This window comes from Protomyctophum bolini (genome assembly GCF_963924005.1).
Source record: "Protomyctophum bolini genome assembly, chromosome: 24".
Classification (NCBI taxonomy): Eukaryota; Metazoa; Chordata; class Actinopteri; order Myctophiformes; family Myctophidae; genus Protomyctophum; species Protomyctophum bolini.
The window spans coordinates 10,741,161-10,885,339 of NC_137885.1; the positions used below are offsets into that span (position 1 = coordinate 10,741,161).

At 43.3% G+C, this 144,179-nt stretch overlaps 3 protein-coding genes across 10 annotated transcripts in view; 1 reads left to right on the top strand and 2 right to left on the bottom strand.

Moving 5' to 3' along the window:
• Positions 1-592: 592 nt before the first annotated feature.
• On the bottom strand, positions 593-29,152 carry mpp4b (MAGUK p55 scaffold protein 4b). The gene is made up of 23 exons (XM_080758260.1): positions 29,048-29,152; positions 23,018-23,135; positions 21,196-21,278; positions 20,922-21,043; positions 19,961-20,038; positions 19,758-19,841; positions 18,908-19,039; positions 15,375-15,456; positions 14,669-14,754; positions 12,850-12,924; positions 11,161-11,357; positions 10,977-11,035; positions 10,550-10,567; positions 10,355-10,396; positions 9,204-9,224; positions 7,766-7,780; positions 6,239-6,280; positions 5,522-5,695; positions 4,102-4,182; positions 3,518-3,611; positions 2,642-2,750; positions 2,061-2,195; positions 593-1,271 (listed from the first exon to the last, which is right to left on the bottom strand). The coding sequence occupies exons 2-23, from the start codon at positions 23,041-23,043 to the stop codon at positions 1,080-1,082; spliced, it is 1,947 nt and encodes a 648-aa protein (XP_080614386.1). The 5' UTR covers positions 23,044-23,135; positions 29,048-29,152; the 3' UTR covers positions 593-1,079.
• On the bottom strand, positions 25,106-74,110 carry als2b (alsin Rho guanine nucleotide exchange factor ALS2 b). Of its 8 annotated transcripts, none has more exons than XM_080758257.1 (36): positions 73,988-74,110; positions 72,864-72,969; positions 71,847-71,992; positions 69,835-70,832; positions 68,791-68,963; positions 67,594-67,760; positions 63,712-63,892; positions 60,423-60,519; positions 60,178-60,255; positions 58,891-59,118; positions 58,125-58,296; positions 57,389-57,578; positions 56,887-56,952; positions 56,245-56,407; positions 55,442-55,573; positions 54,917-55,045; positions 54,331-54,354; positions 49,781-49,857; positions 47,306-47,372; positions 46,436-46,629; positions 46,134-46,199; positions 45,105-45,203; positions 43,648-43,812; positions 42,267-42,378; positions 40,485-40,562; positions 39,166-39,299; positions 38,729-38,893; positions 37,945-38,062; positions 35,496-35,653; positions 33,245-33,361; positions 32,301-32,477; positions 31,674-31,731; positions 31,241-31,302; positions 30,451-30,600; positions 29,821-29,917; positions 25,106-29,271 (listed from the first exon to the last, which is right to left on the bottom strand). In XM_080758257.1, the coding sequence occupies exons 2-36, from the start codon at positions 72,881-72,883 to the stop codon at positions 29,233-29,235; spliced, it is 5,097 nt and encodes a 1,698-aa protein (XP_080614383.1). In that variant the 5' UTR covers positions 72,884-72,969; positions 73,988-74,110; the 3' UTR covers positions 25,106-29,232. The 8 variants fall into 8 exon arrangements, with proteins under 8 accessions (XP_080614383.1, XP_080614382.1, XP_080614380.1 ...); XM_080758256.1 differs by having other exon boundaries at positions 57,389-57,593; XM_080758254.1 differs by having other exon boundaries at positions 67,546-67,760.
• A 2,508-nt stretch (positions 74,111-76,618) lies between these two features.
• Positions 76,619-144,179, top strand: part of cdk15 (cyclin-dependent kinase 15) — a gene marked incomplete at its 3' end in the record, with an annotated part of 70,041 nt that continues 2,480 nt past the window's right edge. The window contains exons 1-13 of the mRNA XM_080758876.1: positions 76,619-76,828; positions 87,670-87,701; positions 93,489-93,638; positions 99,347-99,441; positions 103,069-103,148; positions 103,259-103,353; positions 107,041-107,103; positions 109,042-109,165; positions 110,627-110,747; positions 114,794-114,887; positions 115,219-115,282; positions 135,061-135,109; positions 142,420-142,562. Coding sequence (XP_080615002.1) covers positions 76,783-76,828; positions 87,670-87,701; positions 93,489-93,638; positions 99,347-99,441; positions 103,069-103,148; positions 103,259-103,353; positions 107,041-107,103; positions 109,042-109,165; positions 110,627-110,747; positions 114,794-114,887; positions 115,219-115,282; positions 135,061-135,109; positions 142,420-142,562 — 1,156 coding nt within the window. The 5' untranslated portion in view covers positions 76,619-76,782. The remainder of the gene's footprint in view (positions 76,829-87,669; positions 87,702-93,488; positions 93,639-99,346; positions 99,442-103,068; positions 103,149-103,258; positions 103,354-107,040; positions 107,104-109,041; positions 109,166-110,626; positions 110,748-114,793; positions 114,888-115,218; positions 115,283-135,060; positions 135,110-142,419; positions 142,563-144,179) is intronic.

The following is a 144,179-nucleotide window of genomic DNA, read 5'->3' on the forward strand; positions in this document are numbered from 1 at the left end:
TCAACATGTTCAGCTTTATGCATTTACTATTGCTTGTACATTTCATACTTTTAGAATTTCTTTACTTTTAATATTTTTTTACATTCATTATAATGAGAGTCTATGGGAAAATGCCCATATTTATAGATACGTTTTTGGAAATATTTACCTTTATTCATGGTCGATTTAATCTTCAAATCCACCTCACCGTTGCACCCTTATTACTCTTTTTCATAGAAACGGTTCACAAGACGTTTCACGGTTCAAACGGTATTTGAATGTGTTAGGTTTTTTTGTCCGTTTGGCCAACAATGTCAGAACTCGCCTTGCCTATAGTCTTATAACTAAAACTATAGAGTAACACTAAAACATTTCAGATGACTAAAATCTGACAAAAAATAATTTAAATCGTCAAAAGACAATGACAAAAATGTCCTGTCAGAATCAACACTGCTCTGCTAGGGTCGGCTCAGAAGCAGCTGGAAGGTTCAAATCCCATGCCAACACAAGTAACCATTACAAGATGAGAGAAGTCAGATACCACACATCCGAGGGAGCAGATGATTTACCACCATCATTCTAATTTATTTCAGAATTTATATCCAGACCATTTCATACACAACGGTACAAAGGTTTAAAACCCCAACGACACTATGCAAAAGTGTGGTTCAAAATATTGGGGGTCCTTGTACCCAAACTAAACACTTGATTTCCTTCTAGCTGGCCACGAGAGAGTTACCCCGCTGTGCCATTTAATGTATACCTCGTATTGCTCCTCGTATTGTTTACCATTGTATGCCTTCGTTATGAATTGAATACATATGGACCACAATGGAAGCAAGCCATCATGGCCTTTTTTTGTGTTATCCTTTCTGTACTGTTAATAAAGTATTGAATCAGTCAATCAATGAATCAGTCAATACGGTCCTCTGGCCTCCATCAGAGTAACTGTGTTGGTCCTCCGCTTCAGTCTTTGAGAGGTCAAACCAATACCGACCACAGCCGGTTGGAAGTCACGCATTACGTGGTTGGGGTTATTATGGTAATCCGGAAACGAAAAAAAAGAAAAGGACAAATCCCCTCAGCTATGGTTCCTCCGCTCAGGACTCATCCATGGGTCGTATCCAGCTGGCGGGGACCCACTGGGGCCCGTCCTGGGCCCTGGTGACGGCACCCAGCAGCTCCCCACAGGCCACCCCCAGCTCCTCGTTGACGATGACCTGGTCGAAGAACTGGCTATAGTGCGACTCCATCTTCCTCACCGCCTCCTCCATCTCCTGGAAGTCTTCGTCCTGTTGATGGTTGGTGTTGGGGGTGGGTGGGTGGGTGGGTGGGTAGGAGGGGCGGGTGGGTAGGAGGGGCGGGTGACGAAGAATCAGTGGCACGTCCATTTGTCATTTCAATCAGACAGGGTTATTAACCCTTTTCACCGAATTGACCCATTGTTTTGCACTTTGTACACGCTCAAAATTAAGTTAGCACTGAGGATTGTACAGTGTACATTGGGGTCCCAGAGATCTTGAAAGAAATGTATCATTTGGCTCTGTGGCCAAATGTACAGTAGCCTACATCACTGCACTGGGGGTTCAATATGGCATGAAAGAATGTTGGGAATCATTGGTGTAGGGAGAAAATAGGAGGGGGGGACGGGACTGGGGGGGGGCAAGTATGGACCCCTGTGGGACCCTGGGTCAATGAAGTACATCGTTGTTGTCGGTAGAAAACACTTATCTCCAGTCCATATTCAGACTTTTCTGTGTGTTTTCACAAATTAACGCCCCACTTGATCACATTACAGTGTCACACAAAAGCATCAGAAGTAGCAGATCTGCGAAGCGACATGTTTGGAGCTCGTGGTTCTGCTACTTTTGAATTTGAATCCTGAAAAGTAACCCGACCGAGACCATATAATGTTTAAGCGGTTTATTGTAAAAGCCTCACGTGGCTGGACTGTCAATGTGCGCTTGAGCAAGACGTTGAACGCGCGACACGCAGCAATAACAAAACGATTACTCTGGATGGCAGCGTCAATTGCTGTACACGACTTTCCAAAGAGACAAAGTAAAAAACTATGAGCTTACTTTGAATGGCCGGTTGACATAGTAGCTGGTGGTGATCTGGGCGTTCTTTCTGGTCTCTCGGAGGCGCTCCGCCGGGGGAGGTTTAACGTAGATAATAAAGGCCTTTAGCTCGTGTGTCCTCACCGCTTGAATGGCCTGGAAACATGTCAAAGCATGTATGTCGTTTTAAATGTACATCTCTGCTGCTTTTGGGGGGGAAAAGTTAAAACTTTTTAAAATAGGTAAATGCTTAAATAGTTCACCAATTTTTTCGAATATCAAATATTGGAATATCTAATCCTAATCCAGCAACTTGAAAGCTGTCTGGGCCTGGGGTGCTCACAAAAGCCTGAGTAGTAGACGATAAAATCACCCCAAACATGTTGGAACATGAAAGTGAAATATCCCTTTATAGTTTGAGGCTTTGAGCTAACTTTGTTTTTTGCTTGTGAGCACAAGTCCATGCATTGCTGTTCAAACTGGATCCTCTAGTCTGGATATATTAAATGGGGAGCATAACATGACATGAGGTGTTAAATGGCAACTCATAAATCAAGTCTCTAACCATGAATCGAAAAGGAATGGGGTTTAAGAAGACCTACATTTGGCTCTATATCGATTATGCACATTTTCCCGCTGTTCAAGACATCTTTCACCGCTTCAGTGCTGGTTCCGTAGAAATGTCCTTTGTACTCGCCATACTCCAGAAACCTGTAGGACATCATGGAGACACTGGTTTAGAACAGCATTTTTCAACCTTTTCAGGCCGCGACCCGCCAAAATAATCCTATTTGAATTAGTTGAGGCATTACATTTAGTTTGACTCAGTTCCACAGATAGATATTGTGAAAACAGTAGATCTACAAGCTCGGCCCAGGCGGTGGCGTAAGCGTCTGGGCACCCGACTGGTGATCCAGTCGCAGTGTGCCGCGGGTTCGACTCCCGAGCCCGACACGGCCTTTACTGCATGTCATCCCCCCATCTCTCTCCCGTTTCCTGTCAGCCTACTGTCTGTCCCTTCAAAAAAAACAATAAAAGGATCTACAAGCTCACAACTTGTAGATCGGCTATATTCACAATGATTTGCCTCTTTATTATATTATTTTACTATTTGGCTAATGTTTGACCAGTTTTTATAGTATCGATTTCTGATTACCTTTGAGGCAGTAATGGTCCTTTATTTTACTTTAGTATTTTTTTAGGTAGCTTATTAAAAGGGTCTTAAAAGTCTTCAAAATTGACACTTCACTGTCAGCCAAAACATCATGTCGGGACACAGAGAACCACTGGTTTAGAATAGCTAGCATACAGAAGTAACAATGTACATATTCAGCAGGGGGGGGTTTCACTATGCAGAGTTACAGGCATGCAGCATACAGTATTAATGCGTGCCTGTATGAGTGATGGTGGACCAATAAAACCCTCTTCTCTTGAATCTCATAATAGAAGTCCAACGACAGTTGCACTGTAGTGTATACCTGTTGTTATACACCAGGTTTTCAAAGACTTCTCTGGTGGTGAAATGATACTCTCTGCCAGACTCCTCGAAACTCCTTGGAGGTCTTGTAGTGTCTGATAGAAAAACACAAGCATGTGTAAGTATATTATATAAGTACATGCTGTACGTTAAAAACTCACATGACCTACTGTATGTCAGACGAATATTCCCAACTCTTAAGCTTAAATCCTCACATCGGGAATAAAAATGCCGCAAACTTTACCTGGAACCTCGCATTGCTATGGCAATTTCTACTCGGTCAGGTACTCTTGTTAACATTGAACCATTTATTGCAATGATATCGCATTGTATTTGGCTCTGCTCCTGCAATGCTCCAGAACAATCTGTGCAAGCATGACATACTGTGAAATGGCAAACGCCTGAAGTGGAGCCGAAATATACACAAATGTGCGCACAGTTATTTCATAACAGTCGTATGCATGCAGTCGTTGAACCCAGCTCAGCTTCATTTTGTAGCTTTGCAGCTTTGCAAAATGAAGCGCGTGTGTGTGTGTGTGTGTGTGTGTGTGTGTGTGTGTGTGTACATGCGCGTGCTGTACGTACGAGGCACGGCTCCCTGGAAGACGCGGGGGTCGATTTCAAGGAGCCTTCTGCGAAGTTCGTTCACGCCCACGCTGCTGGGTCCTGGGGAGGAAATGTCATATCATTGCTGTCGGACAGAAACCTCTTATCGCCGTATTTTAACGTTCGTAAATGAACGCCCTTCTTGATCATGCACTGCTACAGCATCACAAAAAAGCATCGTTATAGATGTGCTACTTTTAATATTTTCTTAATTTAAATCCCGTAAACCCGACAGAGACGATATACTATCAAATTACATTTAATATAAACGATATCAAAAACGTGGAAACAAATCCAACCATGGAAATATTAACAGAGCACCAAAGTCTGACATTATTTTCGCATTCCTAATACCTGGGTCACGTTTTCGTCCCTCGCAAAATTCGGAATCCTCATAGACGTGTTTAATATTAAAAGGACTGTGTTCCAAACATATGGTAAATGGTGCATTTACCTAGCGCCTTTATCCAAGGCGATTTACGTAGATTGTGTGCATTAAAACAGTCTTTCTCAACTTCGACACTAACTCGGGGCAGCACACCTAAACCTAACCTTAACCCATGTCTAACCAATGACTAGTCTAAACTAAGTATGCACCCCCGCCCGAGTGGCCGCTCTACTGGCCACTCTACCCCTGAGCCTCTGCCGCCATATGAATATGAAGCATCAATTGACGGCGAGAAAAGGCTAATTGTACTGCTGGCAAATTAATAAAATTGTCAAATATGAGTGACTGACTATCATGAACGATACAGTCCAGGTCCAAGTGGCACCAGCTCCCGTCCGCATCTCATTGTAAATAGAATATCTAAACGCTTGAATCTTTTTACAATGACGTTATTTTTCAGAAAGGAAGCCATTGAGGGTTTAAATGGGTCTTAATGCTTCCAACTCGAGTAGAATTATTAATGTTTTGTACAAGTGTCCATGACAACAAAAATATATGATGTGGAGACAATGAAGACTATTATTATCATTATTATTGAATGTGGCAGCAGTCCATTTGCTCGGTAAAATATTTCGGGGGCATATTTTGAATGTGTGCAGGCTTGAGTTTTTGTTGAATCTAGTTTGCATTAATGAGGATTTAGTTGACACAATAAAATAAAATGTTAGTATTCCATGTGGGGCAGACGGCCTGTCACAGCCAGATTTGGGAGAGCAGCGCAGCTTTGCTGTTGCGAGGAAAGCGGTAAAATTAGACTTTCGTGGTTGTCAATGTTTTCCTCTCAGATTTAGTCCGACGGAGCGTCACAGTATAACTCTATGGGGACAGAAAAGCGACACAAAAGTAGGACCCGGAAGTATCTCAAGAGGGGGGCGCTCACGTCACAGCTAAAATACTGAATGACATCAAGACTTCTGTAGTCTCTCTAGTCTATACACCGGAGATACTTACCCAGCAGCACGACGAGGCGGTAGGGGTCGTGCGGGCTGCGCTGGTAGCGCACCACCTCCTCGTAGGGGCTGGCCAGCGAGCTGAAGCAGCTGCTGGGGCAGCGGACGTGGCAGGACGGCTGGGCGGTGCTGTGGGCCCTCCGTCGGCACAGACGCATGCTCCGTCGGAACCCCGCTGAAACATTATGGGGCCAGAGGGACGAGGTGTGATGAGAACTATAGGGCTGACACGGTTCATCAAAAATAAAGATGTTATGGCCCGAGAAGGCCTAGCGGGTCTGGGGCACCTATAGGGTTTGAATACAGCCTATCGTGGGTTTGAGTCCCGATCCTGACGAACTTTGCTGTATGTCACTCGCCGTCTCTCTCTCTCTCTCCTCGTTTCCTGGGTGTCTCTACTTACTCTATCAATAAAGGCAAAAGGGACCCCAGAACTATCTTTGAAAAATAATAATAATAAGGCTTTTATAATATATTATTACAAAAAGATATATTGATTTTAATTAACCCATAATTCTACAAATGGATTCTAAATCAGTAGCTCACGCTTCGAGCTTGTATGTGCAATCTTTGAAAAGCCAAGGCTAAAATTACACAGATGTTCTCCCAGTTTGAATGGCTTTCCTGCGTAATATGCGTTTTTACTGTGTTAGCTCCCACAGTGAATAGTAGGTCAGTACAGAATCATATATTTAGAATGTCTCCAGCAGACACTTACCTATGTAGACGCCGTCAACGTTATTGCTGAATTCACCCTCCTCTGCATGGTTGCAACGGAAGAGAAGCCAGAGAGTGAGTGGATACACAGTGAGCAACACAGGAGAATATGGGTGGGATTATTATTTTTTGGAGCACGAAAACGTTTTCATTTTAAGGACCTATGAAAGCTAAAGGTATTGTGAATCTCCGAAATGTATACTTTAATCAAGGTCGTGGTAAAGGTTATCTTGCCTCTTTTCAACAAATACGAGAATCCTTCCGGCTCCCATCATCACATTTCTTCCGTTACTTGCAATTGAGACATTTTCTTAGAACGCATGTCCCACAATATGAACAACAACCCAGTCATCCAGTCTTGGATAGTTTCTTCAACACTGAGCCCTTTGAAAAAGGTGCAGTCTCTCAATTCTATGACACCTTGCTGACCGTGGTTAACCCATCCTCAAGCTTGTTTAAGGACAATTGGCAAAGAGAATTAGGCATAGAGATTTCAGATGGAGTATGGGAGGATTGTATCACCAACATTCACCATAGCTCTATCAATGTTAGGCACTCTCTGATTCAATTTAAGATTGTTCATAGGCTGCACTATTCCCCAACTAAATTAAACAAAATCTTTAAAGATTCTTCTCCCATGTGTGGAAAGTGTTTAACGGAACAAGGGACTTTGTCTCATCAGTTCCTCCTATGTCATAAATTGCAACGTTTCTGGAATGAAATCTTTGATTTCTTGGCTAAAGCTTATAAAAGAGACTTCCCCCCGGCACCTCTAGTTGCACTCTTCGGTGTGGTGGAACCAGATCAAGTACAAAACAAATACGAGGCACAGGCCATCTCACTCGCAACACTGTTAGCTAGGAAATTAATACTACAAGCCTGGAAATCGGATAAACCTCCGAAAGTTGACATGTGGCTAAGGGAGCTGGGAGGAGTGCTGCATATGGAGAAAATTAGATTCACCTTGTCAAAAAAAGAACACCTTTATCTAAAAACCTGGTCGCCCATTATTGAGATGCTTGTTACATTGGACTGAAGTGGTGTAATTGAATGTTGTTCTGCCCCGTAATGTCGTCTAATTAATGTTTGATATGTGTATACTGTATACGTTTGTGTTTTTTTGTGGGTACACATGTATGCATATGTCTTCCTTTTCACATCAGAAATGTTTTTTAGAATTTATAGTGATGTTGTTTCTGTCCTCGGAATGCCGTGTAGTCATCAGCCTTGTCAGTTATAATTTTATTGTTTTTGTCTTTTTCTTTGAGTTATGTTTTGTCTCCTTTTATTGTAAGTCTCTTGTTTGTATGTTTTTTTTGCTATTTTTTGTCCGATCTGTAATTTTATGGTTAAACATTACTGAAATGCTTTTATGCCAAAAATCATAATAAACAGATGTTTAAAAAAAAAAAAAGGACCTATGAAAGCTCTTTCTTTGTCTGCTTCAAGAAAGGGCACAAAGGGCCAGAGGCTGTTGGGTTTGTGGTTACAAAGTCACACAGCAACACAGTAAGCAGTTTCTACTAACCATTCCTGAGTTCCTCTTGACATTTACGCATGCAGGAAAGAGTTAGGAAAGAAAGAAGAGGAATTTTAATACAGGATTGAACTGCTTTGGTGGTTTCTTGTGGTTCTCCATAAACAATAAAAGAAAACTGATTTATTTATATTTATGTTTGAAGCTGAACCCAGACAAGACTGAGCTTCTCTTCTTCCCAGCTAAGTCATGCCCTATGCGGGAGCTAACTATTTCCGTAGACAACGCCCTGGTAACGTCTGTCCCAACAGCCAGGAACCTTGGTGTTGTCCCGGACAGTCAGTCAGCTCTCGTTCAAAACTCACATCACAGCTGTCACTCGATCCTGTAGGTTCACACTCTATAATATACAACGAATTAGACCGTTCCTGCAGGAATCAGCCCAGCTCATAATCCAGACAACAGCCTTGTCAAAACTCGACTATTGTAACTCCCTCCTTACTGGCCTACCGGCATGTGCACTTAAGCCTCTACAACTGATCCAAAATGCCGCAGCTCACTTGGTCTTCAACCAGCCAAAATTCTCACATGTCTCCCCCCTGCTCCGCTCCCTCCACTGGCTCCTGGTCGCTGCCTGCACATAATACAAAACTCTGATGCTGGCATTCAAAGCAACCAAGCTATGGCTCCCCCAGTCCCCCATATCTTGCAAGTATGATTGAACCCTACAAACCCTCCCGCACACTCAGATCAGCCAACGCAGGGAAGCTGGAAGTACCCTCACTAAAAACGCTCCACACGTCCCAAACCATGATGGAGTCTGAAAACCCACCTTTTCAGACTCCATCATGGCCCATAGCACTTACCCTATCCCCTTAGATAGCACTTTTGTAGACTTAGATAGCATTTGATACAGACTTATAGCATGTTATGTAGACAGCACTATAACTGCATTGTATGTAGTCATAGCACGTCATAGTACATATGTATAGCATAGTATAATATATATGTATAGTTTATATGTATAGTTTCATTATATAGATATTCCACTTTCGTGACGTTACGTTCTTACTAGCTTACGCATGTTAAATGCTTTTTATATTATGAATTTATGATGTATTCCCATGCTTTTTTGTTCTTGCTTAATGTAAGTCACTCTGGATTAAGAGCGTCTGCTAAATGCCTAAATTGTAAATTGTAACAGTGTACTGTTGTACAACATACATACATAAGAAACTCTTGTATCATGCAAAGTAAGCTGTCCAGTGTCCAACCTGCTACAGTTTGACAAATAACTTTCTCTACTGTCTTGCATATCATAGTGGCTGTAATTAACAAAGACTTTATCTTAGTTTATATTTATATCATAGTGGCTGTAAAGACTTATTATATTATAATAATATATATATATTATATATATTATTATTTTATATTATATATGTATGTCAAATCATATCATAGTGGTTATAATTAACAAAGACTTACCTACCAGATTCAAATGCCTCTTCGTCTGTGACATACAAAGAGAAATACACAAAGGAAGTTTTATTCAGAAACATAGAGAGACATTGGGCCAATATAGACACATATTTGACGAAAATACGACATTGTGAAAAACATTCAGCTATTTGACATACGACTAAGAATGGTATGGTTCAAGTCATTAAAGGGTAAGACCACTTTTTTTGAGGTTTGGGTTGTGTAGTTACTTTGCCATGATGCTACTCCAAATGTGGACAAGAAATAAAAAAATACTGCTCCAGTGATTAGAAATTGACAATTCAAAATATGCTCCTCATTGACTTGCATTGTAGCTCAAACAGCTCTCAAAGGCACTCTTTTAGTACGTATACAAACACAAACAAAGTTGATTCAGACAATATAGAGCATCACCAAAACTCATGCGGTTTTATTTTTTCATAAAAATGTTAGATTCCTGTTGATTTTACTATTTGAAGATCTGGATCCGGATCCACGGATCCAGTCCGGGTTTTCTTCCCAATAAAATGGACAAATCAACAGGAAGATAACATTTTTATGAAAAAATAAAACCGCATGAGTTTTGGTGATGCTCTATATTGTCTGAATCAACTTTGTTTCTGTTTGTTTACGTACTAAAAGAGTGACTTTGAGAGCTGTTTAGCTACAATGTAAGTCAATGAGGAGCATATTTTGAATTATCAATTTCTAATCACTGGAGCAGTTATTTCTTATTTCTTGTCCACATTTGATTGCATCATGGCAAAGTAACTACACAACCCAAACCTCAAAAAAAGTGGTCTTACCCTTTAAAGAGGTAAAACAAATGGTTTCATGACAAAGTACCAGCACAGATTAAATAAAATAGAAGCAGGAAAACTAGCATGTGTGAGAAATTAGTGCACTGAATTTTGTTTTCTCTATAGATGCCAGTGCAATAATATGGGCTATTTTGGCCCCCCCTTACTTATTTTTTATTCTGTATTTTAATATGGATGTTTTTACTGACAACAGTCGGACTAACAGTTTATGACATGGTGTTGTTGCACAGTGTTTCTTTCTATACTGCTGTTTGATTGTTTGTATGGCTGCACTAAACAGTTTGGTTGCATGTCTCATACAGTGACAAATAAAGATCGCATCCCATAACAGTTGCCGTACCTGCTTCCACACACTTCTCGTCAATACCAATGCTGTCTTCTTCTGCAGGTGAAAAAGAAGAAAATCACAGCTGAATTCAGACAATCACATAATTCCAGTTCAGCCTGGCTCCAAAAGATTGCGAGAAATGTAACCATTGTCATTAGAGCCAGAGACAATCAGACAAATGCCTACAACAAAGGGACACGTCCTTACCCTCGTCCACAGTGCTCACTTCAGTTAAGCGTGGGTTTTAAAAGACAGTAGAAAGAATTTATTAAAATGCTGAAACTGAACCAGTAACTAGTGGACTGTGTTGTGTTTTCCTATTATGCTTAATTTATCCATACATATAATGTGTACATTTAAGCCTGAATATAAAGTTAAGACTTGTTAGAGCATTCTCAGCCAATTTATAAAAGTACTACTATGTGAAACATGATATATAACTATGGAAACTATACTACGACATGCACTGTTTCAGCTGGAAGTGAGATTCCTTGAGATTCAGCCCAACAATAGATTCTTCACTTCCAGACTACACAGATTAAGACTACACACTTATTTCCACATACAACAGCCCTAAGGTACCGGTATATAAAATGACATAGAATGTCAAAAATGTGTGGTATTCCCCGCTTACAGGTGTGGATGCAGGTCTGTGGTTGATAAGGCTGAGACCACCAAAACTCCCTCTGCTTCCTGTGGAGACACAGACACAATTATGGCATATTACTACATCACACACACTACGCAACGCACACGCACAATTGCAAATTGTAGAATCACAATTTCTTTTGGGGGTTTTCCCCTCAGAGTCAGAGCACCTCTTGAGTAGGCTGCTGGAGGGGATGAGGCCGGCGCAGTCGGTGGTGCTGGGCAGCTTCTTGGCCTGCCACCAGAGGGCGTCGGTCTGGTCCACGATCTCCAGGACGTCTCCCCTCCTGAAGCTCATGCCGGCGTCGGCGCAGGGGATGGTGGGGTCCTGCTGGGGACTGTAGTCCGCCATGGCCCTCATGTACAGCTGCGTGGGGGGGGGGGGGAGCAAACCGCACAGCAGTGTGGATTTTGACGGGTGCATATCTTTTGGTCCGACGTCTCAAGTGTCCGACACCCTAGTACCCCAAACCCTAACCTATACTATAACTCCTAACCACACGCGGAAGCCACGGGTAAGTATGTCGGAGCCACGGGTGAGTCTTGGACCGTTGGGACGTCGGACTAACATGCCCTCCCCCCCCCCCCCCCCCCGTACCATTCACATTTAGTCATGTGAATGTTACATTACTTAAATTAGATTTGAAAAATAATGAATGAGTTGTGCGCACTGATAGCAGAGTTAAGACCGCAACGAACCATGTGAACCCACTGAGTTTAAAACACATATTAGCACTGAACCGAGTTAAAGACACAAACACTCACAGAGACTTGACTGCTGCACACAGCACAAACGGCTGCAGAGTGAGACTTATATTGAGCACACTCGTACGTGCCTGTTTATACAGGTTGCTGTCATCCAATCCAATGAAGTATCCAGTCAATCAATATCAATAAACCAAACATACTAGATCTGAAAAACCAGCCATATTGCACTGATCAGAGCAATGGTCACTGAGTTACAGCCATTTGAAGTGTACACTGCTGTAGTGGCCCATACCGTATGTGTGCATTTGTTTCTTTTTCCACTATTTTCATGGCAGACCTCTGAAAGTCTTGTGTGTTAAAGTAGGGGACAATTTTATCACAAGAAAATCCTGGAGGCAAATCTTTCCTGAGATAAAATGGCCACCAATGTAATCAAAAAAGCCAACCAAAGAACAAGATTCCTATATAGGATCATCTCACTGGTCAACAAAAATACCTTGAAGACCCTAACAGGAGCCCTCGTACAAGGTTTCTTCGACTATGCATGCACCTCATGGTACCACAGCACCTCAAAGACCATTAAAACAAGGCTCCAGACATCCCAAAACAAACTGGTCAGGCTACTACTTGGCCTTACTCCCAGAACCCACCTCACCCCTGCCCGTTTTGATAGGAATGGCTTAAGGTTGACTCGAAACTGGCCCCTCTAATAACAATCTTTTCAATGCTGTACACATTTCCTTTTTTTAACTGTGTATGTGTATATCTATATTTTCATAGAAGTGTACATCTCTAAATGTTCTAATGAATTGAAAATGACCCTGATGTAAACAAGTCTTAGTGCTTTTTATGGTTTTATCCTCGTACCAGTTTTTGTATTGACTTTTGTTTGAAATGTACCCATTCTACAAACTGTAGGTCAATCAATCAATAAAGTTTGGTGAGGATCGGAGCTACATAGGGGTGTCACAATTATTACATCATTGTCTAATCGACAATTATGTGAGATAAATCATAATCGTTTCCATGTAAAACATCTGCCAGAAATAGCAATATATGATTAAGTTTGCCTCTGATAATAAAAAAATAAGACATAGCAAACACAGATGTTTACAATTACAACTGAGAGGCTGTAATTGAGCAACACTCACCATGGTCTGGTAATGGACCGGTCTCTCACTGATGGGAACAACCTTGAACACGATGGTGCCTTGAGATCTAGCCTGCTGATCAAAGGACACGACATTACACACATGATAGTACTGTCCAATGGGAAAACCAGACATGGAACCACTTAATCCCTATATAGACTTGGTGGACCGGGCTCCCCCAGGAGTCTATTATACTTATTCCATGAAAATTGCCAATTGCAAAGGACTATCACCTCGATAATGCTTGTTTTGATTCAATCTGATTTGAAAAAGTAAATATGAAGCTGTAAATAGACAATGACCTGTATGGTTTGATCCTTTAAACACATTAACCCTACCCTGGGATCAATACCATTTACGAGTTTCTGATCGGGTCGGAGTGTAATGTCATCAGCTTAGAGTATATATTAATAGAGACGGCACCTGGAGGAAACCCTGAGGCGAAATGAACGTGCCGGTCTGTTGACTATCATTGCACACGTTCATGATGACACGTGAACGCTGAACGCGTGCAATGATAGTCAGATTGTTTGGCCCAATCAATCCCAGAATGCACTCTGTTCCTACCCGGAGCCTCATGCGGTTTTGAGCAAGTTATGAAAGTGAAAATCCGAATCCGAATTGAAATTGAATTGGTATAGTCATTTCGTATAGTAATCGTTTGGTATATTCATCTTTTATTCAAACTCGTAGCACAACTAGCGAGCATAAAGTAATAGAGGGTATGTGCATGCATAAAGTAAGTGGCAAATCGAATGGCAAACTGAGTTTAAATGTCGTTTAACACCTTTTAATGCAATCGGATAGGACTTTTCTGTTTGGGCTGTCAAGGCCAGAAAGAAGTTTTTTGTCACTCAGTAGGCGCTCCCGCATAACTTGACGATGATGTCACTCGCATACCCTCTATTGATTCTCATTATGTGGGGAACCAAAACAATGCGACGCCAACTGGAACCCACCACTGTTTTTTCTTTCCTAAACCGGATAACACGTCTCGGTTTAGAACGAATACCAGGCTTTCCTCTGATGTGGAAAGCCTCTTTTTTTTTTTTTTAAACATCTGTTTATTATGATTTTTGGCATAAAAGCATTTCAGTAATGATTAACCATAAAATTACAGATCGGACAAAAAATAGCAAAAAAACATACAAACAAGAGACTTACAATAAAAGGAGACAAAACATAACTCAAAGAAAAAGACAAAAACAATAAAATTATAACTGACAAGGCTGATGACTACACGGCACTCCGAGGACAGAAACAACATCACTATAAATTCTAAAAAACATTTCTGATGTGAAAAGGAAGACATATGAATACAGGGCAGAACAACATTCAATTACACCACTTCAGTCCAATGTAACAAGCATCTCAATAATGGGCGACCAGGTTTTAAGATAAAGGTGTTCTTTTTTCGACAAGGTGAATCTAATTTTCTCCATATGCAGCACTCCTCCCAGCTCCCTTAGCCACATGTCAACTGTCGGAGGTTTATCCGATTTCCAGGCTTGTAGTATTAATTTCCTAGCTAACAGTGTTGCGAGTGAGATGGCCTGTGCCTGATGTGGAAAGCCTCTTGATGCGAGGTTATACATAAACCCTAGTATCCCTGTTCCGGGAAATGCCATATATGATGAACTTTTTTAAACATTTGATGAAGATATGGCAAAAATAGGCCAACATCTGAGAAGATCGCAAATCTACAAGCTCAAAACGTGCCAACATTCGACCTGTAGTGCGCTTGTAGATCATCAATTTTCACTATTTCCATAGGGCTTGAGTGGTTCAGACACTTAATTGCGGATGGTCATTGACCTACCACCACCTGGATGACCTGCTCTGGCTCCAGTCCGTCGACAGGAAACCCATTCACCTCGATGACCCTGTCCCCCGCATGGAGCAGACCTGTGTACGCGCACGCACGCACGCACACACACACACACACACACACACACACACACACACACACACACACACACACACACACACACACACACACACACACACACACACACACACACACACACACACACACACACACACACACACACACACACACACACACACACACACACACACACACACACGCACCCCCCGCACGCACGCACACAGAGCTTTATTATATTAATAAACTCGCAGTTACCGTACATGCCTGACCTGCATGGTCTGGATGCCCTACCGTAAGCCCTGCAGTTCAGTCACACATCTGGAATAATAATTAAATATATGTACGTAATACGTATTGAAAACTAAAATTAGAAGATCAACGTGAAGATTAAGGACTAGGGAAATTGTCCTCGCTTTCCTTCACTTTTCCAGTTTATCTTCAAACAATGCAAGAGAAATAATTGTAAATGTATGTGAAGTTGTTTGTGTGTATGAGTGTATAATATATATATATTCTTGAACGTGTGAAACAGCTGAGGTTGTGTGGAAAAAAAGCAGTTGTAAGAAATATGATTATAAATCTATGAAGTTGCCCAAACTTCCAAAAGAAGAAAAAAAAGCAAGAGAGAGAGACTCACCACTTCGATCAGCCAGTCCTCCATAAATCACCCGTGCTATGAAGATCTCTCCCGTGGCATCGTTCCTCTTTATAGTTGCACCCTGGGCCGGCAGACAAAAATAAATAATGATTGGCCATTCTGTCCGGTGAAGCTTGGACACAGCGAACCAGACAGCAGTGTAACGTGAATACTAACATGAGGAGTGAAACAACATGGAAGTGGTCTTCCTACACAACCATCACAGTGTGATTAGTAGTTCTGAACCAGTGTGGTCCAGTGGACCAGCAGGTGGTTCCAGCTGGTCCCCCACCTAAACAATGGAGAGTTGGTAACCAAATGGACCCTTATAGATCTTTAACTCTTGAGAGTGTAAAATGAAAGTTACATTATTGTTAAACACCTGCATTACTTAATTTACACAATTATATAATGTAGAAGGATTCTACATTACATCGTTTGCCTGTCATCTCCCCTAATGATGGTACCGCATCAATATAGCATGGGATTGTGGACAACATCGTATATGAAACGGGTTGAAAACAACTGAATTAAAGGGTAGGGTAAGTGTACTACTGTATGCATCCACACACAAAATGACATGATCAATAACATTCCGAGGGTAAAAGGTGAGATTCTGTGAATACAAAGGGGAGGCGATGTTGACCAAAACGTCATCACCTTCGCCAAGGAAAGAACTCCATACACGAGATGACAACGGAACCAATGGCAATAGCGGTGCAACGGTAGAATAAACGACATCCACGACAAGGAAAGGAATGTGCATGAAAACGTAATCTGACGATGAAGAAGAGGCATGAGGGATCTCCACATATGAGAGAATATGAGGATGACGATTATGAATCAATGCTGAATGTAATTGTGAACGCAGTGATAGCGAACGCAATGAGCACTAACTATGAGACCTAGCAGAACATGTCTGTCTGTCTGTGTATCACACACAAAACACACACACACACAGTCACACACGCACACACACACACACAAAAACTTAACTTAAAAAGATAAAACCTTAAAAAAAACAAGAAAAAAAAAACATGCACGCATACATACACAATAAAAAATTTACTTAAAAAAACCTTAACTTAAAAAATATATCTTAAAAATACACACAAAGAAAAAAAAGGAGAACTTAAAAAAAACCTTAAATAAGTACGGAATTTATTCGAATTGTTGTTATTGCAATTTTTCGAGCTGCGTTCGCTTCCCGCGTTCGCGAGTCTTACTTGTAGATATACAAGTGCAGTGCCTGTGCTGAAGGTGAGCTGCTCTCCGGTGATGGTCTGCCCGTCACAGAAGCAAACACATCCGTCACAGCAGGGGACCAAAGCGGACATCCTTTGCCTTTTCTCACTTCGCCTTTTTCTTATTCTTCTTCCTCCGCCGCACTCTCGCCGCCGGGCCGCCCGCCACGGGACAATCAGCAGAGCCGCCCGATTGCTCCGACAGGCCGTTGGAGAGATGAGGGGGTCCGTCGGCTCGAGAGGGAGCCTGGGCCTTTGAGCCGGCCTGCTGCGCCTCGCGGCAAAACGTGCACAGGGAGCTGTGAGACGGCGAGCAAGGTGGAGTCGAGGGGAGGGAGGACCCGGTCTGGTGGGCAACGGACAGTTGGTGCTCGTGCATCCCGGAACGTTGGCTCCGCGAGGACCGTCCCACCGTGAGCGCCTGCTGCTGTGGGTCCCGCTGCTCCCCGTCGCGGGCTTTTCTATTGGCTCTGGGCGTCGTTGTCGCCAGGACCCGAGACTCCGCCTCCTCCGTCCTGCCGCCCGCGGCGACCTCCACGAGGCCCTGCAGCCGCTCCACCACCTGCGCCAGGAGCGCCAGCGCCCGCGCGTTGTCCCGCGCGCTCTCCGACGCGCGCTCCGTGGCCGCCGCCATCTTCTCGCCCAGCCGCCTGACGTCCTCGGTGCCGCTCGCCATGGAGCCGGCCGCCAGCCGCACCGCCGACCTCAGCTCCTCCAGGCTCTCCTGCTTGGCCAGCTCCACGGGGGGTCCGAGTCCTCCCACGATGACCCCCAAGCCCCTCGGCCCCCCCTGGTGGTGCCGAGGCGTCATTGGACTGGGCGGGGCCGTGCGGACGCAGAGGCTGTGGCTCCGGAAGCCGCAACACGGAACGCTGTCGATGCGGAGGCGGCGGCCGGTGTCCAGGTTGGAGTAGTAGCCGGCGGTGGAGCGCCGTGGCTGGGGCGGAGACGGGGACCATCTGGGCTGCTGGTGGCAGTAGGTCGGGGTGCAGTCGGACAGGGTGCAGTAGCTACGGGCAGAGCCTGATGGACTGTCTAGGTCCAGACTGTCTACATCATCTCCAGAGGGAGAGAGAAAGATGGTTTTTTAATATATATCCATTAAGCACTGGATTACTAATCGGATTCCATTTAATCTCTACAGAGGCAAAAGTTAATCGAATTAAACTCAATTCTTGAATGAAATAAGAATCTACCAAGTTCACAGCGAGTCACATTGCACATTCAGATCAATCCATTTTGTTGATTTTCACGTCAATTTGTTATATACAAATGAAGAGAAATTATCAAAAGAAACGTGCATCTTCATTGTTTGATGGATGGAAAAAGTGCAGCAATTGATAGAATAACCGCCAAGAAAATCAGTCCTCGACGACGATTACTGATGAGATTGATTCAATGATGATCCATGAACCAACAGGAGGTGAATGATGATGATGAAGAAGTGATGATGATGATGATGGTGATGAAAGACCTTCTTACCCATCAGGAGGGAGCTGCTGCCCGAGGGGGACGAGTGGCTCTTCTCCCACAGTGAGTTGGCGTAGCAGGATCGGCACGGGCTCACGGGGTTCCGAAAGCAAACTCTACAGTTACCCATTGGCTTATAGCGAGAAGATGGCGGAGGGTAGGGAGGCACCGGAGGCGGCCGACGGACACGTTCGCCCAAGAGCAAGCTTCCCCGCCGGACGGTCGCCTTGGAGTGTTCCTTGACGTCCTGGCCCGTCCCGCCACCTCGGCTAAGCCTCCGGTGGGTGAGCCGCTTCAGGGTGGCCCACTGGCTGCGTATGCCCCCCAGGGAGCTCCTGGTGGGAGCATGCGGGAGGTACGAGTCGGGCAGCGCTAGCCCAGTGCCTTGGTTTTCACACCGCTGTGAGACAACATAATACACTCAAACATAAAGGGATATTATATGGAAATTGGAAAGATACATTTTCTATAAGCATCAAACATTATAGTGCAGTCGAAGCTTTGTTGCCCTTTGTGCTAATAATACTACTAATAATAAAATGTGAAGTGAGGGGCAACTTTTGGGGCACCCACAAACATGATGTCCCGGCGGGCACACACAAAAGCAAACAAAAAGTCCATAGAGTTGGCTGCCACATCACGTCACAGAGGGCACACACAAAGCTCCCCTCAATAATAATCTTAAGAATAATAGGAGCTTCACTTCTCTTAAAGAGGAGTGGAGAGGAGAGGAGAGGAGAGGAGAGGAGAGGAGAGGAGAGGAGAGGAGAGGAGAGGAGAGGAGAGGAGAGGAGAGGAGAGGAGATGCTCTCGACTGACCAGCGGCTGCTTGTTCTTGACCAGGCACACCACCCTGGTGGCCTCCTCGTGCTCGGGCAGCTCCTCTGGCATGGGAGGTAACACTGGGTCATAGTCCTTCTGGGCCACCGTGTCATGGGCTGACAGGAGGGCCTGGTAACACACACAGACAGACGCAGGTTAGAGGGATAGTTCAGGATTTTTGAAGAGCGTAAAATGATGACATTTTTACACTCTCAAGAGTTAAAGATATACGGTCCATTTGGTTGACCCGACATCAATTAGCTGGAACCCCGACTAGGACCACTGGTGGTCCCCGGACCACTGGTTGAAAACCACTAGTTTAACTCATTCATGGACGGGAACCCCTTTTGGTGTTTTAAAGCATTATGTTATACTTTAGCTATTGAAAAATAGCAGATCTACAAGCTCATAGCGCAGCACTATGTAGGTCGCTCATAGCGCGACCTACAAGCCGGGCTTGTAGGTCTGCTATTTTTGAAATATCGTGAAAATGTGGCGCAAATCTTCAGAGCGAACGTTTTTTTTTTTTTTTTTTTTTTTTTTTTTGATTTAAAGAGTATGACATCATATGCAGTTTTCACAGACAGAGAATACCACTCTTTCTTTACCACTCCCTTTCCCAGTCCTCCCCACCCACCCACCAGAGCGAACGTTTTTAACTCGTATCTTTGGGGCCAATTACATAACATTTTTGGGGTCCTTGACATGAAAGCACCACTGATATAGAAACATGTAGGTATTTCAGAAAACTGATTTAGAAGACATTTTTTAAATTTCGACGACAGGCCTAAAATGGGTTAAGAACTCACGTGGATCAACAACACGTCAAAATCTTGTCATTGCTTACTTGGAAGTGTGGTTGTCTGAGAAGACGGCAGAGCTCCTGGGCTTCATCGGAGGAGCCTGGCAGTGACGCGATGTCCAGCACCAGCTGCAGACAAGGCAAAGCATGGACAGTACGTCTCATTGCAAAGTGACACATACACGCACCACAGAGGAACGTTACACATTCTATAGTTCAGTATAGTCGTGGAAGTGTTTAGGTCTGACCTGGAGGGAAAGTCCAGAGGCGTAGTTGAGATACGACGCGGGCTGATCTTGCTTGAACCTCTGTAGACACTCATAAACCTGGAAGAAGAACAGCACAGAGATATTTATATATTATATATTTTACTTTATTTTTAAAGGCTTTTTCTGCCTTTATTAATAGTTTCAAGTGAAGACTGACAGGAAGGAGGGAGAGAGAAGGGGAGACACATGCAGCAAAGGTCGTCATGAACGGGACTCGAACATGTGGCGCGCTGCCAGGCCAGAGCCTATATGTGGCATGTGCCTGGACCACTAGGCCAGCGGGGCCCCCAACAGAGATCTAATTCTGAGCGGCTCCTATGCACAGTTTTGTGTGTATGTGTGTCTGTCTGCCCATATAAGCACGGAATTAGCTCAGCTGATTGGCTGAGCACGGAATTAGCTCAGCTGATTGGCTGAGCACGGAATGTGATGTATAATGATGTATGATGATAAGAAATTAAAAAGAAAAAGGTCAAGCAATCAATCAAAACATGAGCATAAAAAAAATCTATGAATTTCAACATGAAAAATCACACCCGTGTGAAGTGAGGGGCGCTCTAATCATCGTACATCATCATCAAGAATGGTGGGTGGTCCCTTATTGGCCAAGGGTTCCCACCGACATACATATGCCGATTTGCTCAGACACATATGACGTAATTTATCCATTCATTATCAATGGCATTTAATGTTTGTGTTCAGACAACAAACTCTATAGCTGTTTATAGGATGGACTAGCACCCCTCAAAAACAGACATACACCTACCGCAACATAATAAACAAGCGCACGTGCGCGCGCGCGCACACACACACACACACACACACACACACACACGCACACGTCGCACACACTAGTGAAAGGAAGGCGCAGCTGATCTCTAGCAGTGACACAGTTTGACCCAACTACTGTAGGTTAAAGGTGAAGTGAAGGGAGTCAGACCTTCAGCAGTGAGTCGAGCCAGGGAGCGTTGAGCAGGCTGTTCAGCACCTCAGCCCCGTCGATGTCTTTATTGATCGAATGTCTCACCTCCTCGATCACATCCGACAGGATCTGACGCAGGTCTGTAACACACACACACACACACACACACACACACACACACACAGTCACACACACACACACACACAGAGGATGGTATAGATGGGTGAACCTCCAGATGTAGTCCACAGAACAGTATACATCTGGTGTGGAGAACTACATTTCCCAAACTCACCGTGTTCTCCAAGTGCACAATGAGAGGTCAGCACCTGGGCTTCCACCGCCTGTCGCATGGTCCCTGGACCACTGACCACTGACCTGCACACACACACACACACACACAACGCAATTGCGTTGTGATGCAGCGTTTCATGGATACAGTAGGTCAAATGGTAACTGTCTGGAACGCATAGTTTTACTGAGGTTACGTTTAGTAATACTAAGGTTTGGTTTAGGCATAGTTTTAGCAATACTTTGTGGCGACCGTTCCGAGGTCACCCAATTTGACCCGGGGCGAGCGTGTTTTGGAGCGAGCATCATTGAATTTGGTCAAAAACAAGCTACAAATGGTCTTGGGTTGCAGGTTCCACAGGACTGAGGTAACACTTTCATGAGTGGTGCTCGTATGTTACACTTGCATTTGTTTATGTTCTCTAGATATGACTATTGCCCCAATTCAATCAATGGATACGGTAATTACCGTAAAGATGCGTGTGTGTGTGAGCCTAGTAGGCCGGCCACAACTGTGGGGGTCAAAGGTTAATGACCCGCTTTAAAGCAGCCATAGTGCTCATTAAGCCAGGGCTGTAGGTCAATAGCATAAACCTGCCCAACACAGTGGAATAACACGCTCCGCAGCAACACATTGATCAATAGAAGTATCCGACATAAAAATAAATCCTCAAGTAGCAAAACAATCACCAGTTCTCAGTTGTCAAACAACGGGATGACCCTTCATTCAAGGTGTCGACTATCGAGGCAAAGCCGTGGCAGTGGTGTGTCTACAACAAGGCGATGACAGGCCTGTCCATTCTGCCTGACCAAAATCCATACACTGAGCAAAAAAAAGAGAGGACCAAACACCAGACCTGAGAACTATTAGTGGACAGCTGGATTGACCGTTGCGTGCATAGAGCGCGACCACCAATCATCACCCATTGGAATGCAAATGCCTGCCCAACATGTCATTCCTGGAAACGCCTCTGAAGCCGTGGCTCTGTGAGTGACCCGCTTACCATTGATGTGCAATGTGTCTGCGACGGCTCTCCTTACCTGTTTGCCAAAACCTGCTGCAACTTCAGAGCCTCGACGATGCAAATCCCATCGGCGTAGCATCAATATGGGTGCATATATATTGGTGAATGATTCCCCCCCAGAGTTTTTGCCGCCGTGGCAGAGAGAGAGAGAGAGAGAGAGAGGGAGGAAGATGTGTAATCTCTCTGGATCCCACGTAATCCCGGGCAAGAGCTGCCTGCCTGCCTCTCGCACTGTAGGAGCGGTTGCCCTCCCCTCGCCCCACCCCACCGGGCTGAGCTAACCGTGTGTGTGTGTGTGTGTGTGTGTGTGTGTGTGTGTGGGGAGGCTCAAATCTTCTTAAGTCCTCTCAGCTTTTAACACACGCTGCATGGAGGAAGGGAAAGGGGAGGAAAAGTCAGAGAGATGGTGTGGGGTGGAATGAGAGATCTAACACTCAGTCCACTACTATGCAGGCTCTAGGTGTGGAATCAAAGGTCCTTCCACCACTTAGCAGCCAGCCGAGTCCCACAGGGCTGTATACTCGGTCCACTCCCTTTTCCCCTCTACACCGAATATCTGCCCCGAAAAAAAGGAAATGTACAAGCTCACAAAGTGACTAGTGACTAGGTAAATCTGCTACTTTCACCAAATGTTTCAGCTCAGAAAAGGAACACTATTGGATTCATATTAACAATTGATTAACAATTACTTAGATTAAGGCAAGGCGAGTATGAAAGTCATATGGTCGAGTGACAGCAGGCAGAGTGAGACACAGGGTTTGGTATGGAGTGGGGTTTCGTTTGTCAAAGGTCACATCTTACCTAGACACGGGATCAGACAAAAGCATTTGACCCGATGGTCAAGATTCAAATGATCCTCTGAGCAAGCAGGCCGGCTCCATTAGCTCAGTGGTAAATCTGTCAGCTCTTGTGCAGGAAACTGTTTTCAAATCCGGGGTAGAAGAGGAAAGTTACATAGAGCAGCTTTAAATCGGTGGACATGCATGCTTGATATTTATGCTTTAAGGCATTTTGACATGGGAACGATTCTATAAATGTCTTCTAAATCCTGACCGTTTTCTGAAAAAGCTATGTTTCTATGTCAGTCCGTAGAAGAGTTGGTGACTCTCAGGACGTGACAGGAAAGAAACTTGGACCCCATCGGTTTCCAAGAAACATACTGTAATTCTACTGACTACTAAGGTCCATAGCTGTAATGAGAACGGTTATTTTTGGAATTCCGAAATATTTTCCAGAGGTAGAAATTGTTAATCACTTTAGCCCCGGTCTCCCTATTTTATCATTATAAGATGAGGACGAGAAACCTTTCCAAAATAGCAGATCTATAAGCTCACAACACATCCCAATATGACACGTTGTGGAAAAGGCAGTTGGGAAAAACAAACTGAATAAATAAATAGCCTAGGCAAAATGACATTTTTGTAAAAAACATTTGAAAGCAATTTGAAGAATATAATTGTTGTAAACTTTGCATATGTGTAAGTGTTATAAACCTATAGCCTGGTAAACCATCGCGTGAATTGACATTATCCGAGAACAGGAGCCGCAGAACATTTTATTATCCATGTCTTTATTGCCCTTTGTTATTATCTTAAGGTACAATACTTTTGTCCACATGTAAAATACACACTATGTCAGCCAGCTGAAACAAAATGTCATGAGAAACGCACCGTTTCCTTTGACATGACGTGAATACTCGAGGTGCCTAGCTGGCAGTGGTGGGAAGGGACTAAGATACATTTTTAGGACAGTTTATACTTAATTGTGAGTGTTTGCTATTTCTAATACTTTTACTTCTACTGGACTACATCTCGAATCCAAAAAGCATACTTTTTACTCCACTACATTTATTTGAAAACTTTAGTCACTAGTAACCGGTACTTACTAGATTTTGATTATCATTACAAAACATACATTAACCACTTCAGCCCTAAATACATTTCGGCAATTTGAAAATAGACGATCTACAAGCTCACAATACATCACATCGCGAGTCGCGACGCACTGTGAGCTTGCCATTTTCAAAAGATTTGAAAATTTTGTGAAATGGGACATTATGCAGAATGAGTACATTTGGTACATTAAGTACATTTTGATGCCAATACTTTTTGTACTTTTATAAGTAAAAGTATATTTGAATTTGAAACTTTCACTTGCAAAAGACTATTTCTGCATTGTAGTATTGGTACTTTTACTTGAGTAAAACATTTGCGTACTTTTTCCACTGGTGGCGCGGCTGGCACTATGGTGGTGTGGCCACTGGCTGTACACGTGCCGTAGTTGTGTCAGAAATGTATATATATATATATATATATATTTTACAGTCTATGGTCATAAACAGGTGCTGAGGTAAGGTCAATCTGACAGTTCAATCTTCGCGAGAAGCGTGCTTACTAAAGCATAATTCGCGCTCCGTCGTACATTGGCGTCACGTGGCGAAAATTGTCGATCCATAAGCTGCCAACGCGACGCGGTTGCGATGTGCTGTGAGCTTATAGATCGGCTATTTTCGCACATGATTCCACCGTTCGACAAAGTATAAATCGGGGCTCGAACGCCGCTCAACATACAATATCTCAGCTTATAACAACCAAACAACAATTATTACACGTGGATTTAATCCATTTTAACCCATTTAGGCCTGACGTCGAAAAAAAGAAAAATATCACACCCGTGTGAACCGAGTGGTGCAATCGGGTTTTTAGACAGCTGGTGGATGGGAAAAGAAGCTCCACTTCCGCGGTCGACGGAGGTGGAGCTTAATTCCCATCCACCAGCTGTCTAAAAACCTGGTATTGAAGCTGCGCGCAGCAGGGAACGTGCGCAGCTTTTTTGATAGTGTGGCAGCACCCATTAGCAGGCAACAGTGCAGTACTACAGCGCCCCGACTGGCCCCCTGCTGGTACATACTGGTGCTCATTAATGTCACATAGGTGAACATGGACATTGCTGTTCCCTGGAGTGGTTCAAAAAAAGTCTTCTGAAAGAATATTATATTCAAATATTTGTGCCACATTTTCACGATTTAAAAAGAAATAGCAGACCTACAAGCTCGCGCTATGAGCTTGTGGATCTGCTATTTTTCAATAGCTAAAGTATATAACATAATACTTAGTTAAAACACCAAAAGGGGTTCCCGTTCAGAATGGGTTAAATAGCACTTCATTATTACTGCAGTAATCCAGTAATCCAATGGAAACTGTGCTACTATTGCAGTCCCACCCGCTATAGAATAGAAATAATACAAATGCCAATCGAAAATACCTCCTATAAATGAGATCACAGACATTGCCAGATTATGAAAAATAATCTATATAGTTATAGTACTATATAGTTCAGGGAAGGATTATTCCTTGTGTAGGTACAGTATATGTAAATTATTGGCAGCCTTCAGTATTGTGGCGCCTGCTCGGGAAAATCCACTTATGAGCTTCCATGTTCCCCTAGCAGCATCCTGAAGACGTCATAAGCTTGTATTATTTAATGTTGCCGTCTAGTTCTATACAGCAGCTGATCTCCTCTTAATGAGATCAGCCTTTGGCAAGAATAAAATAAAAAGATATCGATACGTGACATCTATGCCTAAGGTGACATAAAAACGTAATGATTGTAGAAGTTGTTGTGTCTTCTATCAGTTAACAAAAGTCGACACCTAAAATAAACTTAAAAGGTGAATTTCTCTCTTTTTTTGTTTCTTTCTTAAATGGATATATGCATTTTCTTTTGGCCCCTTTATTACAAAGACTGCATTGCTAAAGTGTATTACTGGTGGCGGTCATTGGACATGAACCCATAGGCACGTATGGTCACGCACAGCTGGGAGTCTGGGACCCAATACTAGTAGGGCAAAGAATGCAGTTACCACAAAAAACTAAAGCACAATGTAAAATTGTGTTCTTAATTAAATACATTTATTTAATTGTCTGTTTTGACTGGACAAAAATAATAACTCTTAAGGCAACAACATAATGCCATTAATCAATAATACTTGTAGTGTAAACAGCATTGGAAAGCATGGGAAGTTTGAATTAAGGCCCTTTGTCTTTAGCAAAGTTGTTTGATGGTGTCATATTCAGTAGATAGATTTCAAGCCTATAGAATCAAGCCATGCAGGCAGAGGCTCCTGGTGAATCATGACCATAAAAACTTTGATTCTGTGAAAAATAAATTGATATTTAATTAACCCATTTTGCCCTGAGATCAGATTCTAAAAATGATTCTGAAAAAGCTATGTTTCTATGTCAGTGGTTTTTCAAAAATAGCAGACCTACAAGCTACAAGCTTGTAGATCCTTATTTCCTTCACACAGAATCAATCTCTATGGGATTGTTTTTATGGAACCAGAAAATGACACTATTGGGAGCCTTGCATGTAAATTAAGCTGCTGACAACCTCATGTCAATATACCAATACAGTATTGTGAAAGAATGTATTAATCTGATCCATTACTCCTGCTCTTAAACCACAGATCATAAGATAATATCAAAGAAAAAGGCTTAGTCATTGACCGTATATCACCCGTAAGCCTGATTTATGCTTCCATGGCATGAAGGCGTCCTATGCACCGGGAATGGCAGATCCACAAGCCCACAAACGCGTTGCGCCGCGGTAGCATTGAGAGCTTGTAGGTCTGCTATTTGTGGTGCACACACGACGTGCAACCAAGTCAACTAAATGAGGCTTTTAAGCCCTGTTAGATCATGTGTAAGCCACTTCTGCAGTGTATGGGCTGCATGTAACGCAGTGCTATCATAAACATTATGACGTCATCAAACAGTTGTTACCTTAAATGGTAAAAAAGACCAGTCTACACACAAACAGATGTTGTGCAGCGGCAGAATAAATACACACATACTGTACTGTACATACAGTATGTATGTATATATGTATGCAAACTATGCATGTACAAACTGGACTTTATGGAGGTGGGTTTCACATTAAATGCTTTCTTTTGTTTTGTTTTTACCAGGGTTGGACGGAGGCAGACAGACGGAGATCTGTCCTTGAGAATAAAATGTCTCTCAGAATCATCAGTAATCGCTACTACTTGCACATATTCATGAGCATAATGATGCTTAATACCTTTTTAAGACTTTCTTTCTTGAATCTGTACACACTACAGAAGAAACTGTTCCTGTATTTAAAAAAAAAAAAAGGAACCCGAAACGCATCCTGTATTCGTAGAGACAAAGTATTTGTAATGTCAAGTGTGTTACAGTTCGCTACCGTGGCAGAAGAAAGCATCTTCGACAGGGAATGCAACCTCCTTCCATCGCTTGCCTGTGCAGATTCCTTAATACTGAAAACGTTGGCCGGATTTGGCATTCAGATTGTCATGAAAGAAACGATGAAACTTCCTCACAGTTTGTTTTAGTATCTCATAGTTTTGCCAGCCATTCCGCTTGGGATACCTCACAGCGGAGGTTCCTGGAAGGCTTTGCATCAGCAGTAACCTGATGTACGGATGAAGCCTGCATTTATACTTGGTAGATGTTGTGCGCGCACGACTAAGTACAAGTCAGGCTTGAGTGTAGGGTTGGGATCTCTTAGGATTTTAACAATTCCCATTCCTTAACAATTCCCTCTTAACGGTCCGTTTCCTTAGCGGTTCCCTTTAACCATTCCTCCCTGGGGTTCCAAATGGACCCTTAGAAGTTTGTAACTCTGAGTCTGAGGCCACTTTTCCACCGAAATAACTTTCATTCTGAACTGTTCTTTATTATTTATGATGGTTTATATCACATCTGCATCTTCCAACCTGAATAGTGACACGGCCACTTCGGTTCCTCACTTCAGGGCGAGTATTTTTTTGGTTCCTGTTCCGAACCAACTTTTAGCGATATGAACCAATTAATTTGGTTCAAAATTAGGCAGGAATAAAAGAACGGAACCGGTTCAACCCCGGTGGAAAAGGGGCCTGAGAGCGCACAAATTAATCACAAATGAATGATATTTGTATACACTCTCTCCTTGAAATGAAAACTTTTGAGAAAAACCACCGCTATTGTCATTGCATAGCAGGACGTGAAGTCTGCATACCAGCTCTGACAGTGTGATAAAACCCGGTTCTAGGAACCGTTTCCAAAATGTGATGGAACCGATTCCTGGTTCCTCAATGCTGTATGCGGTTCCTTGGAGTCGAATGCCAAACCTACAAAGACGTGGAGGTTGGTGGCGTGAGCTCCAACCACCACCCAGCATCAATAAATTAAACGCAGAGGTCACAGTGCCGTGACATCCACGCCAACAGCACGAAAACAAGTTTGTTTTTTTGCAGCCATGGTTATTCATTCAGGACGTCCAATGGTGGGGGGGGGGGGGGGGGGGGGGGAAGCATCCTTCACTTGGCAGACCAAAGACTCCAGAATATCACTGCGTAGATATTAGTCTGGATCTTCGGTGTGGAAGATTTATTTCCAAACAGATTCCAACGTCACAGCAAAAAAAAAAAAAAGTCTCACTTTGTATAGTGGGCTCCGATTGGTCACCCACAACTATGGGGTGAGCGAAATGTAATTCGAACTGAGTGAGGAGTGCCAGACCAATCTCCCCAGGGATTTCATTTCCTGTGGCAGATTTGTCTAGTTTCCAGGCTAAAATGGATGTTGTCACTGGCAGTGTGGAACGGAACTGGTGCAGGATATACAGTACAGAAAAGTAGATTGAAACAGTGACGATTCCGTATAGAAATTGAGGCCGGTCAGGGTCAGCTCAAAGTTATATATAGTAAATATACTGTGTGTGTGTGTGTGTGTGTGTGTGTGTGTGTGTGTGTGTGTGTGTGTGGAGTGGGTGGTCTATACAACAGCGGCAGATGGAGCTGCAGGCAACCTGTTAACGTGATCCCCCTCCTCCTCCTCCTCCTGGTCTTCTATTGGCCGCACCGTGCGTCCGTCATCCCCCAAAGCTCTCAGACCTCTCCAGCCCCGCTGCCATTGGCTGGCTGTGTGGCCCGCCTGCTCTAGCGGGGGAGGGAAGTGATGACAGAGGAGCGCGGCCCCCCCCGCACGTCCTTTCTAAGTGATCTTCTCATGTTGGATCTGGTAGTAGCACGCCTGAGGGAGAGGTTATGTGATGCACGCGCGCACACACACACACACACACACACACACACACACACACACACACACACACGTGTGCACACACGCACACACACACACACACACACACACACACACACACACACACACACACACACGTAAATGAAACAATACAATTAATTTTCAACTTTTTTCAAAAAATTAAATCTTTCGAAAAGAATAAGAAAATCAGACCCGTCTGAAGTGGGTGCTGTACTGTACTGTACTGTACTGTACTGTACTGTACTGTACTGTACTGTACTGTACTGTACTGTACTGTACTGTACTGTACTGTACTGTACAAGCCCTCCTCCCTGGCCTGTGTGTGTCTGCATCTGTGTGTTAGGTGAACAAACGCTATAACGCTATATTCGTGCTCGAACCACACAGCCAGGGACACAGGGGCAGACCCAGGGACCCAGCCACACACATAGTTGTCTATAGGAGTGGTTGCACCACAAAAAACAAATGTACACGCTCTAAGCGCGGCACGAAGTGACGCACGTGCGTGCGTGCCAGTGTTACCTTGAGTGTGGTGAACATGATGCCGTGCTCTCCATGTTGAACACATGGATCCATCAGGTCCTCAATCAGACTGACCTCTGACCCCAAGTTCCTGATCCTGGAGAGGAGAGGAGGGTAGAGGAGAGGGGCATTGGTCCACAGGCGCAGAAATACATAAATCAATACAATAACAAAGAATTGGCTTGTATGCTGTGAATGTGAATGTCAGTGTACATATCCTGTCCTCCTTAATATAGGACAGGCGCATAGGACAGCCAACACATACTGTAGGAAAAGGAAAATATCCAGCACACATTCTTCACTTACAGCAACCGTTGTATTCACTGCAATAAGAGTTCCTTCCTCCCCAAGCCACCAGACTTTTGTGAACTCTAAAGAAGTGGAATATGCTCCATCTGTAATATGCGGCGGAGAGGACTCCTTGATTTTTGGTCTGTTGGGTGGATTTTGTCTCATTATGAACTGCCAGTGATTTTATTAGTGTTACTTGTAAGCCACTGGCACGAAAATGTCATTCAATTATGCATTTTATGTATTGTCAATTGACAATAAATTGGTGGCTGTACAATACATACAGTATATGTAAAAGGGTGAGTGAGTGAGTGAGTGAGTGAGCGTGCACGTGCTGACCGTGCACGGAGCACCACACAGAGGAAGACGGGGAACAGGTCGTCCATGGACCACAGGAAGTTCTCCCTCTGCAGCTTAAGCACTTCCTGTGTGATCTCCTCAAACGTCTGCTGGATCACCTGCAGCTTGTCCGACGGCGTGAACGTGGTGCTGCAATCAAATCAATCAATCAATCAAATCAATCAATCACTCGAAGAAGTGACTGCTTTTTTCTCTGAGAAAGGCTGGTGCCGAAACACGTTAAGAGTGATTATCTGAGCCTTTGTAATGCATCCTCTTATTCTAGAGTGGTGCTACTTCCACAAGTGTGGTAACTTTTTCTAATTTGTAGATCGATCGATTTTTGGAACACACCCAGACGCACCCAGACACCGAGGCCTGACAAAATAAAAGTTTGGAATACAACTATGGATATAGTTGACAATTTCTTGTTGTAGTAGCTACACTAGACGTAAAACACTTGACTTAAAATATTACTTAAACCAAAGACTATAGGCCCTTTCAGGTGGGCAGCGCGTGACGCAGGCATTGTCTGCTCCAGGTCTGCTCATGAGGGGCGCGGGACGCGTAGGGTGGAAAAAAAACCTCACCACTATCCAGGTCTATTCGCCCACTGGCGTGCGCAAGAAACAAGCGCGGGCGCGACAATTTCACGGGGCCAGTGAAAATACGCTTGCAGTAATCGCCACTCAACTTCTTTGCACATCCAAAATAAACACGCGCCTCTCGTTGACAATGATTTACTAGGCCCGTCGGTCGTCAAAATGAACACTGCCATGTAGAGCTATACCTGATCTGCTGCAGGGTCTCTACTGCTGAGGCAAAGCAGGTGTCTTTAGTGCTGGAGAGGACCTAGGACAGACAGACAGACACACACACACACAGTCCAGTGCTGTTAAGTCGTGATTCAAAAAGCTGAAAACAGCAGATCTACAAGCTCTCAACACGTCACGCTCTGTCTAGGACAGACAGACAGACAGACACACAGTCCAGTGCTGTTAAGTCGTGATTAAAAAAGCTGAAAACAGCAGATCTACAAGCTCTCACCACGTCACGTTCGCAACGTGTTGAGAGCTTGTTGATCTGATTAAATCACTGTATTAAATAGTGCTTATTTCATGTTTTGTAGCAACATGAAACTTTGTGTTGGCACTATGTACCTGAACATTAAATAAAACAATAAAATAAAATAAATCTAAAATAAATTATAAAACGGTGTATACCTGCTGCTTCTCTCCCAACACAGCCATGGAGACAGGGATAGACACGGGCCAAAACTTCCTGAAAAAAAAAGAAAAAAGATAAACACACACATGCACGTGTACACACCCCCCCCCCCCGTATATGGGGATTGTGAGTGACAGATTGAGTGAGTTAGATGTCGTGACAAAAACGCAAGGTTTTTGGTCGCAATGAATTGGCCAGAGGTCCTTTACAAAGGACCTTTGACAAACGACTGTGAGCTTCAGTTCCCACAACCCTCTACCATATTGCGGAATTCTGTGGAAAACGACAGCACAGAAGTGACAAAACTGTGAAAACTATGGGGGAATACTATGGGAGAATACTTTTTCGAAGTACAAAACAATAAGGGGTCTTCGCCCCTTCGAGCTTGACCTCTAAGTAGTCTGTAACTATACCTAGGCTATGTCTGCAGTGGTTGGTATTTAATGACCTTGGTCAGCTTCTTCCCAGAAACATGACTTTCTTTCCATCTTTCTTTTTGATGTTTTTTCCTGTATAAAGTGTTGCCGTATGTGCAAATGCATGGCCTTTTGGCTTTGGCTTTGGCTTCAGCCAAACCGGTCAGATACACAGGGGGTCTACTGGCATCTGTAAGGACGACGTACTGCTGGACTCCCAGGAAGGCGAGCAGGGCCAGGTCAGACTGCTTGTTGAGGCGCAGGACGCAGTCCCAGTACATGTCGTCCTCCTTCTCCTTGTCCAGGGCGTACAGGGTGAAGAGGGGAGGGTAGAGCCGTGGTAGCAGCACGGGCAGCAGCAGCGCACAGCAGCTCACCACACGCCTGAGGGGAGGACAGACACACACACACAGGACAATATTCATTCAAATCCCCATTAGCTTCACTCATCTTCCTGGGGTCCACATAATATAACTAGGGATGGAGCTCAAAACGCGAGCCCATTACAAACTCGATAACAAGTGTATCGAATTTGGATATGTTTGGTGTTTGACACATAAATTACGCCTTTAGAGTGATGTACACACAACAGTTTCTTCAATTATATTTTCCAACGCTAAAAAAAGGTTACTTGGGTAAAATAGAAAAAAGAAAAGAAAAAAATACCGGTATGCATTTTCTGTTTAAGCAGCACTGGTCTATGTCAGATTCATACCCAGGTTAAGCAGCACTGGTCTATGTCAGATTCATACCCAGGTTAAGCAGCACTGGTCTATGTCAGATTCATACCCAGGTTAAGCAGCACTGGTCTATGTCACATTCATACCCAGGTTAAGCAGCACTGGTCTATGTCAGATTCATACCCAGGTTAAGCAGCACTGGTCTATGTCACATTCATACCCAGGTTAAGCCATTCTGACCTGAGATCAGATTCTAAAAATGTCTGTTTGAAAATGACAGTTTTCTGAAAAAGCCATGTTTCTATGTCAGTCGTTCTTCGATTTTTCAAAAATAGCAGACCTACAAGCTCGTAGCGCGCCACTCGGTGGGGCGCTATGAGCTTGTAGATCTGCTATTTTTCAATAGCTAAAGCATAGCATAATGCTAACACCAAAAGGGGTTCCCGCCTCTGGTCTATGTCAGATTCATACCCAGGTTTAGGAGACTCCAGCGGAGCGCCAGTGGAGCCCGCCTCGCTCTTCTCCTGACCCTCTGTGGAGGGCTCTGGAATCACACCACCCTCTTCTGGCAGGTCAGGGAACAGAAACCTATAAGGCAGACATGAAATGCATTCTTTCAAAGCTATGTAATATTGTGTACACAAAATATCATCTGTGTATATGTTCCTATCCATCATCAACATAACAATATAATTGTATACAAATATGGAGTTGAGACTTTGTCTTTAAATATATCTTTATTTCATGTTTTTGTGTCTGAACTTTACAAATAAACCTGCATTACCTAAATTTAAATTAAATTAAAACCCCATAATGGTACGCCTATTAACCAATTACAACTTCATGTTATTCTTTGGCTGTTCAAAAAATAGCAGATATACTTGGCAGGCCTTGATGGGGTCACAAAGGCTGATTTTACACTTGAACGCTGGAAACAGCAGATCTACTTACAAGCTTGTAGATCTGCTATTTTCAGAGCACAACAACCGAGCACAACCAAGCATAAAATGACGACGTTATCTGTATACATTTACTGTACAGTTTGTTTTTACGGTGGTATTCATCAGCGAAAAAAAGGTAGTTGACGGATATTTTCCCAGTCATAGTTTTGGTCGACGAAATGAACACAGCAGTACCTGACTATGTGGAAGATGAAATGAACACAACAGCACCTGACTATGTGGAAGATGAAATGAACACAGCAGTACCTGACTATGTGGAAGATGAAATGAACACAGCAGTACCTGACTATGTGGAAGATGAAATGAACACAGCAGCACCTGACTATGTGGAAGATGAAATGAACACAGCAGTACCTGACTATGTGGAAGATGAAATGAACACAGCAGTACCTGACTATGTGGAAGATGAAATGAACACAGCAGTACCTGGCTATGTGGAAGATGAAATGAACACAGCAGTACCTGACTATGTGGAAGATGAAATGAACACAACAGAACCTGACTATGTGGAAGATGAAATGAACACAACAGTACCTGACTATGTGGAAGATGAAATGAACACAACAGTACCTGACTATGTGGAAGATGAAATGAACACAGCAGTACCTGACTATGTGGAAGATGAAATGAACACAGCAGTACCTGACTATGTGGAAGATGAAATGAACACAGCAGTACCTGACTATGTGGAAGATGAAATGAACACAGCAGTACCTGACTATGTGGAAGATGAAATGAACACAGCAGTACCTGACTATGTGGAAGATGAAATGAACACAGCAGTACCTGACTATGTGGAAGATGAAATGAACACAGCAGTACCTGACTATGTGGAAGATGAAATGAACACAGCAGTACCTGACTATGTGGAAGATGAAATGAACACAGCAGTACCTGACTATGTGGAAGATGAAATGAACACAGCAGCACCTGACTATGTGGAAGATGAAATGAACACAGCAGTACCTGACTATGTGGAAGATGAAATGAACACAGCAGCACCTGACTATGTGGAAGATGAAATGAACACAGCAGTACCTGACTATGTGGAAGATGAAATGAACACAGCAGTACCTGACTATGTGGAAGATGAAATGAACACAGCAGTACCTGACTATGTGGAAGATGAAATGAACACAGCAGTACCTGACTATGTGGAAGATGAAATGAAGACAGCAGTACCTGACTATGTGGAAGATGAAATGAACACAGCAGTACCTGACTATGTGGAAGATGAAATGAACACAGCAGTACCTGACTATGTGGAAGATGAAATGAACACAGCAGTACCTGACTATGTGGAAGATGAAATGAACACAGCAGTACCTGACTATGTGGAAGATGAAATGAACACAGCAGTACCTGACTATGTGGAAGATGAAATGAACACAACAGCACCTGACTATGTGGAAGATGAAATGAACACAACAGCACCTGACTATGTGGAAGATGAAATGAACAACAGCAGTACCTGACTATGTGGAAGATGAAATGAACACAGCAGTACCTGACTATGTGGAAGATGAAATGAACACAGCAGTACCTGACTATGTGGAAGATGAAATGAACACAGCAGTACCTGACTATGTGGAAGATGAAATGAAAACAGCAGTACCTGACTATGTGGAAGATGAAATGAACAACAGCAGTACCTGACTATGTGGAAGATGAAATGAACACAGCAGTACCTGACTATGTGGAAGATGAAATGAACACAGCAGTACCTGACTATGTGGAAGATGAAATGAACACAGCAGTACCTGACTATGTGGAAGATGCGGCTGAGGTAGGACTTGATCTCGTTGACGGCCTGCAGCAGGAGGCGCCGGTTGGCGCCCACGCCCACGTACGTCATCCTGTACACGGCCACCAGGTTCTCCAGCAGCCTGCCCAGAGGGTGCAGCGGAGTGTCACACGCCTGGGATGGGACGCGCACGCACATAAGACACCAAGAAGATAAGAACAGGAAACTACATGAGTACGGTCATCAAAGTAGAAGCGCACACGCACACGCGCGCACACACACGGAACCAACTTTTAAATTTAATTTTCAGTGGAAATACTCTGAACTTGGTTCAATAATAGGCCGGGAAAAGAAATAACTGAGCCAGTTCAACCCAGGAGGAAAAAAGGGGCCTGCGTGAGATGGCCGTGTAATACCGCGGCTCCCGCCTCTCGCTTTGAAAAACTCTTGCCTTTGAGGGTTAAACCAAAAACCACAGAAGTGGAGAACGCGCCACTCCAAAATAAAAGACGCAAGACTGGCTCAGATGCAAATTAAGTTGCATCTGAGCCAGTCCTCACACTGATTTGGCTCAGGGGGCGGATAGGAACCACGAGATTCCAGTTCTCCCGCATAGTTAACTAGTGTCTTGAACCCCAAATTGCTCCCGATGTGCAGGTTGGTGCCTTGCATGGTTTCCTCCGCCATTGGTGTGTGACTGTGTGTGTGTGTGTGTGTGTGTGTGTGTGTGTGTGTGTGTGTGTGTGTGTGTGTGTGTGTTTGGATAAAAGCGCTATATAAATGCACCATTTACCATTTGATATATTGCAAAGATTTTAAAGATTATTCCAAAATATGAATCAAAAATAGTTATCGATAGAATAATCACTTGGAAGGCGACTGCGATGGCACTTGTGATGCTTTGAGTTCTTGCAGTCATTCAGTGCAAGGGATCGTAAACAATCACTTGTCACCTGGGCTAATCTGACAGTCTGGACGCACACACGCACCCCCTTCCCCCCACACACGCACACGCACACGCACACACACACACACACACACACACACACACACACACACACACACACACACACACACACACACACACACGGCGAGTGTGCAAAGTGTGTCAGTGTGTTTCCATCTGTCACAGGGAGGATTAAGTCAGGCAGGATGCCCTAGATAATTAGACCCTTGATCTAAAGCCACACACCACACCAATGATCTGCCATGATGCAACTCCTTGTAAACGTGCAACTCCTTGAAACCATTTCCCCCAATAGCAGCTGCAAGGAGTTGCATTGGAGTGGTTGACCTTAAAAACTGTTTTGTTGCAAGGAGTTGCATTGGTGTGCTTTGGCCTTTAAAAAGCTCTTTCTTGTTCCCCGCGTCACACAACAAGTGTCGGTCACAAAGACAGCCGTGTTCACATTAACAGATATTTAATTACAGAGGTGGACACAATTAATAATTTAGTATACAGTACGGCCAGTCAGTGTGGGTGAGCGCATTTCTCATCTCAATAGGTCTAACGTCAGGGTTTGCTCTGTTTCTATGTCAAAGTTGAAAAACAAAAACAAATGAGAGGATCTTTAGTTCACCAGGGTGACTTCTGTCTGTCTGTCTGTGTATTAATCTATTATGGAGATAGTGCTCACATTCTGCTCAAACCAGACCCTATCCTACTCCACTATTTAGGCCTAAAATGTATGCTAATTAATTAGGGGCAGGTTGGGGTCGGACGATGCGATAAAAAAAAAGATCACAAATCACATCCGAACCTTGGATGGATGACGATCACCATGAGCACTCGTAGTTTCAGAGATAATAGATTATACCTTTAATGGGACTCCATGGAATGCACGCGCACATCTCCTGGTGCTGGGAGTGACGAAGGCATTGCCTAGCAACCCCTTTTTTCTTAAATGTTTATCCCACGATTTTGCAAACCAGTTTTTTCACCCAGTGCCAATTATCTAATGTAATCCTGGGCGCTACACTTCCTCTGCCAACCTGGGGGGGGGGGGCAGCGGACTGAACTCATGCCTACTTCTATGCATGAGGAGTCCAAGCTGCTTCTGGACGTAGCGTGTGGAAGGAACACGTTATTCCAACCAGTTCCTTTCCCCTCCATCAGGCGCCCCGGCTGGCCAGGGGGAGGTAGTTTTAGAGACCAGGATTACTGCATGTTTTTGGGGGACACGGGGAGAACATGCAAACTCCACACAGAAAGGCCCTTTCGGATGTTGATTTTCAGTGTAACCGTTTAATATCGATAAAGAACATTAAATGACGTTGTATTCCGTCAGAAGCAGAAAAACGGTTGGATTTTAATTATTTCTGTGCTATCTACGTTGAGAACTCTAAGTGGTTATTGACACCGACCCGTAACAGAAAGGCCACATGTTCAACCCCCCTTCATTTAATCGTGTGTGTGTGTGTGTGTGTGTGTCTGTGTGTGTGCGTGCGTGTGTGTGAATGTACACCTTGAGGAGGTAGCAGCGTATGACATGGTATCTCTCCATGGTGATTGGTCCGCTATGCTGAGGAATGAACTCCAGGCTCTCCAAGATTCTGCTGTGGCTCCGAGACAGCAGCTCAGGACTGGGAGAGGAAGCATGCACACACGCGCACACGCACACGCACACACACACACACACACACACACACACACAGTTAGAATTATGTTTCAGACACTTGAAATAATACTTGAAACTCGTCGGGGTGTAACAGTCGATGTAATCGTCCACAAAAGATTTTATCCCATTTAGACCGGGGACCCCGATACGTAACTAACTGTAACATACCTCCATCCGGGAACCCCTTTTTAGGGCTGTTGTTAATATGTACAGTATATAGCAACATCTTTTATTTTATTTTGTTATAATACTTTCATAATGGATAGTCGCAGTCTTAGACACTTTGCTACTCTGGGAATGTTTGGTACCGTTGTATATTTCTTGCCACTAATTGAGGGCCCGTGACCCTGGTGGGCCCCTGGGTCACGAGGGGCCGTGACCCTGGTGGGCCCCTGGGTCACGAGGGCCCGTGACCCTGGTGGGCCCCTGGGTCACGAGGGCCAGTGACCCTGGTGGGCCCCTGGGTCACAACACCACAGTGTGTGTGTGTGTGGTGAGCTGGTGACATATACAGCAGTGGTTCTCAAGTACAATACTCCAGTATAATATTATATTTGGGTAGTCTCTCCTGAAGTGCCCAGGTACAGTATGTGTTTGTGAGGTTGTGTGTGTGTGTGTGTGTGTGTCTAACCTGTCCTGGATGTGTCGTCTGCTAGTGGTGAGGGCCACAGCGATGTTGTCCCAGGCCCTGCGCTGGTCTCCCTGACCCGAGGGCTCACAGCCCAGCTGGCTCCAGCACTCCTCAAACACAGCCTGCCACTTATCCTCCGCACGCACGCACAGACGACCCAGCTTACTGCCTCGACACAGGTACACACACACACACACACACACACACACACACACACACACACACACACACACACGCAAGCACAGAGCCAGTGTTCAAGAACGTAAACAGAAAATGCAAGTAGATTAGCCGCTACAACTAGGGTTGTGCAGTGGAGAGGAAGATGATGAAATTAATTGGATATTCTTTTTTGATAGACTCACTTATTATTGTACTGTGATTCCTGTACCTCAAACTACCACATAAATAACAACACGCACACACACAGGTTGACTTACACCGTGCGCGTCTTGTCCTTGTCTGTGTCGTAAAGGTTGGGTTTGTGGTAGGAACCAGCGACCTTGAGCCCGGAGCCCCATTCCCCACTGAAGGAGCCCTCCAGATAGTCTCCGTTAGCCATGGTCAAGACACCCTGAGAGTGAACAACACACACACACACGCGCATCAGCAAAAGCAGATTATAAAGTGTCACAGTCATTTTTTTTTTTTTTTACTTAATTTTTATTGAAGGAAGAACAGACAGACAAAAACTCAACTAACAAGACAATACGGGAAAGAAAAAGTCAAAAGACAAAAAGTAAAAAGAAAAAAGGCTGCATTTTTCATATTACAATAAACATTCAGTGAAATTATATTGCAATATCGCTAGGCTGAGAGAAGAGATTCCACTTTTCCCATTTTTTATAGAATTTATCCTCTTGTAGTCTAAGTATGAATGTTAGTTTTTCCATAGAATACAGTTCCTCAATAATGTCCATCCATTGATCTTTTGTTGGTGGGTCCTGTTGGTACCAGCGTCGTGTGATTGCTTTTTTACTTGATGCTAAGAGGATCTTGATTAAATATTTATCATGTGTTAGAAAATCTTCAGGGATATTTCCCAACAGTAGAAAAGAAACAGACAGAGGTATCTCAAAACACAAAATGGTCTCCAAAGTGGAGTGAATATTCTGCCAGTATTTCTGAATTTTAGGACAAGACCAGAAAATATGAGCGTGGCCCGCTTCCTTGTGGCCACATTGTCTCCAGCAAGGCTGTCACAATCATTTTAACCACTTTAACCATTATTTTATACTTTAGCTATTAAAAATATATAGATATACAAATCAGCCGTCTCAGTAACAGTTTCTTCCCCCAGGCAGTCAGGCTGCTGAACAGCTGACCTTGAACTGTATTGTCACTTCACTTTGTTTGTGTTCTTTCTTTGCACTATAGATGTTTGTTTTTGTCCTGTATCTATAAGACTGAGAGTGCTCTGAGCAAAATAAATTTCACTGTATTTATACTCTGTATCTATACATATGACAAATAAACCTGAACCTGAACCTGAGCATATATGTAGATCTATTTTTGAAAAATCACATCTTTTAACTAAAGTCTTTGCTTCTGTGGGTCCCTGGGAACAAAAGTATTTTAAGATTGGGGGTCCAGGGCCATAATAAACATAATTATTTTGGGGGTTCTTGACATGAAAACGTTTGAGCACCACTGATGCAACAACATATGATTTTCAAAAAACTGTCAGGATTTAGAAGACATTTGTAGAATCGTTCCCAGGTCAAAATGGGTCTTAATGGGTCAATGTAGCGTGGGTCACCTTGCCGTTGAGGGTCCAGTCCTCCGAGAACTCCCCCTCATAGGTCGTGTCGTCTTCGGAGACGAGGACCCCTGTCCCCTGTGAGTGAGACGGAGACATACACGCTAATACATGTCTTTTTTTTCTTTCTTTTTTTGTCAAATATGTTTTTATTGAACATATTATAAATTGTTAAACATTATGATATGATTTTTTAATTTTTTTGTATGAATACATGTCTAATAAATGTCTAATAGATGTCTAATAAATACCAACATCAAGTTCATTCTCATCAATCTAAAGTCCATTTACTGCCACCGGCGGAACCATTTCCACTGTGACCGATGGGCTTGTCTCCTTTACTGTCACATGGAAGAGCCATTTAATTCTAAAGGAATCTAGTCATAATGGCTTCCCCCCGGGGAAGGGGCAATGACTTTTACTGCTTATGAGTGCACAACAGGGCTATAGAGCACCGAAGTCCTGACGTCACTGTCGGTAGAGGGCGTCAGTCCCCAGGTTCATGTATTTTTTATTTGCATTATAATCCCCATAGGGGGATTTTAGATCTCTTCATATAAGAACTGCGTTTGAAAAATAAACCGATCACCCGGCCTTTTCACTCATATGGATATGAAGCATGCCATCGACTGAAGGTGGAAATGTACAAATATACCCAAAGAGTAACAAAATAAGCGTTAGAAACGAGTCAAATAACCCAGAGACTACATTTCCGGGTAGGCGGGTGGCTGCATCTGCCCGTCGCACAACATAAACTGAATGTTAATTACGTTTATTTTCATTTTATTGATATTTTATGTTTCGTGGTTAGTACGAGTTGAGTCACCACCAGCTGAGCTTATGTCAACGAGGAATCTCAGGAACGCAATGTGTTGACAGCTGGGCGTGACGTATATTAGCAGCGACATTGCCTTAATATGTAGTTTCAAGGCTTTTGCGGCCACATTAATTCAATTTTCTCCAGAAACTGGCTGTATCAAATATGAATGAACATCATTAACGACACACAGCCACACCCCTGACAGAAAGGCCGGGGTGGTCGGTTTATTTTTCAAACATAGTTCTTATATGAAGCGATCTAAAATCCCCCTATGGGGATGATAATGCAACTAAAAAAATACATGAACCTGTGTACTGGCGCCCTCTACTGAAAGTGACGTCAGACTTCGGTGCTCTATTAGGGGTTATGTCTCTTGCTCAGGGTCACCATGAAACGCACATACACTGGACAAGTTTCCCGCACATTTTATTAAATGATTTGTTTTTCCTAAAGGCCTAGCAATCATGGTGCAATAATGAGCCTTTGACTTGAGCGAACGCGACAAACATAACAGATCTACAAGCGAACCACGTATCTCGTTGCACTGCGTGTTACATCTTTCACTTAATGTTGGACAAAAACAATGTATTTTCTTGCAGTCTGACTTTTGTGTTTTTTCCGTAAACTAACGCCCTAGTCGATCATACTACAGTGTGACACAAAAGCTTGTAGATCTGCTGCTTTTGCCATTTTGGAATTTAAGAAAATTTTACAGAGATTTTGACAGAGATGGTAAAAAAAAAAAAAATCTAAACATTATTTTGATTAATTCCAAACCTTTTCCAGGCCTGGAAAACAGTTTTTCGTAATTTGTAAATATTTCCAGGAATTCCATTACCGTGGGAAACCTGACTGGGCGAGCTGAGGGTCGAAACGCGGTCACCTTCCGAGTCCCAGATAGCCTCTCTGCCCTCTGCAGCTACAGCAAACGGAATGACATTTTTTCCCCCCTGAATGCTCACCATCATCTTGTTGTCCTTGAAGAAGCCTTCGTAGTACAGACCAAACTGGGTGACGACCACGGCGGTGCCTTGACGCTGATGGTCCTGCCACATGCCCATATACTTCTCCCCTCTGCGTGTGAAACAAACAGACACAAAAAACAGCACAGAGTAACAAATGGATAAATTACCACAGAGGATTATACTTTTTTTTCCTTTTTTACAGTGTTGAAACTTTGTTTTTATTTTTATTTTTCATTAAACGGATGGGTCACATTGGGCATCACAGTACATATCGTAATTGTTACAATTCTTTTGTTACATTTCTTTTCTTGAACTTTCACAGTGTAACGGGTCTCTACAGTTCCAGGAGAGTAAGGGAACCCTCTTTGAGTATTTTCAGAATGTCCTTTTTTACAGTGTTAAGGAATTCTGAATACCTAAAGTTGGTTATACTAGACCGGTGCCCGGCTGTAGAGCACAGAGTCAGTGCTCTATCAGATTTGAAAGGTTCTTTCAAACCTGATAGTCATTGCATTATTCTTGTCTATCTGTTTCCATACTCGTTCACAGCAGGCTAAGCAGACTATGTCTGGATCTGTGTGCACAACCGGGCCGATCAAATGTTATAATTATGTTCTCAATGTGGAGACTAAAAAGGTGGGGATTAAAATATACTTGGGCCACTGGACTCACAATTTATTGCTGTGGTTTCAGTAAGAGTTATTTTTGAGCGCTAGCCCCTCCTGGCTTTGTGCGTGCCCCCCATGTGGCAGCCAAGTCTATGGACTTTTACTATGACGTAGTGGGTTCCCCAAAGGCACCCCTCACTTAACACAAGTGTGATTTTCGAGGGGCGGCCAGCCCCTCCAACGCCTGGCTTTGTGTGTGTGCCGCCCGTGACATCATGTCTGTGGCTTTTATGGAACATTTTCTTCCAATTAAACTTTCAGGACAAGTCAAGGGCAAGTCAATGGCAAGTCAATGGCAAATGATGTAAGTGGTGATCATTACGGAAAAAAAAGGCACCCCTCACTCCACACAAGTGTTCCTTTTTCTTTGTTTGTTGCCGTTTGTAGTCATGGCTGCCAGTTCCCACCTGATGTCATGCGGGAGTCCAGACCACTCCAGCTTGTACTGAACAACCGCCTGCTTGCATAAGGTCTTCAGACTGGGGCATATTGGAATTGGACCAGCGTCGCTCTGGAAGAAGCGACGTTGGTCTCCCTAATATGGCAAATTGAGGTCTAGCATATATAATTTAACTATGTTAATTGTAGGAAACAAATATTAAATAAAAACAAAATACGAGTCTTGATGTTTTGTGCCTCAGGAAGGACCTATGATTTGCCCTTACTTTACTGCCTCCCTCACAAAAATAAAGTACAAAAACAACACGTACTTGGTGATGTCGTCCAGGACGCCGTAGCCCGTCTTCTTGTCGTGCAGCCAGTGTCCAATGAAGACGCTGGGCGACGAGGTGTTGAGCTTGCCGCTGCGCAGCATCCCGTGGCCATGGCGCATGTTGTCCTGGAAGGAGCCCTCGTACACCTCACCGCTCGCATAGCTGGAGAGAGAGAGACGCGACAGGCAATATGCATGGTTTAATAACCCATGTAGACAGTAGGACGATTCTACAAATGCCTTCTAAGTCCTGACGGTTTTCTGAAAAACCTATGTTTCTATGTCAGTGGTGCTTAAACTATTTCATGTCAAGGACCCCTAGAATTACATGTAATTAACTGCCGACTCCCGTCTGAAAATATGTAGTTCCAGGGAAGCAAAGATTTGAGTTAAAAATGTTCGCTCTGAACTACATTTTCAAGATTTTCAAAAAATAGCAGACCTACAAGCTCATAGCGCGGCACTCGGTGCTGCACTATGAGCTTGTAGATCTGCTATTTTTCTATAGAGCGCCGCAGTCCCTCCCCCTTTCAGAAAAGCGAGGAGAAAATCATTAGAAAGAAGAAAAGAAAGTCAGGAGACAACACTATTTGTTTTGTTTTTCGTCTTATAAATTATTTGATCGGCCCAAAACATTGTGTTCATTGTCATGATTCGTCACGATCCGAGTTGGCTTTGTCCGCGGCGTAACAGTCTTTAAATAAATTATATTAGAAGTGCCGATGGAAGAATGCATGGTGTTTTCATTTCCTGGGCCACTCGCTTTTCTGAAAGGGGGCGGGACAGCGGCGCTCTATAGCTAAAGTATAATAATATGCTTGAAACACCAACAGGGGTTCCCGCCCAAAATGGGTTAACGTCAAGTCAAGTCTCTTGAATAGTTTTCATTTAGTTTTAGTCACATTTTAGTCACCTGGAATTATTTTGTTTTAGTCTAGTTTTAGTCGACTAAATCCACAGTTGATTTGGTCGACTTAAATGTATTTATCATAAATGTATTTATTATCATCAAAGACCCCCAAAATTATATGAATTTGGACCCGACTCAAAATATTGTTCCAGTGACCACTATTTTCAGTGTGTGACACGCTTCCATAGGAGATATGCCGACTTCTATGGAACCCAAATGACTTTAATCCATGAATATGCCTGATTCATTACAATTCAAAACACTATTACTGTCATAGATACATACATCTGCCTGATTTAGTAGCATTGAAAATGCTATTATGCTACAAACTAATTTCATATTATATTAATGTTCAAAATAAATATTAAAATATTATTTTGTATAGGGTTTAGGCTACATTCAGATCATATAAAGGGTACGAACTTTATCTCTTCAGGAAAGTGTGACTGTATTACAAATGTTACAAGTCTTACAGACCAGAACAGAGAGCATGCAGCTACCAAAGTGTAGTTGGAACAAACACACACAGATACATGCACACACACCTGTATGTCCCTAAGCCATCCTTCTTGCCTTCTTTCCAGAAGCCTTGATAGTGGTCATTCTTGTTCAGTGCCTTGTTGGGAGCGATGTACTCACCGAACCTGAACACACAAATAGAAACGCATGCACTCAGGTGCAAATACATGACGAATACCAACAACATATATGACGAATGAATGCTTGTTGTATTCAGTGAAAGAATACTGAATGTACATTAGTAGATTGTGTTATCATCTATAATGCCTTATTTTATTTTATTTTAAAAATAAATATCCCACAAATTTTGCAACCCATTTTTCAACCCTGTGTCAATTATCTCTACACACCCTCCGCCAACCTACAGTAGTCCCCAATCCTTCATGCCTGAGTGTCCAAGTTGCTCCTTTACACCTGACAGGGGGGAGTTTCCCTGGTTGGACGTAGCGCGTGGAAGGAACACGTTATTCCAACCAGTTCCTTTCCCCTCCATCAGGCACCCCCGGCTGGCCAGAGGGAAGCAGTTTAGAGACCAGGATTACTGCATGTTTTTTGTGAGGATACATACCCTATAGGGGACACGGGGAGAACATGCAAACTCCACACAGAAAGGCCCTTTCGCCAACCCTGCCTCGGGTATGGGCACTGATGACGTGGAGGTGGAAACACGCCGCCAGCACCCACAGCGTTCCGAGCGGGAATCGAACTATAATGCCTTCTAATGTTTACTTCATGGTACCAATGTAGACTGGTGCTGTTGCTATAATAACGTGTGTCAGTGACCAGGACAAAATGGCCATACGTCTTTCTACTGGGAGTAAAGCAGGTTGAGTCAGTGATTCTCACAGTCAGGGTTCCTTGAGAAGTTACGGGTCCATTTGGTACCATTTGCAGACTCTTGCAGAGTTAGGGTTTTATAATGTAGAATATTGTAGTCTTGTAGGCCCAAGAGATGTCAAGATACTGTACAACAAATGGGGGTCCTTGGCCTAATACATGAAACTGGGGGTCCTGAGAATTACCGGGCTAAGTTATGTAGCAGTTCCATTACTCACCCGTCCTCCAGTCCGTTCTTGAAGGTCCCTGTGTAGACTCTCCCATCAGGCCATTTCAACAATCCCCTGACAAGACACACGACAGAACACAAGGATGGTACACTTAAAGGCTGCAACCCAGAACTTGTTGAGTCAAGACAAAATGTTCTATTTTGATGGTAGAATATGTTTATACCATAAAACCATAAAACCTTTTGTTTTGTTTTTACTTATGGCAATTATTAGATTTGTTTTTTTCTATTCTAAGTCCTTTAGAAACTTGTGGGACAAATGTGGGACACCGCATTGCGTGAGAGACCCACCTGCCGTTGGGCTTGCCGGCCAGCCAGCGTCCTTCGTAGACGGCCTCTTTGAGCCGACTGTCCTTGTAGAAGGTGTAGGAGGCGGTCCTCGACATGGGAGGCTCCGCCTTGGTCCCCGCCCCCGAGGCGGGCTCCTGGCCCGCCCCGCTCAGCGCCTGCTCCACCGCCTGGTTGATGGAGCGAAGCCACTTGGCCTGAAGACGGACGTGAGGAGCACACACACATGGGTTATAAAGGACGGGAACCCCTTTTGGTGTTTTACCCCTTCGGGACGACGAACCCCTTTTGGGGTTCTTGTTGCCATATACAGTGAACTAGCAGCATAACATTTTTGTTCATATTTTGTTCAGTATTTGTTTTTCGGCCTCAGTCCTAAATGGGTTAAAGCAAACATAAAACCTCACGACTGAAAATGTTTGCATGACCAAGTCCTTTTTGTTTTGTTCCTGCATGCTGTTCTACATACTGTACTGCCTACATACTGTACTGCCAACCAGGTGAAGAAATCACAGATTGAGGCTTTAATCTTCACTTTTATGTGAAATATGCGAGACCATTAATATAAGGTTTTATGGAAGATGCTTCTGAACATAAAAGGTTCAGAAGCATCTTCCATAAAACCTTAATTATTTTTTTTGCTAATGTAGTTTGACCACTTTAATCTTAAAATGAAAATATCTACAAGCTCTCAATTGATACAAAAAAAAGAGTTTATATTCTCGTAGTAATTATTGCTATAGATTGTTTATTCAGTAACAAGGGTAACTCAGGTCTCTCGGATTACTATCAGATTAAAACCTTCGCTACGCTTATTTTAACAAACATCGCTGAAACAAATCCGCCGACAGCCAGACTAGGCTCATACAGTACCTTCTCCATGGGTGAGCATGCCAGCAGAGTGAAGGTCTCTTCTGGGGAGATGACCTTTAAGCCGTACCTGGACAAGGCAAAAACACCAACAGCACAACTCTGCATCAGTGTTGTTTTTGGCAGCAAATTTCGATTTTAGTCTTCTGAATAGTTTTCATTTCGTTTTTAGTCACATTTTAGTCACTTGGAATGTATTTGTGTTGGTCTAGTTTTTGTCGACTAAATCCACAGGTAAATGTATGCCGTCGTAATGGCTGATTTTACACTTGCTGAAAATAGCCGATCTACGCGCAGCGCGACGCGTTGTGAACTTGTAGATGTGCTATTTAGTGTGGTTGCAACCAGACTATTGTTATTGTAAATGAGCGAGTGGAGACTGTAAGCGCCATATTTACAAGACTTGGGAGGGAGGTTCATAATAATTATGAAAATTAATTGAAAAGGAATTACATCAGTCGGCCTCATGGTGGCGCTATAACAGCCCACTTTACGTTTTTCCCTATAACTCTTGAACCGTAAGTCGTACAATCAATTTTTTTTTTCCATGGATTCCTTTGGTCATGATGCATTTCCACATATAGGCCACGCTTATTTTCGTCAGGAAAGAAATTCCTGCAAATTTGAATTTTCTCCAAAACACACTTTTGGCTTCTCCTCCTACAGATTTTGTAAATGTATTGGAAATTGGAGTCAAGTAAAGTACAAATACCTCAAAATTGTACTTAAGTACAGTATTTGAGTACAGTAAATGTACTTTCCACCACTGGGTTAACGGCAGGAGGATGAGTTAACAAAACGTCAACAAAGAGAGAAGTATATGACCAAGCTGTCTGTCTGATGACAAAAAAGATTACAAAAGAAAGGAGAGAGAAGTATGACTAAGACACAGAAGTGGTCAATGTTATCCTCAACTTCATATTGACATCTGTTGTCCAGATCATATCTCGCTGCAGGGCTGAATCATTCAGGCCGCGGTAGTCAAGTCATACACCCAGCCAGGCCACCCTATCCCTTTACCCACACACGTGTATGTTTGGATTACAACAGAGCCATAGACATAGAGTATAGACAGAGTTGCGACATTGAGGGCGCAGAAAACAGCCCGGTCACGTGGTCATGTACTCACGTGAGCCCTATCGACTACAATACATTCCGTAAACTTCCGTATTTCAAATCTCTGTTTTTATGCCAAATATTGCGATAGATACGATATACGATATTACCGTTAAAATGTCATATTCTACATTTTAAGTGTTGCAACACTTATACTTAAATGGGACCGGACCACATCTCCATGATATGATCTACTCTACTGCACCACGGATATGTCAACATGAAGTTGAAATAGTTCTCTCTTTTTGTATCTTTTTGTCATCAGTTTCCTCCTTTAAGTGAAAGAAAAGTAGTGTCAAAATATCTTTTGTATATTCGGTTTCAAAACAGGCCGTATAGTAGCTTTTCGTGCTGGGGCCCTTTACCGTTTTACCGTTTGTCGCAAAAACATGATTTTTGGAAGATAAATATCCTCCGAAGTAGTTGCGTATGCATGATCACAGGGGGTGACGTGACATTGTAATTGGCTGGCAATATTAGTGGGAGGGGCCTATGTAAGCGACTGTGGCAACCACACTTTGCAATTTTGAAAAATTGCGACCTTTCTAGTTTCAACATGCAGCCGAGTGTAAAATGACTTTTACTGGATCTCTTGTCCACTAGTCCCTTCCTAACATTTTAGTCTAGTTTTTATTTGTTGACTAAATTGTCAGTATATTTAGTCTTAGTTTTAGTCAGCATAGCTTAGTTTTCATTTAGTTTCAATTTAGTTGTCCTCAGTGAAAAAAGGTAGTCGACGGACATTTTTCGTCGTAGTCGACGAAATCAACACTGCACTGTAGGTACATGGTTCCTACTCTACAGTCATGTCAGATGTCACTCTTCTCGTTTGTTCCCAACGATGCTAAAATTGTACACACTGGAGACGCCACACCTTTCAAAAGTCCACCCTTTGATCCTACACCATGGGTCTTCAACAGGGGGTCCGGACCCCTACAGGGGGGCTGCCAAATCCTTGTGGAACTTTTGGTGAAAATAGCAGATCTACAAGCCCACAGCCTATCACACTACTACGTGTTCTGGGCTTGTAGATCTGCCATTTTCGGCAAAGAGGTTCGGTGAGTTAAAAAGAGAGCAGGCCAAGTACAGAGCCATGTTTACTAAGTATTGAGAGTTTAAAGTGGTTAAATGTCCCCTATCTATCTACACAGTATTGACTGGATATAAAGCCTCGTTGTTCAAAGCCGATAGTGTCTGTAGATGACAAGGCCTTAGTGATCCATAGTTGACCATTAGTTATTCGCAATTATTATAATATAATCATAATACGAATTGGAGAATGAACCGCTTCATTCGCCCCGACCTGCCAGTAACAGGTGACTGGGCGTGATTGGGCAGATCTGGGGTGATTGACAGACTCACAGGCCAGTGGCAGTGTTCTCCTCTGGAATGGGTTCCACCCACAGCGTGGCCAGCGGGAAGATGTGATGGGTAGAGAACTAGAGGAGGGAGGAAAGGAGGCAGGGAGCGAGAGGGAAAAGGATGGAGGTGAGTTAGGCATTCTTTCAATTACATTTTATTTTAATTAAGCTTGGGCAGTTACAAGCTTTATGAATGTTACTGTATAGGCTCGATGCACATTTTGGAAATAACTCATTCTACTTTCGGCCTCCGGGCCTCTTCCGACTTCCTTCACAGGTGTTTCCGATGATACTAATTAACACAATCTGCCCCACCTGTTACACAGAAACGCAGTGCAGTTGCCAGAGATATGGGACAATTGAAAGAATAAATAACCGTGGGCACATCCATGTGCACATGGCGTGCACGTCAGAAAACCCCCTTTTTTTTAATCTGAAAAATTAAGGCTCTGTTCCATTTAGTGTACAGTGGTTATCAAACTTTTAAATTTCAAGGACTCCCATAACTCAAGAGTGTACAGATGAAACCAAATGGACCCTTATGGGTCCAGTGGCCGAGATTAGGGGTATTGGAATTTGGCCATACTGTAGTTAGTATCATCGGTAACACCTATTCAGCGAGCTACGAAGTCAGGAGTATACATAAATTATATAAACTGAATGTTGGATGATTAAATGTGCTCGAGCTTAATGGGATTACAGTCACATGCTGCATGTGCATGAGGAGGTGTTTGTAAGGCATGAACGCTACTTTAAGGATGTCAGACTAATGAGGAAAGACAATTAACTCTAAAGACATACAACTACATGGCTACAGTATTCTCCCAAAGAAGTCATATCTTTTTTTTGGTTTAGGCAGGTTAATAATAGAACAAAATAGCGCAAATGTGGCGCAAACGCAGTTTCTTTCGGCACGTCCAAGATATTCTAACTAGCCGAATATCGCCATAATGCAAACTTGTGTGTGATTGGTCAGAAACTCAATGCACTTTGACGTTGTCCGCCGACAATGTACCATGGACAGTTTTGAAGACAGCTTGTAAAAAAGAGAAATTGAGACAAAATGAATGATGCCACGTCATTGATGTATACAGTATGTAAACAAACAGCTGGGAACTGTGGTAAAATCACTGTTCCAGTGCAGCATACAGTGGGAGGAAAGTCTAATGTTCAGAACTCAGAGCCGAGCAGCAGCACTACAGACCGACAAGACCTGCCGAAGTCGAAAAACATTTGACTTTGTTTGGGAGTATGCTGCAGCAGGCTTAATTAAGGTGTGCTTCACAACAGGACCTGAAATACAAGCAAATACTAGTCATGTCATATCCAGGGGTTGCTGAATACACTAGCATTCTATGGCAGTGGTTCTCAAGTGCATTCTAAATGGACCCTAACAAGTCTGTGACTCTGACAGTATACAAATGGAACCAAATGGACCCAAAAAGGGTCCATTTGCGAGTGTTACAGTATATTAACGTAGGAGGGCAGGGTAGACATAGGATAGACAAGAGGGTTCTCATGGGATTTGGGCTGCAATGGTCTCAAACACTACACATTAGCGATGGGCAGGAGTTACATAATTACAGCACCCATTTGTAAAAGACACATGTCCTCTATCATTGCCAATGTCAATTAAAAACACAAGCCTATTAATAGGTAAGGGAGACTGCAAATGCCTTAGGTTCAATCCCCGGCTTCAATGACCAATGTTCCTTTGTTAGCCATTTGAGTGCGTCACTGCACACAGCTCCCAAGTGGCCAAGCACGCACGTAACAAATACGAGGTAATATTATTCCTTTATATTTTTAGAGCTCTGCATTTTCCAAAAGAGGATATTGGATTCTATTTTCGTTCCCGTGGCCGTAAGGAGATACGCGTGCAATGCCTGGGAGCTGTGCATGCTGCCTGCACAGCTTAAACGGAACAAAAGGAGACATTTCAACAAGAGAACACTGTTTAGTCAGATCATGAAACAAAAAGAGTGCTATAGTCAAACAAAAACGGGCGTCATCACACGGGAAGTGGGACCAAAATGCTCAAGAGGGGAGAGAGGGGGACCCCCCCCCCCCCCCAAGGACTGGTGCATAACTAGACAGGGAGGGGAAGTGAAGGCAGACAGAGAAAGAAAGAGGAAGAGGAAGTCATTTGTAGGAAAAAAAAGAGAATGAGAGGGAGAGAGAGAGAGAGAGAGAGAGAGAGAGAGAGAGAAACAAATGAGACAGACAATAAGAGGAGGGAGAGGTGGAGGGAAACTTTCTTTAGAGAAGTGAATGAGAGAATGCTGGTCCCACAAATATACAGAGAGTAGGCAATCTATCGAGGCCTATACAGTAAATGTCTAATAGTCCCCGTAGGATCATCCATCGCATCGCCATGGGAATTTAATTTATCCAATGGCAAGCGTGTGTATGAGACTCAGGAGGGACTGGCACGCTGAGCACGCTTTAACATGGTCGCGGCACGACGTGTTGTGAGCTTGTGGAGCAGCTATTTTTGAAAAGGCTTGTGTGGTACTGTGGTTAAAGGTAGTGATATTTTTAGGTTAAAACTAAAAGTTTGTTGTAAAAAAGGTTAAATCACCACATTCTGACAGTAACCACTAACCAGGGGGTCTCCCTGTCTCTTAAAGGGATAGTTCAGATTTCTTTAACTTAAGCTGTATGAAATATTTGCCATTAATATAGTGTTTGAAACTGTATTCATTGATTGACCGAGTCCCGTGGTGGGAGTTCTGCGCTGGTTTTGGTGAAATATGAAGTAGTTCCGGTCATTTTGTGGGGTGCACAGGGGCCACGCAGTAAAAGTAAATTAATCCACAAAACTAACGTCATTTATATTGTTGACCTATTTCTAAAATATTAGTGCAACTTTCGTTCATTTTTTACCCCTCCATCACACGGAACTATGTTTTTTGTGTCCATATCACTACGCCCCAAAAATATTTCCATGTGATAGAGGGGTCAAAGTTGAACGAAAGTTGCGCTAATATTTTAGAAATAGGTCAACAATACAAATGACGTTAGTTTTGTATTTTACTGCGTGGCCCCAGTGCCCCCCACAAAATGATCGGAACTACTTAATATTGACCAAAACCCGAGCAGAACTCCCACCACAGGACTCGGGCAATCAATGAATACAGTTGCAACCACTATATTAAAGGCAAGTATTTCATAGAACTTAAGTTAAAAAAAATCTGAACTATCCCTTTAAACTCTTTAATAAACAGAAAATACATTTTCAGGTAGGGGACAAAATTTCAGCCAGTCAGGAGAGAATAGTATTAGCTGAGCTTAATTTTGATAGTGTTCCAGTTCCAATTGTGTCATTTATTTGTGTCATCACTTACAATTCCACTTGTTTAATCTGTATCCTGACTGCGTTCTCCATCCTGATTGGATACAATTGGTATCCCAGTTTCAGTTTAAGAAAATGCATTTTCTGTTTAATAAAAAGCTGGAGACATGGAGACTCCTGTTACTGAAACACTAGCAATGAGTACTATCACAATAGAGATTTTTAGCAGTTGTTTTAACCAAAGAAAATCACTTACACTACCTTTAAAGTGGTCAAATTAAATACATTTAGGTCTGTGTGTTCATTTCACAATCAAAAAGGTTATTTGGGCTGTGTTTATAATTCAAACTGTAGTATTTCAAACTTTTGACATTCAAAACATCGGTGGTCTAGGTCGATATCTGCCCCAAAAATGTGCCATTGGTCGGGCTTTAAAAACCTTTTGGACGGCAAAATTGACTAGTTGCCAATGCCAACATGGCCACATTTTTTACATTCTAGTCCATATATGCTGCGGGACCTTGATTCTCGTGCGTTCAGTTTTGTCCATTCACTTCCCAACAGGCAGTAGAGGAGAGCAGGGATAGAGGCCAGGGCTTGGCTTGTAAGGCAGGATGTGTGTGTGTGTGTGTGTGTGTGTGTGTGTGTGTGTGTGTGTGTGTGTGTGTGTGTGTGTGTGTGTGTGTGTGCGCATCAAGATGATGATAATCAGTGTTGAATGTGATGTATACACACGCTGATAGCATGCAGCGTGGGCAACGTGGCTGTTATCTTGTGACCCTGTGGCTGAAGAGCTTTCTCCAGCCTCTCCACACACACACTGTAGTTAGCATTTCACTCGATTTGTCCAAAGAAAAAGGCTGGGGGTGCTTTTCTTGTACTTCATAATAACAAATAGTGAAAATAGCTGCTAGAAGCTCAAAATGTTGACGCTAAATATGAGTGAATCATAGCATCAGACAGTCTGTACAGTCTCAATTTAATTTCATTCAGTATATGACCAGAAGCAGGGATAAAACAAATCCCTGGTGCCGGTGATAAAAAGTAATGGTGGTATATATTAAAAGGCATGGATTCCCCCCCCCCCCAACAAATCCAACCCTGCTTTACAGTACTGTTGTGTTACAATGTTCAGATTCGAGGTTCAGCCGCAAGCCAAGCCCATGAACACACGCAGAGAGAGCGAGAGAGACAGAGTGAGACGACTAGATTGGGGGGTATCGCTACCAGTGGTTTATCTGACTCCTTGTACTTACGAGACTTTTATAAGGCGCCACGCCCTGACAGCACGGAGACAAACACACACACACACACACACGCACACGCACACGCACACACACACACACACACACACGCACACGCACACACGCACACAAACCAGGAACAGTGTTTGAAAGTCAGTCGGCGTTTCAGAAAGGGATTTGACACATCCCAGGAACAGGTGCTGCTGTGTGTGTGTGTGTGTGTGTGCGCGTGCGTAGCTGACTTTTGTATGTGCTGTGGTATGTGCATAATTATGCATATGGAAATGTCTGTTTTGTCTGTCTATCTGCATTGCCTATCTTACTGTGTTGCTGACCTGTGTGCGCGCGCTAGTGTTGCGCGGGTCAGGGTTTCTTATGCATTCATTTGTCGCACGCGTGCAACGTGGCAGAGATTGAGAGAAGACGTTAGGGGTTGCCTTTTAGTAAGGCCGACCGGGGAAGTGCTCACAGTCACGCTGTTTCTGGATGTATTGGTGAAAGGAGGAGTTCAACGTCGTCGATGCTAAATACTTAGCCATGGTACTATAGTGCGCGCACGTGCGCGTACGACATCTCCATGCGTGTGCGTGTTGCTGACCTGTGCGTGCACCAAGGCGTCGTTGAAGAGAATGAACCAGTTGACGGAGAAGCGGCCGGCGTTCTGCAGGGTCAGCGCCTTGTTGCTGCTCTCACAGATCAGACGGCGGTGGGGCTTACGCAGCGAGTCCTGCATGAGGGGAGAGGCCAGGCACATGCATACCGTCGTATATGAACAGCTTATGTCATCTAGGAATTTTACCCCATTTAGGCATTTTAAAAAATTCTACAAAGTCCTGACAGTTTTCTGAAAAACCTTATGTTTCTGTATCAGTGGTGCTCAATATTTCATGTCAAGGACCCCAAAATGATATGTAATATGCCTCCGCCCCCCCCCCCCCCCATCTGAAAATATGTTGTTCCAGGGACCTCCCCAGAAGCAAAGATTTGAGTTAAAAATGTTCACTCTGTTATAATATACAGGTATATACAAAGATTTGGAATGGAATGGCTTGAGACAAGCAGGCTTGAGACAAGCAGGTCTCATCTTTCACCACGTGCACGCACGCACGCACACACATCGTACCGTCATCTTGCCAGGGAAGCTCTTCCAGAAGTGGCAGGTGTAGTCCGCCTCCTTCCTCTTCCTCTTCAGGTGCAGGTCCAGCGCCTCAAACTTAGAGCAGCCGTCCTGCAGCCTCTGGTAGTCACTGGAGCTCTGCACACGCACAGACACACGCACAGACACACGCACGCACGCACGCACACACACACACACACACACACACACACACACACACACACACACATTATTATGTTTTTCGAATTCAAGATGACATTTAGCTCAACGCCTGAGCATATCTAGTTCAACAATATATGTATAAGCATCCCACAGTTAACCACTTAAATCTTAACATTTGTTTGCTGAGAATAACCGCTCAACAAGCTCACAGCGCGTCTCGTTACGACATGCTGTGAGCTTGTAGATCTAGCTTCTACAGTAGACATTTTGCCGAATGTTCCCCCCCCCCCCCCCCCAGAATAGAGATTCTACAGGTCATGAGGTCAGCTCTATGTAAGCAGGGCTTGGTGACGCAAGCGGGCAATAAGCGTCCTATAATGAGGAACATACCTGTACTTCTGCCTGTTTGTGCGTATTGGAAGGATAAAAAAAAAAAGAACTGTGTTTTGTGCTTCATAACCAGCCACCTTGAAAAGTAAGTATACGTTTAAGTTTAAATGTACTTCCCACGATGCATTGTTCTGCACCTGATCATTTTTACATTCACCTACATTCTCAAGCATAGCTTTTGATGTCATGACATGGCACAAAGACAAGCATTATATTCAAGCAGGTGAATATAATCAAACATAATCAACGTGACGTACCACCTCGAAGCAGGTGGCCAGCTTGAGCAGCAGGCGTCCGTACTCGTGGAGGTGTCGCACCGGGAGGTGGAAGAGCGCCGCCAGCAGGTCGGCGATGGGCGCGCACTCCTCGCTGCTTTCCGCCAACTTCAGGAGCAGCTCAGGACTCTTCCCGAAGAAATCTCTGTATGCCAATGGGGGAGGGGGAGGGGGAGGGAGAGAGAGAGAGAGAGAGAGAGAGAGAGAGAGAGAGAGAGAGAGAGAGAGAGAGAGAGAGAGAGAGAGAGAGAGAGAGAGAGAGAGAGAGAGAGAGAGAGAGAGCGTCTTTGGTATGACGCGGCCAGGAATCGAACCCCCGATCTCCCAGTCCCAGGGCGGACACTCTAACCACAAGGCCACTGCTTGTAGATCAGCTATTATCACATTGTTTGCCTCTTTCTTAGGAAATATTTGACAATTTGCTGTTTTACTGTTGAGTGAGAAAACAACATTGCACATTATGGGAGGGAACCCCTTTTTGTAACCATACCTTTCAAGACCCATTTTGGTACAATAAAGTATATAGCAACGTAAATGTTTTGTAATTTTGTTCAGAAAAAAAATGTGTGTGTGTGTGTGTGTGTGCGCGCGCGCGCGCACGTGCGTGCATGTGTGTACACTCACAGTGAAGGCTTGGTTAGCGTGTGAAACCCTCCCATCACCTGGAAGTTGCCCACTGCGTTGCAATACCTTGGAAAGAGAGATGGAAGAATTCTGATGATAGATCAAAAACATACCACGGTAGACTGTCAATTTGAGTAACATCATCGTGTATTCTACATGACGTCATGAGGAATGACAGTATGACACAGTCACAAACGTGTCCGTTGAGTTGTCAAATACAACTAAATTGTTTTAATAAAGGTGCTTCTAGGATCAGTTCGGGGGTTGATTTTGACAGCAATTTTGTATTTTGTTTTAGTCGTAGCGCAACACCCGAGCACAACCAAACATATAATGACTTAGTTCTACTGGATCTCTCCTCCACTACTCACTCCCTAACATTTTAGCCTAGTTGCCAATATATTTAGTTTTAGTCATCATCAGTCATCAGTTTTTATTACACTTTTTCATCTGTGAAAAGAAGGTGCACGTGATCATTCCCCATCCTCTCTGCAACACCTACTCGTGGTAGGCATCCATGAAGATGGAGGCGTGGTCCAACATGAGCAGGCCCTTGACGTCGCGGCCGCGCCGGAGGTTGGCGGTGAGGCTGGCAGAGTGCTGGCCCGTCAGGTGGCACAGGAGGCCCAGTCTGGACGCCAGGGTCTGGAGGAGGCCGAGCAGCGTGGGACCCAGGGCCGTGCTCAGGTTCTCTGCAGAGAAAACGCCTAAGGACACTCAAAACACTGCTTTAGATTGGAGTCGTTCACCCAAAAGATGACTCATTTTCGACTACATCAATTACAGTTATTACCAAACCCATGAAGCATGGATTTATTTTCTTCGTTTTTGTCACATTCCTAAGCCAATCATTTGATGGTAGAGTCGACTATTGACTGATGACCCGGTCACGAATTATAAATGGTATAGCGCCTTTCTCTCAAGCGCTTTAGATTACAATTTACTTCACATTCACACATTCATACACCAATGGCGGAGGAAACCATGCAAGGCACCAACCTGCGCATCGGGGCAGGTTGGTGCGAGCAATTAGAAAGCATAGGTGGACCCCAGGCTAGGCGTTCAGTGTCTTGCTCAAGGACACTGAATCGAACCCGGAAAACCTTCGATTTCAAGATGGCCACTCTACCTCCTGAGCCACTGCCGGCCCAATGTTTGGCTCCGGAATGCGACAAATCAAAAAACTGGCCACATTCAGCGCTCAAAAGTCTCTGCCTCCGTCACTGTGTGCCGCTCACCAAGGTCCAGCAGGGGGCGTAGTATGTGCATCTTGATGCTGCAGAGCTTGCAGTAGAACTTCCTCTCCGCCGAGGCCAGCTCGTGGAGGCTGGCGATGAAGCCCATGACGTTACGGTCCGACAGCACCACGCACCGCTGCCCGCCTGCGAACACGGCACTTACATAGCCCAGCTGCGCACGCACGCGCAAGCACACACACACACCAATGAAAAAATGTACAGCATTAGAATGAATGCCTTAATACTCCCTCCTACACCGTCTCCCTCTCAGCTTTACTACCGTTTGTCCCTGCCTCCTACACCATCTCCCTCTCTATAGTCCTGTCCCTCCTTCACGTTTCCATCTCAACTTCCTCCTGTCCGTCTCTGCTACACCTTCTCCCTCTCAGCTTTCCTTTGATCGATTGATTACTTTATTAACAAGTTTGCATGAACAGGCACAGGGAAGTACAGTACAACACACGGTCTGCTAAAAGGATGAAACCAAGAAAGCCTTTCGGCTTGTTTCCATTGGTGTCCTCGTGTACTCAATTCATCGAAAACATTAACGATAGACACAAATATACAGCAATATGCAAAAACATGATATAAACGAGTAGGGAACAAAGGAAAAATAAATAAATATGTACAGTAACCAACTTGGGACAAACCAACGCCTACCGTCTGTCTTACAACTGTCTCCGCTAGACCTATCACTTCCCTACTGTCTTATAGCGATACTAGTTACCGATACTGATTCCGATAACTTGCAGCAACTCTTCCTTACGTTCATACAGAAGGGCAGAAGGACCGGCTGCTGAGTGTAGCTTCCGGCCTGCTCCTCCTCCTCCTCCTCGTCTCTCTCCTGAGGGTCCGGGGGCTGCTCCCTGGCCTCGCCCTCCTTCACCTGCTGCCCACTGTAGTAGAGGATGGGTTGCATGCAGTCTCCGTCGGCCAGGAGCAGGGTGTGCTTGTCCCCTGCCGCGACGTCCCACACCCTGATACCTTCCGACAGCTGAGGATGGACGGAGAGCGGAAGCAGATCCAGATTAGTGGACGGACAGAGAGAGTTATTGGGACTTTATTCACTTTGGGGGGCAGTGGGGGCCTGGTGGCCAGATTGATGACGGAGATAATTGTCTTTCCTAAAAGAGAACAGCGTGTTGGAATAGAATAGAACTATCAACAAAAAAAAAATCCTATATAATATCACTGAACAGTATTCTGCCCTACAAAGCCAACGTGCAGCAACCACAGAGAAGATTTTACTGATTTGAAAGTATTTCATCTGGTCAGCAAAATGAGATACATGCAGTTAAAGTGATATTAAACTACCGTAGTTATATATCTGCTCTTGAGGTAATTGTTTATCCCCCAAAATCACCTAGGCTAATTTGGTAGTGCTGTCGCCTCACAGGTAGAAGGTCCAGGGTTCGATTCCCACTGGGGACGCTGTGGGCATGTTCTCTCCTCCGCGTCATCAGTACCCAGACCCGAGGCGGGGTTGGCGAAAGGGCCACTAGGGTAGGTACCCTCACAAAAAACATGCAGTAATCCTGGTCTCTAAACTACCTCCCCCTGGCCAGCCGGGGCGCCTGATGGAGGGGAAAGGAACTGGGTCGGAATGACGTGTTCCTTCTACGTGCTACGTCCGGCCAGGGAAACTCTCCCCTGTCAGGTGAAAAGAAGCAGCTTGGACTACTCATGCATAGAAGGAAGCATGAGGTCAGTCCGCTGCGGGTTGCAAAAATCGTGGGATAAAAAGTATTAAAAAAAATAAAAAAAACACAAATTAGTCGTTGTGTCCAAAAACATAGTTACTGCACTTTGGCTCTCTATAGGGCAGTGTGGGTGGGAGAAATTGTGGGTTCTCTTTTTTCCCCCTTCGGTTGTTTCATTTTCAAGGACCCCCATAACTCTGAGAGTGCACAGATATCCATTTGGTTTCATTTGTTCACTCTCAGAGTTACAAGGAAGGAACCCCTACTTTGAGAACCACTGGACTTGAATTGTTTCCGCACAACGGTGACGAATAATAACGTTAAAATGAGAAAGGGACATCGAGGTTTCTGACCTTAGCAAGGCGGGGAATGGTGCTGGGAGACTCCATGTGTCCCAGCTGTCCTGAGCTGTTACTGCCCCACGAGAACACCTGCAGGGCGCACACACACACACACACACACACACACACACACAGAGCCCAAAATTCATCAGTTAGAATCCCTGTCACTGGAAGTTGCTCCAGATGAAGCCGCAAGCAAAACATTAACAAGAGTTAACTAAACTTGAGGGCTGTACGTGAGTTGAGGGCGAACTAACCTGAGACAGTGCAGTCAGAGCCAGGGAGTGGTGAGCCCCTGCAGACACACGCACCACCTCCTTGTTACCGAGACTCTTGATGCACAGCGGCTGGAGCCTAAAACACAGGACATACTAATGTCATTCCTGATACACCTCTCTGTTGTTGACTTATTATGTTCAATGAACTACAATCAATCCTGGTGCACCTCTGTTGTTGACATATATGCGAAAGGACATAACTACTAGCGCAGTGGTTCTCAAACCTTTTCCCTGTTTGTGCCAGGGACCCCCACAGAAGACTGAGAAGAGAAGGGTTACGTGAATATTTTTCATGTAAATATTTTCAAAAATATCAGATATGCAAGCTCGCCACGTGGCACGAAGTGACGCGCTGCATGGGAGTTTGTAGATGTGCTGTTTTTGAATCACCAACGTATAAAAGTCACACTAAGAAGAATGCTGTTTCCCTGAGAGTGTAAACATTTTGTCTGTTTAGAGACTCTCAAGAGATGAACAGAGTAGAATGAATAACAGAGAGACACAACGCAGCTCAGGCGGTTTAGTTTAGATCGATTTAGTCCAAAATTGAGTTGCATCTAATTCAGTTTAGTTTGCCTTTAAAAAAGGAACACACGTCTCGGTTACGGTTACAGCCCAAAAAACTGCCGCACAGAACCACAGGGCTTCTTCTCACTACAGACTACCATGATAATTATATGATATTAAACCAAAAGAACAGTTCCAGTCAAGCACTTTTTTGTGATTATCTACATTAGACGCACTGCTTTGAAGGAAACGTTCTACTTAGCGAAAGCTTGAAGCATGACATATCATGGCTACATCGCTGCTCTTTCAACAGCATATCAATGTAATTTCATTTTAATGCAACGTCAGCGTGCCTTGATGCCTTCTTCCTCATTGCTCTCATTGGGTGACCTCAGAAAAGTTCACTGTTCAGTGACAACATCAACTAGAAAGGTCGCAATTTTTCAAAATTGCAAAGTGTGGTTGCCACAGTCGCTTACATAGCCCCCTCCACTAATATTGCCAGCCAATTACAATGTCCCGTCACCCCTGTGATCATGCATAACTACTTCGGAGGATATTTATCTTCCAAAAATCATGTTTTTGCGACAAAAGGTAAAACGGTAAAGGGCCCCAGCACGAAAAGCTACTATACGGCCTGTTTTGAAACCGAATATACAAAAGATATTTTTACACTACTTTTCTTTCACTTAAAGGAGGAAACTGATGACAAAAAGATACAAAAAGAGAGAACTATTTCAACTTCATGTTGACATATCCGTGGTGCAGTAGATCATATCATGGAGATGTGGTCCGGTCCCATTTAGACCTGAAGACATTTCTGCAAATGTCAGTTTTCTGAAAACCCTATGTCAGTCATTCTTAAAGTTTTTCATGTCAAGGACCCCAAAGATATATGTAATTGGCCGCCGACCCCCATCTGAAAATATGTTGTTCCAGGGACCCCCCATGAAGCAAAGATTGAGTTAAAAACGATCGCTCTGACAGAATATATATTCAAAGATTTGCAGATTTGCAGACCTACAAGCTCGTAGCGTGGCACTCTGTGCCTCGTTATGAGCTTGTAGATCTGCTACTTTTCAATAGCTAAAGTATAACATACTTCTTAAAACACCAATATACTGTACAGTACTATGCTGCGTGAATAAACATACAATTTGATAGCATACAGTAGAATAGATCACCCAGGTTTTATGGTTTTTCAATCCTCACACGTGTGCGGTAATATCGTATATCGTATCGATATTGCAATATTTGGCATAAAAACAGAGATTTGTAATACGGAAGTTTACGGAATGTATTGTAGTCGATAGGGCTCGCGTGAGTACATGAACACGTGACCGGGCTGTTTTCTGCGCCCTCAATGTCGCAACTCTGTCTATACTCTATGGCTCTGTTGTAATCCAAACGTACTGTACACGTGTGTGGGTAAAGGGATAGGGTGGCCTGGCTGGGTGTATGACTTGACTACCGCGGCCTGAATGATTCAGCCCTGCAGCGAGATATGATCTGGACAACAGATGTCAATATGAAGTTGAGGATAACATTGACCACTTCTGTGTCTTAGTCATACTTCTCTCTCCTTTCTTTTGTAATCTTTTTTGTCATCAGACGGACAGCTTGGTCATATACTTCTCTCTTTGTTGACGTTTTGTTAACTCATCCTCCTGCCGTTAACCCAGTGGTGGAAAGTAAATAAGTACATTTACTCAAATACTGTACTTAAGTACAATTTTGAGTTATTTGTACTTTACTTGACTCCAATTTCCAATACATTTACAAAATCTGTAGGAGGAGAAGCCGGAGGAAAAGTGTGTTTTCAATAAATTTTCATAATTATTATGAACCTCCCTCCCAAGTCTTGTAAATATGGCGCTTACAGTCTCCACTCTCCAATGGAAAAAAAATACTTACATTTAGTCTTCGATTTCCCCATTATAAATCTATGGAGAACTAATTAATTAATCAATTAAACTATACAACGGATCTCTTAGCAAAATACAAGCACACGATTCCCGATGAAGCCGGTCAATTTGACATATGGCTTGAGTGTGTGCGGCAGAAACTGGGGGAGGAGTAGTGCGGCAAAGTATCGCTCATTTACAATAACAATAGTCTGGTTGCCCTGTTAGGGCAACCACACTAAAAAGCAAAGTCAGAATCTTAAAGCCAATGCACAGAATAAGTTCCCAGTGTTGTTTTTTTGCGGGGCGCTAGACCCTCCTATGCCTAGCTTTGTGTGTGTGTGTGTGTGTGTGTGTGTGTGTGTGTGTGTGTTTTTTGTGGCTTTTTATGCCTTTATTGATAGGTTGAAAGTAGTCTGACAGGAAATGGGGAGAGATATGGGGGGAAGACACGCGGCAAAGGCCGTCAGGTTCGGGAGTTGAACCCGCGGCACGCCGTCAGGCTGGCTCAGCAGCCTAGACGGTTGAGCTAACCGTCTGGGCCTAGCTTTGTGGGTTTGAGTGTACCAAATTTGTGATGATTTAATGGCTGAGCACGGAATGTAATGTATGATGATATATGATGATACGAGCGCCCCTCACTTCACACGAGTGTGATTTCTTATTTTATTTTTGCCCAATAATAAAGAGCAGAAAGGTTTGGGGGGGTACGATAAAAATCACACCCGTGTGAAGTGAAGGGTGCTCTCATCATCATTGGCTGCCATTTCACGTTGGAGGGAAGATGCACGTGTGTGTGTGTGTGTGTGTGTGTGTGTGTTTGTGTGTGTGTGACAGTGTGTGCGCACATGCCCTACCTGGGCAGGTTGTCTCCATGCCCCAGCTGGCCGTCCTCGCCCTGACCCCAGCTCCACACCTCGGTCTGCAGGGAGGGCAGCACCTCCTGCCCCTGGGGCAGCCCCTCCGCTGCCCCCAGTGGGGTGAGGGCCACTGCACGCACCCTGGGACGGATGGCCTTCCGCAGGAGACGCGGTGACACTGTGGAGGGGGGAGAGCAGGCACGCTCAGAGAGGGGCTCGCTTGTTTAATACGGATACATATTTTTTATTTATATACATTTATTCAACAGGGACAATACAAAAAAACAAACAACAATGTGTAAAGTTAGAAAAATCACACCCGTGTGAAGTGAGGGCCGCTCTTATCATCGTACATCATCCTGTATCATCTCATACTGGCCAATCGGAATGCCTGTCGCCACCAATTTAACCTAATTTCTCCTTTCTTTGTCGATGGCAAATATGAGACGCGTGGGGACAAGATGACATACATTTTCCCTTCAATGTCAATGGCATTTAATGTTTGTGTTGCGGACATTTTGTGGGGACAAAAGCTGTGTATACGTAGGAGGGGTAAAAGACTGGACTCAAGACTCAAGACTCAAGACCAAGTCCAGCTTGCACACTAGTAGGCCATTTATGGCCTACTAGTGTGCAACAAGCAAGTAGGCACTCGACAGAGTGCAGTTCTAGTTATGTCTGTGTCTATTTTATGCACATATATTTTCTTTTTTCAGGCTTGCCCAAATATGGAGTCCATGCAGATGTCTACAAGGCTTCATGGGGTGTGAATTTGATAGAAAGTCAATTGATAGAAGTCACTCCTTTTTATGTACAGCTTTGTGTGTGTTAATGTGATGATTTTATTGGCAGTATGAGCACGGAATGTGCTCAGCTGATTGGCTGAGCACAAAATGTGATGTATGATGATGTATGGCCCCTCACTTCACACAAGTGTGATTTTTGAGTGGTGCAACCTCTCCAAGGAACAGCAATGTATATGTCCCTATGTCCTAACCAGTTTTCAACTGATTTTGACCCAGGGACCACCATCCTGACTAAGAGCAACCTGGGGACCACCACTATTGTGCCTGGCGGGTCCATCATAGACCCACCCCACACAATAGTGGTGGGGGGTTCATGCACCACAGGGAGCTGGAGAAAATAGCTATAATATCAATATAATATCTAATAAAATACAGTGATTATGGTAAGCTCACATTTCATATCGCACACACCATACAGTAAAAACTCCTGTACAGTTATTAAAAGTAAAAAAAAAAGAGATTCTAACAATACAAAAATGAAACAATAAAAAGGTAAGCTCCTGTAGCCTGACCATACTGTGTCTTCAGTCCAGTGTGGTATACAAAAAACGGTCTAAAAATGGCATGTCACCATTCATTTACTTAAAAAGAAATCACACTTGTGTGAAGTGAAAGGCGCCCACGGAATTTATATGGCCCACATGACGTCTCACGCCGTCGATGCTTGTTTAACTGCTGAACCCTGAAGCAACATAAAAAGTCCATAGATCTGGCTGCCATTTCATTTACGTCATAAGTGCTCTAAACAAACAATAAAAAGTCCATAGCCTTGGCTGCAATTTGACGTAATCTTCTGAAGCCATGCATATGAAGGGCTAGCGGCTAGCTGCAAAAAGTTAAATATTCTGCTGTACAAAGACAATATGGGGGGGGAAAAAAAGATGATTATTGATTATTCTGCAGTACAGAGTTCAGTAATCGCTTCAAATTCAGAAATAGCTTTTTCTGGTAGACTGGATGGTATGGCTTCGTTCAACTCGCAGATGGGGGGTCTTGACAAGGATCTACATTCCTCCCCTCAGCCGCAGCACTAGGTGGAGAGTGGACTCCTTCTGGATGTTGTAGTCGGAGAGAGTGCGGCCATCTTCCAATTGTTTACCAGCGAAGATCAACCTCTGCTGGTCGGGGGGAATGCCTTCTTTGTCCTGAATCTTGGCCTTGACATTGTCGATGGTATCACTCGGTTCAACTTCCAGAGTGATGGTCTTGCCGGTTAGGGTCTTGACAAAGATCTGCATGATCTGCACAATTTGAATTGCTACCGTGAAGTGCTAGAAAGTATCTCAGTTGTATTCCTCTGAAATTAATCTCACAGCCGCCAAAGTATTACTATGAATGATTGAGTGAAGCGGCCAATTTGCCTAATATAGGCTACCAACTTGATGAGGTCATTGCTTACATCATCAGCCTTGCCCAAATATGGAATTACAGTTACAGCCCATATAAAATTTAAGTCATATTTCAGAAAATATAAAACACTGGATTCACACCATCTACCCACAAGAAGGCAACGTAATATATGGAATGAAAACACAATCAAACATGGTGGTACCTCCTCTCCTCTGCTTACGGGCAGTTTGCACAAGAGATGTTCGGGTGCATGTGTTTGGTCCGACGTACTAACAGTCCTACAGTCATGAGTCTGACACCCTACCCAAAACACGACCCTAAACCTAACCTCACAGGAAGCCAATGGTTAGTTTTAACCTGCCGCGCATGTCGGGAGCCACGGGAACGTGTTGTCCAACGAATGCCTGTCAAACTGTTAGCATGTCTAACAAACGTATGCACCCCACTTGGTTCAATGGTTTGCAAGATTATCCCTCGACAAACAGACAAACGTTACCGTGACATTGGCACTGTGATGTCAGTCATATATCGTTTAACCACTGGAACCCAAACGCCAGTCTGTTCGCCCGCACATTAGGGCCAACATAGCCGATCTACAAGCTCACAACATAATAGTAAGTATATAGGGTTATAAGTGGTATTATGTTGAGCCACGTTCGTACCAAAGCAAATTGTTGGAACCACATGGCGTAGAGTTTTATTGATTCTGTGTCTATCGATCTCTCTTGGCCTCAGTCTCTCCGTCCCACAACTGTTGCTAAAGCATTCTATGCAGTGATCCGCCAAGCAATCAATCCAAAATCCAAATGTGTGTTATATTTAGAGTTTCTCTCTCATCATTTTTGGCATCACACTCTCTCTCATGCCTCTGTTCCCTACGCAAAGGGCAGTTTAACAACGTTACAAGGACACATATTGGCCTGCATTCCTTCTAAGGCTCAGTACTTCTAATCAGACTAGGACAAAGGCCACCATTGAGTCAAGAGCTGCTAGGCCGGGTACCGCAGTGCCCTGCGAATGCTTGGAGCGCGCATGCAACGGCCCACAGAGACTTGGAGAGTTTGGAACACAACACGGACGTGTGCACTTACTGTACAATGTGGCAATGCTGACAGGCTTTGATGTGAGTGCGGTATATAAGCTGGAATGGCGAAGCTGGAGGTTGATGATACCAGGGCTGCACAATGATTCACAAACGTATACCGATATACTGTACATGACTACATGTCCATTTTTTCAAGGGTATGGAGGGTCATCCTGCACATTTCAAAAGATAAGACTCCTGTCCTGAGTCCTGATCAGGGTTTTCTGACTCTCTGCAGGATGCCTTGTCCCACATTAGCATCCTCATGTAAACAAGATTCCTTCTTCCTAGAAGATTCCTAGATGTAGTAGTCCGATTAACCACTTAAGCCATACAATAATTATATTCTAACCTGCAAGCTCACAATGCATGATTCATGCGACATGCTGCGAGCTTATATATTATATAATCACATCATTATTAGGGATAGTGGTTAATATTTGCATAGTGGATAGAAGAAAAGTCATGTCACGCACGTATGTACACACACACACCCACCCACCCACACACACACACACACACACCCACACACACACACACACAGACCCATCCACAGACAGCCACGTGCTGGCGGAACGCAGGCGTACTTACACAGCAGTGTGGTATAGGAGGAGGATAAGAGTTGAACAGCGTATCTACCCTGAGAGAGGAGTCCTGGCAGAGAGAGCCGGCGCCTCAGGCCCTCGGCCTCCTCCTCGCGGATGTCCCCTGTGCTGGAGCTCTTCTTGGCCTGCATGGAGTCCTCCAGAAGCACTCGCTCCTCTCCCGGCCCGGGGACAGCCCCCGAAAGAGCCCCTGGAGAGAGCCTGAACCAGGGGGGGCAGTCAGACAGATATTTTGTGAAGCCAGTGCCACTAAGGAAATCGGGATTTCCTGAAAATTCATATAATGGCCTGTTGTGGCGCTGTCATTGGGCTCAAAAAAACCCCATAGCTCCATAGAGATACATGTATTTGAGCCCAACTTCACCTAGACTGTATTACCTTAATAAACATGGTCATGAATACTTTCTGCTTCCAGTCACTAGTTAAAAGTCTCATTTCTAATGTCATAATATTCTTTTTGGAAAATTATGGTCCCATTTATTAAAAAAAAATACCATAAAGTCGGGTATGTTCTGAGGGGCGTGGCTACCGTTACAGTCTATGAACGGGATCCCCCACCCACTCGATTCAAAATAAAAACCAACGAAGAAGAAGGGGGGAAGTCCCGCCTCGTTGTCTGGGCCAGCCAATGGCTCAGCTGGGCCCAAACGGATCTAGAAAGATGGCGATTTACAATTCAAGGACTGACAGGCTTCATTTTACGTTCATGTTAGACCCGGGGAACGCTTTTTCCATATTTTTTTTACAGTCTATGGTCTGAACACACACATACACGCTCTCATTGAGACCTGGAAACGCATCTGTGTCACTTTTTAGCGTTTAACCACATTAACCATTATTTTATAATTTAGCTATTGGAAAATAGCAGATATACAAGCTCATGGCGCAGCACCCAATGCCACACTACGATCTTGTAGATCTGCTATTTTTGAAAAATCGTGAAAATGTGTGTAAATCGTTGAATATATACCGGTATATTCTTTCACACCAAACGTTTTAACTCAAATATTTGCTTATGGGGGTCCGCTGGCAAATACATATCATTGTGTGGGTCCTTGACATGTAATAGTTTGAGAACCACTGACATAGGTTTAGAAGACAATTTGTGGAATCTGGTTTCAGGTCTCAATGGGTTCTATCGAATAAGGGTCCACTTGGTTACCAACTCTCCGTCATGTCGGATAAGCGTGCATGGGTGAGGTATGAATCAGTACAGAGAATAATTCCTTACCCGTCTGCCCATCCCGGCATCCCTAACCCTCCCCCGGGCACTGCCCCCGTGGAAGGCAGGTAGAAATTCATCATCTTTTTCAGGGACAGGGCCTCGTAGGTCGAGGCTACCCGCTCGCCCACGGCCGAGGCACACGACGTCACCAGGCTGTTGAGGGCAGAGGTGGTGGTGGCCTGCAAATCCAGTCAAAACAAGCAGCGTTCATTCCGTCAACTGAAAAACTGTGACGAAAAAGGTTCGTCGACTGCCTTTTTTCACTGATGAAAACGGAAAAAAAACTAAGCTATGATGATTGACTACGTGTCCCCTAGGGTAGGTACCCTCAAAAAAAAAACATGCAGTAATCCTGGTCTCTAAAACTACCTCCCCCAGGCCAGCGCCTGATGGAGGGGAAATTAACTGGTCAGAATAACGTGTTCCTTCCACGCACTACCTCCGGCCGGGGAAACTCTCCCCTGTCAGGTGAAAAGAAGCAGCTTGGACTACTCATGCATAGAAGGAAGCATGAGGTCAGTCCGCTGCCCCCCCCAGGTTGGCAGAGGAAGTGTAGCGCCCAGGATTACATTTGATAATTGACACTGGGTGAAAAAAACGTGCTGCAAAAACAAACAAATAAAAAATAGACTAAAATGTTAGGGAGGGGCTAGTGGAGAAGAGATCCAAGCTCTGCAATGTGTTGTGAGCTTGTTGTCAGCATGCAACCAATAAAGTCCACGCCATCAATGCCTGCCAAAATAACGTTTTACAGACAAAATCAACTGTAGATTTAGACCACAAAAATCGTATAATATTTAAGTTGATTAAAACTATTCAGATGACTAAAATATGACTAAAACTAAATGAAATTTTATTCAAAATTTGCTGTCAAAATGTACACTGGTCAAAAGTCAACTCGACCCGACAATGCTGATGAAAATCATTCTTTGGCAAATGAAAACAGAATCCAGCTAATTTGAGCTACAACAGATACCAATGTGAAAGCGACAAAACACATGTAGCGAGAAAATGAATTATGCAAGATGGTCAAGCTTCCAGATGACTAACCTGTAGAGAGTGCGACTTTGCAGTCTGCTCCATGAGAGTGTGGTCTGACAACTTCCGCAGATAGTCGTTGACAGCCTGCTCGTCTGGATAGGGCGAGTTCTTGCCCGGGGAACTAGCAGCAGCACCGTCCGCGGACTGAGTGCAGTCTACCTGGGCGGGATGTTCAGGCAGCTCTCCGTTGGCCATCGCCGACTCCCCTTTCTCTGGGCCCTGGGGGCGGGAGGGGTCGCAAGCCAGGGTAGAGGAGGAAGCGCTGGGAGCCGCAGTTATTGACGACGTGGAGGTGTGGGAGGAGAGGATGGGCTCTGACGGCGAGCTTCTGAGTCCCTGGGCGGAGGCGGCGGGCGCCTGCAGCTTCCCATCTCCGCTGGCTATCTCCACGCCGAGGGGACAGTAGTGATTGTCGGAGATGATGACGTGGTCCTCTTTGTCCGTCATGGTGTACAGCAGCTGGTGACACTGTCCGCACTTGTCCTGTGGGGGTCGGCGGGGCTCGCCGGCGCCGGCGCAGCGCACGAGCGCCAGGCTGTGAGAGGCGCCGCACGACACCTGCAGGACGTACCTGCCCGCCAGGTGCTCCACCTTCTGCGGCCTCCCGGCGGGGAAGGACGAGGCGGCGACCAGGCCCAGCTGGCACCCGCTGCCCCAGGCCCACACCTCGTGCTGGGCGGAGAGCGCCAGGGTGTGCCGGCCCCCACAGGCCAGCTCCAGGACGGGGACGGTGTTCGGCGATGGGAAGCAAGCCGTGTCCGAGTCCAGCAGGGCGACGGGGGTGGGGTTGGGGACGGTGCTGAGCGCCGTCAGGCCGCACTGCCCAGACGAGTTGTCCCCCCACATGTGGACGCCCCCGTCCTCCGTCACCACGCCACTGTGGAGGTCCCCGGCCGCTATTGAGACCACGCGCTGCCCGCTGAGCGCGCTCTCCAGAACCGGCGTTGTTGGCTCATGCGCTTGGCTCTGTTTCCAGGGCAACTGGCCGAAGCTGTACACCTGGCCTCCTGTCCGGTAATGAGACAATCATTAGGGATTCAAAAAAATCACACCCGTGTGAAGTGAGTGTGTGTGTGTGTGTGTGGGTGTACTCAGACGCACCCAGCCAGCCAGCTACCCAGCCAGCAAGCCAGCCAGCCACCCACCCAGCTAGGTAAGGGAGTGGTTGCACCACTCGTAAAAAGTATTATGACACTAATTCTTACAGCAAGTAAAAGAATGCCAGTAGTCACACATAAGCATCCTCCAGGTACTTTTATGTATGCACAGTGCCTATATAAATACAAATACAAATACCTGTGCTGGCTTTCTTCTCCTTTCATTTAACTTACGAGCCACGCACGTGGGAAAGTACGCTGTAGTTTAATGTAGCGGTTTATACACTGAATAAGGGCACAATAAAATGACGTGTTAACACATGCAGAAGTCTCCAGTGACAGTATACATGATTACCATAGTCAAAACTTGTACCATTCTATTTGAAAGCTGTTGATATATCACTTAGCTTAATAGCTTTAGTGACAGTTAAACAGTTATTAGTTACATACCGGTAGTTACCATTTAAACTGGCCCCCGTAAAATCTGAATCGCCACCCACCCCCTTTTTCCTCTCACTGTATACGTTTCTTTTCCCTTTTTACCTCCTTTATGATGAATTCCTGTTCTGTTCTTTTTACCTCCTTTATGATGAATTCCTGTTCTGTTCTTTGACTGTATAGAAGTGTCTATTTGTACGTCTCTAAAATAAATGTTTTGATGAATTAAACACGGTGGACCCTCTTGTAAACAAGTGTAATGCTTAATTGGGTCGTCCACTCACAGTTAACAGTCTTTGTATTGAGTTTGTGCTTGAAATGTACTGTAATTCTGCAAACTGTTAATACATTTTTCAATCAATCAATCAAAACCAATCAAAATGTTATTCAAGCAAAGCATATAGGCACTGCATCTCCATATAAAACTTGTGTCACCACATTTGAACTCTGCAATGAGTGACGCATGTTAAACATGACAAGTCTTACCTTCCACCAACAGGACCCCATGCCGAGTGCCCAGGGCTGCCTGGAGGACAGGCCGTGACAGAAGCAGTCTCTCTGGGGTGAGGCTGTAGGAGTAACCCCTCCAGGAGTAGAGTAGGCCTCGCTCCCCGGAGCTGTCCTCCTCAGAGCTGGGAAGAAGAAGAGGCACTTAGTGACTGAGTCATTGTGACAGAGAGATAGACGCACGCACACTCGCACACGAGTCCGAAGGTTCAGCAACACAAAGTTGTAATACCATGGGGAACAGATGTCACTGCAAAATTAGCTTTAAGTGGAAGTGGTATGTGACACGAAACTAACTCTATCCGCAAGTCAAAATGCCGGGTGAAAAGTTACAAACGCTGACTATTTATTTATCAGTGCACCTCCATTGATGAACTCACATGCATTTGGCATGTATCATCATAGCTTAAAAAGAACAATGTGGGAATGAGAGAATTGTAATTATCCATGTATGTTCCAACTAAGGCAAATGAAGAAAAACCCTGAAGCATTGCAAGAAAACAAGTGTTGAGCAACAGTCTATCTGAGGGCTATGTCACATGGTGATCACATCACATCTACGTATTTAGCACAGTAGAAGAAACATATTTATAATCAGTGGTGGAAAGTACTGGAACTAAGTTGGAACTACTTAATTACAATTTTGGTATTTCTTGGAGGAATTTCTACTTTCTTGGGTGAATTTCCAATACTTTTACTTTTACTTTTACTCCACTACATTTATTACATAAATGTAATTTATTTTATTATTATTATTACAAAACATACATTAACCACTTACATTAGCCATATACATTTCAGCCATTTGAAAATAGCCAAGCTACAAGTTCACAATGCATTGTGAGCTGGTAGCTTGGCTATTTTCTAAAGATTTTATACATTTGAAAACTTGTGAAATGGGAGTGTGAGTACTTTCACTTTTGGAAATGTAAGTACATTTTGATTCCACCACTGTTTATAAGCCTCTTTAAATGAAGGAGGAGGGGGTCCACATACCTCTTTCTCTGGCTTTCCATCACTGGGGTCTATTCGTCAACATCTCAACATCGATGATGACACTTGCCTCGTCGCCTGCCTCCCGAATATATTCCTAAATGTCAACCTATATAACGATCAAAGAGAAGAAGACATTAATCTATTGACTTTGCAGAGTGACTCACTGCCAACATCTGGTCCGTCTGTAGTGTCTAGTCACGTGTCTACAAGGCATTTAATAGGCAAACAGGTTTTAAGCTTATGTTGACAGACACACTTCTTGTTTACTTAGCATAGTGCCCCCGGTGGGGTTGTAACTGCAAAGCAATCAAAAACAAAAATGGGATGTCAAGAATGTCAAGAAACTCATGTCTCTTGGTCATACGCAAGCCAGCCACCAGTACAGTGTACAAACTGGCTGACTGATTATTTTTGTTTAGGGGTATGTTATGTCTCATGTGCTGGGACTTTTATATAATAATAATAATAATAATAATAATAATATATAATACCATAATAAATCATAATTCAAAGAAAAGGTCTGATTTATATGTGTACTTGTTAGGCTATACTAACCAGAATATGGCCCCTAAGGTAGTGTAATGGCAAGATTAACCACAAGAAATAGTAGCCCTAGAATGGCTCTTGTTGTTACATACAGTATGTACAGTATTTCACATACTGTATGTGTATGTAACAACAAGAGCCATTCTAGGGCTAAAGAAATAGCAGCAATTTCACTAGAAAATACACCTCGTCCTTACTCTGATTTAGGGACATCTCAAGGGGGGCATGTTTGCACTGCTATGCCCTAGCCCCCTATATCTCTGTGTAAAGTAAACAACACAACACCTAAATATATTAATCATCACAGGACGGTGACCATGCAGGTTGTGTCCAGATGAGTAAAGCTGGGACCGAGGGTACCATCCATCCATCCACCCACCCACGTATCCACCCTCTCTCTTACATTACCAGCTCCTTAGATTACCAGGCAGACACACAGTTGTGTGTGTACTATTTACAGGCTCTGCTTTGAGCTAACGTTAGCTATGGCTAATAATCGTTTTAGTCACGCCACAGGTGTTGGATCCACAGACGAGATAAAGAAGCTACAGACAATCTTGTTCTCTGTTTCCACTCACCGCTCCTCTGCTCGCAGATTGATTCCCGTCAACAAGATGTGTGTGTACAGTGCATGTGTGTGTGTGCTACAGTAGTGTGTACTTGGTTAGATGTTTAGTCATCTACTGTCTGAGGGCTCAGGGCTGCTGCTGTGTTGTGACAGAGCATAGGGTATATTCTTTGTCCCTGCACAAGACATCCTCCTGTTCAAGTTTGGATACAGAAAATAGCTCACAACGCGGTTCTTTGCGCCCCGTTGTGAGCTTGTAGATCGTCTATTTTATTGTGTATGTATTATTATTATTCATGTATGGCATTAATAATTATATTTAAAAAAAAATGTAATATTTTGAATTAGAAGGCAAAAACGTACCTTATGCGCGGAACAACGGAAAACGAGAGGACTCAAAATGGGAAAGTCGAAGCTGGGTGTCATGTCATATGGCCAGTTACTTTATTTGCATGAGTTTGACTTTGCATACATTAAAAAACGGGTCAAAACATGTCCCAATATCCAGAACCAGAACAGTCTTTGACGAACCCGCTCCATATCTTACAGCTGGTTGATATGTGACACACAACAACGAAATAACGTCGAGTTATTAGTCAAATAGCCTGTTACAGCGCGAGCGTTATTAATTGGCGGCAAGGACCAGGTGTGACGTTATTTTGATTTGTATATGGGTAAGCATTTCTAAGCAACAATGATATGTTTCTTCTTTGTCATGGGTTTCTAGCCTGCATTATTTACCTTCACCACTTTATTATTTGAGTTTAGTCCGTATATAAGAGTTTAATTTCTTAATTTGATATGGTTAAAGGAGTAAAAACAACCAAATGAAAAGTATTCCGGCATAGCAACGTATCCATGCAGTGAAGTCTATGATGAACATTTTGTTAACCAAGGTTATTGGGGCCACCTGCTGTTCAAGACCATAATTGTGCTTAATAGGCCTACTTTGCAGTAAGTTGCTTTGAATAAGTTTATTTTATTTAGGTCTATTTGACAGCAAATGTAATATTTTGAATTGGAAGGCAAAAACGTACCTTATGCGCGGAACAACGGAAAACGAGAGGACTCAAAATGGGAAAGTCGAAGCTGGGTGTCATGTCATATGGCCAGTTACTTTATTTGCATGAGTTTGAATTTGCATACATTAAAAAACGGGTCAAAACATGTCCCAATATCCAGAACCAGAACAGTCTTTGACGAACCCGCTCCATATCTTACAGCTGGTGACCGTACGTGTTGTATGTTGATATTGTTGATATGTGACACACAACAACGAAATAACGTCGAGTTATTAGTCAAATAGCCTGTTACAGCGCGAGCGTTATTAATTGGCGGCAAGGTAGGACCAGGTGTGACGTTATTTTGATTTGTATATGGGTAAGCATTTCTAAGCAATGATGTTTCTTCTTTGTCATGGGTTTCTACTTTCTAGCCTGCATTATTTACCTTCACCACTTTATTATTTGAGTTTAGTCCGTATATAAGAGTTTAATTTCTTAATTTGATATGGTTAAAGGAGTAAAAACAACCAAATGAAAAGTATTCCGGCATAGCAACGTATCCAGTGAAGTCTATGATGAACATTTTGTTAACCAAGGTTATTGGGGCCACCTGCTGTTCAAGACCATAATTGTGCTTGATAGGCCTACTTTGCAGTAAGTTGCTTTGAATATTAAAGTTTATTTTATTTAGGTCTATTTGACAGCAAAAACAACTTAACAAGTAGCCCAGCTGTACCATATCAAGTTATTAAAAATACAAGACCGTTACGTTGCATCATAGGCTACTGTCAACTGTGTAGTTCCTATAAGGCTAATTCATTTGTGAAGTTTGTGATAATGTGAACCTTGTCCCATGGTCCCTTCTATTGACACAATAAGTTATAGGCCTAATCAAGAGAAATACCCCCAAAAAACAACAGCATTCCCCAAATTGTATAGAAACAGTAGGTTGTTACTTTGTTCCTCTTCAAATATTAAGTTCCTCTTCAATTATGAATTTATTTAGAACAAATGTATTTAAACTGCATTTCTTTCCGGCAGGAGATGGAGATGTCAGAATGCTGATGCCATGCAGCTTCAAATCTCAGGATGGATGCAGTACATTTGGCAAGGTAAACACAAAACTTGTCTCACTAGTGCCCCCAGGAGCCCTCAGGAGCTAACACACACACACACACACACACACACACACACACACACACACACACACTGCAGCATTGGAAAACACCCCGGGGCGCTCAGACCTTTTCAAAACATACCAGCACCAGCCTCATGTCGGCTCAGTCTCACCCTATTGGCCGGTGACTATTCTGTCACTGCTCATTGGTCCAGTCACAGGCAACAGAGGGACGGGAAGGATGGGGCGGGGGTTACAGCGATAAGGGAGGGTGGGAGTAATATCATCATGAGAGGAGAGAGTGAAAGAAAAACAGAGAGAGAGAGAGAGGGAGGGAGGGGGAGAGTGATAGAGAGGGGAAGAGAGCAACAGTGAGCCTAATAGAGCAGAAAAGAACAGCTTCAGGCGAAAGGACAAAGAGGAGAAAGACATTGAAAGGAGGAGAGACTCTAGCAAGCATCCCTGCTCTTCTCATGTGCCCTTCAGCTTGTTGATGATGAGACGAGGAGGAGGAGGAGGAGGCAGAAACTGGCGGGAGTGTTGCTGATGCTGCTGATGCTGCCGCCGTGTTGTTCAACTGAGTCCCGTTAGACGCCAACAACACCGACGCACGCGGACCCTGCTCTCTGCTGCGCACAGTCACCAGCCACGGGAAGCGGGGGAGTCGCTCGGGGGGTTTCAGAGATGCAGAATCTGCGCCACGCAGCCACGGAGGCTTTCCACCGACTGGGTAAGCAGCGGCACACTAACCCCTACAGGTGTTTAAGGTTGTCCGGGCATAAGGTGACACACACACACACACACACACACACACGCACACACTACAGGGGGGACAGTTAACAGTAGTGTGTGAATTTACGTAGTCAGCATTGGAGGGAGAAATGCACTGTAACAGAAGTGCGTCTCCTGTCATAATTACTTTACTTGCCAAGTGGCTGCGCAGGAATTCAGCTTGGTGACAATGGTGCAGCGTCTACGGTGAGTGACTGAAGAGGCAATGCTGCTCACTTGTGTAGATTGTTTTGTTTGGGTTCTTCTGTCACTTTGCGATATAGTCCAGGGTGCATGACATGTGCAGTATGCATATTCAGCGGTGGGAAACAATGAGTGAAGTGCTCTTGTATCAAAGTAACTTTATTAAAAAAAAATGCAGCAGCTGCGCAAGAATTAGCCAGATGGTGCAGAGGCACACCAACACTTTTTGTAGCATACACTGCAAAATCCTTTGCATTTGCACTATGATCAACATCTCAACTGATATCCCCCAAATTATGCAGTATATTTCATGTATATTTCACACAGAACAATTGAGCAGTTGAGACGAATAACAGTCTAAATCCATAATTTATTCGGACTCCTCCCCGGAAAGGCCTATCTGTCCTGACCTCTAATCCATCATTTATACATTATGTATAATTAGTGTGGACTTAGACTGTTATTCGTCTCTTATTAGGCACAATATACGTTTGAAATAATTGAAAGTGCATTTACTCAATATATGTTGCAATTCTGAATATACTGTACTATAGTAAATCTCTCATACTGTACGTATATTTAGAACAAGCCAAATAGTTTCTTCTGTATTTTGAGATACTATCTATCACGTGTGATTATTTACAGAATAGGTGCAGGGACACTGCAAATCAATCGACGTACTGTAGATCAACATTATACTGATTGCCGGTTTCTACTGTATAAGTCGTGGTGCCCCAACAAGTGATGCCTGATATTTGGTTGCACATTGTGTTGCATAACGAAAATAGTATCTACTGTACTGTATACAAGCTCACGGCACATCACATCGCGTTGTGCAAATTTATTTATGAGTAAATTAAGTACAGTATAAATCGGATCGGAGTTCACAGGAAGTGTAGGGAAAGTGTTTCCCAAACACTGAGTCTGGACTCTGGACCCATTTGTGGATCACGGTCACATTGTTATGGGTCCATTTATTTTTTAGTTTCCTACATTGTTTTTAATTATGTCAAAAAATAATTAAAAAATCAGACCAGTTTGAGGAGTGCCCTATAGGAGTCTACAGGAGTGGCTCATGCCCATCAGACTTGGATTTTCATTTTGCATAATTCAATTATGGTGGAACTGGCACCCTCCCCCGCCTGTCTCTTGAATCAGATCTACTCTCCTTTTATCTCTTATTCCCTGATGTACAGACAGCCCCTGTGCCCCCTGCATTGGCTCTCATCCATCCTGTTTCTTACCGTATCCTTTCTTCGGATCATAGTTTATACGGTCTCTCACACGTCACATGTTATGCAGCTGTTTGCGTGTTACTCAAGCTAATTAATTAGACAGGACCTTACTTACACAATGTAATGGATAATGTATGCAGGTACTAGCGCAAGAACCTAACACAGCAGTCCCAGAATACAAATCTATTTAGAGACAAAACACTGGCGCACCTGTTGTACGTACAGTACAGTACAGTACAGTGCACACACATGCATATTCGTGCTGTGACACCCGCCACACCCCAGCGTCCCTGTTATGCTAGCATGTGTAGGCAGGTGTGAAATTAATGCGTCTGAGGGACGAGAACTGCCGCGCCGGCAGAAATGCATACAAAAGTAACCTGTGGCATGTTGTCGGCATGGCAACACTCAACTGCTGGTAGCGAGAAACGACAACACCTCGTTAGGGGTGAGGTGTCGATAGAGAGTGTGTGTGAGTGTGTGCGTGCTGGGGGAGAGATGATGACACTCCTGATGGACCGATTGCCACTCAGCATCCCACTTAATTGGCAAGAACGTGTCACTTCAGCGCTGTTCTACAGACGCTACTCGGTAGAGAGTGGGAAGTGCTGGAGGAGGGTGGGGGGGGGGGCTGTCTGTTTTGCTCACTAAGCGGAACATCCATTCCAGCTCTCGAAGAGGTCCATGGCTAATGAAGGTGCAGGGCCCTATAGGGCTTCCCCCTAGATCAGTGGTTCTCAAACCTTTCCATGTCAAGTGAGGACCCCCATTTGAAGAGATTTATACGGCTCTAGCAGTGATTCTCAATCATTTTCATTTCAAGGACCCCACGTTTGATATGCATTAGGCTACGGACAGACCACCATTTAATGGCTTTTTTTTTTAAATCTCTGGGACCCCAATTGATATTGTAAAATCAATGTTAATTTAACTCTGAGAGTGTATAGGTCCATTTGGAGCAGACCAAGTATAGAGCCCTGGGTGGAGGTTTTCTAGGGTTTAAGTGGTTAAACAAATGAAAGTTTTATTCACTCAGATTTAATGTTTTAAATTTCAAACTTTTCAAGTATGACAATTGTTTGTATAAGATGTGTGATGTTGTATCTCTCTGTTCTTATACATTTACATTTTTACAAATTGCAGAATTTAACTCCCATTTAATTTTATCTGGTTATAATGTGGTTATATTCATGTAGAAAACAGAAGAATAAATGATTATTATAACTAAAGCTAGCAAAATAAACTAGAATAAAAAACAGTACAGTAGTGCATTAGTGCATCCTGTGGATGCAGGGGTCGTTGTTTTATTGCGTCCCTTAACTATACACTGCGTTTTGGGATGCATTTTGCATCCCAAAATTTTAATCCCTATTTTAATCTATGATCAACAATTCCTTGCTGTATTGATGTGGTACCATAGGAGAGAACAGGCAGACAGACGTTGAGCGTAAAATGAAGGGTGCATTTAATTTTACGCCCTCAAGAGTTAAAGATCTACAGTATATAAGGGTCCATTTGGTTCCCAACTCATTTAGCTGGGGGACCACCTGGAACACCCTTAAGGACCACTGGCGGTCCCCAGACCACTGATTGAGAACCACTGCTTTACGGGTATGGAGCAGGGCGGTGCTTTAACACAGTATCTGTTCACCATCAACTGGATACGTAGAGGTTAAAATGAGATACAGTAATAATAAAATGTGCTTAGACCAGGGAAGAGATGACGGTCGGTAGGCAGGGGGGGTGATGTGAGCAGAGAGAGAGAGAGAGAGAGAGATGGCCCCCGAGAGTGATGGCAACGAGTGCCCCCCAGGGATGAAGCAGGTTGTCAGGGGCGTGTAGGTTTGTTATCGTGGGCTGCAGTGACAGGTATAGGCAGTGGAGCTCACAGACTGACCACTGAATTATGCATCCCTCAGCAGCTGCAGCCAGAACAACACAGCTTTAACGGAATCACACGTTCTTTTGACTCCAGGCGGCTTTTATATGAACAAAATTATTAATGCCATAATCTGGTGGGGAATTAGATTACTACTAGACAGCCACCAGTCAAATGCTGACAAATTGTGGCTGTGGGCGATGATTTTGTTTCCTTCCACCGAACAAGCCCGCATTCAGAGATGCTGCAGAATTGTATTATAGAATTCTAAATCAATTGAATTGGTTGGAAAGAAAGGTAAGTCTTTCTGTCTGTGAGAACTGAACTAGAGAAAACAAAGCATGACTCCAGCCCACCATTAACATTAAACACATCTTTCAGCATCTTCTCTGGGGCAAAGCCCGGCGATTCGTTGGGATAGTTGACTGTATTTTTCAATATCCGACACCTTATTTTGTAACGCAGGCACTTTCACCACATTGGGACATGATGACGAGAGCAGAGTGTCTGCCTGGTGGAGTCAGCTCAAGGTAGAGCTAAAAATATTTGTAGCATAATCCAGAGATTAGGTAATGGTGGGGTTTTTTTTTACTATGACACTTGTCATGTGCCCACATGGGGGAAATGTACAAAGAAATGGCTGATGAATAATATTTTGGACCGTGGAAGAAAATTAAATAAAAAAAATATTATCAGCAGAAGACCTCCCTCCCCCACACCAGCGCGCGCGCGCGCGCGCGCACGCGCACACACACACAGACACACACACACACACACACACACACACACACACACACACACACACACACACACACACGCTCACTGTCCGACCAGTCCACCTACATGCAGCTTACTACTTGCCAAATGTATTTGCATGTCTGTACACAACCAGCAAGCCAACAGAGTCATAGTACATCGGGGGACATTTTAGATTATTCTCATCAGGCTCTCATTACATCCAGACCTGCTTACAATTAAATCAAAGTAGTAATACTGCAGTGTCATACTGTACTACTACTACTGCTAGTTTATGTGCTAGTGATGTTTGTATTGCATGTTTTCATTGTAAGGCATTTTTTCAAAAACAGCAAGAATGAGTGATGTACAGTACAAGGTCATTGTGAGTTTGTATATTTCATATTTATTCTTACAATTTTAGCTATATATATATATATATATATATATATATATATATATATATATTTTTTTTTTTTAATGTATTCCCAAAATGAGTACATCACGATGAAAGCATATATTCTTGAGAATAGATGTGGCAAATATGCACATTTCTCTACCATGATTTATGATAAAGTGCTACAATAGGTGAATGGGAGCCATACATATCCCTGTCTGTAGAATATATGGTAGATAAGTGTAACGTCAAGAGATGAACGCTAAAGGGAATATTCCTGTGTCCCTATCGTGAATGTGTAAGACAAGCTGGTCAAAGAAATGCGAGCTACGGTAGATTATATTTCACATATTCTTTTACAATTTTTACGTACTTCGCTCCTGCAGAAATCCAAAGGGAATTACAGCTGACAGCAATGACCTTTTCAGTTCCTACACAGTCAAATCCATCACGTTCATTTTACTCCGCAAACGTGTAGAAATGTAACACAAGTGGACCCCTAATTTTCACAGTTTAGATCGGCAATAGTGCATAGCAATATTCAATTGACATGGTTCAATCAGTATGCAGGGCGACATGCCCTGTGGTCGTAGAATGTTCAAGATGGTAATGTAGCAGATATAACCTGTGGTCGTAGTAGAACGTTAACGATGTTAATGCATCGGATATACCCCATGGACCTACTAGAATGTTCAACATGATACTGCTGCAACAGTGAGCTGTCAGGATGAGAAATGGGAATGTTGTGAATTAATTAATTAGATGGAAGTGTTATTATATATATCATGCTTAATTGCTCAGAAAAGGCTCGCAAGAGAGGGGGATCTGATTTAAGGTGCGTGCGTACCAAATGTCCCCACAGGCCACAAGTACATGAGAAATAGACATTGTTTGTGAGGACCATTTTCCTGGTACTCATTTTTATAGATACGTTTACAGTACAATTAGAAAAATATTCAGGTTAGGATCAGGCATAGACATCCAAGGTTTAGGGGGTTGGAATTTGAGTACCTGAAAAAGATCCTAGTAGTGATCGAAAGGTTTCATGACTTATTTTAGGTTTTATGACCTCAATTACACCCCAAAAAACTGAACTTCACTCAGTGGATTTTCTGTGGTCTGGGATATTTTCTGTCTGTGGAGCCTTTTGAGCTGCAATGAAAACAGGCAAAACAGTGAGAACAGTGACATCTGCTGGCAAATCCCATTGTCATATATGGGATTTGCAGGTCAGCTGGAAAATCAGAGCACTTGTTTGAGCCAGAAAACCCCAGACCACAGAAAATCTACTGAATGTTAAAAGTTCAGGTTTTTTGGGTGCAATTGAGCTCAGAAAACATTACAATTTTGTCACAATCCCTTTAATAAACTAGTGGAGCTGAGTATTACCAGTGTTGCGGACTATTCTTTTCTCTTGGAATTTGAGTTAAAGATGATTTTATACTTCGATGCATGCCAGTGTCATGCACCGATTTAAATAGCTGATCTACAAGCTCACAACGTGTCGCAGCGTGACACATTGTGAGCTTGTAGATCTGCTATTTTTCGGCTCTAGGCTTAACGGTTAGGAATTAGGATATATGGCAAAAATAAATAAATAAATGTCATTCAGGAAATAGCCATCATAAAATGCTGATGTGCTCACAAGTATAGTAATACAGACCTGTTTGTGTAGGTGTGTGCGTGTGCGAGCATGTGTGTGCATGCGCTCCTTCCCCCCACCTGCCACATGGAGGTGGGTTCGGGATTAACAAGCTTGGCCTGACAGTTGCCCGTGCAGGCTGTCTGCTCGCCGCTTCCCCGCAGTTAAAAGCTCCGCTCGGTGAATACTGATGAGCCCCGACCGGCACACAGGTGGAGGAGAGACGACTTTAGACAGGGGTGGGTTAAGAAGAAAGCACAAGAGATGGGGGAGAAAGATATCGTTGCTGTCGGGCAGAAACCTCCAATCTCCAATCAATTTCTTTTTGTAAATTAACGCCCTACTAGATCTTACTACATCATCTCTCAAAAGCACCAATAGTTGCAGATCCGTTAAGCTCGAAAAGCTTTGAGCTACTATTGCTATTTTTGAATTTTAATCCTGAAAGACTACCACTAGGTATGAAGTCCAGTTTTGGACGTGCAAGGTTTCCACCCGACAGACGATGAAGGACATTAATAAGGAATAAAGGAAGGAAGAAATAAATCAAAGAGTGGGACGAACAAGCGGATGGATGCGGATGGATGGATGGATGAATAGATAGATGGACTGACAGATGGGAGTTGTGGAAGGGGGGGGGGGGGAGGAGGGGGGAGGAGGGGGATCTGCTCACACGGCATTTCCTGGCTCTCTGCGGGACCCCTGGGACACCATGGTCCTTGGCCTTGATACAGTAAATGTCGGCATAGGACCAGTTTCTTGACAGGGACAATGCACATTAATCAACATGCCATTTTCCTAAACCATGCACGTTGACACTTGACAGCAATTTTTTATGTCGTTTGAATAAAATTCCATTTGGTTTTAGTCATATTTGATGAAAATAGCAATTTAAGGTTAAAAAAATGGATGACTATAATGTGCTTGGTTCAGGCAAAAAGGCAAAAAGGTGTGTTTTTACAGACAAGGGGCTGACAAGCTCTGCCACCTGCTGCCGTTTGATCTATGTGAGGGATCGTTAACCAAAGAGCTGAGAGAAGAGAGGTGACGTCGTGTGACACCTCCTATTGATGGCTACCGAGAGTTATCAGCCAAATATGGTTTTAGTTGATGAAAAGTCACATGAGCAGTATTTTCTGCAGCAAATGAGCTTGTTCTAAATTGAAACATACAGTACAGTCACGCTATGGCCAGTGTGTGTGTGGCATTGGATCAATAATGCAAAAAAATCCTGTGGTATTTTTCATATTCAGTTCTGTCATCTGTAGCCGTGCTGTCGTTATTGATTTCTGAGTAATACATTAACGTGACTCACACAGGCTTAAAAGCCCATGCATCTGGTATGGTATGTTTAACCCTAGGGATGCTCCAATCAGGTTTTTCTGATCACCGATTGTTTTTCTCATGATCGACCGATACTGATCTTGTGTCTAAGGGGAACATTTGAATATTTCCAAAATGATTGTCAAAACCCACGTCAAAACTGTACCTGCGTGTGGGGAGGAAGGGGAGAATGGTTAGGCCTGTCACAAAAATGCTACATTTTATATATCTGATATCTAACATTTATACCACTTAACACCCTGAGCGTCAAGAGCGTCAAAATGGAAATCTCCGTTCAATGATTATCGGAGCATCTCTATTTAACCCATGCACTGACTACAACTCACGGTGGTGTACTTATTACATATTACATTACATTATTACTGCTAACCATTTACCAAAGCACACGCATGTGGTTCATTTGATTATCTGGAAGCCATAGTATTCCATTCATATCCAATAGGCTTACAGTATGTGATGTGATTTGATAACAGTCTTGTCGAGCAGTATAGTTGTCCTATACTGCACCACAGGATATATATTTCTCAGCAGAGAGAGAGACTAACTTTAACGACAATAGATGTGTGTTAGTATTGTACTAAACATACTCTACTTAACAGAGGTTCCAAAACTGGGGGTCCTCAAATTATTTTGGGGGGGTCCCCAGGTGAGTAGCTTAATGTGCAACCTTGTATTCTCACTCAACAGTAAACAAACCAACATACAGTATAAAGTGTGTGCATTCTGTTATCTGCCACTATCATAAGTGACAATTTAAGACCCTTTAATGCCAGATTGTCAAATAGTACGTCAGAAAGAGGCAAACATTGTGAAAGTAGCCGATCTACAAGCTTGGGTCAAACAAAATGTGATGCCTACAATTCCAAGTTCTTGTCAGTGTGGGGCGTCCCCCAGTTTGAAATGATGTTATGGTTAAGTTATAAGTTATGGTTTTGCACTGTAGCTTTTAGGATGTACTATGCGGCATCAGATGTTGTGTGAGGACAACAGAGGACAAAATTAAATGGATTTAGAACGGCCTAAACATCTGTCACATTGATCCTTTACTAGAGGACGGAGTGCTCTGTGTTTAGGGCCTTTTAGGCCATTATGCCTGACCAACGTTTCACACTCTCTCCCTCCCTCTCTCTCAAACACACACACACACACACACACACACACACAGTCACACACACACACACACACACACACACACACACACACACACACACACACACACACACACGGACAGGGCTGCTCCACTTTTCCCGTCCCATCAGACTGTGTGTCCTGCCACAGAGAGCGCATGGGACTTTTTAAACCTGATGTACTTTCTCATTCTCCTTAGTCATACAGTAAGAAGCATGCGTTCCTCTGCACTGAACTTCAAAGACTTTGAAATAAGTTGACATTTGAATTTATGTCACCCCGCAGGCTCTTCAAGCTTTTTTTTATTGTCTCCACCAGGCCGAAGGCATGGGGAGAGAGTATGTTTTGCACTCCGTCCGTGTGTCCGTCCTTCCGTCCGTCCATTATCAGCTAATCTCCGGCACCGTTGGCCCGATCCATGCCAAACTTTGCACACACACTCCCTGGATGCAAACGACAAACGTCTGCCCCAAATATTCCTCAACGGCCTGTTATAGCGCCACCATGAGGCCGATTTAGGCAAAACACATTTCTGTAGATAACTCGTACACATTTTATCCATACATCACACAATTCGGTATACACTATCTCCATAGTTATGTGATCAACACGGATCTGCACATTTTCCCATCTTCCATCCTGATTGGCTAAAATTGGCTTCCAAAGCTCACATGATTGGTCCGTTTCGATTTTCGAACAAAATGCCACAGTGTCCAATTTCCATGAAATTATACCCACACATTTCCACTAGGCCGAGGACGACATCCCACTATTTGTTCCCCAAATCAGCCTCACGGTGGCGTTATAACAGGCTAATTCCTGGTTTAGCTATAACTGCATCGATCTGTATACTGTACAACTTATGTATGCGCACTCCCTAGAGGCCATGGAAAAACATTTTCCCTGCATCCCTCCACATCTGCCGGTTATAGCGCCACCATTGAGGCCGATTTCTGCAAAACACATTGTTTATGTTAGTCGCACAGATTTAATCAAAATCTCACGCAAATCGGCACACATGATCTCTGTAGTCATGTGATCAAGTCGAGCCTGTTGGATTTCTCTGATTCTACACTGATTGGCTAAGATTGCCTTCCAAAGTTTGCAGGAGCAGCCTGTTTTGTACAAAATGCTGCACATGTCCTGCTCATCCAGAATTCTATCCTCAGAGATGCTATGAGTGATCTGCATTTCCTCAACAAAATGAAGAAAATTGTTACAAAAAAACATGTTTATATTTCTCCTAAACATTTTGCCAAACATCACACACACTCCTATCCTCCTGGTGGAGACCTGTGCCCATTTCACTTTGTCATCATTCTCCAAAATATTTACAGTATGCTGAATTGAAGTCCTTTTTAAAGAGTGCTGCCTCAGTTACTTTAAAGGTTGTTGTCCACCAAGGCATTTTCTTCCCCTTGTGTTTTGATTTCTTTGTGTACCACGTGTTTACTGCAGCGCGATAAGGTGCTAAGCGTCAACTAAAACAAAACAAAGTCATGCCATCTCCGGTTTACTTCCTGTATCTTGAGTGAAGTAGGTGCGTGGCCACCTTTTTAGGAGACCGGAAGCAGGTTGTAGTTAGTTGTTATTTCCAACCGAAGAGTGAGCCTGAACACAGCTTCTGAACCATTCTTTCGAGCTCTGGTCACTGAACTAAATATTGTGCCCAATGGTCACAAAGTCACACAATCTTCCCAAGATTTACATAATGAAATGGCATTTTTTCAGAGAGTCAAATCACGAGAAAATCAATAGGTTCACACTATGGTCCTCGGGACCACTTGGCAGATGTTGTGGTAGTGTGAATGCTGCGTACCGTTCCCGGGAGAGGATAACCCAACCGTTCCCGGGACCGCATCGGGGCCAATTAAGGTGTACTCGGAAGTCTCGGATACGGATCGATGCAATGTGAAAGCATTGAATACAATTGAATGAAGTGTACTTGGGTGCAGATTGCAGAAGACTCAAAGCCAATGTGAATCATGGGAACAGGCAACCGTATTCGGGATCGGTTTGAATCAAACGGACACATTTAAGTGGTGTTAGTCTCTTAATAAATTTACCCCAGCCACTGTATTCATACTTCATACTGTATGTGTGGTGTTCTGGAATGTGTACATGAATATATGCACTTTTATGTCTTTTCAAGTCCTGATCTTTACACTGCAAAACTTTGATAGCCCCACATCTTATACCACTCTCATTCCTGTCACCTTCTTTACCCCATCTGCAGGTCTGAAGCAAAGGCACCTGGGATATGAAGAGGTGAGCGTGTACACAAACACACACACACACACACACACACACACGCACACACACACGGATACCCCTCCACACACACACGGATAGTGGATACCCACACACACAGAACACACACGCACATCCCACTCACGTGCATGCTGCCCTCTGTCTCTCGCTGCGAGGCATTTACCTCCTGGAGAGGAAAGAGATTTGCAGAGGATGTCAGCACTGTCCCCCGCTGAGAGAGAGAGAGAGAGAGATAGAATGACATCAGTACTGAAGTTGTGTGCGAGCTTGTTGTTTGATTGTACCTTACTACACACATGTGGACATGCACACACCTAACTACACGCATGTGGACATGCACACACCTAACTACACACATGTGGACATGCACACGCCTAACTGCACACGTGGGTCGACATGCACACACCTAACTGCACACGTGGGTCGACATGCACACACCTAACTGCACACATGTGCACATGCTCACACATCTTGCGTAATATGTAGTATGTACAGTATCGGACATCGGTGTCTCTCGCTCTCTCACTCGTCTCCTTCTCTCCGCTATTTTCTTGCTCTCTCTGTCTTTCACGTTTCTTGCTTACGCACGCACGCACACACCAATCACGCACAGGCGCACGCACGCACAAGCGCAAGCAAGCACACACACACGCATACACCAATCTTGCACTCCTTTTAAAATTCTCTTTCTTTGTACACACACACACACACACACACACACATAGCAGTAGTTCTCATCTCCAATAGTTCTTGTCACACAGTCTTAGAGCAGCATATCATTTCAGGGTCCATTAAACAGCCCATTCGCCGCAGCATAAAGACTGTCAGCAAGCTCCCACAATGCCTCTGTGAGGCAGAACCAAAATAGAAGCCATGCAGCCTCCCTCCCTCCCACTTTCTGCTGTCATCCCTGAAGGACGGGTGACCTGTCACTAGTTACAGTACATAAGCACTGGCACTGGAGACCTCTCCGCCGACCTGTGATTGCCATTAGTTAAATAGCACTGATGTACAGACCAGTGCTTCTCAAAACATGTCAAGGACCACTAATTGGCCCGAGACCACCATCCGGAAATGTTTTGTGCCAGGGACCACCACAAGAGAAGACATTTCAAATTGTGACGCGCTGCGAGCGTGTATATTATATCATTTTGAATAGCCAAGGTAACAAACCCTGGAACCCATCCAAGGACACCTGAGGCTCCCCGAATCCCACTTTGAGAACCACTGAGGTAGACCTCTCAGTGGACTGCCAGCAGTTAAATGGGCGACAATGGCTCAGTGGCTGTGGCTGAGGAACCGCAAGGTTCCTAGTTCGATTCCGGGCTCCCACAGAGTTAGTGTTGAAGTGTTCTTGAGCAAGACACTGAACCCCTTTGCTCCCGATGAGTAGCTTGGTGCCTTGCATGATTTCCTCCGCCATCGGTGTATGTTGCACAATCTATGTAAAGCACCTTGGATAAAGGCACTATATAAATGCTGTATGATATATAAATTATGTAAAAAATATAAAAAAATAGCAGATGTACATATATCTGCTATATGTATGTTTCAATAGCCAACGTCCCACAATCTAAAATGATACAGATGGCCCAGTTTTTATGTGTTAAATATCACCGTCTGTAGTGTCACAGATGAGCTGGCTGATTGATTGATTGATTGATGTGTAATCATTGCACAGGCATACAGTTTTCAAGCAGAGAAGCTCAGCCGCCATCAAAGGAAAACATTCATGACAATAAATAATGAAAAATAATATTTCAGGCTTGGCAAATTGGGTGTCGAGTGGGCGGACCGTAGGTGTTCATGGATGTAGGATGGGCCCATGCCAGGATCACGCCTCAACAAAATGGATCATTTCTTCCTTTCAGTCTCACTAGCTAGGGATGGGCAATATGGGCGAAATCTAATATCACAATACCTCGATCTTGTTTTTGTGACCATAATGTCATTTCTTTCTTTATTAACAGAACAAATAACAGATTTACAAGCTGACAATGCACCGCAATGAGTCATATGAGCTTGTACTGTATGTGTCGCATTGCGACACGTTGTGAGCTTGTAGATCTGCTATTTTCAAAGTATGGTCATAACATGTTATACATAATTTATGATAGCTTGTGAAATGGGACATTCTGCATAACAAGTACGTTTACTTTTGGTAAAGTATATTTTGATGCCAATTTGATACAATACTTTTACTCAAGTAAATTTTGATTACCGTACTTTTACTTGATGGAATCTTTTTCTAAATTGCAGTATTGATAATTCATTATAAGCATGTAGTACTTTTTCCACCACTGTGTGGTTTATTACACTGTGAATGTGAGGTCTTGTTGTCTCTGTGTGACACATGTTAAGAGGAAATGTAATTAGGTTTAGTTTTTTTGTTACTTGGATGCACTTAGTGATGTGTGTGTGTGTGTGTGTGTGTGTGTGTGTGTGTGTGTGTGTGTGTGTGTGTGTGTGTGTGTGTGTGTGTGTGTGTGTGTGTGTGTGTGTGTGTGTGTGTGTGTGTGAGAGACTGTGTGCTCGTGCGTGTGAGATGCATACAGTAGTCTACTGTATCTATGTGTCTTGCATGGTCTCCCTTGTGCTACAAATATGTGAACTCTTATGTCCCAGTATCATGTCTACCACTTTTTACATGACTTAAGTTACTAGTATGGCCACCGCGCCAGACAGGAGAGGAACAGTGCAAGAACCTAAACACATTTACTCAAGTATACTTCAATAATATATTGAGGTACTTTACTTTACCGGAGTACTTCCAATTTCCAGTACATTTACTTCTACTCCACTACATCTCAGATCCAAATATTGTACTTTTACTCCACTATTATTTGAAAACTTTGTAGATTTAAAATTGTATTACAAAACATACATTAACCACTTCACTTCTGCCATTTGAATAGACAAGCTTGTAGATCTGCTATTTTCAAAAGATTTGAAAACTTGGGACTGCACAATGCACAATGAGTACTTTTACTTTTTGTACTTTAAATACAAGCCAATACTTTTAAGTACAAGTATTGACGCCAACACTCTTGTACTTGAATTCCGGAGTATTTCTACACTGCAGTATTGATACTTTTTACTTAAGTAAAACATCAGAGTACTTCTTCCATCCACTGGGGAGAGGGGGAGATATGGCAGAGCCATTCAGAGACAGAGTCATGAGACCATGTTTGCGTAGCAGCCTGACCCGAGTCATATGAGCGGCCTAGACGTCCCGGCCGGGCCCGCCTCATGAAACGAGAAGAATACAGGGAGAGAGAGAGAGAGAGGGAGGGAGGGTAGTAGAAAGAAAAAGTAGGAAAAGAAGGAAAAAGAAGAGTGGATTATTTACGGCCCGGGAGAGAAAGATGTGTGACTTGGCATGGCGGCTGAGGGGTTTCGGGGCACGCTGCGTCGGCTGTTTCTGCGGCGTCGGGCGGCTAGGCGACGAGCCCGACGAGGAGAACAGGCCAGGGGAGCAGGAGGAGGAAGAGGAGGAGGAGGAGGTGGAGGAGACGGTGGAGGTGGAGGTGGAGGAGGAGGGGGAGAAGGAGGGACAGGAAGGGAAGGAGATGGGGTTGCAGAGGCGTGCGTCTAAAAAGAGTGCCACTTCCTTACCGCCGACCGAGGTAGTGTGTGTGTGTGTGTGTGTGTGTGTGTGTGTGTGTTGTGTGTGTGTGTGTGTGTGTGTGTGTGTGTGTGTGTGGTGGAGGGGGGCAGGTATAAACTAAAGTCAATGTATATTGACTGTATATGTATATGAACAAATGAATGTCTTTATTGCAGACTCAAGGTCCATATAAAAACACAATAACAACAACACATACATACGATACAATACAAAACAGTCCAAATGTACATGTTAGACAGGCATTTGTGACAGTTATAAATACAGGTCAATGTCTTATCGGTATCTATAGTGCAGCTCCTCACAGGGTTCCTTAGACATGACAACGATGCTATTCAGACTCATCCAAGCAGCACATGAAAAATACATGTACTGTATATACCGTATTGTGCCGAATATAAGACGACTCCCATCTTTCAAGACTAATTTGTGAGAACAAAAACACATTGAATGTAAAATAGTCTAGTCCCCAATTATTATTATATAATTATACATGTGCTTATATTCAGCACAATAGGGTATTAACCAAACTATCATTTTGGATGTCCTGTTTCAGGAATCACTTCGTATGACGTCGTCGCTGTGCTGTTGCTGGATTCTGATTAGTTTTGTTGCTGCTGTCAGCATTGTGTGCCTACAACACAAAATGTTATTTTTAAGTAGTACATTCAGCAAGCATGCAGCATGAAGGTCAGCGGCGTGCATATATATATATATATATACAGTATATATACACACGTTATGAATACACACGAAACAAAAACAAAAAAAAACATGGCAAATGAATCGGTTCTTTGTGGAACTCGTGTGACCGTAATGCATTCTGTTGAGCAGGCAGAAAGTAGAGTGAGGTTGGTTTCGTTACATGCATGTGCTTCATAAACTCACCATGTCTGAAGGCTGCCTGTATACGCAGTGCAGATGACAACCCCAAGACATGGAATGATCATGACTCTGTCAGCTGCTCGTATAGTTATAAATAAATACATGATATTTCTAATTTATAGAGATTCATGGGGCTTTACATGGGGCAGTTAATGTGTTAACCCATTTAGGACTGAGACCAGATTCTACAAATGAAAAATCTATGTTGTTGATATATAGAACAATATATGTTTCTATATATCAGTGGTTCTCAAACTATTTCATGTCAAGACCGCCGAAATTATATGTATTTGGCCGCCGACCCCCATCTGAAAATATGTAGTTCCGGGGACCCCCCAGAAGCGAAGTTACGTATGAGTTAAAAACGTTTGCTGTGAAAGAATATAATATTCCAAGAATTGCACACATTTTCACGAAAAATAGTAGATATTCAAGCTCATCGCGCGGCACAGAGTGCCACGCTATGAGCTTGTATATCTACTCTTTTTCAATAGCTGAAGTTTAAAATAATGGTTAACGTGGTTAAAAGCTAAGGTGATGCAGATGGGGTCAAGGATTTCAAACAGAGTGCCCCAACAATTAAAATGGCACCATAAAAGAAAGACTTCAGCAAATAAGAAAGAAAAACAAGGTAACGGTTTTACATAAGAGTATTTCAACAACTTGAACCCACCAAATACCCCCCAAAAAGTATGTACACCACCACCACCACCACGTCTCCGTGTCCCAGCAGGACTGGGAGTTGCTGCGTGCTACCTTAAAAATCCACTTTATTTCCCATTAAAGTTGACAGAGAGTGAATAGATGGGAGGGCCACTGCGTGGGCAGATGATGGATTGGGCACCCCTGGGCCCCACGGAGCTGTGCATCTCCTGGGTCGACACTGTAACGCCTTGCACTGTCAGCGGCTAATGGAGAGCTATATATGTCTCTCACCATGTCCATCTGTCTGTCCGTCTTCATGTCTGTCTCTCTCTGTCCTTCTTAAGCCTCTCGAGCTCTTGTATGAAGCACGTTGAAGTTATATATATTTTAAGTTAATATAGAACATATCGTTGCTGTCGGGCAGAAAACTCTTATCTCACTTATTCAAACGTGTTGTGTGTTATTCTTTTGGTAAATCAACCCCCTGCTTTATCACACAAAAGCATCAAAAGTAGCAGATACGCAAGCTTTTTGTCCTGAGAAGTCACATTATCGTCGCTGTCTTTTCGTCCGTCCATTCATCTACCTTCTATTCATCTTCCACTACGTCTCATTCTCTCTCTCCTCAGCTGAATGACCCGTCGTCGGACCCGTCCTTCTCCAAGTCCGAGCCCCACTGGTTTCACACGCTGCAGGTGCGCAGGCTGCGTGTGCCGAGGGGGCGGAGCAACAGCGACCCCCTGGGTGGAAAGGCCTTCGAGCCGACCGACTTTAAGTGGGTGAGTGACCGGCCGGCCGACTGACGACCAACTGTGTCTGGGTTTCGTTTGCGTCCTCTTGGAGGGTTTCACTGAATGTTTTATTTTTATTATTATTATTTATTTTTTCAAATAGTATTTCTTTGTCCACAGGTTCTTTTTTTTATTTATTTTTTAGGAACAAAAAGTAATAATAAAATAAAGCATATGGGAGAGATGAATAATGTGTACAGAAATGTTAAAGTACAATACAAGACATAAGATAGTATTTGAAGCTTTGAGCAGTAATTCAAATAAAAACAACAAAACCAAAAAAGAGAGACATGAGTAAGACAGAATCATTCAATCCTTGCCGCCACAAAGTCTGGTCGTAAAGGTATAATAATTATATTCCACCCAGTTAGACCAAAACTTTATACATTTCTCCTTCTGCAGTCTAAGAGAGAAAGTGATCTGTTCCATATTTATTAATATCATTTACTATATCTATCCATTCTTTCAGGAAGCAACCAGTGTTGTGTAAATACTTTTCTACATGCAGATATCAGAATACCGAATGGGTATTCATCAGATCTTCCAGTCTGAAAATGTGCATGTCCCAAAAATAATGTAGTAAACTTGCACCAATTATTGGGTAAATTTGCACCAATTATTGTATTTATTGATCTCAGAAATTCTGCCCAGAGGGTTCTAATCACTGGGCACCCCCAGAAAATATGCCAATGGTTAGCCTCCCGCGACCCACACTCCAGCATGTTGCCTCCCCATTCGAGAAATGTATTTTCTTTTATATATATTTCAGTCAGACACCACATTTTTATTCTTTACCCAAGAAGGTTCAAATGTGAGAATGGTGACCACCAGTATCAGTTTTCACTTACCTAATGTGTACTGTATATATTATCTTACAGTACGAAACCAGTAAGATTGAAAAAAAGGCGTGCTCGTTTCGAGGCTCTGAACTGTGCACTCTGCGAGGGGTGGGGGGGGGTGAGGGAGCGACGTGGCACGCTTGATAGTCACGCGACTCCCTTAGGAAATTAATAAATGGCTGCCTCGCACCTTGGCTCCGACAAATTGCCGCACGGCCACCTGTGAGCGGGCCTTGGGGGTTGTTGAAACAGGAGCCTACCGTTCGGGGGCCCATCCACCCCTGGCCTTCGACGAGTAAAAAACCCACCCAGCCTCCAGCTTAGTAATAAACTGAATTGTCAGGTGAGGAGATGGAGAGAGAACCCCTTTATCAGCTTCAATGTCATAGTGTTCCAATTGTGTGTGCTCATTTTGATGTTTCATCACTTTCAACCTCATCCTGGTGTCGGTCTCCCGATTGGATGAAATTGGATGACATTGTTATCTTGATCTAAAAAGTGGAGCTTGGAGACACAGGGAAACCCCTTGAAACTGAAGAAACACCCGCAATAGCTATGACTGACTAAAATTGGAATACACTCCACTTTTAAGTTACGTCAGCATGCGGTCGCAACGGATTTCTAACGCCTAATCAAAATTAATGTGTTCAGATCTGAACCAAGTCTCCTGAGGAGGCGGGTCTGAAGCCTGTTCTGGACGGGGTATCCGGATGTAAGAACAAATCCACCTCGAAATCTGCAGTTGACACATCCTAACTAGGACATGCACGCCATGCAAGCTATTTCATATAGCGTGTTATGTGTGTGTCTATGTGCGCACAGTGGTGGAAAGCACCTAATTAAGTGCTCATTAGTGTAACATGAGTAGCCTTTTCATGTATTTATACCTCTCGTACTGTTAGTATATTCAGTTCTACTTGGAGCAGAGGTCTACTAGATTTTGGATGAAGTATAGCATTCAACCACTTTTGAAAAGTTATTACAGAGCGGTTATGTCACAATCAAGAGGTTGTTCCATTGCCATTGGCGTCTTGTAAAGAAAAGATACTCGCCCCTTTGCAGAGCACCATTGATAGGATGTATTCATATAGAAATTGTTCTGGTCAGGATGTGACCATATTTACTTTAACTAAGTAACTATTCAGACAGAGTATCTGTGCACTTGACAAGTAGGCTAATCTTACATACTTGAGTAATATTTAAGTCAGCTAAAGGCCTCGACCGTTTTGCCTTTGGTGGTGGTGAGAGAAAACACACATAAATAACGCAAGGTTATTTAGTCCTTACATAGTCCCTGTGTGAGTTGTGTCGCTATTGTAGGCTTGCGTTCTATAATGTGCTTTTCATCCACTAGATGGTAGAGATGTAGCTATGACAGATTAGATTGTACAAACTGTACTGACACACGTGCCACTTTATTTTTGTTATGAGTTGAGATGTAGTTATAACTGTATATGAGTTTTACACTATATTATCATAATTGAAGTATATACCACTGCCTTGCGTCTTTTGCTTGTGATGTAATCATTTAATCATTTTGCTCCAGCTGTGTAAAATTCAATAGGAATACTATCATACTAGTGGATGATCATCTGCAAAGGTAAAACAGTAAACATGGTTTGTTGGTCGGGTCTGTAAACGGCCAAATTGTCACCAAATGGAAGCATAGGATTAGGAGATGATAAATTATACACAACTATCAGAGCGTGTACACACTCTGTTCTCCGCTGTAATTCCGTGGAGATCTCGTCTGAACACCGCGGGCGGATTCCGTTCGGTCCTGATAATCACCAGGGCTGGACTGGGTCAAACATTCATCCCTGACATTTGGCCCGTAAAAATAATAAAGCAAGGGGGACAGCCCATTCACTGGGCGGCCCACTGGACATTACGTCAAGTGGCCAGTCCAGGCCTGATAATCACTGACGAGTTTGCAAAGCGGTGCTTCGAACGATGATGTCTTGTTGTCTAACTTTCAATGTGATCTATCCATGCCGATCGCGTTTACGTTTACGACTCAAGGTGCCGGCGGAAGTGTCCTCCTCTTTCAGAAACAGAAAGAGGGGGTCGAGCAGAGGAGGAAAAGCCTTCTTGCGCTCTGCTGCCAAAGGTCACCAGGGGTACTTTTATCAAAAATGTCTCTGCTTGCATCGAGGACCGTTGCTTGCACTGCTTGCGTTGCGTTGGATTGGGGGTCGTTCCCAGACCGACAGATGACGCATGGGACGGACTGGAAGCGAGACATTTCTCTCACCCTCTGTTGCTTTAGTGCTTCTTGTGTCGATTATGTTCGACTCTGTAAAGCACTTAGCGAAATGACTCCAAATCAGTATCACAATTTTATTGCCTCTATTGTGATTTTAGCTATTGATTATAATGATGTTGTTTTTATAGTGCCAATAGCCAATCGACGTGTTGTGAGCTTGTGGATTGGGTTTTTTTTTTTCTTCACTTTTTTGTTTATTCAAGATCCAGGGTATACAGTAAATCAAAAGACATATGTGACACACCCATATGAAACATAAATAATAATAAAATATAACAAAATATTGTGAGTCCATACACGAAATATTATGGTAGCATAAATAAAAATAAGAAAATAAAATAAAAAGTTGCATAGTCCTATGCTAACATGGAAGCGACACTAATACAAACCACATAACCTGAATCAAGTTTTAAAACAAAAACAAGACAAGACAAGACAAGACAACATGGCATGGTCATTGGTCACCCAAAACATAATCGACGTGGTAGTGCATCCACACATGGCTCCTAATAATAATATACTGAACAACCCAGCTGCGTCGGGAATCTAAGCATGCTCAAATCCAGGATTAATCTCCTTCAATCTGGAATTTCTTGAAATTGTAAGTTATTTACTAGTGCGAGGAAGGGGCCCCATGTGTCCTCAAATTTTAATACAGATCCTCTCAGGGTACATCTAATTTTTTCTAATTTGATAAAGTGGAGTACATCTCTAATCCAGTGAAGATGGGTTGGGGGAGCAGAGGACTTCCATTTCATCAGAATCAGACGCCTAGCTAAGAGAGTGGTAAAGGCCACCAAGTGAGCTTTGTATTTTGTCAGGAATAGATCAGGGGGAGAGATTCCGAAAATAGCCGTCATTACATTTGGTTCAATGGATTGGGTTTTTAAAAGAAAATCTGTATGCCACCATTGTACAACAAATGTAATACTGGGTTATGACAATAAACTTCCTCCAACTAAATGAATCAAAAACTGAAGTATTAATATTTGGCCCACCATCTGACAGAGCACATCTCGAAATTATCCTCGGCCCCCTACGTCCCAATATCAAACCTACAGCCAGAAACCTGGGTGTCTTTTTGGATTCCAACCTCTCCTTGGACGGTCGCGTAACAAAAGTTGTCCAGTCTTCATTTTTTCACCTTAGCAACATAGCAAAAATCAAACCCTTTCTCTCCCGCCCCGACCTCACTAAAGTTATCCACGCTTTCATTTACTCTCGTTTACACTACTGTAATTCCCTATACTCCTGCCTCTCAAAAAAATCCATCAACCGGTTACAACTCATTCAGAATGCTGCAGCTCGCCTCCTAACGGGCTCCAGAAAATACGATCACATCACCCCTATCCTGGCCACCCTACATTGGCTGCCTGTCTCATACAGAATCAATGTCAAAATACTTGTATTCACCTTCAAAGCTAGATCCGGGCTCGCTCCTTCTTACATATCTGACCTACTCGTCCCCTACGAGCCAGCCCGCGACCTACGTTCATCCGGCACGGCCCTTCTCTCAACAAAATCAGGCTGCAAAAAAACTGTAGGCGACCGGGCATTCGCTATCCGTGCACCGACTCTCTGGAATGCCTTGCCCCTAGAGATCAGGCTAGCCGAGTCTGTGCCCCGTTTTAAATCAATCCTTAAGACTCATTTTTACAAAGCTGCATTCAACCCTCTACCCATGTGATTTGTGATATTTTTATTTATTGATTTCTTCTGTTGTTGTTGTGATTTTGTGTATTATTGACAATGTATTTTATTCTATTGTGTGCCTCCTTGCTATGTTTTTATATATGTCTCTCTGTTAAAGCACTCATATTATAATTATTAAGTGGATAAACAGACTAATTTATTTAGTTGATTATAAAAATCTATTAGAATTTCTTAGTTTTGCTGATATACATGAAATAAAAAAGAAACATAATAAATCCCTTCTCAATTTTTTTTATCATCTTACAATGTAAGATGATAAAAAAAAAATTCTTGTTCATGTAAGACTTACATGAACAAGATTAAATCTGTTATTGGTTCTGATTTTTTATTTTTTAATTGCCCAGCCCAGTCATAACCAATAAACAAAATAATTGTTTATAAAGGCACGTGTCCAGCAGGTGGCATACACTGCATGTTCCTACAGTCTTTAATGTGTGTGTTAGTGTTGATTTTGACAGTAAATGTATGTTGGCAGGCCTTGATGGTGTCTTAATGACTGATTTTACACATGGTTGCATGCAGATCTACAAGCTCACAACGTGTCACTGTGAACTTGTAGATCTGCTATTCTCAGAGCACAACCATAAAGTGACTTTGTCTTTTAGTTCCACTGGATCACTTCTCCACTAGTACCTCCCTAAAATATTTGTCTAGTTTTTATTCATAGACGAAATTGTCAGTATATTAATCTAATTAATTAATTTAGTCTTAGTTTTAGTCATCATATCTTAGTTTTTGTCAGTGAAAAAAGTTATGCTTCGAGGAAATTAACATCTGTGTGTGTGTGTGTGTGTGTGTGTGTGTGTGTGTGTGTGTGTGTGTGTGTGTGTGTGTGTGTGTGTGTGTGTGTGCGTATGCGCGTGCGTGTGCTGTGTCAGAACACAGGGCTGCAGTTTGGAACGGCCAACTCCTATCTGAACCTGGAGAAGCTGGGAGAGGGCGCGTACGCCACCGTCTATAAGGGAATCAGCAGGTCAGCACCACTCACCTGTCCACTTAAACCAGGCTGATTCTACAACAATTCTAAATTGTTTATGTTTAATTTGTGCGGTCCACTCCGCCATCCATCCACACACTGAGATGAGAGGCAGAAGTGGAAAGAGTACTCAAATGTTTGATTTACTGTAAGTACAAATGGCAATAATGCAATATAGAAATAATCCGTTACAAGTAAAATTCTGGAATTCCAAATGTACCAAATGTAATTCCAGAATGTCCCATTTAAAAACTTCAAATGTCTAAAAAATCTTTTGAAAATAGCCGATCTACAAGCTCACAATGCATCACATCGCGACGCATTGTGAGCTCGTAGCTCGGCTATTTTCAAAATAATGGTCAAAATGTATAAAGGGGTTAATGTATGTTTTGCAATAATAATCTACAAAGTAACTAACGTTTTCAAATAATTGTAGTGGAGCAAAAGTACAATTATGTGACTTTGAAATGTAGTGGAGTAGAAGTACTGAAAATTGGCACTTAAATACAGACAGTACTTAAGTAAAATGTACTTACAATTACAATTCATTTAGGGTAGGCATTTATAAGCTTTTAGCTTCTGCCTACTCCTTTTGATCATCTTCATGTTTTTGGTTTTGTTTTCATACCAGCTTATGTTCATTGTCTTTACATTTTGTATCTGAAACTGAAGGAAGATCAAATAAACTAAACTAAACTAAACTTGGTTACCTTCCACCACTGATGAGAGGGAATCGGTACACAGTGGGACTCCGTCCCGTGTAGACCAGGCAGCGGTCTGGGCGTACCGTGTACCGCCAACCATTTGCCAGAGGCTGCTGCAGCGATTCCATACTGTTCTACAAGTGAAAGCAGATGTCGTGGCTCGGCCACGTCTGCCAAAATGCCTGAGTCACCTGTCAGGTCTCATTTCCATCCAGAGGGTGTATAAACGAAAGGAATACCTTTCGGCCTCAGTCTGTCCACGGCTGCCAAATGCAGCGTTTGCTGCCTGTAGTGTCGTTGCACTTAACCCATTTTGGGGCGGGAACCCCTTTTGGTGTTTTAAACATTATGTCATAATTTAGCTATTGAAAAATAGCAGATCTACGAGCTCATAGCGCGCCACGAGCTTGTAGGGCTGCTATTTATTTTTTTTATCGTGAAAATGTGCCTCAAATCTTTGAATATATATTGTTACAGAGTGAACACTTTAACTAAATTCTTTGCTTCTGAGAGGTCCCTGGAACAACATATTTTCAGATGGGGGGGGGGGCGGAGGCATATTACATATAATGACATGAAATATTGAGCACCACTGATACAGAAACATGAGGTATTTCAGAAGAAAATAATTTTCTAAATTTCGACGTCCGGCCTAAATGGGTTAAATTAACTGAAAACAAAGTGTGATGTCCGTTCCCGTGCAGCAGCCAGTGTGTCCACCGCTCAGCCATATATCGTTGCTGTCAGACAGAAACCTCCTACATCTATATTTTCTGTGTTTCTGAGGGGTTCCTATAGCTAGCCTATCCAATGCATGGCTTTTGAAATTATGTCATACGATATGGCAGCCAAGTCTATGGACTTCTAGTTCAAATGTTTGTTTAGAGCACTGGCGCGACGACGTGAGATGTCACGTGGCCAATATAAACACATCGACTTGTGAGTCTGATTTTGTTTTATACAATAACACAGTGCATTCATGTCTCGGAACGTATACTGTATAATAGTGGCAGTGACTCTGCCATGAATGAAAGTGACTCTGCCACATCATGTGCAGGCTTCTAAAAGTCTAAATGATGCTTCAAATCATTTCAACGTTATTACCAGGTGTGACTCACTTCACACGAGTGTGATTTTTTTAAATAAATTGACACCCTACTACTTGATCATACTACAGCGTCAGTCACACAAAAGCATCAACAACTCGAAATGCGACGTGAAACGACGCATGTTGAGCTGAAGACCCCAGGATAGGAAGACTAGAGGCTCTTTCATGTGTCTCTAATGGGGATCCTTTAACCATAAACATGCTACTTTTGCTGATTTTGTATTTGAATCCTGAAAAGTAACGGTTTCCACCCGACAGAGACGATAAGCAAGACAGTGAGCCCCCCACCCATCCACACACACACACACACTCACACACACACACACACACACACACACACCATTTTTGGTTATTCTGACTGAATATATGCCAAGTAAAATGCCCATGCATTCTCCCTGGAAGTCTTTATTAGTCAGTTATATAATAACAGGCTCAGATCTCATAAAACGTCTTCATTTTATAAGGTCATCCCCGCCGCGTAAAAAACAGAGCATGGAAGGATGCCTAGAAGTAAGTTCTTTCTGGCGACCGCAACATGCACGATCCGCTTGCCTTCCATATAAGGAAACGACACAAATCCCATAACAAGACCACCAATTGGCTCAGTGGAAAACACCTCGGAGGAAATGGGTTTTAATTGGATCAGGGGCCTCTCTGAAGTTTGATTCGCCAGGAGTTTGTTGGGTCGTAAAGTGGTTCATGAGGAGATGTTTAGGTTATTTTTATTTGTGTTTTTTTTTTCAATGCAGGAAGAGGAAGTGTGTGTGCGTGTGGGGGTGGGGGAACGCTTTTTTCGTGGGATCGGATTCGAGGCCAGGCCACATACAACCGCATTTGTACGTGTGCAGAGAGAGAGAGAGAGAGAGAGAGATAGAGAGAGAGAGAGAGAGGTGTTATACTCCAATGTAGAAATATTCATTTACAAGTAAAAGTCCAGAAAGTAAAAGTACTAATTATGCAGAATGTCCCATTTCAAGTTTTCAAATGTATACAAATCCTTTTGAAAATAGCAGATCTACACTCGTAGCCGCGAATCACTTCTTGTTGCCTATTTTAGATGGATAGTTGACACCAAGCAGATGTATGTTAGTTTACTTGTTCACATAATGTTAACATGTTCACATACCGTTTGCTTGACCACAAAATGCTACCAATGTTACTTAGATAGCATTAGGATACCATGTGAACTTCAAACCCATGCAGCATCTGTCCAAACATAGTTATTTTGTAGCACTTTAATTGTCTGTGTGTTTTTCATACTGTATAATATTTTGTGGGATCAGCGGGATCGACTGATCCCAGGCCAGCACACATGGGAACCACACATGTTCCTCGTCTTTCATGTTCTATAGATTTAGTTTTTCAAATATTTAGATTCTCTAAAACTGTAATTATATGCTATAGAAATATACGGAGTCTACTTGTATTACAGAATACTTTTAACGGCATACAGTAGATGACTGACGTGACGTCATAGATTGCAGTGTTGACAGATCCCAGTTCAATTATGATTATTTTGGGGGATCGTGGCCTGAGGTTTGGGAACCCTTGCACTAGGGTTCATGCAATTTACTCTCAACTTGCACAAGTTGCTCTGTTAAATGAGTCTGTTAAATGTCTGAACTGTAAATTGTAATACTCATGTCTGGCTTTCTGCTTTTTGAGTTTTATGGTTGATTCATTAAAGAACAACCGCTAAAAAAGTGTGTTCTCTCCCTCTGCTGTCTGTCTGTCTGTCTGTCTGTCTGTCTGTCTGTCACGCGCATACACACACACACACACACACACACACACACACACACACACACACAGGATAAATGGTCATCTGGTGGCTCTGAAGGTGATTCGCATGAAGACAGAGGAGGGAGTGCCCTTCACTGCAATCAGAGAAGGTGAGGCGCACACACACACACACACACACACACACACAGAAATGACCACCAGCGAGTCTCCACATTAATCCGTGTGTGTGTGCGTGCGTGCGTGTATACTGTGTTTACAGCCTCCTTGCTGAAGGGGTTGAAGCACGCCAACATCGTGCTGCTTCATGACATCATCCACACCAGAGAGTCTCTCACATTTGTTTTTGAATATGTGGTGAGTAACACGATTACGCATTATAACAAGAACACACTCATGGATTCAAGGTCTCAGTCGTCACGACTGATATTGGATGCCATAGAAGCCATTTGAAGTGGTCAAACTGGCAATATTTTCAGAAGCATTTTCCATAAAACCCTGATGGTCACAGATATTTCATAAAAGCAAAGGTTAAAGACTCAATCTGTGATTTATTCACCTGGGTGGCAGTATGTAATAGCCTGGTGAAACCACTCCCCCTGCTGGACAACATTTGCATTCTGCCAGAAAAGTGAGTCTGGAATCTCTCAGGCAGAGACGACTCCGGACCAATTCTTGACAGAGAGATATGCGGCTGTGTGGGGCCGCTAGAGGTGGGATCAACGCAATACTTACTGTATGACATATTGAAGCGCTGCCACAGCGCAAATGTAAACTCAACCTAACAGGAGTGGAGTTGCTGCTGCCCAAATAAGTTTAAAACTATTCATTAAAACAATATAGATTGATTTTCTCACTGAGACATTTACATTTTGTTTTTTGCAGGCTAATTACTGTCATATAGCTTACTCAAATGTTGCTTTTAGCAAGGCACAAGTACGGTGCGTGCCAAGTGCACAGCAGTGTTGTTTTCGTCGACTAAAACTAAGACGAAAAATGTTCGTCGACTACCTTTTCCACTGAAGAAAACTAAATGGAAACTAAATTAAAACTATGCTATGGTGACTAAAACTAAGACTAAATATACTGACAATTTCGTCAACAAATAAAAACTAGACTAAAATGTTAGGAAGGGACTATGGACAACAGATCCAGTATAAGTCATTTTACACTTGGTTGTGTAAAATAAGTGTAAAATAAGTCATTATGACGGCAACAAGGCCCGCAAAAATACATTTTAGTCGACTAAATCACCTGTAGTCGACTAAAACTAATACATTCCAGGTGACTAAAATGTGACTAAGACTAAGTGAAAACTATTCAGGAGACTATGACTAAAACTAAAATAGAAATGTGCTGCCAAAAACAACACTGGTGCACAGCGATGATTTGCAGTCACACCGACACCCATTATTTTGCATAGTGCTGGTAATAGTGGGCTCACGTCCCAGTGCAATGGAAACACTAACAGCCCAAATTAAATCCTTAATAGACAGACATCATCAGAAAGTGTGCCTTGAGAGAGCACACTGTACACAAAGCCCTTTGAAAAGCTGAATTATGCTCCCTTTGGTTACTTTATGAAAGTGTCATTTCACTTTGTGGTCTCTGATCATCTTTACACATACCCAGCTGGGTGAGCCACGGCTTAAAAATAATATATGTATTTGTCGGCATTCGTAAAGAGCACGAATACAGTCAGTGAAGTAGTTAGACACTAGACAGGTATTTGAGGTATTTGAGTTACAAATGGATTAACCCCTGTGTTAACCCTAAGCAGCAGGTAGAGCAGGCCACTGAACCCTTAATTACCAGATCTTTGCATGGTTTCCTTCCTTCCTACTGTATGTGAATGTTTGTGTGAGCACTATATAAATGCACCATTTATTTACCATGTCATCGATCATAACGACAATATGAATGAATGAATGAATTAAATGTGTATTTTCGTGTCATGCCACTTTGGCCCATCCCATATGGGATTATATGACACATTTCACAGAGTACATTGAATACAACTGACACTAGTACACTACAGTCCTTCCTGTTCATACATATTTGTACATTATTCGAACAAAAAAAGAAAACAAAACGAAAATAAACATAACAAGGCCATTTCACATGTACCGTAATTTCCGGACTATAAGCCGCTACTTTTTCCCATGCTTTGAAGTTTGAACCCTGCGGCCTATACAACGGTGCGGCTAATGTATGGATTTTTACAGCTAACGGCCACTAGGGGGCCTTTTAAATCTATCTCTATGGCTTATAGTCCAGTGCAGCTTGTATATGTACACATTTGTTTTTTTCCCTAAATTTAGCTGGTGCGGCTTATATTCAGGTGCGCTTTATAGTCCGGAAATTACGGCATATGGCCCTCCTCCTCATTGACCAGGCCTTTTCAAGGAATGAGGCAAATGAAAAGGTGTACTTTTGAAACAGGCGCTTCAGTCTCTCGAAGTCCTCCAACCATACAAATTCATGGTTTGGGTCTATCTTATTAAAAAGTCCATAGACCATAACAATGACATACTGTATTGTACATGTATGTAACCTGCTCTATCACAGTCAGTCAGATGGTGCTCAAAACAAAGACCTCATTCTTAACTGCTTTTATTAATGGCGATACTATACATTTCTTTCCTCAAATCTCACTGCTCAGTGTGATAAATCCCACTATATATTACTAAGGTCTGTCATGGTGTGTATCGACTGACACCGAGCACAGTCTGCAGAGTTTGATATGCACTGGACCAGGTTCAAATCCAGAGCAGCTCATGAGGTTTGCATTTAACTGCCGTTAAGTTGGAGTTGGAGCCTCCCCACCATGTACACTGCAAAAGCCTGAGTGATTAATTCAACTCGGGGTCAAGTTGGTACCATTTGCAGACTCAAGGTTACAAATGGATACTTTACCCTTTGTTTGATAAAATATTTAAGTTATTACTACATTCTGCGTATTCATTGCTGTACAGTGTTTGTCCAATAGCGGGGTCTCTCCAGCTTTTTCACAAATTACATTTTCAGGTGGGTTACAAGAGTGTACAAGTGTTCCAGTTTCAACTTTGTCTGCTCATTTCTCTGTTGGTATCCCAACCTGAAAATTCCTTTTCTGTTCACTAAAGAGCTGGAGAGACACACTATAGCACGAGTACTATCAAAATATAAAGCTACGGTAATTGGCACGTATTATAACAAAAACAACATCCCGTACCCTACCTCTAACAATGAGAATTTTACTCTGCACTACTGACACGTCTTATGTATCTGGAAAACCACGTCAATTAGCGGTAAACAATTGTAATAGTTTTCATGCTTTGTGTGTTCAAAAGTAGAGATCTACAATGTGAACATGTGACTCCTACTGTCACAGAACAGACACACCCTTACAACTGTATCATCACTGTAGCTTACCGCCTTGACCTGTTTAATCCAGGAAAGCATCTGTCATTTTACATTTTAGCTATATATTTGGCACATTGGTTCTCAAAGTGGGGTCCTTAGGGGGGGTTCCATCGCAGATCTACACGTTGTAGATCTGCTATTTTTTTAAATGGTGAACATTGGTGCACCTCTTTGACTTTACGGTATATATATATATATATATATATATATATTGTTTTAACAATCGTTGCTTCTGGGGGGTCCCTGGACCAAAATATTTTTAGATGGAGGGTCGGCAGCCAAATAGGCTACATATAATTTGGGGGGTCTTTGACATGAAAATGTTTGAGCACCACTGATATAGTCAAATAATTCAGAAGAATGATCATTTTCTTTTTAAAGAATTGGCCTCAGGTCCTAATTGTTTAACAAGAAATGTCGGCCATCTTGGCTCTAGAAGGCGCTGTGGTGGCGGGAGACCTTCTGATTGCACAAATGGTACTATTTAACGGATCGTAAGTAAAATAATGACTCTGGCAGGGAGGATAATGGCGGTTTAACTCGAGGGGATGTCTAATTGTCTCCTCCTAAGCGCATATATAACATGTTGTAAATGCCTCCCCCTTCTGTCTGTCTCTCTCTCTCTCTCTCTGCCTGCAGCAAACAGACCTGGCTCAGTACATGATCCAACACCCAGGGGGCCTGCATTCATACAACACCAGGGTACGTCTGTCTGTCTGTCTGTCTGTCTGTCTGTCTGTCTGTCTGTCTGTCTGTCTGTCTGTCTGTCTGTCTGTCTGTCTGTCTGTCTGTCTGTCTGTCTGTGTCTGAGTGTCTGTAGCTCATGCATGAAACGGGTTCAGGTGAAATATTAACAACACCTCGTCACTGTGGGGCAGAAACCTCTTATCTCCATTTTTGACGGGTTTTTTTGTGTTTCGTTTTTTGTTTTGTTTTTGTAATTTAACGCCCTGGCCCCTACTTGATCACATACCACAGCATCACACAAAAGCAGCAAAAGTTGCAGGTCCGCAAGTTCGAAGCATGTTGCGAGGCGACACGCATTGAGCTTGTAGATCTGCTACTTTTGCTCATTTAATTCCTGTAAAGTAACAGTTTTGGACCGGTTTTGAATCCTGAAAAACTGCATGTAGGTGACAGGTGGAAACCATGTCCAAAACCGTTCATGTTTTATTACTATTAAAAGAATATATATATATATACGAAATACTGCACATAGCTGATCTACAAGCTCACGTCGCACCGCAACACATTGTGAGATTGTAGGTCGGATATTTTTACTACTTGACACGCTTGTAATCCTTGTATGATGAATTAGGGCATTAAATGTCGGAAAAAACATAAAAAGTGGAAATTTCAAGATATGATGTTTCTGATCGACAGCAACGTTATATAGAATACATCAAGGTACTTCGTTGACCTACTACTGGCAGCATGCACAAGAGATTTGGTGCTGATCAGTCCAACGATTTTAAAGATCAGCCTCCGGACAGCAAGCAAACACACACACACACACACACACCGACAGACACAAACAGACCCTGGTCTAGACGGCTCGGCCCACACTGAGCCACGCAGTAAAAACACATTTCAGACACTCCTCAGGGCGCCATTATTTACGTTAATTATGTATCATTGCTCCCGTGCAATTAACCACATAAACCCCACACTGTGTCTAGCAGAGTCCCTCAGGGCTCTATACTGGGGTCTTTTTCTGTTTTCGCTCTACCTTAAATATCTTTGTAGAAAATTGCTGATCCACAAGCTCACAACGTGTTTTGCGACGCAATGTGTCGTGTCGTGTTGAATGATTGATGTACAATGTGCACAGAACAAAGCAATGTACACAGGACAACGTGAAAAGGATAACACAAAAGGCCAAAAGCCTTATTTCCAACGTGGACTCTCTTGTCCTCTCCTTCTGTCCCTCACAACGTCTCTCAAGTACATTTTTGATTCTGGACTTTTACTTGTAAATGAATATTTCTACATTGCAGTATAACACCAGTCTCTCTCTCTCTCTCTTTCAAATGTGTCTTGAGACAAAGACCAGCTGCCCACAATACAATACAATGCAATTTTCCAATTCAATTCAAAGGGCTTTATTGGCATGAGAAAACATACGTTTACATTGCCAAAGCAATTGCAATACAATTGATTGCAACGCAACACAGTACAGTGAAATGGAATGCAATGCAATACAACACAAAACCAATAAGACACCTCATTCACATTCATCGCGGCCTGCCCTACAACATAATTGGACTTTGCACATTGCACACAGCAAATTGCACTTTGGGTATATTATTATCTATCTGTGGGGTTTCTTTCATTTGATGTTGATTTATTGTTGGTTATGCCTGTGGGGCTCTAAACGTAATTCCGTTGCTTTTGTGTCAAAACAATGACAAAAAAGTACTTAATGATAGCGTAGGTATCTTATAATATATCACCATAATATATAAATCACCTCAGCCAATGTGCCGGGTGCACCACCATCTCTCTCTCTCTCTCTCTCTCTCTCGCACATTAGGGCTTGGTCATACAAACATTTTTATTTTACTTGAGTCCATGCTCTCTCTCTCTCTCTCTCTCTCTCTCTCTCTCTCTCTCTCTCTCTCTCTCTCTCTCTCTGTGCAGATCTTCATGTTCCAGCTGCTCCGAGGCCTCTCGTACATCCACAGTCACAGGATCCTCCACAGAGACCTGAAGCCCCAGAACCTGCTCATCAGCTACCTGGGAGAGCTCAAACTGGCCGACTTTGGTGAGGCCATAACGTCCCTGTGACTCCCACAGCCTAGATCAGTGCTTCCCAAACTTTTTAGCCTGACGTGACCCGAAAGAGAAATTTGATGTCTCCCCTGCGACCCAAACTAGTGAAAAGATCCGATATACAAGCTCACAACACGGCGCAAAGCGCCACGTTGTGAGCTTGTAGATCAGCCTAGATGATAATGTGTTCGTCAAGGTGGTCCTAGATTAAATATAATACATTAATAATACAGTAAAAGTAGGTGTGTAACATGGCACAATTCACTATAATAGAACAGAACTGAGGAGAGGAGAGCATATAAAAAGACAATACCACCAGACCTTTCAGTCCAGGTGTGTTTGTGGGTCACATGAGCAAGGTTGCTGCTCACCCGCAGGTGGCAGCCATCTCTGTATTTCATGTTTGGAATCGCTCCAAGTTTCTAAGGACGCTTGCTAAGGCCTCGCCAGCACTGCTTCTGTTTCTCCATAACCATTAGCTGTATTAGCCGCGGCCTTTGCATGCTCTTTTCTTTGAAACTACGGCGCTGTTTTGAACAAATCGTCGATGTTCGGAGGTCATTTGTGATTATCGTGATTGGAACATTGCCAGCATTTTCTAGAGCAAGGATTGGCCTCATTTTAGCTCGGTAATACTACTAAGATGGAACCCAAAACCGGACATGCATCATAGTGGAATTGATTCTCATCACGTGGCACCCAAGCACCTCCACTTTCGGCCACCAGGTGGCACTCAATGTATTCATGTAGTTGGTAAACAGTGCTTTGAAAACGTGTGTTTTGAGTATCTGTGTTTGTCTGAAGGATGTTTCACTATCTTTTCGGGGGATCAAATATCCCAGCGAGGATAGTAAAAATCACACGTGTGAGGGGTGACCACACAGCGTCTTATGTCGTCATTTAGTGCCCTAGACAAGCAATAAGTCCATAGACTTGGCTGGCAAATGAATTACGTCATAAGTGCTCTAAACAAACATTAAAGTCCTTAGACTTGGCTGCCATATACTAAGGGGGCTAGAGCCCTTCAAAAACACAAGAAAAGTAAACCCTTGTGGGGACGTCATTCTGGTCCCCATGAGGAAAAGGGTCATTTTGGGATTAGAAAGATTGGTAGGCAACCTGACAGCCAAATGATTAGGGTGCATATTACCACATGGGCTCTAATGCATGACAGCGAGTCCCTAGTTCAATTCCTGTCTGGTCAGATTGTGATTTGTTGTCACTCTCTCCATATTTCATGTTTCTCTCTACACTATCTGCCAAAAAAATAACTTTAGGGTTTAGGGTTTTAGGTTACGTTGTAGTGAGGGATCGGGGTTTTGAGGTTAAGGTTATGTTGGTGGTTTAGGTTAGCGTTGAGCTTGGGCTGGGCCGGCAGTTAAAAAATAGCACTTTTTAATGTGTACATACATTTCACGTTTGTCCACACACACACACACACACACACACACAGGGCTGGCCCGCTCCAAGTCCATTCCCTGCCAGACCTACTCATCTGAGGTGGTGACCCTGTGGTACCGACCCCCCGACGTTCTGCTGGGCTCCACGGACTATTCCACAGCACTGGACATATGGTCAGTTTGATCCATTGATTGAAAATGTTATTAACAGTTTGTCGAATGGATACAGTTCAACGAAAGTACAGGTTAATACAACAGGATAAATCCAGTAAAAGCAATAAGGCTTGTTTACATAAGGGTCCTCCATTTTCAATTCATCACGGTATCACCTCGTCCTATATCCACTGTTGGATTTTGATAGACAATTTTGATATGGTTTTAGTCGTAGTCTTTTTGAATAAAGACATAAAAAACATATGTACATTAATTCAAAGCTTCATGTGTTGTAAGTCACTTTTTGGTGTGAGCTACTCCTTTAAGCACAACCCCTACAACTGATTGTGTATATATGAATGATGTGTTTGTATAGTGACTGACAGTACGCATTTCTCCTAATCCATCAGTCTATCAATTACATAAAAAAATGATAGACTAAGGGAAAAAATCATATGGTGCGGGGATCAAACTTAACCACTTAAGCCTCAATATATTTTGTTGACCGAGTGAGGTCCCCCAAGGATCTGTACTTCACCCCCTCCTTCTTTTCTGTCCAAACCAAATCTCTTTGACGTTGCGGCGTGTTATGAACTCGGCTATTTTCGGACGAGTGTTCGCCCATTTTGACGTGCCCAGAAAACGGACGCTAGGGTTCCATGTTTTTAATCTGTCACGCATGCCGTCTCGATTCAAACATCCAATCAGTGATGGAAGAAGAGCCCACATGTTTTACTTAAAGTGAAATCATACTACACTTTGTTACAGGTAGAAGTTCCGCATTCAAAAGGTACTTGATTAAAAGTAGAAGTATCAGCATCAAAATGTACTTAAAATACCAAAAAGAACTCATTGTGCAGAATGTTTGAACAAGTTCAAAATGTATTAAAACATTGCAGGGAGCTTGTAGATCAGATATATATGTAGGCCTATAGGTACGGCTGGTTGAGTGTTTTGTTTTTCACAATATACAAAGTAAATTGTAACTAACTTTTCATATAATTGTAGTGGAGTAAAAGTACAATATTTTCCTCTGAGATGTAGTATGTTAGAAGTAAAAGTATTGTACATACTGAAGAAAGTAAGTACAGTACTTTAATAGATATATGCACTTTACTTTACACCACTGCATCCAATATCGAGTATAATCGAATCAGACGCAGTTATTGATTGTAGCTTTTGAAGCACACATTTTCCACTGCAGCCTTGATTCGCTGATTATATGTTAATTATATGTCACAGCAGACTTCGCAGAAATCTAGCAATAACACAACCTTAAACCATATTCAAATTACCAACAAGTTGACCCAGATTTCCTACAGTGAAAAAAAGGACTGTGCAAAAAGACATGACTGTCGCTGTCGAGCAGAAACCTCTCATCTCCATATTCTAACTGTTTTGTGTTTTTACGTAAACTAACTTGATCACACTACAGCCTCACATGAAAAGCATGAAACGTGTCCTCACGCCACCTTTCGAGCTTGTAGGTCTGCTACTTTTTGTGTTTTTGAATTCGAATCCTGACAAGTAAAAGTTTGGACACAATGAGGTTTCCACCCGACAGCAATGATACGTTGCACGTTCATGACAAAGGTGAAGCCGGAATTAAGCGGTTTGTAATAATAGATAGTATATGTAGTGGGGGTCCCTGCTTCATCGCTCTCTTACTCTTAGCTAAGGGTTCCTTGGCCTGGAAAACGTTGAAAACACCCTGCAGGGTGGGAAAATGTATCCCTTTAATATTGCTTGTTTCCACTTCACCTTTTAAATCAGTCACTTGGTACTTTGCGGTGTTCACTCTTCAATTGGTCACCATGTGCATGCAGGCAGTGCAGTGCATGGGGTATACCCTACGCCAGGGTTTCTTACACACTTTGATAATATTTGGGATTCATCACTTCAGTTTGATTACCCTCTTTCGTCTTTACTTAGTAAAACAGACTTGATTATCACTGTACTTTGTGCATTATTATTATTATTATTTACCTAAATCAAATCTCTTCACCAAAAATCTATGTGGGTGAATATTCCATCCAGAATTGGGATGCTGGGGTACAAGTGGTTAAACAAAGTTTAATAAAGTTACTTACTCTGTCCTAATCTCTCGCGTTCACCTCGTGACATACTTTATCTGTACATAAAGATTTACATATTTAGATTTACATTTACATTGCGCAATATCAATGTCATGATAAATGTATGAAGTAACAATATAATTCAGGAATGCCGCGAATGAAAATGTTATTTGCAGGCGTGACCAGCTGAGACAAAAAGGTTTGAGAACCACTGCCCTATACTGAAACTGTATATCATAGCAACGTAACGGGGAGATCAGACATGACTTTTAGGACAACTAAATAGCTTTTAATTCACTAAGTGTTGGTGTGTGTTTGCCAGCACACTGAGCACAGTGTTGGCTGGCTGGCTGCAAGGGACGGGGCAGTTGCGTGTGGAGAGAAAGTTAGCCTCTTGGCTTCTTTCTCCCAATATCATCTTTCTGAGCCAGAGAAAGAAAATAAGGAAAAAAGATAAAAAAGATATTTGGATTTTGGAAGTTAAGTACCTCAGGAGGTTTTCTTTTGTTAAGTATTTTCCCAAAAAGCTGCGGAGAGATTCATTAACGCAATGAAACCGGGAAAGCATTCTGCATGTGTCATTGTAGATTTTAACCACATATCTTTTACTTTGGCTATTCAAAAATAGTAGATATACAAGTTCACAGTGTGTCACTTCGTGCCATGATATGATCTTGTAGATCTGCTATTTTTGAATAGCCAAAGTTAGATGTGGGTCCGTGACCAAAATCATTTTAGGGGTACTTGACCTTGATTTAGAAGATTTAAAAGAAATCTGCCTGCCCTCGGGTCTTAATGGTTTAATTGGAGGGAGTAAAACAATATTTTTGTGTCCTAATGATGTTTGGACAGATTTTTCTCTGGTCTTTCCAGATAGCGGATAATATTTATTAGAACCACATGTTGTCAAATGGCTGTGATGTAAAACAGGGAAAATAATCATCACGTATTTGTGTGTTTGAGAAAGGCTATTTGTAGCTACAGTACCATCCCCTTAAAGCAGGGGCTCTCAAAGTGTGTGTGTGTGTGTGTGTGTGTGTGTGTGTGTGTGTGTGTGTGTGTGTGTGTGTGTGTGTGTGTGTGTGTGTGTGTGTGTGTGTGTGTGTGTGTGTGTGTGTGTGTGTGTGTGTGTGTGTGTGTGTGTGTGTGTGTGTGTGTGTGTGTGTGTGTGTGGAATTATAAGGCATTACTGTGTCAAAAGGACTCAACACACATAGTATAACGTATAGTATAACAAATGATCCAACAATATTGATCTGTGGTCATGGAACGGAGTCAAACTAAATGTAATGCCACAGCTCTTACAATCCCAAGTGCTTGTCAGGGTGGGGGGGGTCCCACCCTGACAATATGAATAATGATTATGTTGGGGAGTCGCAGCCTGAAAGGGTTGAGAGACACTGCCTTAAACATCTCTTTTCAAGCTTGACCCACTTACTCCGATCAAATAACCTGACAGAAGAATACACTGGTTGTAGAGATCTGTGACATTCAAAGGGCCAAAAGGAAACGCTTCATCGTTGTTGACGCAGATTAATAATTAGTCCATGGAAACCTGTTATGAATTATGTTTGATCAACAGAAACGTTTGAAATAATTTCACGTTGGCTAGTGGGGTAAGTTTAGCCCCTAAAAGTCATGTTCCTATACATCAACGCTGGACACAAAAAAGAATGCTAAGGAATTGAAAGTGTCAGAGGTCACGACGGCGCAATGCGTTGCGCGTTGTGAGCTTGTCGATGGGGCTATTTTCAACAAAGATATACTAGTGTAGAGCCCTGAGGGACTCCGGTCAACAACGTATGGGTTTCAATGTAGGGACATTCTACTGTTGGACTGATGTTAGGTTCTTGGTTTATTTCTGATAGACCTAGAATACTTCTATGCATTTGATGTATTGTGTTTGGTTTTTTTGCTTATTGTAAATTGCTCTGGATTAAGAGCGCCTGCTAAGTGCCTAAATTGTACATTGTCTTGTTTTGTTTTTCATAGGGGAGCTGGGTGTATTTTCGTTGAGATGCTGCACGGAGCGCCGGCGTTCCCAGGTGTGGCTGACGTCTTTGAACAGCTCCAGAAGATCTGGGCAGTGAGTATATAGAGGCCGCTCAGTTACCATGACGATACAGCAGCATAATACACTTCATAGGCAGCGAAACGCAGTGTCAATTAGGTTAATACATACTTGTTATAATTATATATTTGTTTAATTTCATTGCCTTTCAAATGCCTTTAATTATAGTTATCTTAACTTTATGAACTAAATACAAATTCATCGGACATAAAAAAAGGACAATAACATTTTAATAATTACAGAAGTAATTAAAGCGGGTCATGTTTACTTGGAATTGTAACAAATTATATCGATAACAGTATTCCGATATTTACACATTAAGTGAACTAATCTATTTCACCTGCAGGTTATTGGAGTTCCCACTGAGGAGAGTTGGCCAGGAGTGAGTGAACTACCCAACTACAAACCAGGTCTGTCTGTCAAACTATTGGCTTAGGAATACGTCAAAAATGTAATCTCCATGAGTTCAATTAAGGCTTCATGGGGTGTGTAATTCAGTGGTTCCTAAAGTGGGGTTTTAGTCATTAGTCATTTAGTCATTATACAAATCAGTTCATGGTCACACTCAGTTCATGGTCACACACATCATCCAGACAAGGTTGGCTAGTCAGGTGACAGATATTCAGGTTCAATCGGGGGCACGAGTGTAAGGCGGTCAACATGAGACAGAAAATTTACTGAATTTGGAGATTGAGCCACGCAATGTGTAATTTTTTTTTCTTCCAATTTTAAAAAGTATAGTATATCAGATATGAGATATCCAACGGGAATGTGAGGGTATGTTTTTTTCCCCAATTCATAAGAATAAGTCACAAAAGCGACAAGGTCAGATTGATATTCAGGCGGGGGGGTGGTTACAGGAAGGACGCCAAATAGGGAAATAACAGGGGATGGATCAATGGGCAACTGTAAGACATCTGAAATAGTATCAAATATAGCTGACCAATAAGACTGTAAGGCTGGACAGGTCCAAAACATATGAAGAAGATTAGCTGGAGCCTGGTGGCATCTATCGCACATTGGATCGTACACTCTCAGAGTTAAATTAACATTGATTTTACAATATAAATTGGGGTCTCAGAAATAGAAATTGTCAAACTGGGGGTCCTTGAATTTAATCGGGTTGAGAATCATTGCTAGAGCCGTAAAAGTCTTCTCTTATGGAGGTCCCTGGCATATCTTTTCAAATGGGGGTCTGCGGGCTAATTTGTGTCAATTTGGGGGTCCTTGACATGAAAAGGTTTTGGAACCACTGGTGTAAGTCATTTCCTGGGTGAACTACTCCTTATTATTAGCTTATTCTGGTATAAAGCCCGTCCTATATAATGACAGCGGTAGGGTCCATCCACGTGCAAAATTCCACCCTGACCAAACTACACCCACATCAGCTGATCTAAATAACTGCTTCCTTCCTCTCTTATTGAAGTCAGCTAGTGTATTTACTGAGGCATTTGGTCTTTCAATGGATGTTGTTGAATCCGCATACATTGGCAGCAAATGTTTACTAAGTCTAGAACGTTTTTAAGTGGTTACATCTGAGACTAGCGACCTCAGTATTGTTTTCTGTACTGCCTAAAATGTAGCTTATGTGCAAGGATTACTTGAACCCAATTTAGAGGTAGACGCACAATGGGATTGCATTTAGAAGATAGACTAGATCTACAGGCTCACAATACGCCGTGATTTGACGCGCTGCAGATCAGCTATTTCCGAACATCTTCTACTTCTAGGGACCACAGGTTTTGTACCCACCCAGGCATTAACATTATTCCTGTGATCTACTGCCATGCAGACACAATGCACTAGAGGGCGCCATTGGCTAACGACATGAAGGGAAAGTTGTGCTTTGTGGTGAGACCTCTCCAGTCTCTGGTTGGTATGAGTCAAACTCATTTCAAAAGCCAGTCTGTAACTGAAAGCCCCCCCTTCTCTCTCTCTCTCTCTCTCTCTCTCTCTCTCTCTCTCTCTCTCTCTCTCTCTCTCTCTCTCTGTGCACCAACACTGTGCCAGCACATTTGGTATCACTTTGCTTCAAGTGCACTGTGCACTTTATAAGCATTTACTATAAACTTCTCCTGGCATTACGGTCGAAACATTAAAGTGCACAAAGTTGAAAAATCTTTACGACGTGCGGCTGTGATACACAAAAGGTGTGTTTTATTTTTCTCGAACTTAAAAAACAAACATTTTTGTAGCGTGTTGTTTTCCGTTCTGCGCGTCCCGGTACGCGAGCGAACCGCAGAGCGAGGCGGATTCCTCGGAGGTTCGCAAACACACTTGGCCTGGAAAAAAAAGCTGATTCCACTGATGTGATGCTAACGATTCTGCAGCGGGCTCGTAAAAGTGTCTTTTAATGTGGGTCATGCCTTTACACTGCCTTATGACCCGCACATCGACTGAAGTCTCACGAGACGTTTTTTTGAACATCAAAGTGCCGACCCGGTCAAACGTACGCTTTTTCAAGCCATTTCTTGCTTTATTAGATATTACAGAGTGGAAGAACTGAAAAGTGTGTGTGTGTGCGTGCGTGCGTGTGTGCCTGTGCGTGTGCATATTTGTGCAGTGGGCACATAAATCGGACGCGAGCGAGTGACATCACCAAGACGACCTAACCCGCCCTGACCTGCCGAACCTGCAGGACAATCGGTTCCCTTTGTTTAAAAAAAATCTCCAACAACTTTAGCCCCTCTTTTCCCTTTCATATCTCCCCTGCCCTCCCCCTCCCTCTCTCTCTCTCTCTCTCTCTCTGTGTCTCTCTCCCCGTCCCGTTGCGTAAAGATGAGCAGATAAGAATGGAATGTGCAGTCTTGAGTCTGGGCCAGCGGGTAATCCTATACTCTGCGTTGCCTCAGACTCCAAGAGTCATCCTACATCACATGGGGAGGAATGTCTACTCTCTTACCAAAAAGGACAAGTATGGAGAGGTGCGGGGAGGCACGGGGGGGTGTTGTTCTTCTACGGGAATTAATGAATGTGAACTAGTTCCCATGGGGGAGGTGTGTACTGTATGTTCCTATACGGTAACGTCGTGCGGTTGGTGCTGCGCCCATGCAGGAAAACATGGTTTTCTGCTGAATGTTTGTGAATGTGGCTCCGTTTGGCCAGAGTTGTGACCGCTCCACCGCTGACTGTCTTCTCTAATATGTGCCTTTCGTAAGAGCTTGTGATAATGAGTTTTACATGACGGGGGACGTACAGTATGCTGCACTCGGGCGTGCTTTTTTTTACTTGTGGCGGTTGTTTTATTTTTTTTTACTTTGAAGGGTATAACCCTAACCCAGAACCTTCCATAACCCGGAACTCCTCCACGACCCGTTCTGTCAATGTGTTTGTCTCCATGATCCAATATACTGTAACTAACTTGCTCTGTGCCTATAACTCATAGCTTGGTTTGACTTTGGCTCAGCAGCAGCTATTTGTTGCCGTTTCACATACAGTATGTCACACATAGGCTACTGGTGTGCGGTCACATGTGGTGAGGACCCGAACACAGACAGGACAGCACGGCAGGCAGAGTTCAGAACCCTGATAAGTCGGGTGTTTTAATACAGAATGACAGAGAAGACGTCACAATCACAAACTTAACAGGATGCAACAGTGAACCAATGACCAGACAACGACTGACTGGGGAACAAGACTTTTATGAGGACTGATTACACATGAGATACAGCTGGGGAAGACATGAACATAGAACAGGAACAATGAAAACCAGATCATGAACTATAACCAGTGAGCTGTGGCGTTCCACAAGGAAGCATACTAGGGGCTTTACTGTTCCTATATGTAAACGACTCAGCTTGTGACTGCAACTTGTTCCTGTTCGCAGACAGGAACAAACTGCAGGTTGAAAAGACCCTCAGCTCTGAACTCGGTAGAATCTGCACCTGGCTCGCTGATAACAAACTATCCTTACACCTGAGAAAAACTGGATCAAATAGTAATCTCAGCAAGGCAGATGGCTTCTTGGTTAGAGTGGGTGACAATATCACACGAAATATAAATTACCTACCTAGGTTCCATCCTGGAGGCTAATCTTTCCGGTGATAAAATGTAATCAAAAAAGTAAATCAAAGAACAAGATTCCTTTACAGGATCTCTTCACTGGTCAACAAAAACACCTTGAAGACCCTAACGGGAGCCTTCGTACAAGGTTTCTTCGACTATGCATGCACCTCTTGGTAACACAGCACCTCAAAGGCCCTTAAAACAAGGCTCCAGACCTCCCAAAACAAACTGGCCAGGCTCCTACTTGGCCTCACCCCCCGAACCCACCTCACCCCTGCCCACTTTGACAGGCTGGAATGGCTTAGGGTCGACGACAGAGTACAGAATCTTGCAATGGGTCTGGTCCACAAGATTCGATACACCACCAAGATACCCATGTACCTGTCTAAATACTTCCTTAATGTTAACGAAGTCCACACCCACAACACCAGAGGGAGTGCAACAAACCATGTACAACCCAGATTCGGCACAAACAAGGGACAAAATTATTTTCGCTCCTACAGTATGCCACCAAAATGTGGAACGCCCTACCAACAGTCATTAAGACATGCAAATCCATTTACTCCTTCAAAACCGCTCTCAAAGGGCACCTACGGACGGCTGCAATTCGAAACTGGCCCCCGTAAAATCTGAATTCCCCCCTCCCCATACACCCCTTTTTCCCCTCACTGTATACGCTTCTTTTCCCTTTTGACCTCCATTATGATGAATTCCTGTTCTGTTCTTTGGCTATATAGAAATGTCTATTTGTACGTCTCTAAATGTCAACTCCTGAGCACGGCCCAAATGAGGTTATGAGAATAACCTTTTGCCTGGCCGTCAGAGCCACAAGTGCAAGAGTCACTTGCGCTTGTGTAGCCTATACGCGTTGTGAGCTTGCAGATCTGCTATTTGGCGAGCGCGACACTGGCACGCTCCTGAATATAAATCAGGTTGCGTTCATGTGTATACTCTCTGAGTTAAATGGACTCAGTTGTATAGACCCATTGTGTGCGCGTGTGTGTGCGCGTGTGTGTGTGTGTGTGTGTGTGTGTGTGTGTGTCTGTGTGTCTGTGTCTGTGTGTCTGTGTGCGTGCGTGTTGTGACTATGGGTTGCGTTTCTATAGTCAGGCCAGCTCTGGGGTTGTGTATTTGTGTTATGTATCTATGGTCAGGGCGGAGTTGTGTTTGTGTGAATATTTCTATGATCTGTGTGCGTGTGCGTGCGTGTGCGTGCGTGTGCAGTGTCTCTGGTCAGAGGGGGTTGTGGGAGAGGCCGATGATGAATTGATGGAAAAAGCACAGCAGACGACCTCCAGACTGTGTGGTTTTACAACGGCTATGTCTCTCCTCTGACTCATCCTAATGTTAGAGCGCTGTGTGTGTGTGTGTGTGTGTGTGTGTGTGTGTGTGTGTGTGTGCGCGCGTGTGACTGTGCGCGCACGCTTGTATTACTGTAGTTAGGGTCACACTTGTGAGGGTACAGCTTTTGTTTGTTTTAGGATCATTTTCCTGGTCCTCCTTACAAGAGAAATGTTTTTTTGAATAATAATAATAATAATAAAACTTTATTTGTATAGCACCTTTCATGACATGAAATGCAGCTCAAAGTGCAATTTACAGAGCAATGGAGAAAAAAAGAAAAGCAAGGCAAAGACATTAAAGAACAAGCAGTAATGCAATACAGTGAGGACATGAATAACAAAAAATAAAAGATCAATTAAAAGCAATGTTGTAGAAGTGGGTCTTGAGCTGTGCTTAAAAAATGTCTACAGAGGCTGCCTGACGAAGTTACAGTGGGAGTTTGTTCCATGCCGTCGGCCCGTAGAAGCAAAAAGCTGCTTCCCCGTATTTTTTTGTTGCCATTTTTTTAGGCAAAGCGAGCAGACCAGCAGAGAAGACCTAGGGGTCAGTTTGGGACATATTTAGGCAGGCAGTCATGTAGGTAGGAAGGTGCGAGACCATTGAGAGCTTTATACACAAGTAAAATAATTTTAAAATCAATCCTAAAAACAACCGGAAGCCAACCGGACAGGGCCGTACCAGACCGTACCAGAATGGTGGAAAAGACAAAGGATTGATAGGATTAGGCATTATAGAGGTTAGGTTTTTAGGGGTTGGGGCTAGAGTTATTCCTGATACTTAGTTGTGTGCCAAAAATAGCAGATGTACCAGCTCAGCTATTTTCTGCTTCAGGCTTAGGGTAAAACCTAGCTCAAGAATAATAATAACAAATAAAATAAAGATTGTGGCCTTCCTAAAACTGTGTGTGTGTGTGTGTGTGTGTGTGTGTGTGTGTGTGTGTGTGTGTGTGTGTGTGTGTGTGTGTGTGTGTGTGTGTGTGTGTGTGTGTGTGTGTGTGTGTGTGTGTGTGTGTGTGGGTGGGTGGGTGGGTGGGTGGGTGGGTGGGTGGGTGCCCGCCTGCCTACACTTGCACCTGCCTACATGTTGCTTGCTCATCAATATGCAGTGCATCTGTACTGTGCGTGACGGCATACAAACGTACGCTTTTTCAAGCCATTTCTTGCTTTATTAGATATTACAGAGTGGAAGAACTGAAAAGTGTGTGTGTGTGTGTGTGTGCGTGCGTGCGTGTGTGCGTGTGCATATTTGTGCAGTGGGCACATAAATCGGACGCGAGCGAGTGACATCACCAAGACGACCGAACCCGCCCTGACCTGCCGAACCTGCAGGACAATCGGTTCCCTTTGTTTAAAAAAAATCTCCAACAACTTTAGCCCCTCTTTTCCCTTTCATATCTCCCCTGCCCTCCCCCTCCCTCTCTCTCTCTCTCTCTCTCTCTCTGTGTCTCTCTCCCCGTCCCGTTGCGTAAAGATGAGCAGATAAGAATGGAATGTGCAGTCTTGAGTCTGGGCCAGCGGGTAATCCTATACTCTGCGTTGCCTCAGACTCCAAGAGTCATCCTACATCACATGGGGAGGAATGTCTACTCTCTTACCAAAAAGGACAAGTATGGAGAGGTGCGGGGAGGCACGGGGGGGTGTTGTTCTTCTACGGGAATTAATGAATGTGAACTAGTTCCCATGGGGGAGGTGTGTACTGTATGTTCCTATACGGTAACGTCGTGCGGTTGGTGCTGCGCCCATGCAGGAAAACATGGTTTTCTGCTGAATGTTTGTGAATGTGGCTCCGTTTGGCCAGAGTTGTGACCGCTCCACCGCTGACTGTCTTCTCTAATATGTGCCTTTCGTAAGAGCTTGTGATAATGAGTTTTACATGACGGGGGACGTACAGTATGCTGCACTCGGGCGTGCTTTTTTTTACTTGTGGCGGTTGTTTTATTTTTTTTTACTTTGAAGGGTATAACCCTAACCCAGAACCTTCCATAACCCGGAACTCCTCCACGACCCGTTCTGTCAATGTGTTTGTCTCCATGATCCAATATACTGTAACTAACTTGCTCTGTGCCTATAACTCATAGCTTGGTTTGACTTTGGCTCAGCAGCAGCTATTTGTTGCCGTTTCACATACAGTATGTCACACATAGGCTACTGGTGTGCGGTCACATGTGGTGAGGACCCGAACACAGACAGGACAGCACGGCAGGCAGAGTTCAGAACCCTGATAAGTCGGGTGTTTTAATACAGAATGACAGAGAAGACGTCACAATCACAAACTTAACAGGATGCAACAGTGAACCAATGACCAGACAACGACTGACTGGGGAACAAGACTTTTATGAGGACTGATTACACATGAGATACAGCTGGGGAAGACATGAACATAGAACAGGAACAATGAAAACCAGATCATGAACTATAACCAGTGAGCTGTGGCGTTCCACAAGGAAGCATACTAGGGGCTTTACTGTTCCTATATGTAAACGACTCAGCTTGTGACTGCAACTTGTTCCTGTTCGCAGACAGGAACAAACTGCAGGTTGAAAAGACCCTCAGCTCTGAACTCGGTAGAATCTGCACCTGGCTCGCTGATAACAAACTATCCTTACACCTGAGAAAAACTGGATCAAATAGTAATCTCAGCAAGGCAGATGGCTTCTTGGTTAGAGTGGGTGACAATATCACACGAAATATAAATTACCTACCTAGGTTCCATCCTGGAGGCTAATCTTTCCGGTGATAAAATGTAATCAAAAAAGTAAATCAAAGAACAAGATTCCTTTACAGGATCTCTTCACTGGTCAACAAAAACACCTTGAAGACCCTAACGGGAGCCTTCGTACAAGGTTTCTTCGACTATGCATGCACCTCTTGGTAACACAGCACCTCAAAGGCCCTTAAAACAAGGCTCCAGACCTCCCAAAACAAACTGGCCAGGCTCCTACTTGGCCTCACCCCCCGAACCCACCTCACCCCTGCCCACTTTGACAGGCTGGAATGGCTTAGGGTCGACGACAGAGTACAGAATCTTGCAATGGGTCTGGTCCACAAGATTCGATACACCACCAAGATACCCATGTACCTGTCTAAATACTTCCTTAATGTTAACGAAGTCCACACCCACAACACCAGAGGGAGTGCAACAAACCATGTACAACCCAGATTCGGCACAAACAAGGGACAAAATTATTTTCGCTCCTACAGTATGCCACCAAAATGTGGAACGCCCTACCAACAGTCATTAAGACATGCAAATCCATTTACTCCTTCAAAACCGCTCTCAAAGGGCACCTACGGACGGCTGCAATTCGAAACTGGCCCCCGTAAAATCTGAATTCCCCCCTCCCCATACACCCCTTTTTCCCCTCACTGTATACGCTTCTTTTCCCTTTTGACCTCCATTATGATGAATTCCTGTTCTGTTCTTTGGCTATATAGAAATGTCTATTTGTACGTCTCTAAATGTCAACTCCTGAGCACGGCCCAAATGAGGTTATGAGAATAACCTTTTGCCTGGCCGTCAGAGCCACAAGTGCAAGAGTCACTTGCGCTTGTGTAGCCTATACGCGTTGTGAGCTTGCAGATCTGCTATTTGGCGAGCGCGACACTGGCACGCTCCTGAATATAAATCAGGTTGCGTTCATGTGTATACTCTCTGAGTTAAATGGACTCAGTTGTATAGACCCATTGTGTGCGCGTGTGTGTGCGCGTGTGTGTGTGTGTGTGTGTGTGTGTGTGTGTGTCTGTGTGTCTGTGTCTGTGTGTCTGTGTGCGTGCGTGTTGTGACTATGGGTTGCGTTTCTATAGTCAGGCCAGCTCTGGGGTTGTGTATTTGTGTTATGTATCTATGGTCAGGGCGGAGTTGTGTTTGTGTGAATATTTCTATGATCTGTGTGCGTGTGCGTGCGTGTGCGTGCGTGTGCAGTGTCTCTGGTCAGAGGGGGTTGTGGGAGAGGCCGATGATGAATTGATGGAAAAAGCACAGCAGACGACCTCCAGACTGTGTGGTTTTACAACGGCTATGTCTCTCCTCTGACTCATCCTAATGTTAGAGCGCTGTGTGTGTGTGTGTGTGTGTGTGTGTGTGTGTGTGTGTGTGTGCGCGCGTGTGACTGTGCGCGCACGCTTGTATTACTGTAGTTAGGGTCACACTTGTGAGGGTACAGCTTTTGTTTGTTTTAGGATCATTTTCCTGGTCCTCCTTACAAGAGAAATGTTTTTTTGAATAATAATAATAATAATAAAACTTTATTTGTATAGCACCTTTCATGACATGAAATGCAGCTCAAAGTGCAATTTACAGAGCAATGGAGAAAAAAAGAAAAGCAAGGCAAAGACATTAAAGAACAAGCAGTAATGCAATACAGTGAGGACATGAATAACAAAAAATAAAAGATCAATTAAAAGCAATGTTGTAGAAGTGGGTCTTGAGCTGTGCTTAAAAAATGTCTACAGAGGCTGCCTGACGAAGTTACAGTGGGAGTTTGTTCCATGCCGTCGGCCCGTAGAAGCAAAAAGCTGCTTCCCCGTATTTTTTTGTTGCCATTTTTTTAGGCAAAGCGAGCAGACCAGCAGAGAAGACCTAGGGGTCAGTTTGGGACATATTTAGGCAGGCAGTCATGTAGGTAGGAAGGTGCGAGACCATTGAGAGCTTTATACACAAGTAAAATAATTTTAAAATCAATCCTAAAAACAACCGGAAGCCAACCGGACAGGGCCGTACCAGACCGTACCAGAATGGTGGAAAAGACAAAGGATTGATAGGATTAGGCATTATAGAGGTTAGGTTTTTAGGGGTTGGGGCTAGAGTTATTCCTGATACTTAGTTGTGTGCCAAAAATAGCAGATGTACCAGCTCAGCTATTTTCTGCTTCAGGCTTAGGGTAAAACCTAGCTCAAGAATAATAATAACAAATAAAATAAAGATTGTGGCCTTCCTAAAACTGTGTGTGTGTGTGTGTGTGTGTGTGTGTGTGTGTGTGTGTGTGTGTGTGTGTGTGTGTGTGTGTGTGTGTGTGTGTGTGTGTGTGTGTGTGTGTGTGTGTGTGTGTGTGTGTGTGTGTGTGTGTGTGTGTGTGTGTGTGTGTGTGTGGGTGGGTGGGTGGGTGGGTGGGTGGGTGCCCGCCTGCCTACACTTGCACCTGCCTACATGTTGCTTGCTCATCAATATGCAGTGCATCTGTACTGTGCGTGACGGCATACATGCACGTGTGGCACAGACTCATACACGCACTCACGCATATGCACACGTTACGAGATTGCAAGTCGTCCAAAATTCAATTTGGGGAACTACTGATTCAGAAGGCATTTGTAGAATCAGCCTACGGTCTTAATGGGTTAACATTTTCAGATATACAATGAAGCTCACAGCGCCGTTGTGAGCTTGTAGCTCGGTTATTTGGGGTTTTTTTGTGCTCATTTTGTGTGGGACTGTGGTTATGATGAAATACAGCAGGTCATTAATTTACTGCTTTGACAGCAACAGAGGGCTGTTGTTTCATTCATGTGATGAGTGAAGCGAGCAGGGTAAAACAAAACAAAGATCTAGCTGTTGGTTTAAGGTAGGGCAGGAGAGCTGAGTCAGTGATGGTCTGGCTGCCATGGCAACAGAGCCCGCCCTACAGTACCAGGAAGCCAGGCATGACACAGGTGACGCCATGTTATTACCATAAAAGGACTTCCTGCTAGGACAGGACTGAGGCTTTAGTTTAGGTGATGTCATAGAGTTGAGGTTTACTGTGCATTCCAGAAGAATAATTGTCAGTCTAGGAATCACTAGTGAGGTTTTGTGAGTGACGTTCTAGTAGTTCTACACAGTGAAATCCTTATTACACACTTATTTACACACATACACAATTACACATGCGTATAGGGAAACACGAAGGCATATATATTCAGCAGATCTGTAAGCTCATGAGCTTTTAGATCCGCTATTTTTGAAAAATCGTGAAAATGTGTCGCAAATCTTTGAATATATATATACTGCATATTCTTTCAGAGCGAACGTTTTTAACTCAAGTCTTTGATTCTCGGGGGTCCCTGCCTGGAACAACATATTTTGAGATTGGGGTCTGCGGCCAAATACATATAATTCTGGGGTCCTTGACATGAAATAGTTTGAGAACAACACTGACATAGAAACATAGGTTTTTCAGAAAACTGTCAGGATTTAGAAGGCATTTGTAGAATTTGTGTGTCAGTGTCACGTCTCCCGTTTTCTCTCTCTATGTCCAGCCTCTCATTTGACCAGGGTGGAAACCCTGATTAAAATGCCAGACAAATAAATGAATGATTTTCACCGGCATTTCATTTTTTTGGCATTGAACATATTAATTTCTGTATGTCTTTTAAGGCTTCGTAATAACAAATTGTACAGGACAGACATGGCAAATATCTGATGTATATTTAAATATAGTATATACAAAGAGATTACTGACTTATTTGATTATTGTATATTAGATTATTGTATAGAAGTGCAGTACTTTATGAGCTTGCAGACCTGCCATTCCTGCCATTTTTAGAAAATGCATGAAAAATGTTTCAACATGGAAACGATTATGACGATTACATGCGAAATAATTGCGATTAGGTGATCATGCAATGATTCCGACAGGCCTATGCAACAGTCACGAGGCATTACACATACAGTACACAGATAGTTGGGCCATTATTGAGCCTGTAAAGGGAGCATAACCCACATTAGAGACGCTGCCTTCACACGGGCGGATGCAGAAGATACAAAGATGCAAAGCTACACAGCGTATTTGTAGCTTTGTATCTTTCTTTGTAGCTGAAGTTGAAACCAGCTCAACTTTTTTGTAGCTCTTGCAGTTTATCCAGCATGCAGCTACAAACGTTGGATGTATCTTTGTATCTTCATGTCGCTGGCTTCCATTGAAAATGAATGGTAGACTGTATCTTTGTATCTGCCCGTGTGAACGCAGCAGGACAGATTTACGACTGGCTTCGTAATCGTAACTTCACATCACACTGGGACAAGCTTCATTGAGCCAAGTGGTGTTTTGTACCTACAAGGAATTTGACTCCGCGCTCACATTCAGTGGTGGAAAAAGTACTCAAATGTTTAAGTAAAAATACCAATACTGCAAAATACTCCGGAATTCCGGACTTTTCTTCTGAGTCAGAAGAAAAGTCCGGAATTCCAAATTTACTTGAGTAAAAGTATTGGCATGAAAATATACTCAAAGTTCCAAAAGTAAAAGTTCCCATTTCACAGGTTTCAAATGTATAACTCTTTTTAGGAAATAGCCAAAGTGTAAATAGGGCTGAAGCTATAGTCAATATTTGACTCTGGGATGTAGTGGAGTAAAAGTAAAACCATAACAAATTGGAAATACTCCAGTAAGGTAAAAGTACCTCAAACTTTGACTTGGGTAAATGTATTTACCACCGTTCTGCGCTCATATTCATGTCATTCGGGTTCCATTTTCACACTCTCTGAGTTAAATGAACACCGGGGATTTTTACTGTGTGTATAGGGAACGCATTTGAAAACAACGCTACTACAGTAAATCTAACCGTACGTAAATATATAAATAATCTTTTAATTAGAAACAGCAATCGGCCTTATTCACTTAGCCAGATCTTTAAATCCAGACCCACGCTGAGTTGCTTCAACTCAGCCAGCACTTCCTCTTACACACACACACACACACACACACACGCACACACACACACACACACACACACACACACACACACACACACACGCACGCACACATAGGCACACACACCTCCATCAGAGTGCGTGGTGAGGGTGCGGTTCTCGCAGCTGACACACTAACCTCTCACCAGTGGTGGAAAGTACTGTACTACAATTTTTAAGTATTTTTTACTTGAGTATTTACCATTTTCTTGTACTTTTACTCCTCTACAATTATTTGAAAACTTTAGTTACTAGTTACTTTCTAGATTTACATTACATACATGCCCTATTTCGGCCATTTGAAAAGATCTGCTATTTTCAAAAGATTTTATACATTTGAAAACTTGTGAAATGGGAGTACTAATTTGATGCCAATATCTTTGTACTTTTATTCAAGTTAATTTTGATTCTGGACTTTCACTTGTAACAGAGTATTCCTACATTGCAGTATTGGTACTTTTACTTAAGTATAAATTGTGATCACCCCCCTCTCTTTTTGCTGCAGCTCACTCTCTCTCTCCACCTCTCTATCTCCCACTCTCTCCATCCCTCCCTCTCTCCATCCCTCCCTCCATCTCTCCCATCTCTCGGCAGCTTCCAAAGAAACGCCTCAATAAGTGCTGAAAAAAGAGAGAGAGAGAGAGAGAGAGGGAGAGAGAGAACTCTCTGCCCAGACAGGAATAAATAAACACAGGATCTTATAAATTGTGAATAAATGCACAGATTAGTGTGTGCAGGCGTCACAAAGTTCCCCCTGTCTGCAGCCCGCCGTTCTGGGTTAGCACGAGACGACATCAGACATCAGCATGGGGTGGGGGTGGGGGTGGCTTAGATTCAACCACTTAAACCCTGTTTCATATATTGTGTTTAACACAAACATATTTTGGGGGTCCTGGGACTTTTTGTCACCAAATATTTTTCAGGTGGTCGTCCGCAGACAAATAACATATATGAATTTCACGATATGCTTAAAACTTAAAATGCCACCTTTGTTAACCCCTTGAACCCCCAGCATCGCTATTCCGGGGGTGAACAGTCTATACAAGCTGACAACACGTTCTGGCAATTTGTGTACAGTGAAATTAAGAGCATATCAAATGCACTCTTTACAGGTCAGTTTTATGATGGGCCTAAAGTGGTACTGAGTTTGCTTAGCTCCACAAAAAGCTAATTCATCCTGGTGTATGACGGAGGCCAATTTCACGATAAGTGAATCACTGTGATACGATTATTGTTAGCGCTTTGTTCTCTCAATAAAGCGAATAATCGTCCCATGATCTCCCATCCCTGGACATGACATGAAAACGCTTGAGAAGCATATAGCATATGAGGAGGAGATGGGAGAGAGGGAGAGAGGAGGTGCTGGCAGGCAGGAAGAAAGTTGTTTTCTTCTGCGTAAAATATGTTAAAAGTAAACAGGGCATAGAGGCTACGGGGATGACAGACGAGCGGAGAGGAGGGTCAGCCTGTGTGTGTGTGTGTGTGTGTGTGTGTGTGTGTGTGTGTGTGTGTGTGTGTGTGTGTGCGTGTGCGTGCATGCGTGCGTGTGCGTGCCAGCTGTGTGGAGGCTTGCACCTCTATGACAGATTCAAAATATACCCATCTGTGTTTTGAGATGCAGTTGACAGTGGGTGTGCGTGCGCGCGTGTCCGAGACGTGTATACGTATCTACAGTACAGTCAATGAAGACTGCAGAGTGCTCTGTTCGTATGCAAGCGAGCGCGGGTGTGTGTGTGTGCGGTTCCTGAACACCCATGTAGAGCCATAACATGGAGCCAGCAGTAGAGAGCAGGAATCGTCAGGGGTTTTAATAGTTTATTTCCCGGTGCCGTGCAGAAACCCTGTATCTCTGTTGTATTAATGAAGGAGACGGGTCTCCAGTTCTGGCCTCCGAATGGAGCCGTGGGTTCGGATCCCTATACTGACACTGTGTGTAATGAAGCAGGTGGGACGCTGCGGAATAATCAGTGGTGGAAAGTAGCTAAGGACATTTACTTAAGTCCTGTAATTAAGTTAAATTTTGAGGTATTTGTACTTTACTTATTTCCAATTTCCAATGCTTTTACTTCTACTCCACTACATCTCAGAGGCAAATATTGTACTTTTACTCCACTATATTTATTTGAAAACATTAGTTACTTTACTATAGTTACTTTGATTATTATCACAAAACATACATTAACCACTTCAGCCCTATATATATCGGCCATTTGAAAACAGCACATCCACAAGCTCACAGTGCGTTGCGACTTGCGACGCATTGTGAGCTATTTTCAAATGATTGTAATACATTTTAAAAATTGAAAAGTTTTGGACGTACATTCAAGGTTTCCAGCTGTCAGCAATAATATCTGCGTTGGCATAGTGCGCTGTGTTTGTCTATTGTGTTGCGTGCAATAGCACAGCACAATATTGTGCAATAGCACGTCCTAATTTGGCCCACACAATACCATTGGCCAAGCCCTGCTGCTTTCTGGTTCACCCCATACTGCACTAATACCAACATACTTTTATTGGTGCATTGGGGCTACAGCCGTAAAGGTTACGGGTCCTTTTTGTTGCTCTCTCTGAGCTAACCCACGTTCAACCTGGCATCCCTTAAATTGGCCATGTCATTATACAGTAGGTAAAGCAAGGTGATTTAAGGGACTTTATTTGTCCCCACGGGGCAATACTGGTAGTGCAGCACTTTCGCAGTAACACAGTAAAAAACTGTAGCCACACAAAAACGCAAAAGACAATTGAAATGCAACATATCAGAAAATATATTTGTTTAAAAGTTATTTTAATACTAAATCTATCTATACATGCACAGCATTTCTCTGTACGTATACGGTTCACGGAACTCAAGAACCGTTAGCCCCGCCGACTTCAAATACACGCGTTCCACAGGGAGTGCAGTGCCCGTGTCGAGTCGGTCAGACCCACGGTTGTCCAGAACCGCCACAAAAGGCCCCTGCCCGGGCTCTAGACAGGGCCCCTGCCCAATGCTCCATATATGGAGCATGTTGTGATGCCTGTTGTGATGTCAGCTGGCCTGACATCACAACACTCACATATAGGAATAAAAGGACACAGAGAGACAGATACAGAAATCTCCATATGTGGGCATAAAAGGGACACAGACAGATGGGTGGAACGGGTACAACGGGTATTGCATAGCCGGGTGGGGCATGGATCTCCAACTTCCATCGTCCCCCGACTTGGTGCTGTACAGCCGAACACCGGTCTAGTAATAAATATAGTGCATTTATATAGCACTTTTCTAGATACTCAAAGTCGCTTTACAGAAAACAAAATAAGACCAACTTTATTAGGGAAGAAAATAGTTAAAATGCTATTTTCAAAAGATTTTAATATACATTTTGTATGCATTACTTAAATGCATTTGTCATTCCAGACTTTTACGTGTAATACTATTTCTATGTTGCAGTATTGATACTTTTACTTAAGTTTATAAAAGGATACTTTTTTCCACCACTGTACAGTACACAGCACAGTACTTGTGCAATGGAAGAAGAAAAAAGGTGGGGGAAATAAAGTATCTCTCTCCCTTTTTTGCTCCTGGGTGGCGCCCTCCCTCGCCTACCTGGTCGTACCCTCCAGATGTGCCCGAGGGGCTGAATGGGCCGATAGAAAGGCCTGGACCGGGCTGCTCTCGGCAGGCTGGGGTGGGGCGGGTGGCCAGCGCGCGCGCGCGCACACACACACACACACACACACACACCGCACAGGGCAAACGTCAACGCTGCTACTGGAAAAAATGAGCCAAGCGAAATGGCAAGCGTGCATTGGAAGGTGTGTTTGAGATGGTGTGTGTCTCGTCGTCGGCATAAGTTGTAGTTTATGTTATGCGGGAAGGAGTGTGTGTGCGCGTGTGTGTGCCTGCACATGTGTGCAGCCTCTGTGCTTACAGTAGGTTTTATGATCAAAATGTGTCTTGCACACTGTATGCAATGGAGGTGTGTGTGTGTGTGTGTGTGTGTGTGTGTGTGTGTGTGCGTGTGTGTGCGCCACGCGTGCGTGCGTGCGTGCGTGCGTGCGTGCGTGCGCACACGTGTGAGAGAGACAGTGACAAAGAGAGGCAGATTAATTTGTTTTCGCCGCGACCAAAATATTATCCGACACTTTTAAAGCGACCAGTAAAAGCCCTTCATCCCATAAATCATACCAAAGCCTGGTTTACACTGCACAACGGTGTATAGCGTGCCAAAAACAGCAGATCTGCAAGCTCAAACAGGGCTTGCTCCGCGATGCACTGTGAGCTTGTACTTGGCTTATTTTCGGTGCAGTTCGTATGGGTTGAAAAGGTTCTCCCAAGTTCACTTAAAACTACTGTCTTCGTAGAACTCAAACCCCAAGTGGGCGAAAAAGAGTCCTTGCATTTCTTTTGTGCCTTTTGTGCCAGTGGTGGAAAGTAGTAAGAAGCCTTGCAGAGCCATGAGGCCCACAGGGCAGGAGCCTATCTCCTGTTTCTGTAGCGTGAGGCAGCTTGATGTACAAATACTGTACACCCCCTGGACATGACGCTAGTATGTCGCAGGGACTTACCCCCAATCCAACCCTTGATGCTGAGTGTCAAGCAGGGAGGCACTGGCCTGGGTCCCATTTTTAGAGTCTTTGGTATGACCCGGCCAGGTATTGAACCCCCAAGTATTGAACCTCCCAGTCTCAGAGCGGACACTCTAACCACAAGGCCACTGAGCTGGTCAAGTGGTGGAAAGTACATTTACTTAAGTACAATTTTGAGGTATTTTCACTTCAAAAGTTCAATACTTTTTACTTCTACTCCACTGCATCTCAGATCCAAATATTCCACTACATTTATTTTTTGAACGTTAGTTTTTTGTAGATTTTGATTATTATTACAAAGCATACATTAACGACTTCAGCCCTATTTCGGCCATTTGAAAACAGCTGATCTATAAGCTCACAATGCGTCGCAATGCAACTCATTGTGAGCTTGTAGATCTGCTATTTTCAAAAGGTTTTTTATAAATTTGAAAACTTGAAATGTGACATTCTGCATAATAAATATTTTCTACTTTTGGTAATTTTACTCAAATGAGAGAGTATTTCTACGTTGCAGTATTGATACTTTTTATAACACGAGTACTTTTTCCACCACTGCCTTTTGGGTGGAAATAACAAGAAAATCGGCCCCACACACAGACACCCACTCCACCGACGAACCTTCCAATGCCCCAAAGCACTGGCCCGCGCCACCAGTAAAAGCCTCCCCTCCCATTAAAATCTCGACAAGTGAGTGTATCCTCAGAAACCCACAGAACAGAGGTCGTGTGTTTCCCCTCGCGAGTCGGCGTCATTACTCATCACTCATCAAAGCCACTGTGCTTCTCCTTACCGTAAAAAACCCTCCCTCAAAGGTATTCGTCTTTTTACTGCTTTGGTTTTAGCTGCATCATAATTTCAGCCCGAGATTTCTTGGCGTTCGTTCGCTCCCGCTAAGGACTTTGTTTTTCGGGGCAGGGATAATGAGCACTGGGTTCGGTCCCACAGCCATATCGACTCCATAGCCCTCGGTTTCCCGGCTGCGTGGGAGAGACACTAGATGAGACAAAAGGATGAGTTACAGCCCTTCCTTTTGCGAGGAGAATCAGACGAGGCACGTCCTCTGCTGCTCTGCCTCTGAAATGTGGCCCAACACGGAAATGGGGGAGAGACAAACTCGGGGGGATTGTGTTTTGCGGCTCATCTCCCAGAATCAAGCAGTGGAATAGAACCGTTTAGTGGCCAAAGAGTCGGGAGATGCGTGGGAGGAGATGGGGGTTATGCAGGTGTGTGCGTGTTGTGTTTGTGTGTGCGTGCGTGTAAAAGAGAGCGAGTGAGGTCACAGGGAGATACTGGTATTCAATCTTTGATGAGCTGATTTCCTTGTCCACAAAAAAAACCCTACATTTCTAAATCGGAGCACATCCAGTAGCATTAAGTTTCAAAGTTTCCAGGTTCCACGATCGCAAGCGGAATATTTCCAGTGAAATGGGGAAGCGGGGTGGATTAAGGTTGCACTAAAGGCCCTTGCATCCAAATCGCATTCTTCTTCATGCTTTCATTTGCAATTTGACATACCTATATGTAGTCAATTCACGTTTTCACATCAGCAATGTTGCAGGGGGGTATCAAGGTCGAGTTTTCCAATGTTTCAGTTCCGAAATGCACACACCTGACCAATTAATAGTCCGGCACATCAGAATGCACACATCTGACCAATTAATAGTCAGGCACATCAGAATGCACACATCTGACCAATTAATAGTCAGGCACATCAGAATGCACACATCTGACCAATTAATAGTCAGGCACGTCAGAATGTGCGTCTGAATTATTCATACATTTGTGCTGCTGGTTACTCACATCGCTGCCGGTGGGTAATGACCTTCACTCGTAATAAAACAGCTGATGGCAGCACAAGATTTAATATTAGTTATAAAACTATTTTAAAGGGGCTGTGGGGAACTCACATTTCTGTATTTTTACAAGACACACTTTGGCCAACTGGATCTTCTGTTATTTAGCTATTATTTATATCGTCTCTGTCGGGTGGGTGGGTGGGGGGTGGGGGGGAGGTCCAAAAACTGTTACTTTTCAGGATTCAAATAAAAAACAAACGGCAAAAGCAGCAGATGGACAAGCACAAAACGCTTCGCGTTGCGACTCGAGCTTGTGGAATCTGCTGCTTTTGATGCTTTTGAGTGACGCTGTAGTATGATAGGGGCATAATATAATAATAAGTTAAAATATGGAGATAGGAGGTTTCTGCCCGACAGCGACGATATATAGTGTGTGGTGTTTGTTACCCCAATAAGTATTGTTCCAGACTCGAGGTTTTCAAATATAAAATGTTTTCCTGCAGACGTAGTGCTTTTGAAACCATGCTGCTGCATGTGTTCGCTCTCTCTGTCCTGCCTGTGCTCAGTTCGTCGACTAAAACCATGACAAAAAATGTCCGTCGACTGCATTTTTTCACTGACTATATTAAAACTAAGCAATGACGACTAAAACTAAGACTAAATATATTGACAATTTCAGACTAGACTAAAAGGCCTCAGATGAGTCAAACAAAATGAAATCTTATTCAAAAGACTATGACTAAAATTAAATGAAATTATAATATACTTATGCTGTCAAAATCAACACAGTTTCTCTCTCTTTACAGAATGGTTCCATCCCTGTGAAGCACAGCAGTTCAGAACCGTTTGGAAAAGGTGAGACATGCTTTTTAACCCCCTTTTCTTCCCAATTCAGTCGTTTAATGACAATCGATTCCTCTGTAGGGTTACGTGCCGTGACAAATCACACTCCCCACCCAGCTTCCCATGTGCTAGTTGTTACTACTACTGTACTACTGTTACTACTACTGTACTACGACAAAGCCCAAACATGCATCACGGTGGATTCGAACCCACAACCTCCGCAGTGTTGGTGGGCACTTTACCACTGCGCCACCCAAGCACCCTGACTGTTGATTTGTGCCAAAGAACGTTATAATCGTTGCCGCCAGGCAGAAACCTTGTATTATCTCCATCCATATTTCAACTTTATTTTCATTCTTTTGTAAATGAACGTCCTACTTTGCCATTCTAGAGTGCACAAAAGTAGCAAAAAATAGCCCAACTACAAGGTCACAACGTGTCAAGGTACGATGCGTTTTGCTAGCTCTTGCTATTTTTGAAATAGTTTTAACTGAAAGTGGTTGGGTCTGTCTGAGGGTTTTACGAAATATTGAACCAATGAAACGTATTAACAGCTTGTGACTTAATAATACCTACATTGGATCCATGGGAACACACACAAAGGAGTTGGCATTCCTCAACCACAGTCCCTGCAAATCAAATCAGCGAACACATTAGAGACCATTTTGTGTTTTATGCAAAACCCTCAGTCTCCCATGTCACATTGAAATTGTATTTAGTTTTTCCAAAAGGGGCGGAAAGCGAAATTGGTTAATGTAGCAAGTTAAGACATGCAACTTATGCACAGTAATGTACAGAGTGTCAATTTAACTCTTGAGAGTGTAAAAATGAAACCAAATGGACCCATACGGTTCCATTTGGCTCCATTTTGTGCATGCTCAGAGTTTAGCGGTCCATTTTTTGTCCATTTACATTTACCACAGGGTATTTTTTTTTAACTGTGCATTATATTGACCATATAACTTACGCAGCCTTTCAGAAAGTGGTTAATAACTGCTTATTTGCTCTCTCGTTTGTGTCCGGCATTTCTTTGGCGTTCATCAACACTCCCCCCCCCCAACCCCCCCCATGGAAAGTGCCGATGTAAGACGTTTGGCCAGAGACCCATATACACCTGGGTTAAGTCATATTTGCATGTGGTCTGTGAATATTTGAACGAGCCGAGCTGTGCTTTGGCCCGCGCTGCCAGACACTTAAACAACCTCCGAAGTGGAAAACATCAGCTGAGAGATAACATAAATCAACCCTGCCGCTGCTTTGGTATTAACGGGCTTCTGCAATTCTTTCAGCGGTGGAAGGAATATTTTTACTTAAATGTACCGATACCGCAATATAAAAATTACAGTTTCATAGCAGACGCTCTTATCCAGAGCTACTATACTTTCAACAAGCAAGGTAAATCACATACTGTATATGGAATGCAGACCGAGTAGAAAGAAATTGTGCCATTTTCATCATCATTAGTGAGGACCAATTATACGAAGATAGGTTGAAAAGTGGTGAAGTGCTCCTTTAAGGACAAAAAAAGCACACATCTGCAAGAAATATTTCCAGAAATAATAATATATAGCCTATATTTGTTTTTATTTGAAAATCATTCATGTGCGTGTACTGTACCTTTGAAGTTACACAGCAGGTACTTGGCCCACGTACGTAAAACGACCATGTAAAACTTCCAACTAAGAAAGGTAGAAGTCAACTCACTTTTATTTGCAAAGCACATTTAACCCGCAAAGCAAATATACCGCATTTAAACTTTATTTATCCAGGAAGTCACAGTGAGATTAAAAAAATTAAAAAATAACTTTTCCAAGTGAGACCACATTCTACAGTAGCCAAAACGGAAGGCGTTATGCGCTTGTATATCTGCTATTTTCACTAGTCTATGGGTCTCGGGCAAACGTCTAATCTCTCGTTTGGGTCTCGACTGCTAGTATATTCTTCTACATTTTCTAATGGTTGACTTATTGTAAATTAAGTAGGCTAATGCAGATTTTTTAACAGATGTTTGTGGTGCTCCGACTACTGTTGCATTGTACTTCAGATTGTTTAAACGGCGACTGCATCAATACTATATGTGCAGCACTGCACAGCTGTGTGTGTGTGTGTGTGTGTGTGTGTGTGTGTGTGTGTGTGTGTGTGTGTGTGTGTGTGTGTGTGTGTGTGTGTGTGTGTGTGTGTGTGTGTGTGTGTGTGTGTGTGTGTGTGTGTGTGTTTTATTTTTGTAAAATATAAGTAGCAATATCACTATGTAAAAATACTCTACTAACTAAAAGGCCTATATTAAAAAATGTACTTAAAGTAAAGTCAATTTTACTTTAGTAAAAGTACATTTTGGTTAAAAGAAAATTGAATGTACCAACCTTTTTGAAATGAGCTATAAACGAAGTATAACGTATTGGGACAAATGGACACTGCTCAAGTAAAGTAAAAGCACCTCGGAATTGTGCTTAAAGTACAGTATATACTTGAGTAAATATAATTAGTTACTTTTTTCCACCACCGGAGAGAAGACTAGGAGGTAGGTAGTCAGGAAGCGTCTGTACGCACAGAAGACTCTTTGTCTGACAAGCTGGGTGAACCCCCTCCCCTCTCTCTCTCTCTCTCTCTCTCTCTCTCTCTCTCTCTCTCTCTCTTAGCAACACACTGACATCTGACCTAACACTGCTCCAGTCTTGTAGCAGTGTACACGGCGTGGGGGGGGGGGGTGGGGGGGGATTGACAAAGTACTCGCATGTTTCTTTCCTTTTTTTCTTTACTAAAGTATTTATTTCAGTATATCAATACCTTACCACAGTGTAGACATATTCTGTAAGGGTAAAAAAGGTTGGTATTCAAAGTGTACTCATGGATTAAAGTTCTCAGTGGCCACGACTGATTTCAGTGTTTTTGAATCCATAGAGTTGTCTGCCACTGATCTCTGCGAATGTGGAAAACCACAGACTGTTGAACACATCATCAGTGAATGCCCAACCTTCAAATCACCACATGGAGTCAGCGGACTAATTGAACTGGATGACGATAGCATTTCTTGGCTGAATGTCCAAATTGCCTGTGTAGCCCTACACGAACGAAAGATCATTTTACATATTGTGTTGATTGTTTAGGAATCAGCACTAGTGTGTGGGGCGGCTCCCACAAATCGCACATTTAGGACTTAGTCATGCAAACATGTGTACTTGAGTGCAAAAGTACGGGGAGCAAAATGTACCAAATAATTGTAGTGGAGTAAAAGTACAATATTTGCCTCTGAGACGTAGTGGAGTACAAGTAAATAAAACATTGCAAATACTCCAGTATATAGTAAAACAAAAAGAAACAGAAATACCAAATTTTACTTGCAGCACTTGAGTAAATATACTTTACCTTACTTTCCACCGCTGACAGATGGAGCGGTACATTTTCAGGCGTTTAGCCGACGTTCTCGTCTAAGCTTTGCAATAGCCAGGAGTTCCTTCCATACCAAGGGTTTTCTCAACTCTTCCTGCTTCCGGGCAAGGAAGCTTACAGAAGGAAAAGTCATGGTCACGTGACTGGGCTGCGCCATGACGCTCTCTGTGGCAAATCTCGCAGCGGAAGTTGGATGAAATGCATGGCAGTGAATGGAGCCGACTGGACCAGCTCATTAACAAACACTAATTATGAAACATTGAGACCTTTGTCATATAATCGGGTCAGGAATATAAAAGAGTACATATCACTGGTTGTTTTCCAATAACAATAGCTTTTCGATGTGCACAGTACATCATGTTATTGAGGCATCTAAACAGCGGCAAGTATCGTTTCTGTCTCTTGGGTATCGCAAGATTTGCTTGCCAAACAGGCGAGTCCTGTGATACTTGGCACGTTCAGAAACTAGTTTGTGCTCTTTAGATTCCTCTATAAAATTACACAGTGTACACATCTAAAGGTCTCAATGTTTTATAAATAGTGTTTGTTCATGAGCTGGTCCAGCCGGCTCCATCCACTGCTGTATTTCATCGAACTTCCGCTGCGAGATTAGAGTGTCAGCCCAGTCACGTGACCATGACTTTTCCTTGTGTAAGCTTCCTTGCTTCCGGGCTGCTTCCCTACTTCCTTCACAGGTGCTACCGATGATACTAATTAATGCTCTGTTCCATTTAGTGTGCAGTGGATCTCAAACTTTTTTTAATTTCTAATTTCAAGGACATGCACCCATAACTCTGAGAGTGTACAAACGGACCCTTTCGGTTCCATTTGTACACTCTCAGAGTTACACACTCTGAGAGGCTATTTGGAACCCATTCAAGGACACTTTGAGACCCACTGGTGGAGTGTTTCCAGTGAGCCAACATGCACAATAGCAGCACCCTGACTCTGTTTGACTCAACTCTCGTTGCGGACTCGTAGATCGTCCTCGTCGGTATAACTTGGTACGATGAGGTATCGGCCGACAATCGGGCCTTACAGCTTTCCAAGGTTTTTTTTTTCCCCCCATCTCTCGATTGGAAAAGCCTAACTGTTTTTGTTTTTAGTCTTTTATGTTTTTTTGGAAACGTTTCAAACGCATTGATTGAAATGCACTCGACGGCGGTCGGTCGGACGGACGGAGATCAAGCTTAACAACGTTTAGTTTTCTCTTGCCTCGGGTCTTTGTGGAAAAAGCACAACGTTAGTAGTTTCAACTGGCACGCACGTATACCTCGCCCATCGGACGTGTCCTCTGCCAGTGCCAAGAAAGCGCAGTGGTGAGTCATTTAAGTACATTTACTCAACTACTGTACTTAAGCACAATGTTGAGGTATTTTACCAATTTTCAATACTTTTACTTCTACTCCACTACATCTCAGAGGCAAGTATTGTACTTTTTACTCCACTACAATTATTTGAAAACGTTAGTTACGTTACTTACTAGTTACTTATAGTTTGTAGCTTTCGATTAGTATCAAAACATACCTTGCCATTTGAGAATAGATGATCTACAAGCTCATCAACGCGACGCATCTGCTATTTTCAAGAGATGTTTATACATTTGAATACTGAGTACTTTTACATTTGGTACTTTAAAGGACAACTTTAGTTTTTTTCAACCAAGGTTCATGTTTTAGGTTGTTATGAGAGAAAGTAAAAGATGAGGGATTTTAGCTATTTTTGACAGGGCATTTGAACATGGGGCTGAATATGCATTTATTTAAAAAAAAAATTATAGCGATTTATTATTTTATTATTTACTATAGTCCTACTAGACCCTAATAAATTACTGGCCACAAAAGATCACAGGATACTGAATGTGAAGGAGGCCTACTGGGGGGCTCAATATGTCAGTTTGACACATTCAGTAGATCCTGTGATCTTTTGTGGCCAGATGTAATTTATTGGGGTCTAGTAGGACTATAGTAAAGAATAAAAAAATAAATTGCTATTTACATTTTGTAAAGAAATACATATTTAGCCCCATGCTCGAAAAATCCCAAAAACTAAAGAAAGCAGCAAATGGACAAAAATATTACACTCACCTTTTACTTTCTCTAATAACAACCTAAAACATGAACCTTGGTTGAAAAAAACTAAAGTTGTCCTTTAAGTACATTTTGATGTGAACACTTTTTTCAAGTCCATTTTGAATTCCGGACTTTTACTTGCTGCAATATTGATACTTTTACTTAAGTAAAAAAATTGAGTACTTTTTCCACCACTGAAAAAACGATGGCGACGCAAAAGAAACGCACAGGGGGAGAAATCAGAGAGAGAGAGAGAGGGAGAGAGAGAGAATTCTTGTGGTCATCAAAGTCATTCCAAACATTTCCATACATGAGAGAGAGAGAGAGAGAGAGAGAGAGAGAGAGAGAGAAGGCAGAAACAAGAAGAGTGACAGTGAAGGGGGTATAGTAGTGATATTATTGGGCGGGCATGGGTGAGTTTGGGTCGAATCTTCAATGGAAGTCTATTCAAAGACGATGAATGGGAGAGACCCACCGCCCCATCCCACCCTACTACACCCCAAAACCCCTTTTCTCTCTCTCTCTCCCTCTCTCTCTCTCTCTCTCTCTCTCCCTCTCTCTCTCTCTCTCTCTCTCTCTCTCTCGCTACATCTTTTTTTCCTCCTTTTTCTTCTTTTTTTTCTGCCTGTCCGTAGATTTAATTAAACGGGCCCCCTGGTGAGACCAAAGGCTCTCTTTCTCCAAATGTACGGACGGCTATGTAGAGAAAAACACGTGTGCACACACACACACACACACACACACACACACACACACAATCACACGAGCACGCGCGCACAGACACGTTAGTATTACTATACATGTGAGGATCCTCTGTTGATTTCCATTGGAAATTGGAACCATTCCACGGTTGTTTGACTGATTAATTTAATACTTTATTAACAGTTTGCAGGAAAAGAATCACAGGAAACTGAGGAAAGCACAGTTCGACAGAATGTCTGCTAAGAGGATTTGAAGCCAAGAAAACCTATATACTCAATTCGGTTCCTCCAAATGTCTGACCTTGAAATCATGACCTCCGACCTCCCTAACAGTCACACAGTGAGGACCAGTGTTGCCACGTTTGCTTATTATAAGCAACTTTGGGCTTGTTTTTCTGTAAAGTATAACTAAAGTTGCTTGTAAATATTGGTGGTGGCGTGTTGCGTTTTTGGGGGGCTTGTTTCTAAAGTGTAGTTGCTTATTTGGGGCTTGCTTTATGAACCCCCAACTGAAAATATTTCGTAGCAGGGAATCAGGGACCCCATGCAAAATCTGTGGTTCATCATGTGTTGGTGTGTGTTTAAAAAATGTTTTGGTTGCTTACGGTATTTCATTCGTGAAATCTGGCAACACTGGTGAGGATCGACGAAATCTCCACCAGTTTACACGTTCTCCTCTTCATGTCATCTGGTCCTCGCAAGAATAGAATTATGAAAGTACACATGCACGCACACACATAGACGCACACGTACGCGCACTCTCTCACACACACACACACACACACACACACACACACACACACACACACACACACACACACACACACACACACACAGAATTACATGTACGGTAATTAAATAGTGAGCTGATAAAATTGGCAATGTTGTTGTGGTACAGACAGACAGACAGACAGACAGACAGGATAATGAGCGAACCACTGCTTTGGATAACATGTGGATTGATGTCTCGTTTTTTGTATTTTCATATGTCTGATGATCACAGACACCTCACACCTGTGTGTTTGTGTTGTGTGCATTCATTCATTTGTGTGTGTGTGTGTGTGTGTGTGTGTGTGTGTGTGTGTGTGTGTGTGAGAAGCTGTAGCAAACATGGTGGACTGATCAGGGATAATGTTTTCTCTCCTCTCTCTCCCCGCAGGCTTTCCCAGCTCCCCTACAAGACGGAGGACCTGGCCCAGCACATGTTAATGGCCATCCCCAAGGACCGCATCTCTGCCCAGGACGCCCTGAACCATCCCTACTTCAGCACGCTGCCTCCGCCCGTCACGCAGCTACGAGACAGTACGCAGCGCACACTCACTTTGTGTTCTAATGATGGTCTCTCTCTCTCCTCCGTCTTACAGTGTGTACGCGCACGTTGTGCGGTCGGGCAGACACGCGCACACACACACACACACACACACACACACACACACAGTTCAAGGATAATAATTCATGCACAATCTGAACGAATTTCCACGGGTGCTGCTGGATAAAAAAAAATCAAGTTCAAAGATAAAAAACTAAAACGTTTTCCACACACCATCTTGAATGCTGCCTACCACTGAGTGAATGTTTATTAAACGAACAACGTTTATCCCATTCTGGGCGGGAACCCCTTTAGGTGTTCTAACCCTTCTGGACGGGAACCCCTCTTGGGGATCTGTATAGTATGTACAGTATTAAAAAATGACAAGAGATTGATGCTGCTATATAAATATTTGACGTCAGGATTTAGAAGGCTTTTTAGAATCTGCTTCAGTCCAAAATAAAGGAACAAGGTTTCGACCTCTTCTGTCGTCATCAGGTCCATGAACCTGATCGATACCCCTTAGGTCGAAGCGTTGTCCGTCTATTTAACCACTTGAACCCCAGCACCCTGGGTCTATACTTACTTAGCCACAAATTGGCAGATCTACAAGCTTGTTGATCTGCAATTTTCGACAAAGACATTTGTTGTAGACAAAAAGGGAAAGAAGTGTCCCTAATACAGAGACAACTCGGGTCCAGTTGACTAAAGTCTTAGAGGATTTAAAGTGTTTAACAAACACACACGCAGCAGTGGGAGAATTCAAAATGCTGCCCGGATACATTATTATTTTTTTGTATCTTTCAACACTACACACTGTGCACGTATCGTTGACAGGTTTGACTACAAGGCACTGTGTGTGTGTGTGTGTGTGTGTGTGTGTGTGTGTGTGTGTGTGTGTGTGTGTGTGTGTGTGTGTGTGTGTGTGTGTGTGTGTGTGTGTGTGTGTGTGTGTGTGTGTGTGTGTGTGTGTGTGTGTGTGTGTGTGTGTCTTTGTCGCCGTGTGCACTGCGAGGGTCTGATTAAAGACACGGACCCCCCGCCGGGCCGCACAGATGGGCTCTTTCAACATATCCGCCATATCCAGCAGCTCTGCTATGCCGCTTCACTAAGACTAACACTCACACACGTGCAGCACACACACAGTCACACACACATGACGTGACGGGTACCGTAGGTTTATCTTTTGAAGGCCGGCTGCCTGTCTAGCTATACACTGTCAAATCCTCAGCGTTCATTTAAACTGACAGCGGTGTAAATGTAACCAAGCGGACTCTCACACGTCGGAGAGTGTGCTGCCAAACACAGACAACCCACCCGTCTCCCCAAGGACGGACGGACGGACGGTGGCGGGGGGGAATACAATGTTCTTTTAAGTGGAAGCTTTTAAGGACGATGAGTGTTTTGGGGGTAATTTGGCGGTAGAGTGACGACTGTGGGTTGGCTGTTGCTCTTTGAAACGTGGGTGTAGCAGTAGTACCACCGCAGGGCCAGCTGGCAGAAAAGAAAGCAGGTTTTTCCCTCACATTTTAAAACAATGTTGTTGTTTGGAGGGGGGCAGGTGCGGGAGTTTGTTTGATGGCAGATGCAGGCGTCTGTTGTTTTTGTAC

Coding starts and splice junctions, on each gene's coding strand:
- mpp4b (XM_080758260.1), bottom strand. CDS start 23,043: ATGCTTTTGTCTGATCCCGTGTCTAG. Junction 14,755..15,374: donor AGGACTGGCTGATCGAAGTG/GTGAGTCTCTCT, acceptor GCGCGTACACAG/GTCTGCTCCATGCGGGGGAC. Junction 11,358..12,849: donor CGGTCCATTACCAGACCATG/GTGAGTGTTGCT, acceptor CCCCCCACGCAG/CTGTACATGAGGGCCATGGC.
- als2b (XM_080758252.1), bottom strand. CDS start 72,883: ATGGAAAGCCAGAGAAAGAG. Junction 71,993..72,863: donor ATGGAAAGCCAGAGAAAGAG/GTATGTGGACCC, acceptor TCTTCTTCCCAG/CTCTGAGGAGGACAGCTCCG. Junction 40,563..42,266: donor TCAAGGACAACAAGATGATG/GTGAGCATTCAG, acceptor TCTCACTCACAG/GGGACAGGGGTCCTCGTCTC.